Here is a 144,179-nt window from a genome sequence, read left to right on the forward strand (position 1 = left end):
CTAAAAGTTTCATCATGGTATCTAACACTAAGGTATTGTCATTTATCTGTCTGTTTTGCATGAAACCAAGTTGTTCCTGAGATATTATATTGGGGAAGTATTTTTTTAACTCTGTTAGCTACAACACGAGCTAGTATTTTGATATCAGTATTAATTGGGGCAATTGGTCTATAGTTGTAAGGGTTAGTTGGGTCAGAGTTAGGTTTGGGTATTAAAATAGTTTTCAAGTTATTCATATATGGATCGGCAATGCCAAATTCGATGATATAATTAAAAACCCTTAATAAGATGCTAGAAACTGGAAAAGAAAACTGTTTATAAAATTCGTCAGTAAAACCATCAGGGCCTGGGGCTTTGCTCAATTTGAGTTTGTTTATAACTAGTTTTATCACTTCTAATTTAAGGGGTGCTTTTATAGGTTCATAGGTTGGTACTAGGCTATCTGCCCGAAGGCAATTATAAACCTAGCCAAAATGTGTTGGCTTTCGCCACCCCCTTAGATTAGTTTCCAGTGCCTCTGTCCAGCAGAGCCACTGAAGTGATCCCCGAGGTAAACTTTCTGTTTCCCATCCACTCGTCAAGGTTTCTTTTGAAGAGTGTTAGTGAGGAGCTCTGCCTAATGTAGATTGGAATCTTGTTCCAGAGCATGGGAAGTATCTGGGACAGGAATCTATCCCTCCAGCATGTCCTATTTATTGTTGTGGTGAGGTTTAGATCCCTAGAGCATGTGGCCCGAGGGGATAAGGTTTTCTTTAGGTAGAGCCTGTCCATCAATTCTGGGTTGGACATGGCCTTGTATGTCAGGCAGAGATCACCTCTGAGCAGGCAGTATGCAACCGAGTACAACTGGAGTTTCTTCAGTCGAGCTGCATAGGGCATCTGTTTGAGGCCAGTGATCCTCTTGGTGAGGTACTTCTGTGATCTTTCCAGCTGTTGCAGGTGTCTTGTAAAGTACATCCCAAATGGGGCATTGTACTCTATGATGGTCTGATGAGTGATGAGTAGAGGGGCACAATGACCTCTTTTGATCTGGATGCAAACCATTTTGTGATTAGGTGGGCCATGTAGAAGGATTTTCTAACCACTTTGGCAATGTGATTATCAAAGGTGAGATTACTATCTACTTGGGTCCCCAGATCCCTTATTACGTCTTCCGTATTTAGGGGACTACCACCTATGTGGTAGTTTGTGGGTACTTTGTTTTTTTCCAAAGGAGATGACTATGCACTTTTTGGCATTTAGCTTGAGGCCATGATTTTGACACCAGGTATCCGTCTCAGTGAGACCCTTTTGGAGGATGTCTGTGTCAGCTGGAGAGTCAATTATAGCCCCTAGTTTGCAGTTGCCTGTGAACTTGGTAAGCCATAGTCCTCCTGTGCTTGCTTGTACCTCTGTGAAGTATATGCTAAACAGGAGGGGTCCTAGGACTGAGCCCTGGGGAATGCCACTTGTAACCGGTTTGGAGTCGGACCTAGCTCCCACAACTTTCACCATGTGGGTTCTGTCTGTGAGCCAGTTGGCAACCCATCTTGTGATGTAGGGGTTTATGTTCAGGCTGGTGAGCTTGTCTATAATACCAGAATGGGGAATGGTGTCGAAGGCCTTAGCAAGGTCTAAGTAGGCTCTGTGTACCACCTTTCCCTCATCTATAGCCTTGGTAACTGTCTCAAAGAAGTCCACCAGGTTTAGGAGGCATGATCTGCCCTTAACAAAGCTAAACTGGGTAGTTTCCAGTGTTTAGAAGCTCCCAGTGTCTCTGTTAATGAGTTCCATTATGATGCGCTCCATAGCCTTGCAGACCAAGCTAGTCAGGCTTATAGGGCGATAGTTCCCGGGGTCTGTTGAGGCTCCATCTTTGTGGAGTGAAATAACCGTTGCTGTGCGCCACTCTATGGGTATGTAGCCTGTGGAGAGGCTGAGTTTGGACAGTGTGTTTTGATGAGGGGTTAGTTTGTCTTTGAGCTTGTGTAGGACGCAGCCTGGGACACCGTCCGGTTCCATTGATGCTGTGTTTTTGGCTTTGGAGAAGGTTTTTTTAACCTGAGTGTCTGTGATTTCAGGGACTCTACATTCTTCTGGTATGGTTATGGGCCCTTTTGGGTGTGACAGGGGAGTGAAGTTTGCGCTGAACCTATCTGCCAGGATGTTGGAAATATTGGTCGGTTCAGTGTATTTTGTGCCATTCTGTACTAACTCCGAGCAGATCTGAGCATTGCCACTTAGATTCTTGACATAGCTAAAGAATGCCTTGTGGTTATCTTTGGAGTCCTTGGCAATTTTTCTTTCAAAGCTCACCTTGGATGATTTTATGGGGGATCGTAGTTTCTTGCTGATACTGATCAGGGATGTGTTCCCTTCTTGGGATTTTACTCTTTTCTGTACTAGTTTCCTCCTTCTATTGTATAGCTTGTTTATGGCAGGAGTCCACCAGACTAGTTTCCTTTTCTTGGAGGAGTGAGTCTTGGTTTTGCTTGGGATGGCATGATCCAGCTGCCCATAGAATGCATTAGTAAAGGATTTTGCAGCTTGGACAGTGTTATCTTTCAGCATGGGGTCTTTGAAACTTTCCACCTCGGTCTTAAGTAACGTGAAGTTTGCTTTTGAAAAGTTTTTCATGGTGGTTTTCTTGTCCGGGGGTGGGGGCGGAATATGGATATCCAAAGTGATTTGTTTATGGTCAGATCTAACCAGCGAGGGGTTGACCTCTGGTGTGGAACACCGGTCACCCGTGTAGGTGATGACCAGGTCCAATATGTTGTCACCTCTGGTGGGAGTGTTGACCAGTTGAACCAGGGTGTTTGAGTTTATAAATTCTAGGAAAATTGGGCAAGGGAGTTAGTACTTGAGTAGTTCTCCCAGTTAATGTTTGGGTAATTGAAATCACCCAATATTAGGGTGTTTGGTAGGACCTTTATGTTTCCCAGTGTTTCCAGAAATGTGGAATGGGGGTCCTGGGACATGGTGGGTGATCTGTTGCAAGCTACAATTTGAATTGCAGTTTTGCCCATTTAAAAAAAAATTGTTGGGTTGTTTTTGTGGGAAGTTTAGATTTTCCATAAAGTCTTCATATTGTTTATAGCCTTCATAACTGTGAAGATTATATATATTATGGTAAATTTCTTCAAAGGATTTAATAATATCATATTTATTATGTTTTACCTCTCATTTGTAGTTTATACAGATTGTGTAGTTGTTTTTGTAATCATGTTTTTTTCAAGTTCTATAGAGAATTTATTTTGTAGTTTTACATTGTCGCCTCACAGTAAGACATTGTCCTGTTCGACTCTCAGCTAGAACGTCTTCTGTGTGGAGACATGCATGAATGGGCGTACCTTTGTTAAAGGTTGTGCGTCAGGGCCGGCAACTCGGCACATAAGAATCTACTGCCAATCAGCGGACCGGAGTTCCGCTGTGGTGACCCCTAACCGGGAAAAGCCAAAAGACACAGCAACAACAACAACAACCTCTATTTCAATTATTTGCCTCTCCAGTATAGTTTCTGTGTCATTGTCCCTTTTTTAAACCATGAAGTATTTTGAATGAGAATACCTCTGATAACAGCTTTCGGTGCAGCCCATTGTATGTCATGTGGGATATCAGTTACTGCAATGTCATTTTCAAGTTGGGTGAATATATTTTGTATTTCTAGTATTATTTCTTTATTTTGGATTATGTTTGAGTTTAGAGTCCAATTATTATAGGTGGGATAGGTTGAGCCAACTCTGGAGATATTAATTCCGATATGTATTTTAGAGTGGTCTGGAATAGATCTAGGGTGTACATTATATTTGATTTTAAAATGAGTTGGGTTTTCTGAAACTAGGAAAAAATCAATTCTTGACCAGGATTTATGCCTTGCAGAGAGAAAGGTAAACCTGTTTATTGACTTGTCATGTTGGTATGGCGTATGTGGGTCTATTAGATTGAGGCGTTTGTTAGTTCTTCTAAGGTGAATGTGACCTGTTGTGTTTGTTTGGTGTCCTTGTGTAATCTATCTTTATTTGGGTTAATTAGGGTGTTCCAGTCCCCCCAATAATGTAGTAGTGATTTTGAAATGTTATCAGGATGTTAAAAATCTCATAAATGAATAAATGCTGGTTGAAGCAAGGTCCATAAATGTTTAAAAAAAATATGGGTTTATCTAAATTGGGAAATGGGCTAACAAAATAACACCATCTGCCATTGATATCTGATTTTGAGTGCAGAATTTCCCCCTGAAAAGAGTTTTGAATTATGGTAGCTGCCCATCTTGAAGATGAATTATTACCTGCTGCTATAATTTGTTTCACCCACTTTCTGTTTCTATGAATATTCCAGTGCTCATATGTCATATGTGTCTCTTGGAGAAATGTTACACTGCTTTTACTTTGGTATGTAAGGTGCATGACTAGGTTCCTTTTTTTTTGTCTTGAAGGCTCTTTATATTCCATGAATCAATTGTCATCATTACTTTGTATTAATATTCTTCTATTAAGAGTGCACGTATTGGTATCGAGCTTCATATTCTTCTATTAAGAGTGCACGTATTGGTATCGAGTTTCATATTCTTCTATTAAGAGTGCACGTATTGGTATCGAGCTTCATATTCTTTTATTAAGAGTGCACGTATTGGTATCGAGCTTCATATTCTTCTATTGAGAGTGCACATATTGTTATCGAGCTTCATATTCTTCTATTAAGAGTGCACGTATTGGTATCGAGCTTCATATTCTTCTATTAAGAGTGCACGTATTGGTATTGAGCTTCATATTCTTCTATTAAGAGTGCACATATTGTTATCGAGCTTCATATTCTTCTATTAAGAGTGCACGTATTGGTATCGAGCTTCATATTCTTCTATTAAGAGTGCACGTATTGGTATTGAGCTTCATATTCTTCTATTAAGAGTGCACGTATTGGTATCGAGCTTCATATTCTTCTATTAAGAGTGCATGTATTGGTATCGAGCTTCATATTCTTCTATTAAGAGTGCACATATTCATATCGAGCTTCAATTTACAGACAGTTGCATCATGACATAAATTATATTGACTGAAAAGAGTGGCATCTATTCCCCGTAACCCTCCCCTGGTGCATAACCACCCACCCCTCTGAGTTAAGCAAAGTAACTGAAAGGTGATTTGTAAGGAATATATCTTTTCTATTGAGGAGGTTTTACAGAATGTCAGTAAACAGTCCTAAATTTGTTACAAGTGTTGGCAATCATTACCAATACACATGAGCTCCAATACCCCACAAGAGCATCAAGGTGATATGATCCTAACAACTAGTCATTTATTTTATTTATTATTTATTTTATTTTACATTTGTTGACCGGGATAGTCCATCTGGGTGTGAGCCCAATTTCAGCGGAGGCCCAGGGAGAAAAGCACCAATAAAACAAGAACAACATTGACAAGTACAGTGTCGGTTTTACAGAGAATATAATAGAAAGCAGAACTAGTAAGGGTGACTGCTAGAAAGGTGCTTGGTGTGACATCTGGACAGAGGAAGGTGGACAAGGAGACCTGGTGGTGGAATGAGGAAGTACAGGAGAGTATACAGAGGAAGAGGCTGGCGAAGAAGAAGTGGGATTGTCAAAGAGATGAAGAAAGTAGACATGACTATAAGGAGATGAGGCGCATGGCAAAGAGAGAAGCTAAGGATAAGGCATATGGAGAGTTGTATGAGAGATTGGCCACTAAAGAGGGAGAAAAGGACCTTTACCGATTAGCTAGACAGAGGGACAGAGCTGGGAAAGATGTGCAGCAAGTAAGGGTGATAAAGGATAGTGAGGGAAAGGTACTCACAAGAGAGGAGAGTGTGTTGAGTAGATGGAAAGAGTATTTTGAGAGGCTGATGAATAAAGAGAATGAGAGGGAGAGAAGGTTGGATGATGTGGGGATAGTGAATCAGGAAGTGAAACAGATTAGCAAGGAGGAAGTAAGGGCAGCTATGAAGAGGATGAAGAATGGAAAGGCTGTTGGCCCAGATGACTTACCAATGGAAGCATGGAGGTGCTTAGGAGAAATGGCAGTGGAATTTCTAACTAGATTGTTTAATGAAATTTTGAAAAGTCAGAGGATGCCTGAGGAGTGGAGAAAAAGTGTTTTGGTACCTATCTTTAAGAATAAGGGTGATGTGCAGAGCTGCAGTAACTAAAGAGGGATAAAACTGATTAGTCACAGCTTGAAGTTATGGGAAAGAGTAGTGGAAACAAGGTTAAGAAGGGAGGTGATGATTAGTGATCAGCAGTATGGTTTCATGCCAGGAAAGAGCACTACAGATGCAATGTTTGCTCTGAGAGTGTTGTTGGAGAAATACAGAGAAGTTCAGAAGGAGTTGCATTGTGTCTTTGTAGACTTGGAGAAAGCATATGACAGGGTGCCTAGAGAAGAGTTGTGGTATTGTATGAGGAAGTCGGGAATGGCAGAGAAGTATGTAAGAGTGGTACAGGATATGTACTAGGGTAGTGTGACGGTGGTGAGGACTGCAGTGGGAGTGACAGATCCGTTTAAGGTGGAGGTGGTATTACATCAAGGATCAGCTCTGAGTCCTTTCTTATTTGCAGTGGTGATGGACAGGTTGACAGATGAGATCAGACAGGAGGCCCCGTGGACTATGATGTTTGCAGATGACATTGTGATCTGTAGTGAGAGTAGGAATCAGGTTGAGGAGACTCTGGAGAGGTGGAGATATGCTCTAGAGAGCAGAGGAATGAAGGTCAGCAGGGCTAAGACAGAATATATGTAAATGAGAGGGAGGGTAGAGGAAAGGTGAGGATGCAGGGAGTAGAGTTGGTAAAGGTGTACGTGGGACCAACATTTCAGAGTAATGGTGAATGTGGAAGAGAGGTGAAGAAGAGAGTACAGGCAGGGTGGAATGGGTGGAGAAGAGTGTCAGGAGTGATTTGTGACAGACGGGTACCAGTAAGAGTGAAAGGGAAGGTCTACAAGAGGGTAGTGAGACCAGCTATGTTATATGGGTTGGAGACAGTGGCATTGACAAAAGGCAGGAGTCAGAGCTCGATGTGGCAGAGTTAAAGATGTTAAGATTGTGACTAGGATGGATAGGATTAGGAATCAGTATATTAGAGGGTCAGCTCATGTTGGACAGTTTGGAGACAAAGCAAGAGAACTAGAGATGCGTTGATTTGGACATGTGCTGAGGAGGGATGATAGGTATATTGGGAAAAAGATGCTAAGGATGGAGCTGCCAGGTAAGAGGAATAGAGGAAGGCCTAAGATAAGGTTTGACAGAGCAAGATGCAGAGGATAGGAAGAAATGGAAAGAGATGATCCGCTGTGGCGATCCCTAACGGGAAAATCCGAAAGAGAATGATGAATGATGATGATAATAGAAATATCTAGAGACAATAAAGTACAATATACAAAGGAGAAAGTAAAATATAGTAAAGTTTATATATATATATATATATATATATATATATATATATATATATATATATATATATATATATTTATTTATGTTTTTGAGGGCAGGGGTCCATCTTTAGTTGATCATTTGAGTATACTTTAATACTTTAATTTAGCAGTATTTGTATCCTCAAGTAATGGAAATAAACACTGTATGTTAGTATTCCTAATGTTTTAGTTACAGGCTGAGTTACAATAACACCTTGGGATAGTAACTGACTGAGTCTAAACATAATATAGCCAAAAAACAAGTTGTTAAACTGTTATAACTAAAAACATATCAAAACATAGTCAGCACAGCAAAATACTGTTTGTCATCTGTCCCTGGAAGTTCATGAAGAGACTTATTACATGTAAAGCAGAGTGGAGTTTGAGGGTTGGAAACCTTAGCAGAGTGCAGGTTTTTTTTTTTTTTGGTTTGTTTCACCCCCCCCCCCCTTACCCCTCCTCCCACTTTTTCTAGAGGGTTACAGTTTACTATTAATTGGACTGGACCCAGGATTTCCTTCTTAGAGAAGCTATTCATAGCTGCCTCCCCTTAGACTCATTATAGTGTCATAAAAGTCAGATTAATTTCCTTTTGAAAAAATGTACTCTTGAATTCAAACGCAAACTGTGTAATGATCCTGTCATTTACACATATACTCGTTTCAACCAGATAAGTTAATCTGTAGTGACAGCTTTTCACATAGCATACATTTTATTGTATATTTTCTGTAGTCTAGTATGCCTTAGAACTTCATGGCTAGGCAGCTCTAGATTGAAATAAACTCATATGTTGTGAAAAGGCATACTTTTGGCTATTTAATATTTTCATTACTGTGGTTCTAGGCAGGTAGACAATGGAGGAGAGGTAAACCTTACCTCTAAACTTCGGTCCTCAGAACCTACAGTGATTTGTTTTGATGTATTAAAGTGTTGTATGTAGCTTATCATTTGAGTGGTAGAGGTAAATACCAGCCAATTCCTCTATTTCAGGTAGTCGCAGATTTGAGAGAGAAGCAGGAAGGAGCAATGATATGATGCAGTACATCGCGTCTGACGTGTCAACTCTTCCAGGCCATTGGAATGTTGCAATGGCAGGTAATGGAGGCTGTTTAACAACATTTTAGTGTTTATTTCTTATTAATAATCTTATAAAAAGCATTTTCAGATTTGTATGGGCATTTCTTGGATTGTTGTTCAAGTGACTTTCGTATGTTACATTATTTGCAAGGATTCTCTTTGAAAAGATGGAGGAAAGTGGTTTTAGCTTCCTCTGGGGTCTCTATTTGGATTTTGGCTCTGTTATGCTGGAACATTAGTATAGCTGGGTATTTCATCTGGAAACGTACTTTTTTTTTGATGAGGTATGAGCTTGAGAGGTTTTGTCACTGTTGTTTAATTGCTGCTGGGAGCTGTTGTGATACAGTTATCTTGTGACCCCTCCAAGTACTATTTCTTTTCAATTTGAAGGCCGTTAGAATAATTTGAACATGTGCTGTGTTTAACAGTCTCACATTTATTTGCTGTGGGATATTGATTGTTTGAGATCTTCTGCGGGATCGGTGTGCTGTTTCTATAATTAAGTCCTTTATTTGGTCATTACTTTCCAGCAGTGAGTGCAAGATTTCTTTGGTGACTGTAGGGACTTGTACATGGTCCATGCTCTCTGGAACTCCTCCAACTATAATGTTGTTCCTGCGGCTTCGTGCTTCACGATCCAGTATTTTTTGTTGCATTTCTTTTATGTTAATATCATTCATCTGAAGATTTTGGTTAATTTCTCCAGTTTTCTTTTCATTGCCAAGTAGTCTTGCTTCATTTTGCTCCAGATCTACCACAATCTGATCTAAATTATTTCCAAACAAGGCACGTTTTTGAGAAAGTTTTGGATTTCAGATTGTAATGGTTGTAGGGCTGTTTTGAGGTCATCAGTAGAGTAAGCTTGTTCCTGTTTCGACCGTAGGGTAGTTTTTATGGTGTCCTGTTGCAGCTATTTGTGAGAATTTAATTTGGTATGTTTGAGTTTCCATTAGATCAGCTTGGTTAGACATTTCAGTTGCTTAAGATAAGATCAAATTCCTTCCACTCTCTTGTTTCCTTTTTTAGGCCCCAATGACTGTACTATACAGACACCATGCTGTTCAGGCTCCTGGGTTCGGGTAAGTATATTTTTAAATGAAGTAAGTTTTTTTTGCAGAAATATTGATGATGATGAAGTTCACTAAGTTTATTTTCTTGGTCTCTTGAATTTTAAGCTATTTATTTTGATTGATGACTGAGTTAAGGGTCAGATTATGATTGTAGTAGCAGGAGCAGCACAGTTCATATGCCTATTAACCGGCCACCATCTTGGAATCGAAATGCATGTTATTTTTTGTATTTGAGCATGGAAGAAGCTAGAACCTGGGAACCCTTTCCAGTTACAATGTAGCTACAAAAAAAGCAAGATCAAGCAGAAATTAGTGTGACAATGTCAAATGTGTTTTAAATGATAAAACAAAATGTCATAAAAAGCTCTAAAACAGTCTTTGCAAGTTAAGAAACAGAAAGAAAGGTGAAGTTGTTGTTTGTCTTTCGGCTTTTTCCCGGTAAGGGGTCGCCACAGTGGAACTCCAGTCCCCTAATGATTGGCAGTAGATTTTTTACAAAACGCAGAGGTGCCAGCTCGATGCCCAACCTTCAACTAAGGCACGCCCATTTATGCACACATGTCTTTCGAACACTACCTAACCGCGGGGAGGACATGCAGACTCCACACAGAAAGCATTCCCAAGCCAAGCCAAGAATCGAACGGGAGGACCTCTTGCTGTGAGGTAACAACGCTACTGCTGTACCACCACAGCAGAAAGAAAAGTGAAGTAATAATGCAAAATTAGGCCACAAATAAATGTATGCATCTATGTATGTTTGAATCTAGCTAGCTATCTACTTGCAGTTCCTAAGAGTGAATACTACACTGAGCATTCTTGTTTTCGTGGTTGCCAGTCTGCTTTGTGTCTATGATCGTGGTACAGTGGGATCTGGGAATTCATCCTTTCCTTTTCCTGTTAAGTGATCTCAAAATTGGTATATATAATTAGTGGGGGGAGCCTTCCCCCCTGCAAGAAATAGTTTTGTTAAGTGATTCACTCAAAAAAGTTCCAGGTTTTTAGGTTTGCTGTTTAATGAGACAGTTTTATTTATACTATAGATAGATAACTAGATAGATGTACAAAGAAACAATTAAATGCGATCATTATATGATATCCTGGTAGTCTTTTGAATGCATAATCATCACCAGCAATAGAGAAAAAAAAATCTATGGAAAATATATTACAAGTGGTGGGTTGCCATCCATAACATTGGAGGTAGGAAGAGAATTTCATTCAACAAGGGTGTGATACAGACCACCACTTGTAATGTTAGATGGTTCTCTCAAGGATGGATTGAATTAAGTTACTGCCCAAGTTGGTCACTGTTGCACAAAATTAGAGGATGGTTTTGTTTTAAATCATTCATAAAGTGTTTTTTTTTTTGCTAGTCACCACGAAAAGCAGACACCAGCAGCTCCTATCCTTTTTCTTTGTTTACCCACTAGCCTCATACTGTTTCTGTGTATATTCTCCTGTTCTGCACTTTAACCTTCCCTGAATTCATTTCTAGCCTCACTCATAATTGCCTTTCCTAGTGCACCTGCCCTATTTTACTGTCTTCAGACTCTTACATATTAATGTTTTTTATGTTTTGCCCTGCTTTTAGCTGCTAGTAATACCTCTCTCTCCCCCTGCAAAGCCCCTCTCTATTGTAGCTTATTTTAACCATACAGCACTGGGTTTCCTTCAAGTAAATCTACTTGTGTAGCTTGAGGCCAGTGTCCTTTTGTAAGCTTACTTCTGCTCATATTTTATTTCTTTTTATTTTATTTCTGGTGACTATACCTTTAGAAACTTTATATCCTTATCTCTCAAGCTAGTTTTTCACTATCTTTTCTGATTGTTTCTATAACTTCATCTTGACCAGGGTGCTAGCCCCTCTCCGTTCGCTCCCCTACCCTACCCACATTCCCACCCACCCCCATTACAATTACCTTTATACCTAACTATCCCTCCCCTTCCAGTCCCACTAGCCACTACAATTGCACTTCCCGCCTATTGCCACAACCACCTTACTAATCTGTCAGTCTTGTCAACACCACTTCATCTATACCACTGTCTCTCTACCTACTCTATCTGACCATATTTTATTCCAATATGTATTATTTTCTAATATCTTCTACACTACTCCTTATTCTCTCTATCTCCACCTTTTACCACTCAAATCTCTCTGACCCACTCCTATGTTCACCAACTTCTCACTCATACAACATATATCCAACTACTTCATCTTTTACTATCTCCCCTAATCTCTTTACTACCTCTATCTCAAGTTTATATAAACTATCCATAATACAGTTTTTTAAACCTTCCCACAAAGCTAAGTCAAAACTATTACAAACTCCATCTAACATCTACTACACACTCTCTCCTCACTAAAAAACCTACTTTGTTCTGGAGATATCCATCCCAACCCTGGTCCCTCTTCTCTCCCCAAAACTACCTCTACACTGCCCCCATCTTACTCCTCTAACAGTCACCAACCTCAGTCACAACAATCATCTCCATCCAAATACTTAACTATTTACTCATTGAATATTCAGAGTCTAGCAAATAAAGTCACTGAGCTGTACTCATGGATAGCTCTCAATATCCCTCACATCCTTTCCCTATCTGAAACCTGGCTCAAGCCACACATCTCAAATAATGAAATACTCCCACCAGGTTATAATATCTTCCAATCTGATAGACCTGTAAAAAAGGTGGTGGCGTGGACTTCCTCTACTCAAACATTCTTAACCTCTCACCATACCCTTCCCCAATTCCTGACTTCCTCCCAGCTGAAATCATCATCCTTAACTGCCATCTGAATCCCCACAAAAAAATTGCAATTGCCTCTATCTACCTTCCTCCTGGTAAATATCTGCCCATTCATGAAAACATCCTATCCTGGTTTTCCCACAACATACCATATGAGACACTTATCCTTGGTGATGTCAACATCGATTGGTCCAAACTCACAACTGACTCCCCCCAACTCAGTATCCACCTACAAGGCTTCCACCAACTTATAACATCTCCCACTCACTTCCATAAAACTTCCACTTCCAGCTCCATCATAGACTGGATCCTTACCAATTCCCCCCACCAATACCACAATCCCACCACCTTACCTGACTCTCTCAGTGATCATCTCCCTACCACCATCTTAAGACACTACTCCCATATTCCTAAACTCCATCTTATCAAAGACTGTCAAAAACTTTCGACTTTCAATTCATCCCAATTTAACTCCATTCTCCACAACATAGATTGGTCCATTCTAAAACACCTCCCCCTAAATGATGCTGTAAGCACTTTCAATAGCATCTTCAGGAATACTCTAAACTTCTTAGCTCCCTCTAGGAAGATCAGAGTAAAATCAAACCATGCTCTCTGGCTCTCCAAAGAGACTAGGTCCCTTATGAAACAAAGAGACATTGCTTGGAAAACCTGGACTAAAACTAAGCAACCACCTTTTCTTCAAAAATACAGGCAACTGAGGAACCTTGCAAAAAAAACATGCAAGTAATGACAAAAAGTTATACTATTGCTCTGCTCAGCTTAACAAAAAATCCAATCCTCGAAAATTTTGGTCACCTCTCAACAACATCCTCTATCCTGGAAAGCCCTCTAATCCCTCCCCATACCCTAACTCTTCCTCTCAGGAAACAGCTACCCTCCTGAATAAACACTTTATCTCTTCCATCCAAAATCTGGTAACCTCTAAGCCAAACTCTACTTAGACACCCACCTCTCCAAGTCCCACTAATACAACTTTGTTTTCTTTTGAGCCAGTTCCCATTACTTACATCAAATGTCTACTACTCAAGCCAAAACCTTGCTCTCCTTCCACTGACAGTCTATCTCCTACATTCCTCAAACTTGCTGCTGACTCAATTGCCAATCCTGTATCTATACTAATTAATCGATCTATTCTGGAATCAACTGTCCCCACCCTTTGGAAATCTTTCTTCACTATCCCTCTTCATAAAGGTGGAAACTCCACTGACCCCTCAAACTACCGACCCATTGCCATTCTGTCCCCCATCTCCAAGATATTAGAAAATGTATTCACTCACAGCTTCTCAGTCACCTCCTCACACACCACTTACTTACCCCTACCCAACATGGATTTCATCCTCACCACAGCACCACCACTGCCCTCCTCTCCTTCACTCATATCATTGCAGAGGCCCTAGACAACAATAAACTCATTTCCTGTCTCTTCCTAGATCTCTCCAAAGCCTTTGATACTGTCTCTCATCCTCTACTACTATCCAAACTCACAAATCTCCACCTATCCTCCTCGGCACTTGCCTGGTTTAATAGTTACCTATCTGGCAGGGAACAATCTGTCAAATGGCTCTCATCCTCCTCACCTTTCCTTCCCATCTCCACTGGTGTCCCCCAAGGCTCCATCTTGGGACCCCTTTTGTTTAACATCTTCACCAATGATCTTTACACCTCATGCAAATAATCCTCCCTTGTTCAGTATGCCGACCACTCCACACTTCTATCCATCTCAAATAACATTCCTAAACTACACTCCCTGACCCAACAGGCCCTACTATCCACTGAACAATGGTTCTCTCACAACCTATTGATCCTAAATCCTAAAAAGACCAAACTCCTACTTTTCCTTCCCCCGTTCTCTTTCTCATCACAAAACCTCCTTTTTTATTACATCTTCTAACAATACAAATATCCAACTTGACACCCACACAAAACTCCTAGGGGTCATTATCGATGACGAAGTCAAGTTCAACCTACACATACTCCAATGTATATATATATAAAAAAAAAAAACAGAAACTAGGTTTGCTATATCGGAACAAAAAATTCCTAACCCCTGAATCTAGACTTACTCTGGGCCAGGCACTCCTCCTCCCCTCCCTCTTATATGCCACCCCAGTTCTTACCAATATCCAGGCCTCCACTCTAAACAAACTGCAACAGACTTACCATAAATAGCCAGATTCATTACTAACTTCCCATACAACTTGCACCACTGCATTTCTTTAAACTCTCTTCAATGGCTTGAACTTCCCCAGTTTCTGCTATCTTATCAATTTCATATGCTACACTCTATTCTTTATAAACCCTCCTTCTGTCCATCTCTATCTTCCTTAGTCTCCATCTATATCCCATCCCAGACCCTCCGTACTTCTAACCAACAATTACTTGATATCTACCACCCAAAAAGGTCAGTAGGCAAACTACTCTACAAACACTCCCTTGCCCATGCTTGGAACAAACTTTCCCTTGACTTACGTTCAATCTCCCACACCTCCCACAAAATTAACTAAAAGCTTATTTTCTCAATTCCAGAACCTGCCCTTGCCATGACCCTACCTAGTCTTCCTTCCCTTTATGTACCCTCAAAAGGATAATACTAAGTACCTCATTACACCTCTCTCTCCAATGTGTCTACTATTCATTTGCACAATTTTATACAAACAAAAAATGTTCATTGTTGACCTATTGAACTATATCAATGTAAAATTGTTACTTAGCTTCTTTTTAATGCAACTTTAACTTTATGCATGTATCCCAACATATGTGAATCGTTTTGCTATAACTGCTATTATATCAATATTGTTTAAAATTGTACTTGTTTTAAAATGTATTACTGGAGCTTTTCTCCTCAGGTCTCCACTGAAAATGGGCCACAAGCCCAGTTGGACAAACCCGGTTAACAAATGTCAATAAATAAATAAATAAATATTATAAAAGAATGAAGAGTGGGCATTGTACAGATTTTGTGAGGGGTGGTCTTCTTGGAAAATGAAATAAAACAGAAGCTTCTGTGCTTTCAAGAAAGGAAGAAATTAGGTATAAGGTGAGTACTTGGGATTTTGAATATTGGAGTCGAATTGTCCAATAGTAAGTTAATAAACAGGATTTCAGAGAGGAATTGTGGTCCATGTTGAGAATTTTGTAGGTTAGAGTAGCCAGAATATATATGCCACTTTGAACAATTGGAAAGTGTTATTTTTCTGAAAATGCTACTTCCTTTTAGGTGCACATAGAATGAATCTGAAGATTTTTCAGTGATGTATGGAGTTTGTTTACACTGATGTCTGTCTGAGCTGGTGAGGAAGCAGTAGTTGAGAATAGGTCATTTTTTCTAAGTGAGGTGGGCTTTCATTTAGCAACGCTACAGGTTTTATTTTAAACATGATCAATGCTGTATCCAAAAATTATGCAGATATATTTAAAGGTTGTTATGACTTCTACTAGAATGTTAGAAAATATGATAGTCCAAGCAACTTTCACTTGTGAGTTTCTGCTAGTGCTGTTAAAAAATGGCCGAAATCATATTGGAACTCATAGTTAACTGCTTGGATTTGAGACAGGAAGAGGAGGTATCTAAATCTTTCTGTAGTTTCACCTTGATGATGTCCAGTAAATGGTCAGACCAGGTAATGACCATGTTGATAGTGCAACAAGTAACATTTTCCAAGAGGATAGATGTAAAGCTCCTTTTCGCAAAGACAGTATAGAGAAGGAGACCAAAAATGGATTTCTGAGGAGCTCTGCTCTGTAGTTTAAAGCAGGTAGACAACATTTTGCTTATGCACCCACTTGCAGACTGGTTGTATAAGCAACTATCAAACTAGCTTAAGATAGAGGATTCAATAACATGATCTCTGATACCAAAGGTGGTGGAAATCAGAGTTGAAAGCTTTGATGAAGTTCACAAATATGGAACCGGTAAGTGGGGCATTATAGATTTCAACAGCAATATTGTTGTGATTATGCTGTATTCGTACTAAAAATCCATGTGAAGTATCGTGCAGGAGATGGGAAGTATGTAGTAAGCTGAAGGACAACATTTTCATATAAGGTATGGTGGTGGTAGAAGTCGGACAATGTGCCTTCAGATGATGATTTAGGAATCAGAGTACTTAGAAAACAGAAAGGAGCAGGAGGTCAAAGAAAGATTTATGGCAAAGTGAAATGGCAGCAAAAACGGCATTGCTGCGTTAAGTAATTTATGAAAGAGCACAACTGCACCAGATCAGCCATGCAAGGGAATGTGTCTAAGGAGTTTGTTGGTGTCCTAAACTGTGCTGGGAGACAAAGAGAAGTTCATTGTGTCAGATGAAGCTGCACAGGACTGAGTAGAAGGGGAAGTCCAGGGGTTGTACTGACCCTTATAAAGAGCTGCTGGAAATTCTGCACATGAGTTTTCGACCTAGTTGGGGGTCAGATATTAAGTTATGTTTTTTAATACAGATGTAGAAGTAGGTGGGAGAGTCTCTGCTTTTAACTCACATGACCTCACTTCAGAACATTTTGGGGCTGCTGAAAGAATTGGTTTACCACTCAGTAATGTGGATTTGGATGAACTGCAGAGGCACTTATTAGAAACATGATGTTTTCTTCCTTGTCTTGGTTTTTGCCTAATTCCTTGTAAAATTATCAGACTTTGTTTCTCAGTTTAATCAGTTGTCTAAAATATGGGCTCATCCAGGGAAATAGACAGTACTTAAGATGCCTGTTTGTGGTAGGATAGTATATCCTCTAGAACAAAACATTTAGAAATGCAGTTAGAGCATTGATACAAATATACAGAGCTAAATTGGGGAGCATTCCTTATAATATATGCTTGTATTATGACACGAAGAGCACAGAAATACCATACACCCATTAAAATTAGGCCTATGAAGACAATCTGAAAAGGGCTTGACAGCATGGAGCAGTAAATGGTAACACAACTGCACATATGTGTGTGTGTGTGTGTGTGTGTGTGTGTGTGTGTGTGTGTGTGTGTGTGTGTGTGTGTGTGTGTGTGTGGACCCTGATTTCTACAAAATCTCACCAAGGCAACAGTGATATCTAGACTGTATTTATATAGCATGTATCATGGACAGAAGTAGGTCAAAAATTAAAAAAGATAGCTGGGTGCACAAGACCCAGGATAAAAAAGCACCCAATCCTGGTAGGCGCACTGGTGCCAGGACTGGAAAAATAACAGTGCAGAGTCCTCAAAATATGGAAACATTCCTACAATGAGGCCCCCCATTGTAGAAGGAAGTAGCAGTACACAAAAATCACAAAAACTGATAGGCCAAACAAGAGCCATAAAGAAGAAAGAGTGAGACTATTGAGGATAAGAAAGAAATTATGTATTGTTACTATTTTGCAAAAAGCCCAAAATTTCCAGACACAAGCTATACAAAAAGATTAAGAAATAAATTACAGGAAAGAAAAATACTTCCGCAAGAAAAACTGTTCGAAGCTTCAAATAAAAATTTGTGGTCATTGATACAGATTTTTGAAAAACAGTATATAGACCAAGAAACTTTGATCTGTTTGGGAAAAGAAGCATCTGAGAAAGTGCAAAAATATAAACAACAAAACACAGATATTTTTGAAAAGTATAAAAAAGAAATATGGACATGGGAAAGAAAGAGAGATTTGATATGGTGCAATATTTATGCAAACATAAAAAAGCAGCCCCAAAGATATTTGAAGAGAAATACAGGCAAAAGCATCCAGACATGGAAAATTTCACAATAAAAAAATAATATCGCAAACAGGGAATGTAGAAAAGCAGATTAGTAACGTAGCAGTTGAAAAATAGAAGTTGAAGTTATTGCCTGCCTGCGAAGTGAAGGATTTGATGTAGAAGGTTTAACACAGTTTACATCACAGCATGATGGAATGAGTCCCCACAGTAAGGAGAAACAGGAAGATCGGGAGAAATCTGAAGAAGAAATACGGACATGGGAAAGAAAAAGAGAGTTAATATGGTATAATATGTACGCAAAGAAGAAAGCAAAACTAATCAATACAAAAAGAGCAGCACCAAAGATATTTGAAGAGAAATACAGGTAAAGGACTCTGGTAATTTTTGCATAGACAGTCTCAATAAAAAATCTTGACTTTATATTTTCATTCTTGCAATAATGGAATTTTTTTTTTCAATATTTAAATTCTTCCAAGGCTATATCCTATAATATTTCTCCATAATCTTTTCGTACCATTCTTTTCTCATCAATTTCATTCACATTTATTTTCCACAATATAATCTTGTCTTGATAATTTTCCATTTCTTTATTACAACAAACCTTTCTTTTTCTTAAGTTAGAAAAATTCAACCATTCTGTTTTATATTTTAAACTTAATATTCTCGTTAATAATGAACCTTCATTCCCCTTTAAGCATTTCATTATTATGTACAGGTTTAATGATGGCATATATACTATACGGTTTATTAACCGTAAACCCTCTTTTTCGCTTTTCACATACAATACTCCTTTTCCCAGGGTTCAACCTTGATCCCCAAATGAAAGAAAATATTATATTATACACATCTTTCTCCAAGTTCAATGGAAGACTATAAACACCAACTAAATAAGCATTATTTTGCTAACAACACAAAGTTTAATGGACTTTATTTTTAAATGAAAGCCTAAAAAGCTTCCCAAAAACACAAATTTAATTTAGTTAACATTTAACTGAGAAAGTCCAATTTGGAACGAGCCAATTTTCAGTGGAGGCCCAGGGAGAAACACTCCAAATGCATGTCTTTGTAACGTGGGAGGAAACTGGAGTACCCGGAGAAAACCCACATGAACACAGGAAGGGCATGCAGACTCCGCACACAAGGCACTCAGCCGAGAATCAAACCAGAGATCCTCTTGCTGTGAGGTAACTATGATACCGCTGCAACACTGCGCCATCCATAATATATATATATATATATTTCCTCTATTTTTTCTTTCCATATAGAATTTACAATTTCTTGTTTCCCGAAGTTTATCCCAAGAATCTTAATTCTACCCTTATTAAAATGCATTTCACTAATCTTTCCTTTAAAACATAAACCTTGACGTTTGTCTTCAATTCAATACAAAACCAATAACCTAAATAATTTCTTGCATTTGTTTTATCACCATATCCATGCTTGCTTCATTCTTTGTTATAATATAATCTACATAATTTAACAAAATGGGCATTTTTATTCCATTTGAAATATAGCTCATAATATACAACTCCTTGTTGATATATATGTTCATAGGTAGGTACTAGGCTATCAGCCCAAGGGCCTAAGTAAGCCTAGCCAGCAAGGTTCCCTGACTTACGCCACCCAAGAAAGTTAATTTCCTGTGCCCCTGTCGAGCAGTGCCACAGAAGTGATCCCCGGGATGTATTTCCTATTTCCCATCCACTCATCAAAATTTTGTAGAAAAGGAGATCAGTAATGGAGGAGTTAAAAAATAGAAACTGAGGTTATGGCGTACTTCCAAAGTAAAGGATTCGGTGTAGAAAATCTAATTCAGAAAGCACCACAAAAGGATAGAGCAATGGAACTCCAAATTAAGGGGAAACCAGTAAAATGGGAAGCATTGGTCAGGTGCCATATGAAGGTATTTTGGAGCCTTCCACAGGAAACAAGTATAAACATTCGCTTAAAGATGGATGGCAAGGGAAGGAACAGGAAACTGTGGAAACTCTGACACAGTCAATGTTGAGGAGTGATAGGCCAGTGAGTTCTCATATGACAGAGCAACGGATGGCACAGGATGAAACTGAAGAGAATGTGCCACAGGAAGATGCAACAGAACTTTCTATAGAATGTCTGCAGGAAATGGAAACAAAAATTGTACCCTCAGTTTAGAAGAAACCGAGCTAAAAGAAGATAGATAGACATATTAAGATCAATGAAAGAAATAGACTGCAGAAGGTCAATAAAACCCAAAAAGTCAGAAGTTTGATAAAACAAATGAACACAATAATTAGGACTGTCCTTAGAGATCCATGCAATATAACAGAAGTAAACAGGATGTATTACTGTGCAGCTAAATTAATAACAGATAAGTTCTACAAGAACACAGGGTAGTGAGGGAAAGGAAGGGGAGAAATTGAATACCATCATGGATGTATCAAATAGTGAAAGCTATAAAGCAGCTAAGACAAGAAGTGTCACTGTTAGAAGAGTTTAAAAGAGAGAACAGATCAATAAAAATACTCAGAAAGATAGACATGATAAAAGAACCGATCAAGATCTATCATGCACTATCACAAATAAACTAAAAATCTCAGCACAGGCAGAAAAAAAAGAAGATAGACACATAAATATAAAGGAAAAGTACAAAGCAAGTCATTTATTGATGACTCAAAAATGTTTTATAGAATATTGGGAAGCAAGATAAAAGGAATTGAAAGATCGCCAAAAAAAAGAAGAAAGAGATACATTTTGGAAAAGTATCTATGAAGATCCTGTGAAACATAACAAAGAAGCTAAATGGCTAGAAGAAGTAAAAGAAAGAATAAGAAGTTTAAAGGTACAGGATATGAAATGGGATGAAGTAACAGCCAGAGAGATTGAAACAAAGTTAAGAAAAGCCTCAAATTTGAAAACCCCAGGCCCACATGCAGTACCTAACTTGTTAAAAATATCAACATCTTTGCATGAAGATTTAGTCATGAGTAAGAACTATTTATATGCACACCCCAAACAGAAATCAACCTGGCTAACAACAGGAAAAACAATGCTCCTACTTAAGAGTGAACCTGCAAGCGACCCTGAAAATAATAGACCAATACCTTGCCTTCTGATGACATATAAACTATAGACTGGAATTGATTCCAACAGAGTCTATAGTCATTTAGAAGAAAACTCAATTATGGCAGTAGAACAAAAGGGCAATAAAAGAAAGTCATATGAAACAAAGGATCATTTGCTGTTAAATAAAGTCATAGTGGAGAACTGTAAAAAGGGGAAGAAATTAAGTACGGCATGAATTGACTACAAAACAGCATTTCATAGTATCCCGCATTCATGGATAAAAGAGTACTTAAAAATGTATAAGATACACCCTACACTGATCGATTACATTACAGTGACCATGAAACAGTGGCAGACCGCTTTGCAAGTTGCACATTTTTTTAAATTTTAACAAAACGTTCTGGAAGAAAAAACAAACAATTAAGAGAAGTTTGCCATATATTGCTTCCTCAGTAAAATGTTGACCAAATGGTGTTTTGCACAACAGATAATATATGAGCTCATAAAAATGAAATGAAATGTTAATTTTGCCTATACTTATTTTTTCTACTGATTAGTATCAGGCAACAATATTTCTCAGAGAGTTAAAATAATGCTGAGTATTGTTACTTATTGAGTTCCCTTTTTCACAAGCATATTACTGTAGCTGAATTAATAAGGATTTTAGATTCTCTAGAGATTGTGAGACTCTATTAATACACCACCAGCTGTAACTGTTTCTCTAAGTAGAATGAATACTGCCTCCTGAGGCTAAGGTTGCTATGTGCATGGATCAGTTAATGGAGTCTTCAGATGCTACTCTGTGTGTGTGGTAGCATTAACAGAGGCACCATATACTGAAGTGCTCCATTTATGTGGGCATCTATAAGCTGTTTTTCTAAGATGTTCATCATTATCACTGCTGCAGTAGCATTTAGGCTATATGGATTGTATCCTGCCCAGGATACAACAGCCAACCAGCTTTACAAAGCTCTGTCTCCCTTCAATCAGCCTGCTGATTGGGCAGCTCAGAAGAGAGAAATCAACAGTCAGAGTGAAGAAATCTTCAGTACTCCCTTGCTGTCTCAAGAGAAGCAGCTCTGACGTTCTGCAGAAGCAGCTTTCAGCCTTCAAGATTCATTTCTGTCAGATAACTCCTCATTGAGAAACCCTTCCACACAAAGGTAGTTGCCCTTTTAAGAAAATATTTATATATTTTGATGACTGAAGGTGGTATTTCCCCTTTAAGAAACCCACTGTTTTTTACAATATCAGAAGGTTCCTCTCAGGAAACACTGTTTATATATATATATATATATATATATATATATATATATATATATATATATATATATATATATATATATATAAAACAACATTAACAAGCAATAATTTCATAACAGAGAAAAATACCACTTGACAAATAACCATTTCCCCCAACTGTAACCTACCCCCTGTTAACTATATACAATATGTACATGCTCAACATAGTATTCTAAGACAATGAACCAAGTAATTCATATCAGTCTAAAAGAAGAATACTTTGCAAAGGCCTATCTAGCAAATACAAATAATGAAATCATGTATTAGATTATTCCAAAATTCTCTACAATTCATCTGGAACAGTCCATTCAATATGTGAGCTTTTAAATGAATAAACTGTACATCTAAACTGCTTATGAAAAAAGTATCTTAATTCCTTTCTATACACCTCACTTTTCACATCTTGACGCGCAGCAATTTAACTGTAGAAGACAGAACCCAGCTTACTCCCAATACTCAAAACTTCTTTAGTGACTGATGGCACTGCACCAAATATCCAACATTTTCAGTCCAAAGAACTTTCTAAACTGAAGAGTCCTCGCTCTATTGGCCAAATATGCCCAATATAATTGCCCCCTATTACATTCCTAAAATATGTGTAAGTTGTCTGCTTTATCCTGGTCACACCTTCAACATGCTCCTTTAACCCCTCCTACCAGCCTAGTGCATTTGGACAGTATAAAGCGCCATCTAAAAATGAGGTACAATTGTTTATCTTTAAACCTAAGCCATCTGTCCAGCACTGTGGAGCCTTCCAAATCTGATCCCATTCCTCTTTAGTCAAATTAACCTTTTTTGGGCTTTCCGTCTTTACTCTATTAGTTTTAAACTAGCTCCGATCTCTTTAACTCTCTTCCATTTCACCCAAACAGCACGTCTACAGGTTTTGTTTGCTGGAATTATGAATCTACACCAAATATGACCACACAATACATATTCTAGCCAATCCCCATCTATCAAGGCCATAGCGGAATTTCATATCCTTGAAAAAAACTAGGCAGATTTCATATCCTTGAAAAAAACTAGGTAGAATTGACTTGTAATTCATAGGTTCATAGGTTTATACTAGGCTATCTGTCCTAGGGCATTTATAAGCCTAGCCAGAGTGTGTTTGACTTTCGCCACCCATTTTAAATTAATTTTGCTATGCCCTTTTTCGAGGTTAGTACACTGTGCCTCTGTTTAACAGCGACACAGAAGTGATACCCGGGGTAAACCTACGATCTCCCATCCACTCATCAAGATTCCTCTTGAAGAGAGTGAATGAGGGAATCTGCATAACCTGGACTGGGATTTTATTCCAGAGTGAAGGGAGCCTCTGGGTTATGAATCTGTCCCTCCAGCATGTCCTATTTATTTCAGTGCTGAGGTTCAAGTCTCTCGAGCGCATAGCTCATTGGGGTTTGGATTTTCTGAGGTGCAGCATGTCCATTAATTCCGGGTTGGACATGGCTTTATACATCAGGCACAGATCGCCTCTGAGCAGGCGGTATGCCACTGATAGAGCTGGAGTTTCTTTAACTGGGTAGCATATGGTATCTATTTGAGCCCTTTGATCCTCTTGGTGAGGTACTTTTGGGGTCTTTCCAGTTGCTGCAGGTGTCTGGTAAGGTACATCCCAAAAGGGGCATTGTACTCAATTATGGGCCTGATGAGGGATGAGTAAAGAGGCACGATGACCTCCCCTGATCTAGATGTGAATCCCTTCATGATTAGGTGGGCTATATAAAATGTTTTTCTAACCACTTTGGCCATGTGGTTGTCAAATGAGAGATTGCTATCAACTTGGGTCCCCAGGTCCCTAATTACTTCTTCTGTACTTAATGTATTACCACCTATGTGGTAATTTGTGGGCACTTTGTTTTTGCCAAAGGGGATGACTATACACTTTTTGGCGTTTAGCTTGAGGCCATGGCTCTGGCACCAGTTGTCTGTTTCTATGAGGCCCTTTTAGAGGATGCTTGTGTCGGCTGGAGAGTCGATTATGGTGCCCAGTTTGCAGTCATCTGCGAACTTGGTCAGCCACAGTCCTTCCGTGTTGGCCTGTACCTCCGAGAAATATATACGGAACAAGAAAGGTCCCAGGACTGCGCCTTGTGGGACGCCACTTGTAACTGGTTTGGAGTCTGACATGGCTCCAGCAATTCTAACTATGTGGGTTCTGTCCTTGAGCCAGTTTGCAACCCATCTAGTGACATAAGGGTTTATATTTAAACTGGTGAGCTTATCTATAATGCCCGAGTGGGGTATTGTATCGAAGGCTTTTGCGAGGTCCAGGTAGGCTGTGTGGACCACCTTCCCCTCGTCAATGGCCTTGGTGACTGTTTCAAAGAAATCGACCAGGTTTAAGAGGCAGGATCTGCCCTTAACAAAGGCGAACTGGGTAGGATCCAGTGTCTGTAGGTCCCCAATATCTTTATTTATGAGGTCCATGATGATCCTTTCCATAGCTTTGCAAACCACGCTAGTCAGGCTTATGGGGCGATAGTTTCCAGGACCCTTTGAGGCATCACATTTGCGCAGAGGGACCACTGTTGCTGTACGCCACTCTTAGGGTACATATCCTGTAGTAAGGCTGAGATTGAACAGTAGTTTTATGTTTGGGTTTAGCTCTTCTTGGAGTTCATGTAGGACGCAGCCCGGGACACCGTCTGGTCCCATTGATGCTGTGTTTTTTTGCTTTGGAGAGGGCGGCTCTTACCTGAGCATCTGAGATGTCAGGGGGGCAGCACTCTGCTGGGATAGATATTTGCTCTTTTGGTGGGGAGGGGGGGGGAGAAGTTTGCGCTGAACCTGTCAGCTAGGATGTTGGCAATGTCTGTGGGTTCGGTGTATTTTTTGTCATTTTGGACTAATTCTGAGCATATCTGGGAATACCCACCCAGGTTCCTAACATAACTAAAGAAAGCCGTGTGATTATACTTAGTGTCCTGTGCAATTTTTCTCTCAAAGCTGGCCCTAGATGATTTTATGAGTGCCCATAGTTTTTTGCTAATACTGATCAGAGATGCCTTCCTTTTTTGGGATTTTGCTTTATCATGTAGTAGCTTCCTCCTTCTATTGTATAGTTTGTTTATGGCTGGGGTCCACCAGACAGGACGTCTGCCTTTGGAGGATTGGGTCTTGGTTTTATTTGGGATTGCATGATCCATGCATTCCTGAAGGTGTTCATAGAATGCGTTTATAAAGGATTCTGCGGTCTGGGCCATATTTTCCACAGGCCCGGGGGCTTTGAAGGATTCCACCTCGGTTTTGAGGAGTGTGAAATTTGCTTTAGAGAAGTTTTTCACTGTGGTTTTCTGGGCAGGGGGTGGGGTTGGGATGTGAATATCCAGTGAGATTAGTTTATGGTCTGATCTTACCAGTGAGGGATGCCCTTCTGGTCTGGAGCATAGAGTCCCCATGTTGGTGATGATCAGGTCCAGTATGTTTTCCCCTCTTGTGGGAGTGGTAACAAGTTGTTCCATAGCATTTGAGTTTATAAATTCTAGGAACGTTTGGGCTAGGGTGTTGGAGCTAGAGTAATGCTCCCAGTCTATGTTTGGGTAGTTGAAGTCACCCAATGTAATGGTGTTTGGAGAGACCTTCATATTTTCCAGTGTTCTCAGGAAGGCCGAGTGGGGTTCCAGGGTTTCAGTATCATCAATATCTGATGGCCGTTCCTGTTTACACATTCCTGTATTAGCCCTGCTCTCTCTCACATGTGCTGCAACATTCTTAACATCAAGGGGTGATCCCTTACTAAATCTATTGGTCCCCTACCCCAAACCGTATTTCCTAATTCAAAACACTCATCATTTTAACACTGCAATTTAATGTAATCTAATATTTGGGGATGTTTTATTCAGATTCTTCCAAATTTCTAAAATCCTTTTCCAACATCTCTTTCTTTTTAACCTCCATTGGATATACTGAGCTAATCTGAATGCCACAACATACATAGGTAAATACAGCAATCTCTACCTCCAAAACATTTGAGATGCATGAATAGTAGCCCCTACCATTCTTTTCCCGATACCTAGAACATACATATTTATTAATGCCTAAAAATGCAGAAATAGCATGCTTGTAAAACCTTGTATTTTCCCTGGCAAGGTATTACATTTTATGATGTTGTTGTTGTTGTGTCTTTCGGCTTTTCCCAGTTAGGGGTCACCACAGCAGAACTCCGGTCCGCTAATGATTGGCAGTTGATTTTTACATCCTGAGTTACCGGCCCTAATGCACAACCTTCAACGAAGGTACGCCCATTCACGCATATCTCCACAGAAGACGCTCTAGCTGAGAATCAAACGGGACAACGTCTTGCTGTGAGGCGACAACGCTACTGCAGCACCACCACCGCGGATTAATTGCCCCTATTTGTTTAATTCTCTCCTTTAATATATTCATATTACTTATAACTGTTGCCTCCCAAGAATTCACTAAAGTCATAGGTTCATAGGTTGGTACTAGGCTATCGGCCCTAGGGCCTATACAAGCCTAGCCATAACAATTCCCTGGCTATTTCTTCCCACACTATTTACTTCCCTGGACCCCTGTCTAGCAGGGTGACTGACGTGATCCCTGGGGTGAATTTCCTTTCTCCCATCCAATCGTCAAGTCTCCCATCCAAAAGTCAACCCAGGGTACTTTAATTAGTCACTCCTGGGAAATCTTTAATCAACATCTCCTAATTCATCTTCTTCAGTGCCAACACCACAGATGTAGTCAGTTTGCACTGTAAACTCGACACTTCCACAAACTTTTACAAAATATTTAACACCTCCCTAACTACTCTTGGGATATCTGTGCACATCATAACACAGTCATCTACAAATAATACAAAGAACTAGCAATTCCTTCATTTTTGCCTTCTTCGGCTGATTCCTTCATTACTAGACTGGACTGGACAGTCTTGGGGAAAGAGGGCATCCTTGTCTGGTTTCTCTTTCTATTCTCTTTGTATATGAAAGCCCAACATCAGCTATAATGTAAAAAAGTGGAATATTGTTAAGAATTTCTCTCCACATCATTTTTCTTTAAGCATTCTAAAGAATTATTCCCAGCTTCCAGAATCAAATGCCTTAATGACATTAAAGACCATCAACCTCATAAAGATACCAACCTTCCACAAATTATCCACTAAACCTCTACATTCCACAAAACCATTTTCTCAGTCAGTTAACAACAGTGGTACCCCAGGCTCTGATCTTTTTTCTAGGATTTTTGCAAATATTGTAAGATCTAAATTTAATGAGTGTGATAGGTCTTTAATTCCCTAACCTCAAAATTCCATTTCTGATGATCTTAGGCTGGTTTTGGCTTTGCCCCAAACCCTTCAAAAATGCTCTGGAAATGTATTCTCTAGTAAGAACTTCCCACAGACAATCACCATCCCATTTATGGAATTTGGCAGGAAAAAACATTTATGCCTGCTGTCTTATTCAGTTTCCTTTTGACCCTAATAACTAGATAACGGCTGAGCCACTGCTGTTGCTGCTGATAATCCCAACTTAAAGAGCAGTTCTGCTTTGGTGATGCATGCAGATTGCCATAATACTCTTTAAGGGCCATTGTAATTTCACTATCCTTAGATATTATATCCCCAGTCTGACTCATAACCTGTGTTATGAACAGTCTTGGACATCTTTGATTAAATAACCAGGATATACATTTAGGATTGGCTTTTCTATTCAGGCACCAAGAAAGGCCCCACCACATCCATTCTGCTTTGGCCTATGATAATTCTAACAATCTGAGTTCAGTGGCCAGTTTCAGTTCATCACCTTTAAGATCAGACTTGGTTCCTTCCCTAATTAGTTTCTGCTTTACAACCAATCACTCCCCTTGCTTCAAACCCATTGTATCTAGTCTCTTGATCCTTTACAAACCTTCTATATCATCCCTTATAGCTGCCTTGTAGCCCTCCCACCAGGTCCAAACTAGATCATGTTTTCTAACTCATTGTGCATGTTCTGTTTGCTGTTATAATTTTATGTTGTCGTCCCTTCCTTGCCACTTCAAATGTACCCATCCCCTTCTTCTGAATTTGGGGGCAAAGTCCTGAAATCCTATTGTCCATGTAAATAGGTTACAGTCAGAGACTGCTAATTAATTTATGTTAGGATTTAAACCACAACTGCTACAATGCTCCGGAACCAATATAAGATCTACCCTACTGTTTTGGAATGTGAAATCCCTAGAGAAAGTAGGAACATTAAAATCAGCATTGCAATACCTCCAAATATCGACCCAGCCATATTACAACATCTATGATCAAGCCATAGACTGATATTTCTTATGGTATTCAGGCTTCCAGTAGAGTGTATCCTTTTCTGCCTGCAAAACTATATTAAATTCCTTGCTAAAATATTCAAATGATCTGACACATAGTTGTTGTGCCAATGAGTCAAAAAGTCCCAAAATAAATCTTCATTATCCTTATTTGGAGCATAGATATAACCTATCTCCCACCATGCACTATCACTAAACCAATCATCTGCCTTGAACACTCAACTTTAGTGCCTGTGTTACTGTGTTGACACATTCATTGACTTATGGAACATTACTAAGGTGCCCCCCACCAGCTTATGATCAACAAGGATCATCCTAGACTCCATAGTTTTAAATTTGTGCATCTCTTTTATTTTCAGCATTGTTTCCTCTAGACAAACTATATGAGCCCCAGCTCTCCTCAATCTTTGATTTATTCTGGCCAGCCTGACAGAGTGACTGATTCTTCTCACATTCTGTGATAATAATAATCTCAAGTTTTCCCTTCGACCTAATGCAGCATCACAACTTACTGTTCTTGTACATGGTTATTGTATCTACTGAGATAAACCCCATCCCCATTCAGCTCCAGAGACATTTCCTGAGTTAGCCTCAAGTGCCTTGGGTGTTACTCACCTACATTTGGGCAGTAATGTCTATGGTGACTTATTAGAGTAGACAAGAATCCCTAGTAAACCAATTCCCTGCCAATCAGAGTACGAGCAACTAGTAATGTGGGCGCCTTTCCTTAAAAGTTTAGTAGTCTGTCAACTTACCTCAAATGCTAGGAAACAAATGCATTTGTACCACATTCAGCATAAAGGAATTGCAATTGACTCTATACAAAAACTGTGGGATTATCTTACCTTTTCAGGAAAGATCAGGTTGGGTCAGTTCAATTCTGCCTGAGCATATTGCATTTCCATGCAAACATAAAATAATCTACAGTAATTGACATTGATTGAGTGATTGATTGATTGACAGTAATTGTTTTGATTTTTTGCATTCAAACAATTTATTTTTCAAACTTTTCCACATTCCTTCTGCAGTTTTTCCACTAAACGCATCATTCCAATTAGTTTTACATAATGACGGCTTTGCTTTCTTATAATCTGGTATTAATCTTCTGTACATTGGTTTAGATGTCAAGCCGCGGTGGTGCAGCGGTAATGTTGTCGCCTCACAACAAGAGGTTCTCCTGTTCGATTCCCAGCTGGAGCACCGTCTTGTGGAGTCTGCATGTCCCCTCCATGATTGAGTGGCGTTCAAAAGACATGCATGAATGGCCTGTCTTCATTGAAGGTTGGGTGTCGGGCTGGCCCCTCGGCACCATAAAAAATCGAATACCAATCATTAGCGGACTGGAGTTCCACTGTGGTGACCCCTAACTGGGAAAAGCCGAAAGAAAAAACAAACATTGGTTTAGATGTCAGTTTGGCTGATTTATCTAGCAAGAAATTAACCTTAACCACAAGATCACTGCATATCAGTGGTGGCAAAACTGACATGAAGTAACAGTAATTTCTTTAGGCAAACAATGTCTCTAGTATGTTCCATTCCTTGGTAGTTTTTTTTTTTTTACAATCTGAAGAAAATGTAGTTCCTGAACATATGTTGTGGATAATTTCCTTACTAATGTTGCCGAATCAATATTATTCCAGTTTATTTCAGGTAAATTTAAGTCCCCAGCCACTATTATTCTTCCCTCTTGTGCTTTGTGCAAGGAATGTATGAATTCCTCTAGGTAATCAGCACTTGACTTTGCTGGTCTATATATTCCAACAGTTGTTATATGTTCCAGTGGTTTCCTTATTGTCACAGCTACACAATATACCTTTGTCCACACCGCCTGTTGCTGCTACCGATTGTATGGTTTAGTGAGGTCCTCGGATTTGCCCTGCTGAAGTCGGTCATGGGCCCAGTGGTGCACCGAGAAGACAATCAAACTTGGCTATCTAGAGAAAGTAAAAGTCATAACAAGGTTTCCATAGGTGAACCTGCAGATGAATCATAAACACAGGGTCCTGGGATGGTGCCATCCCTGGGTATGGCCTCTTTTCGCTCTGCCCCCTCGGCCCTCTCCATCTCCCTCTCACTCCTTTCTACAAATGCCCCGGTGGAGGTCAGTGGGACTGAGCCCATGATTCATGAGGGGAGGAGAGGGGCAAGGGAGTGAGAGGTTGGGTGGTGTCCATCCCCCCTTGACTCCCGATGGTGGAAAGGAGGGGGTCCTGTCCGCAAGGTGGGAGGCACGGGTGCTCCCCTGCCTCCCCAATGGGATGGCCACAGAGGGGACACCTGGCCCAGTGGTGCGGTCCGCCACATGCCCCAGAGGTGGCCAACTCCCTGTGTGCGGGATGGGGAGGGTGTGGGTGCCATCCCAGTGGGGGGACACTACGCCCTCACCTCCAGCCACATGGGACCACCCCCGGTGATGCACACCGGTGGCCTCTCCCCTCGATGGCAGTCACAGGTACCTGAGGAGGAAGAGGTTATCACTGAACATGTAATAATCACAGATCTCCTAACTATCTTTATATCTTTAATCCCTATCATAACACTCCCGCCTGAATTTTTGTTAGAATATCTGCTGTAAAAATTCTTCTCCCTGATCATGAAAAGTGCATACCATCCTCTTTGAACATATGTATTCCCAAAATAAGGTTTGAATGCACTACACATTTCCATGTTTTAAAATGGGACTTTTTTTCATGTAGGTATTTACCCCAAAAAATCTTTTCACTCATGGTGACCTGTGACCTGACTCTCCTTTCTATATGTGATTTGTGAAAAATACATCCTAACACCTGTACAAGCTATGCAAGCTGCAAGTTCCCTACTATCAATCAGAGGGTCCTTATGGATGAAATCATTTGTACCAACATGCATAAAAGCTGATCCGTACTTCCTTACATTAAGGCATTCTAAGGCCTGCCTCACATCCTCTGTTTTTCCTCCTGGCAAGCATAACACTATTCATTGTTCATTATCTTCTTTGCAAATGTAAGTAGTAGTTCCTCTAAAAATTGAATCTCCAGTTACAAGAATATCTCTTCTTATCAGATCTGAAGACATTTCAGCTTCTAATTCAGTAGTATCTGCCCTATCAGTTGTCACAAAAGTAATGATGTTCATCGCCATTAGTCTTATTAATCTCACTGTTTTTATTGCTTATTACATTTACAAGCATAGAATTCTCATCTGGCTGGTCTTGTACATCCACAGTTTGAGCCATGTTGACATTGTCTGTCTTTCTCCTCTTTTTTCTGACAGTAATGTTCTTCAGTCCTTCCGAGTTCAATTTTGATTTATTCCTTTTCACATGCCTTTGCCTTTTTTACACTTTCTGTTTTAGAAAAAAGATGCCTTTTCTGTGGACAGAAGGTTATCTGATAGAAAAATGTCATAATTCTCTGTAATATGTGTTACATCACAAAGCAATGTCCTTTTTATAATCATTCTCTTTGCTTTACAGACATTTATCAGTTTCTTTTTAGTTCCTTGTTATTTGTTTGAATTACTTTCTGTCTTTCTTATTTCCATCTATATACTCTGAATCCTCAGATTGCAGAATATTTGTATTCAGAATTCCAGATTTGACAGTGGGATTATCTTGCTTCATAGGGGTTGAGCGATCCTTACATACAATAGACACTTCCTTTCCTAACTGTGTTCTATTTGCTCTTGGCCTAATATTATTTAACTCACCAGTCCAGTCATGACTATATATAACAATAGTTCTCCAAGCAGTGACCATTGCTAAATGCAATCATCATCGGTAAGAATAGATTTACTACTAATAATGGTAAACAACTCATGAAAATGAGGAACACAGATCACCAGTGTTATCAGTTATGTTTAAATAAACATAGCATTTATTACATTGTATAAGACATTTGTATTTTAGCAAGTCATTAATGGTATACTCATTTAAGGAATCTATATTCAGCTGCAAACAAATAAAAATTCTTTAAGAAAAGACTAATCAAAATCAGTTAGCACAGAATTCAAAGAAAACTTAAAAATCAACTTCTGTGAGCAGAGTCACACAAACAATATACAAAATATACAACTAAACATTAAATTAACAGTAAAGTTGTTGCTTTGACTGTGCAAGTTGTGAAAGTCACAAATAAGCTAGAATTCCTTTACAGCGCATGTGAATGCAGAAGTGAAGGAAAGTAGCTCTTTTTACCAGTAAAGATTAATAAATTACAAACCAAGACAGGATTGTTTAGATAAACTCTGGATTGTCCTCTCTGCGGTCTATGTGAATTTATAGCTGACTAGGCCCCTTGAGATGGCTAGAGTTTGCCTGTCTAAAACCTATTCTTTTCCAGCATCTAACAGTGAAACTTAAAGTTAAAACAACAAAATATAAATCAAAGTAAATCTTCTGAACAAGCTATCCATTCTTTCCTACAAACAGTGAAAAACAGTGGTAAGAAATAAAATATAAATTCAAATAAAACTTTTCTTACTAAGCAAATGCAGTCAATGACAAACCAAGACAGAATTGTTTACAAAAACTCTGGATTGCAGGGAATGATTGTAGCCATCTTCCATGTAGGCCCCAGTTGAAAAGTGATTCAAGCAGACCAGATAGGTCAAGTTTCAAGCTATTTAAAAGCATCCCAGGATGTTATTGGGGCCCATTGATGCAGTGTTTTTGGCCTTGGAAAATGGATTGTTGAACTGTTCCCTAGTAATGGTTGGGGAGGGGGGGGATTGTGGTATGTGGTATTTCCTTTGAACTACTGGAGGGAGTGAGGGGAGAAATTTGAGCCAGACCTGTCAGCCAAGGCCTGGCAATGGCCTATGGTTCAATGTGGATGATGCCATTTACAATAGGTTCTGTGCATTGTTGCATATTTTTCTTGAGGACATAATGTAGAAAGCTTTGTGGTTGTCCTTTGCCTGAGACGCTATTTATTCTTCAAATGTATCCTTTGAAGTATTCATTCTCTCTCTTATCTACCTGTTTAGATTGATCAGGGGGCTTTTAGTATGTTGAGCTTTGTTCCTCCTACACTTGGCCAAGATTTTTTTCTTTTGTTGCATAACTGCTTGATATTGCTATTCCACCAGCTTGTCTTTTGAGTTTGTTGTGAGTACTTTTACATGGTGGACCCTGTTTTCAAAAAATCACACCAAGATGACACAGATATATATATATAGACTGTATTTTATATAGCATATATCATCGACAGCGGTGGGTTAAAAATAATAAAGATAGCTGGGTGCACAAGTCCCAGGATAAAAAATTGCCCAATCCTGATATGTGCACTGGTGCAAGAACTGGAAAAATTACAGTGTAGAATCCTCAAGACACAGAAACATTCCTACAAGCAAGGAATTGGGCAAGCCAAGGCTAAGGGGGACAATGCCCCCTGTTGCAGAAGGAAGTAGTAGTCCACAAAAAACATAAAAACTGACAGGCCAAAAAAAGAGCCATAGACTACTGAGGATTAGAAAGAAATTATGTATTATTACCATTATGCAAAAAGCCCAGAATTTCCAGATTAAAGATATTCAAAAATATTGAGAGAAATTAGAAGAAAGAAAAATTTTTGCACAAAAAAACTGTTAAAAGCATCAAATGCAGATTTATGTCCATTAATTCAATGGATCCATAAAAAAATTAAAAAAACATTATACAGACCAAGAAACGTTGGGTCATTTGGAAAAACAAACAATGGAAAGTGTGAAAATATAAAGAACAAAATGTAAACTGTTTTGAAAGGTATAAAAAAGAAAAATGGACATATCTAAGAAAGAGATCTGATATGGTTCAATATTTGTGCAAATGAGAGATCCAAAATAATCAATACAAAAAACAGCTCTAAAGATATTGGAAGAGAAATACAGGAAAAGGCACCCTGATATGGAAAATTTAAGAATACAAAAACTAAGATCACAAACAGGGAATGCAGAACAGAAGATTAGTAAAGTAGAAATTAAACAAATAGAAACTGAAGTTATTTAATACCTGCAAAGTGAAGATTCAGTGTAGAAAGTCTAACACAGATTATATCACAGCATGATAGAACAACAAGTTCCCTAAGTAACGAGAAACAGGAAGATCGGGAGACATCTGAAGAAGAAATATGGACATAGGAAAGAAAAAGAGGTTTAATGTGGTGCAATATTTACTCAAAGTAGAAAGCAAAGCTAACAATACAAAAAGCAACACTAAAGATATCTGAATTAAAATACAGGCAGAGGCATCTGGATATGAAAAATTCCACTGTACAAAAAAGATAAGAAATCAAAGGGGAAAAGTAGAAAAGAGGATTAATAATGGAAACGTTAAAGAAATAGGAAGTAAAGTTATGGATTACCTGCAAAGTGAAGGATTTATTGTAAAAAATACAATTTTGGTAACATCACAGCATGATGGAGCAATGATTCCCCAAATTAAGGTGAAACAGGTATCTGCATCTGATCACTTGCCAAATAAAGATACTCTGGAGCCTTCAGCAGGAAATCCAGTGTAAAAGTTCAGTTGGAGTTGCACAGCAAGGGGAGGAGAAGGAAACAGCAGCAACTCTGACACAGTTAATTTTCAGGAGTGATAGGCCTGTGAGTTCTTATATGAAAAAGCAATGGATTACTTAGAAAGCAGCTGAAAAGAATATGCCACTAGAACAGGTTCTGGAACTTTCTGTAGAATGTCTGCTGGAAATGGAGAACAAAGAATGTGCCCTAAGTTTAGAAGAAAATGATCTGAGTTGCTTATTTTAATATAGACGGATAGACATATTAAGATCAATAAAAGAAACTGATTACAGAAAGTCAGTAAGACCCAAAATGTTAGAAGTCTGAAAAAACAGATGAACACAGTAATCGAGACTATTAACAGAAATACATGTGCTATAACAGAAGTAAATAGGATATATTACTGTGCAGCTAAATTATTAAGAAATAAATTCTTACAGCAAAAACACAGACTAATAAGGGCATGGAAGGGAAGAAATCAAATGCCATCATGGAAGTACTGAATAAAGAAAACTATAATGCAATTAAGACAAGAAGTGTCACCATTAGAAGAGTATAGAAGAGGGAATAGACCAACAAAAATACTTAGACAGATTGACCTGATAAAAACAACACAGTATCAAAACAGACCAGGATATGTTGTATACTATTGCAAATACTACATTTAAGATATCAACACAAGCAAAAACCTTAGAAGATATGCAGCTGAAGGTAATGGAAAACTACAAAGTAATAAATTGATGACCCGTGAAAGGAGCTGAATGGCTAGAAGTAAAAGAAAAGGCAAGAAGGTCCACTATACAGGATATGAAATTGTATGAAGTAACAGCCAGAGAAATTGAAACAAAATAAAGGAACACTCCTAATTGGGAACTTCAGGCCCAAATGCAGTACCTTTCTTCTGGCTAAAATTATTAAGATCTTTAAATGAGGATTTAACCCTGAGAAAGAACTACTTATATGCATATACGAAACAGACGCCAACCTGATTAATAACAGGAAAAATGATACTCCTCCTTAAGAGTGAATCTGCAAGCTATCCTAAAAGCTATACCCCAATAACCTGCCTTCCAACGGTGTGTAAACTATATATTGGAATTGATGCCAACAAGAGTTTATACTCATTTGGAAGAACACTCAATCGTGGCTGTAGAATAAACAGGTAACAAAAGAAAGTTGTATGGAACAAAGAATCATTTGTTGTTAAAGTCATAATGCAGAATTGTAAAAAGGGGAAGAATTTAAGTATGGCATGGATAGATTACAAAAAAGCATTTTATAGCATTCCTTCATTCATGGATAAAGGAATGCTTACAGATGTATAAAATACACCATGCATTGATTAATTACATTACAGTGACCATAAAACAGTGGCAAACCATTTTGCAGCCAAGCCATATTAAAGATCAGATTATTATCCCAAGGATACAGATTCAAAGGGGAACATTCCAGGGTGACTGTGTCACTGCTGCTCTTTTGTCTTGCCCTTAACCATGAAGCTGTCTACTTAACAGATTAGGTTATGATTACAATTTGGCTCCCAGAAAACAACCAAGTGTAAACACTTATCATCTTTTTGTGGATTATTTAAAACTGTATAGTTCATCAGATGAGGAACTGAAAGCATCTTTCTCAGATTATACAAGAATATTATTGGGTCTTGATAAATGTGTTAGAGCAACATTTAAACAGAAAAGCTACACATTAAGAAAGAATCAGTCTGTGACAGGAATGTGATATAAATGAATTTGAGCAGAAGGGATTGTACAAATATTTGGGAAGTGATGAAGGATCAGCAATAAAACATGAACAAATGTGAACAGAACTCAGTAAGGAATCTTTTAGAAGACTAAATTTAATACTGAAAAGAGCCCTGACATCTAGAAAAAACGTCCAAGCTATAAACCATTTTGCTCTTCCTGTTTTAACCATTTTGGGGTGATTAACTGGCCCCTAAAAGTATTGGATCATTTGGAATAAAAGAAAAAATGCTTCACACTTATCGAAATAAGTGTATACCAAGATTATATATTCCTCATTCTGAAGGAGGCATAGGCCTCCTCAAAACTGATCACATGTATAGATCTGCAATTGTAGGACTGCAGACATATTTGTTGATTTCACCAGATCTAAAAATAGTGAAAGTTTTAAAATATGAGGAATTAGTCTAAGATGACTTCCCTGCTTAGCTGAGCAGAAGCATATCTGTCAAGCATTAATGGAAATCAAACCAGAAGTAGATAAAAATCAGGCAGCAACTCAATGTGCCAAAGAACAAAAGAAAGAATATAAGGAGAAAAATCCGATGAAAAAGTAAGAAATGAGGAAAAGGTATAAACATAGTTGGAAGTACAGAATCTCCTGGAACAACCACACATCAATCAGAATCTGATGCAAGAATGGTTAAGGAGAGGTGAATTTAAACCAAAAGATGAAAGGCTAATATCGGCAGTCCAGGATACATAGTCCATTGAACACATGAGGGAAACAGACAAATGCGGGTTCTGTAAAACAGAACTGGAAACAGTCACACATCTTGTTACTGCTTGTAATACACTCATGGCAGATAGAATGTACACTGAGAGGCATAATAATGTGGCAAGACTGTTGCACTGCGATTGTATAAACATTACAATACATAAGTAGCTGCGAAGCATTGGAAATATGACCCACAAAGCATTATGCAGAATAATGAAATTTATATCATATGTAACTACCCATAAATAAGCATTCTAAAAATAGATGCGAGAAAACCAGATATAGTAGTCCATGAAAAGAAGACAAAAATAGCATAAATCATTGAAATTGCTACACCCAGTGATTACAGTTTTTTATATACAGAGAGACACAAAGCCATAAAATACCAGTTATTTGCAGGAAGAAATGAGGGCAATGTGGAAGAAGGATATCCAGGCAGTTTCAATAGTAGTAGGAGCAATGGGTCTCATAAAAAATAATTTACAGTCAAATTTAGATATGCTACCGATACATTTAACGCCATATGAATTACAGAAAGCGTCAGTTTTGGGAACATTGCGGGTGCTGTGAAGAGCACTTTTGGCTGACATCAGATATTGAAACAGTACTAATTTCATGAATGTTAATCATACATTGACTAAGGAATGGGGTGAATTGCTGACATGGTACTAGATACCCAAAAGTCTTGGAGAAATGAGACTGTGAAAGTGGTATCTCTACCATTTGGAAAATGATGTTTATTGTGCCACTTCACAATAGCAGCTCATCTGTAAATGTTTACTGGTCTATCACTCACTTTTCTCCTCTTTCTAAAGTCTCTCTTTACAAAAGTCATAGAGAAATGTATGCCCTTACAGCTTTTTTAGTGTATGATAAACTCAGATATCAGATCAGTCTGTTATCTTAGGTTTTTAGTACCATCATGAGATTGAAACTGTGCATTTTTATGTGGCTGGGCAAACTAAAAAATTCTGGATAGCATATCCTGATCTAGCAAAGGCACATGATTCTGTGTACCTCTCAACTGTCCAGATTTTTGCAGAATGTCCAAATTCTTCCCTCATGTTTTTTGTCTGTCCCTCTTAAAATTTGTGATTGTCTGGATTTTTGTGGCAAATCAGTGAGGATGGACTTCAGTAAATAAGTTTCTTGTGAGCTATGATACCACCCCAAATGTTTGACAGTATTGATCACCCTGATTTTGTCAGTAACACCATCAAGTGGGTCACCTGTTTTATAAAGAACAAGCTATACAATGGAGCATTTCACACATCACGACTGTTGATATGTGTGTTTTTCGCAGTACTGCAATAAATGATAGTCAGTTACTTTGGTAAATTAAAAATACTACAGTATTCTGATGACCCAGCTATTGTGTTAGCGGATCACTCAAGTGATTTACCTGGAAAAACAGAGGGCTTGGGTCTGTGCCTTAATTGAAAGAAAATAAAATGCATGTTACTTACTCTAAGACATATTAAGGTAACAGTTTTGCATCTCCTGACTCAGCAAATTATGCTCACCTTTCATCTAAAACCAAACAATACCTCAATATTGACCTACTTAACTCATTGCACATTGAGGGGTATAGGCTCTTTACACTTCTAAGATGATAAACTAGATCATATTCTATAAGTGTGTTGTCAGGACAGTCCAAAAGCTTGACATATCTTACAAGGCCACACCATTTCTCATACTGCCCATCTGTCAGCTATTAACTCAAAAACTGCTTCCAGTTCTTGTATTTTCTCAGTACAATACCCCCAGAATTTGGAGCAGTCATGTAGTAGAACAGCACATTTTGCTGCAGATCATCAAGGTAGGACACAGCATTGTGTTTGCGCACACAATTTAAATGGTTAGAATTTGAGCATCATCTTTTAGATTCACTTATGTTTTGCTCATAAGCCTGTATATTTTCATAATTGCCCATTCCTATCTGAAATTATTATATGGAGACTAGCACACGGGGAAATCAGTTAATCTGGATGCAGACTACACTTCCTCACATCACAAACAGATATGTTCCTAACTCAGTGAATTATTTGCTGTGGAACAAACTCCCTTTGCATGCTAAATACATTGTCCTTCAAGTTGTGTCATGTCAATTGGATGAGTACCCACAAAACTATTCCTTGCCTAGGCATTACAGCCCACACTGACCCCAAACTGTATGGGTTGCATAGCTAGGTTTTACTTAGCCACTATCATGATACAGTTCCCCTTTATAACCTCGAAATACTGAAATCTTGAATTTCAGTATCTCGAGACCATAAAGGCGAATTTTTAAAATAGCGAAAGTGCATAATCGCGAATTCAAATATCTCGAATTTGCAGTTATAGCTTTACGCTACGTTATGTGCAGTGTTTTGAGTGGATGGGGTCTGGTGTCATGTGTGGATTTAGGTGGAATTTAAGGTAAGTGAGTGTTTTTTAAGGGTTTTGGGTGGGAGTTTGAGTGTATGTGAGTGCGTTTGTAAGTTGTACATGTGGGTTAGGGTAGGCAGGTGAAAGTATGAGTGTGTAAGTGTTGGATGTGTTGGTGTTTGTATATGTGTGGTGCGTGTGTGTGATGGACTGTAGAATGTCTGGATGTGGGTTTACTTTCTTTTTCTGTTTGTGCGATCTCAGAGTTAGTATATATAAGTGGGGTTGTGTGGTGGGCGCAGCCCCCCACATGGGGGGTGCAGGGGGGCTTGCCCACCTGCTTATTTGTAGTGTAGGTTTGTGGATGTGTGGTGTTATGTTTTTATGTGTTTTTGTGTTTTGTACTGTGGGTATTGTGGTGTATGTGTGGTATGGTGTATGCTGTGTGTTCAGGATTTCAAATTTCACGGTTTTGGGCTGTCAGTGTTTTATGGATTCGCCTTTATGGTTTTGAGATACTGAAATTTGAGATTTCAGTATTTCGAGATTATAAAGGGGAACCCATGATACATGCACTAAGGAATACATTTGACCATAATCTGATATATATGCAATGTAAACCATAAGTCAAGAAAGCTTCAGAATGCCATTTCCAAAGAAATTGGAGCTGTAGTGGTAAAGTGATTTAGCTTAGCCTGTTATTTCTCTGACATTCATCTGCAACTTAAAGTGAAAGGCCCAGATGTGTGCCAAACTGGAAGTTAATGATGTCACATATACTGAGCTTGTATACATTATGTTGAGGTGCCTTAATTTTAGGCACATTGTTGGTATTTCAGTTTCATTTATTCGTAAAACATTGTACAAATCTTTTTAAAGATTTTTGTTAGCATTTTTCAGTGGGGTAACATTTAAGAGCAAGTCTTTTCTTTGTGTGCATGGGATACTTACACAACTCAATTGAGTCTGTTTTCTCTTCAAAAAGTTTTGTATTTTTTCTCTACTGATTACATCACTAATTTGTGATGATTGGTTTGTTTCAGAGGTGTGCCTGCATTTGTATCATTTCATATGGAGTTAGTTTGAGATGCGTTCAGATTTCTGATAATGTCTTGGTAACAAAAAGATGAAAGCACTTAACTGTGGATTCTTTTATTGTTTTTCTATTAAACGCTTCCTACAATTGTTTTGGTGGCTGACAATTGGTGGGTTTTGCTATTCGATTACTGTTTATAATATTAAAGTGTATTGAATATGTTCATATCGTCAAAGCATGTTATGGTTTAAGTACTGTTATGCATTCCTCTGCCATTCCTAATTTATGTGGTGCATTTCTTTATAAAACATTTCTATAAACATTTTATTATTGGTGTACCCACATAAATCGATTTTATACTTGGTGCCATAGCAGTAATGTTCGGAATGTAGCACTGCTCATGTGTAGTAGTACATCTAGTTAAGTCTATAGTCATAGTGTCATACTATCACAATACAGATATCTCCAAAGTATAATTTTAATTGATATCAGAGAAGGTAAAAACAATAAAAAGAATGACTTCATTAGGGTTGTTATAAAGAACTGGAATGGGTGTATTGTGAAAGACATGGGAGGAAATGTATCACAGTAAAGTAGGCATAACATACTGCTGTGTGAAAGGTAGTGTCTGACCTGTTAATACTTTAAAAACTTAAATACAAGAATATAAGTTCTGTTCCCTTTCCTTCTTACATGTATTTGTTAATTATGAAATATCTTACAGGGCACATCCTATTTCCACAGGAAGTCCAATATGACAAAAGGTAAGGTGCAATCAGTGTACCTGGTGGATCATTTCTAGTACAAATCACTCCCCAGCTAACTCAGTAGTTGACAAAATCACAACTGTACACTTGCATTAAAATATATATTATAGTCTTCAGTACATTGATATGGACTTATATATATGTGTGTGTGTATATATATATATATATATATATATATATATATATATATATATATATAGACACACGTGCACACACACACACACACACACACACACACACACACACACACACACACACACACACACACACACACACACACAGTGGGTTACCTTTCTTCATGCCTCTCATCCTCTCAGAAGTCTGCACAAAGTGAGGAGCAATGGAGGGGGGGGGGGGGCAAAGGCCCAAAAACAGGGACAGATTTTAAATATTGCTTCTATAAACTTAGAAAGTTGCTAGAATAACAGGTTTTGCATTATTATGTATCTTCCGGAGGATATGAAGGCTGAAACTGAAATGTCTGCCATTATTTAGTATTATTTGATGACTTTGATTCTAATTTGCCAGAAAAACACATTTTTTATGAGAAACAGAAAATATGAGGCAAAATTCTGGACATTCTGCGTAAATCTGGGCAGTTGAGAGGTATGCCTTTCTTTCATCACATGCTTAGTTTGATGAAAGAACACAGTGTGGATGTAAATGTGTGTGTCTGATTGGTCAAATGCGTGTGTGGTCAAGAGGTGAGACTGACGAACGCTGGAAGATGAATCTGTAGAGGTCAGTAGGTTTAGGGTGGGAGTTAAGGTTAGAGTAAGGGTTAGGCAGGGAGATAGACATACTGTACGGGAGTGGGTGCAGGTGTTTGTGGGTTAGGGCTACGGATGGATTTAGTGTTATGTATGTGTGTTGATTCATGAGATATGTGTCTGAGTCTGGTCATGTGTAGTGATGGTGTTACGAAAAGGATTTTTCTAAGGTAAGGTACAGAATTAAAGACATTGGAAGAATTAAGGTAAGCCGGCATTGGTTAGGTGAAGCCCCTCTGCACACTTTACTGATACCTGCTAAACCTAACCCTGTATCTTACCTTACTTTACCTTAGAAAAATCCTTTCTGTGATACAAGTACAGTTCAGAAAAACTATGTTTGGTAATAGTGATAGAGTTTTCCTGATAGATTGCAAGAAGAAACTGGCTGTTTCCCTTTTGCAATCTGTTGATTTCTGATGTGTTAGGTTTGCGTGTTGGTAATCGACCGAAGCTGGTATTGATAATTTGCAGTTCGATCTTTCAGCTTGTATGCATGTATGTGTGTGTGTGTGTGTGTGTGTGTATATATATATATATATATATATATACATATATATATATATATATATATATATATATATATATATATATATAGTTCAGGCATATAGGCAACCATGGGAGTGTCACTGTTTTTAATTAATTGCTTGTCGATTAAACAAGACAATTATTCACAGTAAATTCATAAATTCATAACAGACTTATTCTGTGACAAAAGAAAACAGATACAAAGAGCTTATCATAAATAATAACTCTATGTCTTTGGATAAAATATCATTTAAAAATAAAATTTGGAAAGAAACAACAGTCTTTACTGAAATCTAAGCCAACATATGCGTAAATGTGATAATATAGTAAACTAGATTTTAAGGTGTCAGTTGCCCTTTACATGTTATACCTTTGTTCTATCATCAGTACCAGAAATGGGCTTAGGAAATCAAATGAAATGAAATAAAACAGAGCCACACTGGATTGTGACCAACACCTTTACTGATGTTACCTCCTGGTACCTCATGAAGGCGTGAGCCGAGGTACCAGGAGGTAACATCAGTAAAGCTGTTGGTCACAGTCCAGTGTGGCTCTGTGTTTTATTTCATTTATTTCTACTGCCCTGTGTGGTAGTTATGTCACTTAGGAAATCAAACTCAAGTCTGTGGAAAACATCCCAGCATGCTTTGCCCACCAAGTTACAGATAAGTCATATAGATAGCTAAGCAGGAGATGTGCTAACAAATGCGTCACTGTTCCAATTTCCTTGCTGGAGCTGTTTTTTATAGATTTTTTGGAATGCACTTTGTTTTGAAGAAAGGATTCAAGTTCTATTTAAATCAGTAAAATCATAATCACTTTAATTCAAAATCTCTCTCATCACTGCCCCATTTCTTCTGTAGGATGCTTTTATATTTTCTGTGACTGTCTGTTTTTCTGTGCAGTACTTGTGGCATTTTGTTTTAGCTATACCTGCTGTACTTCATAACTTCCTGTTAATTATTACAACTTTTAGCTAAGTATGCTAATTCCAGTTAAATATTTTAACTAGGTATTTTAACTAAGTGCTTTATCTTGCTGTAGTTTTCAGGTATTCATTTCTCCACTTGGCACTCTGACTCAGATAAATAATAGATATTTTCTTTGCATTTCCTTAGGGACTTGCAGTGAGATTCTTTAGACATCAGTAATAGATAATGATGGAGTCATCATCCCTTATGAACCACAGACGAGACAGATGTGAGATAAGATACGTATTCTCATAAACTTGTTTAAATAACAGGCTTACCATTTATTATCCCAGTGCCTGAAGCTCATTCAGTGTGTTGCAGAACTGATGGTTCTAAATTTGTAAAAACGCTGAGGAAGGAGAGGGGGGAATAGGAACTTTTTAAAATTAGTAACCTTCAAAGGCTTCCTAGAAATTATCACAGGCTCAAAAAGTGACAGATTCCTGAAACTTCGAGAAGTGAATGCATGACCAGAAATCTGAAACAGTCAATAGTCATATATACCACGTAAAAATAATGAGTGGATTTCTAGGTCCCCTATAAGCCACACAAACATAAACTGCAGGCGGATGTGTTTACTGAATCTCTTATTACTGCCATAGAGCAATCAGTGAAAAACAACAAATAACTGACGTGTAGCTTCCTGTAGACCTAAGTGCATTGTATGGGGTTAAACACAGCTGCAGACCATGAATAAACAAAGCAAGTATCACAGACAAGGTTTTATTACCCTTCATGAAATGTCTGGCTCAAAGTCTTTATAAGTAAGAACAGAGTGAGAAATAGAAAGAGAGAGAGAGAGAGAGAGAAGGGTAACTTTTGTCATGCAGATAACGGACATGCTCCAGCTATGTTGTATGCCCTTGTGATTGTGATACTAATCCTCAGTGTAATTGGGTTACTAGAAGAAGTGCTAGTGAGAACCACTAAATTTCAAGAAAGCTTTAGCCACCTCTTCCACAAGGCTCCTGTCCAGCTATAACTTTTCATTTATCAGCTATCTTACAGTTAAATAAATCTACTGAATTATAATTAAAAGTTTGATGCAAACCTACACTGCTTTGTCAAACCTAATAGTAATCTTGAAACACACACCCACATGCACACATAGGTGAATGCATGCATGCATGCTCGTTGACCCATACACCCCCATACACACATGCGTACATACACACACACACACACACACACACACACACACACACACACACACACACACACACACACACACACACACACACACAAACACACACACTCACACATACTGTCTCTGAGGTGTAGCATGAGCTATATGTTTTCCATCCAAGCATTTTTCAAATTTCTTTTTTAGTCAACTGAAAATAAATGATGCACTTCCCTTTCTAGACATAAGTGAATATTTATGCACTGTATTTAACATCAGTAACCTAACTCCTGACAAAGGGCTCATTCCAGTATTTGCAATACCTATGTTGGTCCAATAAAAGGTACTATATCACGTCTGTGCTCCAGTGACTTTGTGTGCCAAGTTAGCTTTGAAATTATGAGGCTGAATCTAATGTGTCTTATGAGGTCAGCAAAGAGCAAAACAATTCCAGGAAAGAAAATATATGTGGTGAGACAAAATTTGTTGTGTATAAAATGAAAAATGCTAAACTGAAATGATATGGAATGCAAACGTAGGGCCAGATTCCAAAAGCTTTGCTCTCAGTGTATGTCTGCCCTGATTCCGAAAAAGACTTACTCTCAGAGTATAAGTGACTTCTTTGGTGCAAAGCCTATTTATAAACAGACTTGCTATGAGGGTAAGTGGTCAGTTACATTAAGAGCAAGTGTTTCTGAATCGCGGCCATAGTTTATGTTTTCAGATGAGAACTGGCTAACCTACCTTAAAGTTAGGCCAATAAACTACTTACTTAATAAATGAATATCCCAGTTAACTCACAACCCTATTTTTTCTTTTACCCCGTTTAGATATTGATTTATTGATTTACTTATAACATTTATATGGCATTCATGCTAGGCTCAATAAATATGCCCTGTTTGTAGATGAGCCTTAGAATGAACAGTACTGACTTTCTGGACAAGATATGAAAACAGAGTTTAAGCACTGCACAGATTATGTAAAAATACATAAACATTGAGAGATAATTGATGAGTGGATGGGAGATCGTAGGTTTACCCCGGGTATCACTTCTGTGTCACTGTTAGACAGAGGCACAGTATACTAACCTCGAAAAAGGGCATAGCAAAATTCATTTAAAATGGGTGGCGAAAGCCAAAAACACTCTGGCTAGGCTTATAAATGCCCTAGGGCAGATAGCATAGTATGAACCTATGAACCTATATATCTGCATGTATACATTAATGCACACACACACACATACTTGTGTGTGGAGGGACACAATTTATATAATATTTATATAATGGCAGATAAAGGGCCAAATCAGAAAAACGTTTGCAAATAGATCAAAAAAATTATACAGTATACATAGGCAGTTGTTAACTATCAGCAGTCAAACAATCAAGGTAAGGATATGGAATGCAAATTATACAATAGAAAATGCATGTTCAGTCTGTGGCATTATTCGTTCATTTCCAAATCCCATCAGCAATTCATGATTTTCATAAAAGGTGGAAATAAAACATATTAGTATCTGTTAATATCAACATACAGAAAAATGCTTACATTTCTAGCAAACATTGCACAGAAATGCAATATATTAGTTGTAGCCAAGATTTAGCAACCTACATTGGAGTATATACTTAGACAACAAAGATCCCAGCATTGCAGAGGCTGCTGTTTGAACTGCTGTTAGTCCAGGAGGTCTTAGATAGATAGATATCAAACATCGTAGAGCTGTGTGATGTGTATATATTATTCACATCTAGTAGTACATAGCCTGTGATCAATGCCGTTCTACTAGAATGTAAGGTATGCCTGTTGCTGAGTATACTGAAATCTGGGACTTTCTAGGGCTTTATGGGTGGTACAGTAAATATACTTTAGACTTAGACTTAACTCTTGCAATCTGGACAAATTGGTGACAGTCATTTGCTGCCAAACTGGAAACCAGATAAAGTTAACAATCATCTGCAGCTGAGTGCCCTATAGCTATGGAAGAGTTGTACAGGACTGATGTATTTTCACGTTTGGTGGTATCAAACACATGCATGTTGTATTAAAAGATATTGCTGGTGAGGATGCTGAAACATACATAAACCAGAATGGATAGCACTCAGTGAAATGGCAGGCAATGTGTGCAACTGATGGTTGAATAACCCACTTAGGTATGTCTAATGAACATATTGCTAATAAAAGTGGTTTCCTTATGGCCTGCTGTATAGTGCAAAATTAATTTTGAATAAAATCAATTCACATGTCAGCTACTATTTTTTGACTTTTAAAATAAAACTTTTTGTAAAAGAACTCACTACTCTGTCATATAAAATGATTAAAGACAATGCCCCAATTCCAACCTTCATTAAAAACAGAAAATCACGTAAAATGAAAATGAAAATGACGTAGATCAGAAGCATTCAGGAAAACCTAAACTCCAGATATCTAAGTTCACTGGTTTGTATGCTAGAAGAATACTGTCCCTAAAAAACAGCTAGTATTCACAGATAGGTTTACAGACAAGACATGAATCATCAAAAACAGATTTTTCAGGTGCTATAGCAGTGTTATATAACATATGGCTTCTCCAATCCCAAATATCCATGACATTGGTTCATAGGGGCTTACTATGCTATTGATCTATGAAGACCTTAAGAAGCCTAGCCTTATATTCCCCTAATACCTTTTAGTCCTTATACTTTGAGTATGGAAATCAAAATGTTGGATAGAACAAAGATATTGTGGGACATTACTTTGTTGCCCCTATCCACTAGGGACATTGGTGCTAATCTGGAGATGACCTTATGGATTCCCATTCAGTCATCCAAATTACATTTAAACAGAGTGAAAAAGTACATCTGATGTTGTTAATCTTCTTCCCATTCATTACTGATGGGTTCGGTACTGAGCCCACGGAACCGAGTCAGCCTAATACCAAGCTCGTGTACACCAAAAACTCTCGAGCTAAGCTGCTACCCACAATGCCCTTCTCCAGTTACCTCAGATCTTGTCTGCCGCGCAGCCATATAGCAACGTTTCACTGAGCTCTCCAGCTAAGTGTCATATTTATAAATAATTGTGTTTTTTGAACTTTTTTCTAATCTAACTCTTTTTTTACCCTCTTTTATCTATCTAGCTCTACCCATTTGGTATTTCTTATACCATCGTTGGTATGCCCTCTCCTTACCCTTGCGGTATCGCTTGATACCATCATTGGTATCTTCTTCCTCTCTTTTCTTCACTTCTTTTAGTCAGTTGTGTTTTTTCATGTATATGGAAATGTCTGATAAAAAAGGGACTTTGGGGTTAAAACACTGCACTTCCTGCAATGGCATACTCCCTAGGAGTGACTTGCATGATGATTGTGTGTATTGTCTGGGGGGTTTCTCACCTCTCTGTGAAACCTCCTTGCCAGAGTTGCCTAAGGTTTTGTCAGCGGACTCTGAATGAAAGAAAAAATAAAATGATTTTGAAAGGCCTATTAGTCTCACCTTTCTCAGAGGCCCTTTCTGTGTCAGAGGTCTCAACCCCTCCAGTGAAGGACAAAAAACATCCCCATTCAGATCCCTCTTCAACGGCCAGTGATAAGGGCGAGTCTCATAAACACAAGGCCCACAAATCTTTAACGGAGCATAAAATTGCTTCATCGGCTCAACTATGACTGTTGCTTCTGTTCTGAGCTCTGCTCCAGTTGCCACTTTATCCAATGTCATAGATATTACAGAAACTTCGACATCGGCACCACCTTGGGAACTGACCTCTGCAGCACCAGCCCTATCTACAGTGTCAACTATGGCTCCGACCTTATTTTCTACAATAGTTTTGGCACCAACTTCACCTTTTACCACATCGAAGGCAGTTCCGACAATTCCTTTGGAACCGATAATAACCTCAACTCCGAGTGCCTGATTTGCACTAGTCCCTTCTCAGTGCACTGATTCCTCTGTTACCTGTCTCCAGGTTAGAGACTATGTGCCGATAACTCAAACACTATGGACCCGGTACTCCCCTTCATTGGACCCGGTCTTAGGCCAGACGTACAGCCTCTTTCTGGACCAGCCTGACTCCCCTTCAGGAGTGTCCACGAGGTCCACCAGAAGTCTTTCTGAATTCGATGTGGTGCCCCTGCTGGATCAACTGTTGACAGACAGAGGGATAACAAACGTTGTTAAGACTCATCCCACTTCTGGGTTTGGGTCTATTGCTCCTAGGACTTCCACTTATACTTCTCCTTCAGATCTATCAGTTCCAAAGCACATTGCTCAGACGTCCTTGGTGGAAACCCATTTCTTGGTGCAGACAGTGACCCTCACTGAGGCTTTGAGGCCACCCCTTTGGGTTTTGGTTCCATCGGAACCGTCCCTTCCTCAGTCTCATGGTTGGGTGGCAGAGCCCTCGGTTCTGAGCATGGTTCCAAGTTTTTTATCATTTCCATCCTCGGATCCAGGGATAACACCTGCCCCGATCTTGCTTGAGGCTCCATCCCTGGGAGCGGGTCTGATGGAGCAGGGTGTGACCCCAGTTCCACGATTGTCCTACTTGGTTCCAGGCTTCCATTCCTCTTCAGGCAGTCCTGCTTTCCGGGTGATGGAGAGGGTCCTTGCTTCTAGAAGCTCTCCTCCTATGTCAGAATTTCTCCCTGTGCCCTCTGAGCTACAGCTACCATGGGCCACCTCCCCAGGACACCGAGAGCAGAAGCCTCAGGAAACCCCAGTTCAGGGTACTGTTCCTTCCGAGTCTTCCTCAGACATCCCCACTGAAGAACTTCCTCAGAAGAAGGCATGTAAGAGGAAACACCTTGACTCTCCTGAGGAGTCTCTCACAGAGGATACGGACTATGATGATGGGGAGGGGTCCCCATGGTCACCCACTGATGATGTCTCCTTTGGAGACATCCTGGAAATATTGAAACAGAGGGGTGGCTGGAAGCCCTCTAACCCTTCCTCAGAGGAGTCCATCTTCCTGCAGGCTTTCTGCTCTCGGTCTTCTACTTCTTGGGGTGACCCCACCTGCTGATGAGTTAGTCCAGCTCATCATGTAGCATGCATGGAAGAACCCTGATTCTATTAAGGCCATTCCCCTGAGACCAGATAATAATCTTTACCCACCAGAGGAGCACCCCCACTGGTCTAGAGCCTTGCCAGTTGATGCTATGGTGGTGGCGCAGCCACTAAAAAGGATCTAGTGGAAGAAAGTCCTATTGTTCACCCACCCAACAGAGAGTCCCAGGCTGTGAACAGACTAGGGAAGTGAGTTTTTGCTTCAGCAACCTTTGCAGTCAGATCCCTGAACTACTTGGCACATTTCACGAGACTCCAAAGAGGTTTTATTTCCAAACATTCTGGAGCCCTCGTGGGTCAAGTTTTTGACGGGGCACGAGACAAGGTTGCCTCTCAACTTGCCACCCTTGAGTCTATCTCCAACTCGTCCATGAGGTTGCTCTCCCATGCAACTGAAGGCGTGGCTAGAGCTGCAGGTGCAGGCATAGTCATGAGGCATCATGCCTGGATGCGCATCTGTGACCTCGCAGACTCCTTCAAGTCCTCCTTTTTGAACACTTCTATTGAACCATCTTCCTTGTTTGGTTCTAAAGTAAAGGACACACTGGCCAGGTGCGAGGAGGATGGAAAGACCTTGTCTGCCATTGGCCTACATTTTTCCCAGCCCCAACGTTCTTTTTCCAGGAACCAGATAAGTGGGATTATATGGCACAAAAAATCTCAAGGTCCTTTCCGCAACGCACATGGTGAGGATTCCCCTAGAGGCAGAGGGGGTTCCAATGGTGGAAGATGCCCCTTTAGAGGCAGAGGGGGTCCCCAAAATCAAGACTCCAAGGGATTCTTTCTCCGGGCAGTCTTATCAATGCTCCTGATGCGTTGCCTGATTGCTTTTCTCTGGAAGCAGTTGGGACTCATTTTTCTCTGCAGCAAACTCCCTGGCACTCTATTACAAAAGATCAGTGGGTGCAGAGAATAATCTCCAGAGGCTATTACATCCCTCTAACATTACATCCAAAACCTACAAAGAACCTTCCCGATGTTCCACCCAGTCAAAGGGAAGAAGCAGCTTCAGAGATAAGAAAGCTGTGTCAAAAAAAGAGTCATCCAACCAGTCCAACCAGACCAATGCAGATACGTTTTTTACTCAATATTCTTTTTGGTGCCAAAAAAGACCGGAGACTGGAAACCCATTCTGGATCTCATATATCTAGACAAGTCAGTGGTTCAAACCAAATTCCACATGGTCACTGTTCAATCCATTCTCCCTTTTTTACGGGAGGATGTTTGGATGTGCTCGATAGACCTCCGGGATGCATGTTACCACATCAAAATGGACAAACACTCCAGGAGTCTCCTTCTCTTCTGGCTAGGAGCCAATCATTACCAGTTCAGAGCCCTGCTATTCGGTCTCTCGACGGCCCCCAGAGTGTTCACAAAATGCCTAGCAGTGGTGACAGCTCATCTGAGACTTCAAGGATTCCAGGTGTTTCCATATTTAGATGATTGGCTCCTTTCCGCCCCCACCAAGCCTCTCCTGACCATGGCCCTCCGTTACACACTCTCACTAGCGGAGTCCTAGGCATCACAGTTCATTGGGAGAAATCCAATCTACCTACCCAACAAATGGAATTTATAGGGGCAGTTTTCAATACTCAAACATGCCTGGTATCTCTACCAGCTCACAGACTTCAGAGGTTAAGAGTGCAAGTACGAGTGATACTCTGTCAAAGAAAGGTGTCAGCAAGAGAAGTTCTCCAGGCTCTGGGGTCCATGGCTGCAGCCATTCTGATTGTTCCTCTGGCAAGATTACACATGAGACTGTTACAATGACTCCTATTGTCCCAATGGTTGGCAAATCTTCACCCCCTAAACTCACAGATCCTCATTATCAACACTTGCAAGCAAGATCTTCTCTGGTGGATGAGGCCAGACGAAAAACTTTGGTGTTGCCCCTTCAAAACTCCTCAACCCAATGCCATGGTGACCACAGACACTTCCCTGATAGGGTGGGGGGGGCCATTTTCAGGGAAAAACAGTCCAAGGCACGTGGTCCAGCTTAGAGGCCAACTTGCATATCATTGTTATGGAATTGAGAGTGGTGCTGTTGCTGTTGCAGGCATTACATCCGCTCCTTCCATTGGGAACGATTGCGATTCAGTCAGACAATATGTCAGTAGCCTGGTACATAAACAAACAAGGAGGAACCAAATCCTACCCCCTGTGTTGAGACGCCATGAGAATTTGGCACTGGGCAATGGCTTCCAACCACTTTCTTATAACATCGCATATCCTGGGGAGTTCCAACGTTATTGCGGGCAGGCTGAGCAGATGAATCCTCCTTCCACATGAGTGGTCTCTCAAGCCAAATGTGACAGCAGAAATTTTCAGCTGATGGGGCCAGCCTTCCTGCGATCTCTTCACTTCCCCTTCGAACAACAAATGCAGCAGCTTCTTTGCCCTCTTTCCCCCAGAGGGGGAGTCCCCGAGAGATGCCCTGAGTCACAATTGGCCCACGGGTCTCCTCTATGCTTATCCACCAGTTCCTTTGATACCCTTATTTTTGAATAAAGCAATTCAGTTGAGATGCAAGGTGATCCTCTTTGCCCCATTCTGGCCTCGAGAAGTGTAGTTCCCCTTCCTCCAGCCTCACCTGTTACAATCTCCATGGATGCTGGACACTCGTCCAGACTTAATTTCTCATCCCCAAGGGTTGACTCTCCCAAATCTGTCCACTCTCAAGCTGACAGTTTGGTTTCTCCACTTCAGTTAGTTACCAGGTAGGAAATCCTCTCCTCACCTGTTCTTGATATTATTCTGGCCTCCCATAAGCCATCCACCAGAAAACTTTACAGAGATAAGTGGAAAAGGTTTGTTCTCTGCTCTAAAGAACAGATGCTAGACCCCCTCTCAGCTCCAGTCTCTGTTATACTTCAGTACCTTTCTGAGTTTTTTGAGAATGGAGCATCAGCATTTACCATTCGAGTCCACTTAGCAGCTATTTCCAATTTTCATAACGGTTTAGAAGGCATTCCACTTTTCTCCACCCACCTATGCAAGACCTTTTTTAAAGGAGTGTTTCATAGCAGACCTCCAATCAGGCATCCTTTAGAGGCATGGAGTCTCTCTCTGGCACTGCAGTCTCTCTCTTTAGCCCCTTTTGAGCCTGCTGCAAAATGTGACCTCAAATTCTATCATGGAAATCTCTATTTTTGGTGACTGTCACATCAGCTAGACGGATATCAGAATTACAAGCCTTATGCATCAAGAGCCCATATTTCATTTTTCATAAAGACAGAGTATCTCTACGTACTAATCCATCTTTTCTCCCCAAAGTGATTTCTGATTTCTCTGTGAACCAGTCCAAAGTGTTTTTCCCAAATTATTCCAGTATAAAGGAGAATACTGTCTACATTCACTGGATGTACATAGACAACTACGTTTTTATTTGGATAGGACTAAATCTATCCACAAGTCAGATCAACTTTTCATTTCCTTATCTGGACCAAAAATGGGATATGCTGTATCAAAATTCACTTTATCAAAATGGCTCAGAGATTGTATTGCTTTTTCATATTCACATGCGAATGAGCCTAAACCTGTCAATATCAAAGCACATTCAACGAGAGCCATAGCAACTTCTGTTGTTTTTCACTCCAGAGCCTCTATGGACAACATTTGTGCAGCAGCCGTTTGGGCTAAACCTCACACTTTCATCAAACATTACAAGTTGGATATGGTCTCCAGGGGAAGAGCGGCCTTTGGCTCAATGGTACTCAGGAATGTTCTTCCATATGGGCCACCCAGGTTTTCAAGTAGCTTAGGATTCTGTTCCATCAGTGATGAATGGGAAGAAGATTAACAACATCAGATAAAGATGTTATGTCTTACCATAATGTTCCATCTGTGTTGTTCATCTTCTTCCATTCACCACATCCCACCCTCCATTCCCCACCAAAGGCTCCTGGTAGATATTATGGGTCCTTGTGGTGTCTTCAGGGTTTTTGCGCAGAAATGGCTTCTGCTTTTACTTCTATATGTTTCATGCAAGCTCTATCTGAGGTAACTGGGAGAAAGGCATTGTGGGTAGCAGCTTAGTTTGAGAATTTTTGGTGTACGTGAGCTTGGTATTAGGCCGACTCGATCAGAACCGAACCCATCAATGATGAATGGAAGAAGATCAACAACACAGATGGAATGTTATGGTAAGACATCATTTCTTTTTTGCTTTATTTGGAGTGGAAGACTGTTACACAGCAGCATTCTCTGTGATACGTACTTAGCCTTCCAACATGTCCTTGTTTATATTGCAAAAGAGATTCAGATCCCTTGAGTTTGTGTTCATGCATTAGACTTGGGAATGTGTAACAGGTCTGATAGGATACGTTCTGCTGATGTTCTATAAGCAAGGCAGAGGTTGCCTCTTAGTAGCCTGTTTGATACAAAGAAGAGGAATAAGCATTGAGATCATCTGCATAATAGGCCATTAATTTTATTTTATTTTTTTATTTTTTATTTTTTTGTAGTGAGAAAGCATTGTGGTTGTTCCACTTTTGGCAAGTATTCGGACAGCCCAAAAAGGCGTTATATTCAATGGCCAGCCTAATTTACACAAAGTACAATTAAATGATTACATCCCTTGACCTGGGCAGCATACTTTTAAATATAAGCTGTGAGATGAAAATGACTTCCTTACAGTACTGAATATGTGGTGATTGAAGGACAGTTTGCTGTTGACATAGGATACCAGATCCCTAACCATGGAATCAAATGTCAAGGGTGTATTCTCAATTTGAAAGTTAGTATCCCTGGGCAAGCAAGGGGAAAAACCTTCTTGGAGTTTCTTGGTGCCCTCTAGGGAGTTTATGATTACAACAAGTTTACAGACTTCTACAGACTTGATCATCCATAAACCCTTAACATTTTCTTTGATTGTTGAGAAGAAAATGCCAGAGGATTGGCCCAAGGACTGAACCCTGGGGATGCATCACAAACGGGAATCCTTTTGGAGGAGGCAGAGCTTGTTTTAAGTTGCATTTGAATGCTAGGGTTTAAAGAGAAGCATACTAAGTCCTTTTACTAAGACACATATTTGCAGTTGTATCTAATTGTAAATATTGCTATTGACCCTGCAAAAAGAATTGGTTATGTATCAAATTACCTGTGTTTCCTTGAGATTTAAAAAAATGAAATACATCAGTCCTTTGCATGATGCCATAGATAAATAACAAATACCAAAAGGAATATGTAAGATTTCACTTAAAGTTAAACTGATGTACACAGAAATGGTATCCAAGAGAACATGTGTTTCTTTGTATGTGACACTCTTGGCTCTGGATAAGAGGAAATGACAAGTGCTTTGTGATGATGACACTTGGGTGGAGCTGTCCTTTAAGCGATTTTGTGGTTACATGCCATTTCTTTTCTTTTCCTGTTGGGACTTTTGTAGCAGCAGCAATTTGTTATGGTTAAGCTGTGGCTTTAAAGTGCCAGAAGCCATTTGATTCCATTGTATTTTCCCTGCTCTATTCCATATATGTTCATCTTTTGTCAGTGAGTGAAATGGGAGTTGTAGACATTGCTCAGCAATTGAAATGAGTCACATAGACACATATCCACAATTAGGTACTCCTCTTTAATTGCTGATATATAAGTTCAGAATGTGACACACGGTGTAATATTTGCACGTTTAGGATATATTGCTTATATTGCTTTTTAAAGCTGGGTAATAATTAGCTTCACACTGCTACTCAGTTTGTTATAAAAACGGTATTCTTTTGGCACACAAAATACAGTGCAAACCCTATTCTCAATGTAGGAGGGGAGACCAATTTCTGGTTTTTCTATATTTTCAAATAAAGCCCAGGGTCTTCTAACTGGGTTAGTAATGTTGCATGTCTGATAAGGTAACAAATCCTGCAAAATAAAACATTTCATATTTTTGAGTATCTTTTGTCATTGCATATTTTAAAATACTTTGACTCAGTTTTGCTTAAAAGTTAACATATCTAATATTTTAATGTGAACAAGCAGAAAGCTTTTAAAATGAAGTCTGAACCTTGCTGTAGAACATTGTTAAGGTTTGCCAAACTCTTTCCTAAGCAGCTTAGAAGCCCATTTCAAAGGATGACAGTTCAAGGGAGAGATGTTTAATTTATTGCACTTCAGGACGTTTCAGATGACAAGCTGCAGTTAAAGTGTAACAACTATTAACTGGAATAAGTTCAATTCTTACACCCACCTATGTATATTGCATTTTTACCAAGTGACTTCCAAGTAACTGAAATATAGATAAGTCTCATAGCGAAATCTTGGCCCAACAAGGAACATGTGCTGTACTAGTGTAATTTCTGTGCATGTAAATAAATGATCCATGATGGGTGGCTTTGTTGCTCATTCAATTAAGTTTTATGGCTAATTCTATGTGACAATAAGTATTTTTGTTTTCATGCCAAAGGTTCGTTTTATGCCTGATGACTTGGCAACAGCAAATGTTGCTAAGTTCAAACATGCCTGTCAGCCATGCCATTAAAAATTATGGTACAGTGTAACAGGTTTTAAATAACAGTATGTTTAAAAGCTAGAAAAAATGTTGCTAGTATTTCTTCTCATTGATGCATGATGGTTTTTAATGTACATTTCTAACAATAGTTGGCCTACTTCTTGTTCTGTATTATGGAATCCACCTAGGCTAAAACCAGCCCTGCATTTCTGAATTCCTGTTTGAAAGTACGCAATATAAAATTTGAAATTTAGCCTACCATGAAACTTGCAGTAAAACATGCCAGCTTTTTGTCCCATTCATCCAAACAATAATGCTATATTTTATAAAAAAAAAAAAAAATCTTGGCCTCAGAGAATATCTCTTAACCTGTAGATATTGAAAATAAGAAAAGTATTTCGGCTTTTCCTGGTTAGGGTTCGCCACAGTGGAACTCCCGTCCGCTAATGATTGGTAGTGGATTTTTATGGTGCCGAGTTGCCAGCCCGATGCCCAACCTTCAAAGAAGGCACACCCATTCACGCATGCACCTACCTGCATGTCTTTAACGTCACTCGACCACGAGGAGGACATGCAGACTCCACACAGAAGGCGCTCCAGCAGAGAATCAAACGGGAGAAGCTCTTGCTTTGAGGCGACAACTCTAACCGCTGCACCACCGCGGCCTATATATTGAAAATAAGAACATCTAGCTAAAAATCTGGATGTCTAATTAGTATAAAATCTGAATACCAAATAACACATAATTCCTGCTTTTGGTAGGAATGTGGGATACTACTCATAAAAACGTTTAAAAAACAGAGTGCTAAAATGATAGAAAAATGTTGGCACATTATCAGAGACAGTGTAAAATCTGTAGTCTTCAGTTAACTGTTCAGAAAAATCCCATTATATAAGGTAATTTATTTTTACTTCAGGAAAAAGGAATATGTAAGATGTGTGTCCCCTTTCTTTAAATCATTGTTGCCACTAGTATGTTTGTTATGTTGTTTGATTTTCTGTTTACTAGACAGCTTCAAAAATCACATGTGATGAAGGAGATTCAGAAAATTATGTGAAAGGACATACAAAGTGTGTTGTATGTTACCACATCCCCTAAATTAATTCTGAAAATATGAACATACCTCCACAAATGCAGAATCTATACTCAAATTATGTCACAAAATTGTGGAACCCCATCCATCTCAACATAAAACATACTTCAGATCTTCCCAAATGTAAACTTTTTCTTAAAGAACATCTATCTCAAACATACCTATGTCCCTGTCATACCCTGACTGGTTCTAACAGCCTCTTAAACAACTCTCCTATTTTTTCTACCAGTTTTTTCTCATTTTCTCTTATCTCACTTTGAGTAAGTAACCACTACCATCCTCTTTGTAACCTTCCCCTACTACTATTCCCTGTTGCACCCATTAATAAACCTTTCTGCTTTTCCAACTAAATTCAAACTGTTAGACTCATAAAACTACAATTTGTATGTTTTCTACCATCTTCACTTGTTTGTTTACTTTCATTCTACATCTTCTCACTGTAAATAATGTACTTCTTTCAACATACTTTATGTTCACTTTACTCTGCTGTGAATAAGCTGTTTTAATTTTCCTATTTTTCCTGAAACTGCTCTGAAATAAGCTGATTTTTACAATTTTTCTAGCTGAAATGTATAGTTGTATCTTTCTATTGTTTGCCATGTGTAAAGCCATTTCTGTATTTGTAAATGAATGCATATATTTTATAGTTTGTCTTGTGTAAAATTGTTTCTGTCTTTTAATTGAAAATTACTGTATAAGTACATAATCATGGCCTCCTCTGAAATGGGGTATGCTTGTCGTCTCAATTGGACTATCCTGGTAATCAAATGCTAAATGAATAAATAAATAAATAAAGAGGAACATATTGTGTAGTGAGTGGTAAATCAGGGCTAAATATAGCAATGTTCCTCCAAAATAGGGACAGTTGAGAGGTCAGTCTGAGTGTTTCATTAAATTTTCCAAACATTTCATTGGAGTAAGAAACCATTAAAAAATATTTTGTTAATATTTTCATGTTCTTATTTCCCATAATACAAAATGTATTTCCTGGACTTTTCAGTATCAGAGGTATCTACCTTCTGCTTCACAAATATTCATATTTATAGAGGTGATTCTACCTCTAAAACCTCCACATTTTTCATTTTTACTTTTTTTTTTCTAGCAACAGCAATTGTTCTTTTTTTTTTAAGTTTCAAAATTACTCAGCTACTCATCTGACAGTGTCCAAGCAGATTGCCTGTCCCCCAGCGACACCATCTGTGCTTCTGTTAAACAAAAACGTTCTTGACCTTTTTTTTACTTTTTTCTGTACCTTTGAGCATTCACTGAAAATTCAGAGCAGAGTAACTAAAAGGCATCTAGCTTTCTTGCTCTTTTCACCTTTGATTGCCCCTTAATTGACAGCCTAAAATCTGCCACAAAAGCTGGTACTGTGCTGTCTGTTACCACATCCCCTAACCCAGGACACGCAATAAGGGCAGTCCACAGAATCAGCAATGCTGTCAACAATGGTCACATTCTGGAATTAGGTAATTCTAGGATTCAGCCTGTCCTTAATTATTTTGTTTTGAAATAACATTTGCCTGATTGTACCCTGACTACATAAAGTTAATTTCAGAAACAGCTACTCTGTTTTGACTTTTATGATAAAACCTCATGTAGAAAAACATGTCTCTCTCACATTTTAACTAACAATTATGAGCTGTGAAATAGCAATCATTACACATCTTTACATCCAAGACCATTTTCTGAAAAATCTCAAGTTACAAAGCATATGTTAAACAAATGTAATGATCTTGTGAAGAGTACATTATTGATGTTATTAAAACAGTACAAACAGCAACGTTATTGGTAAAAAAAAAGTCTTCCTTGTTGTGATAATAGTCTGAGCATTCACAGTCTTTACAACAATACCATTATTATATTAAAAGGTACAAAGGCCCAGAATTATATTTTGTCTACAGTTTAACAATAACAACCTTTCTTGTGTTGGAGTCTGTACAACCAAGTCAAATAGCGTTAGAAAGCTGCTGTTCAATTAAACATTTCAAAACACAATTCTTTCTAACTGCTTCTTTAGAAAGATATTCAAAGAAATATGAAAATTATGTTTATTTATATAATCATCGATATAAAGACAACTGAATATCTGTCACGATATGCCACTGGGGATGCACAAGCCAGTGCATTTCTTTGTGCCAGTCCCAAGCCTGGATAAATGGAGAGGGTTGCTTCAGGAAGGGCATCCGGTGTAAAATTTTGCCAAATCATACATGCGGACAACAGTACAGATATACATACTGGATCGGTGGAGGCCCAGGTTAATAACGACTGCCACCAGTACTGTTGGCCAACAGGGTGCTGGCAGAAATTGGGCTACTGTTGGCCGAAGAAGGAGAAGAGGGGAAGGCAAGCCCGAAGGCAGGTAAAGGCTAGGACTGTGATAGTGAGGGTCGGAACTTTGAATGTTGGCAGTATGACTGGTACAGGGAGAGAGCTAACTGATATGATGGACAGAAGGAAGGTTGGTATATTGTGAGTGCAAGAGACCAGATGGAAGGGAAGCAAGGCTAGGTGTATCGGAGGTGGGTTCAAATTGTTATATCATGGTGTGGATGGGAGGAGAAATGGCATAGGGGTTATCCTGAAGGAACAGTATGCTAAGAGTGTTTTGGAGGTGAAAAGAGTGTCAGATAGAGTGATGTTTATGAAGCTGGAAATTGATGGTGTAGTGATGAATGTTGTTAGTGCATATACTCCACAGGTTGGGTGGGTGATGGATGAGAGAAAAATTTTGGAGTGAGTTGGGTGAAGTGGTGATGACTGTACCCAAGGGTGAGAGAGTGGTGATGGGAGCAGATTTCAATGGGCATGTTGGTGAAGGGAACAGAGGGGACGAGGAAGTGATGGGTAGGTATGGTGTTAAGCAAAGGAATGCAGAGGGTCAGATAGTAGTGGATTTTGCGAAAAGGATGGACATGGCTGTGGTGAAAATGTATTTTAACAAGAGGGAGGAGCATAGGGTGACATACAAGAGTGGAGGAAGATGAACACAGGTGGATTATATCTTATGTAGAAGGACCAGTCTGAAGGAGATTGGAGACTGTAAAGTGGTGGCAGGGGAAAGTGTAGTTAGGCAGCATAGGCTGGTGGTTTGTAGGATAATATTGGTGATCAAGAAGAGGAGGAGCAATGTGAAGGTAGTACCAAGGATCAAATGGTAGAAACTGAAAAAGAGTAATTGTGAGGTGGAGTTCAGGGAAGAGTTAAGACAGGCACTGGGTGGCAGAGAACAGCTGAGCAACTACAGCAGAGCTAGTAAGGGAGATGGCTAGAAAGGTGCTTGGTGTGACATCTGGAAAGAGGAAGGAGGACAAGGAGACCTGGTGGTGGAATGAAGAAGTACAGGAGAGTATACAGAAAAAGAGGTTGGCAAAGAAGAAGTGGGATGGTTAGAGCGATGAAGAAAGTAGACAGGAGTATAAGGAGATGAGGTGCGTGGCAAAGAGAGACGTGGCAAAGGCTAAGGATAAGGCATATGAAGAATTGTATGAAAGGGTGGACATTAAGGAGGGAGAAAAGGACCTGTACCGATTGGCTAGACAGAGAGACTGAGCTAGGAAAGATGTGCAGCAGGTAAAGGTGATAAAGGATAATGAGGGAAACATACTCACAAGCGAGGAGAGTGTGTTGAGCAGATGGAAAGAGTAATCTGAGGGGCTGATGAATGAAGAGAATGAGAGGGAGAGAAGGTTGGATGATGTGTGCGGATAGTGAATCATGAAGTGCAGTGGATTAGCAAGGAGGAAGTAAGGATACCTATGAAGAGGATGAAGAATGGAAAGGCTGTTGATCCAGATGACATACCTGTGGAAGCATGCAGCTGCTTAGGTGAAATGGCAGTGGAGTTTTTAACTAGATTGTTTAATGAAATTTTGGAAAGTGAGAGGATGCCTGATCAATGGAGAAAAAGTGTTTTGGTACCGATTTTGAAGAAAAAGGGTGATGTGCAGAGCTGCAGTAACTACAGAGGGATTAAATTGATCAGTCACAGCATGAAGTTATGGGAAAGAGTAGTGGAAGCTAGGTTTAAGAATGGAGGTGATGATTAGTGATCAGCAGTATGGTTTCATGTCAGGAAAGGGCACTACAGATGCGATGTTTGCTCTGAGAGTGTTGATGGAGAAGTACAGAGAAGGTCAGAAGGAGTTGCATTGTGTCTTTGTGGACTTAGAGAAAGCATATGACAGGGTGCCTAGGGAGGAGTTGTGGTATTGTATGAGGAGGACGGGAGTGTCAGAGAAGTATGTAAGAGTGGCACAGGATATGTACGAGGGTAGTGTGACAGCAGTGTGGTCTGTGGTGGGAGTGATGGATACATTTAAGGTGGAGGTCAGATTACATCAAGAGTCATCTCTGCCCTTTATTTGCAATGGTGATGGACAGGTTGACAGACGAAATCAGACAGGAGTCCCTGTGGACTATGATGTTTGCAGATGACATTGTGATCTGTAGTGAGAGTAGAGAACAGGTGGAGGAGACCCTGGAGAGGTGGAGATATGCTCTAGAGAGAAGAGGAATGAAGGTCAGCAGGACTAAGACAGAATATATGTGTGTGAATGAGAGGGAGGATAGAGGAATGGTGAGGTTGCAGGGAGTAGAGGTGGCAAAGGTGGATGAGTTTAAATACTTGGGATCAATAGTTCAGAGTAATGGTGAGTGTGGAAGAGAGGTGAATAAGAGAGTACAGGCAGGATGGAGTGGGTGGAGAAGAGTGTCAGGAGTGATTTGTGACAGATGAGTACCAATAAGAGTGAAAGGTAAGGTCTACAAGAGGGTTGTGAGACCAGCTATGTTATATGGGTTGGAGACAGTAGCATTGACAAAAAGGCGGGATTCAGAGTTGGACATGGCAGAGTTAAAGATGTAAGATTTGCACTGAGTGTGACGAGGGTGGACAGGATTAGGAATAAGTATATTAGAGGGTCAGGTTGGACAGTTTGGAGACAAAGTCAGAGAGGTAAGATTGCGTTGGTTTAGACGTGCTGAGGAGGAATGCTGGGTATATTGGGAGAAGGATACCAAAGATGGAGCTGCCATGTAAGAGGAAAAGAGGAAGGCCTAAGATAAGGTTTATGGATGTGGTGAGAGAGGACATGCAGGTGGTTGGTGTGACAGAGCAAGATGCAGAGGACAGGAAGAAATGGAAACAGATGATCCTCTATGGCGACCCCTAATGGGAACACCCGAAAGAAGAAGAAGATATGCAACTTACAATGCATATATCAACGACACTTTTCTTTAGTATCATCTAAGGTTTCACCTGATCCCAAACAATAGTCTGTAAGTCACTTGGATTTGGAAATATTAAAGCAGATATAGAAATACTGCTTATCTTCATAATTAATGGCAAACATCTCTACTTCCACTATTAATGGGCAATGGAAATGTCTTTTTTGTATCCTGTCAAGACATCTCAAACCATGGTCGTACTAACATGCAAATTTCAGTTATGAAAGTATGAGTGTAAATATGAAATCATAAATAAGTGAAACTCCATGATTAATATCTCTGTTGTACAGAATACCAGATTAACAATGTTAGCCTCATTTTATAACTTACTCCTGCACTTGCCTATATTGTATCAGAACCACACATGGGGCTGTTGGTGTTAAATGGCCGTATACAAAAATGTTTTATAGGTGTGAGTGAGTTAAACGGAGTGAAGGAAAATCTTGCATTTCACTTTACCTTTAAATCAGAAATAAATGAAGGATAGCAGTGCGCATTCTTAGCCTTTATATTTATGCATGTCTGTACACACAGACACACGCACACATATACGGAATATGTGAATATGTACAAAAATGAACATATACACACACACACATGCATACAGACCCATGGCCACATATGTAACTTTTCAGTTTTGCGGCAGTTTATTTAACGAATTATAGACAGTTATCACAAACAGAACATCCAAGCCAGGGTTTTTTCAAAAAAAAGATGCAAAACGGCTGTCTTATTCAATGATGGAACATCAATAGACTTTACAAGGTGAGCTACTATTTGTGATAAATGGGATCCTGTACATAAAACTGCAGGCTGGCAGAACTTACTTATAGAGGAATCTCAATAGCTATGCATTTCCCCTTTTCTTTTACTTTATAAGATTTACATAAACACAGTACTGTACATATAGTAATGTACATATTCTAGAAGCAATCTTCTAATGCAAATCTGCTGTAACACTTACAGAAAAAGCAGTCTTTTAACATATATCTGCTGTGAAATGTTTCAGGAAGCAGCCATTAAATGCAACAGATGCTACTTTCGCTTTTGGTGTGGAAATCTGAGTTCTTTCTCAAACCAGGTCAAATGCTTACAGATGCTACACTGCAGCAGTGCACTCCTGAGTGTGTCATCCTTTGAATGAGATATTAACTGAGGCCCCATCTGCTTGTGTTGGTGGTGCGGCAGTGCACTCCTGAGTGTGTCATCCTTTGAATGAGATATTAAACTGAGGCCCCATCTGCTTGTGTTATTGGTGCGGCAGTGCACTCCTGAGTGTGTCATCCTTTGAATGAGATATTAACTGAGGCCCCATCTGCTTGTGTTATTGGTGCGGCAGTGCACTCCTGAGTGTGTCATCCTTTGAATGAGATATTAACTGAGGCCCCATCTGCTTGTGTTGGTGGTGCGGCAGTGCACTCCTGAGTGTATCATCCTTTGAATGAGATATTAACTGAGGCCCCATATGCTTGTGTTATTGGTGCAGCAGTGCACTCCTGAGTGTGTCATCCTTTGAATGAGATATTAAACTGAGGCCCCATCTGCTTGTGTTGGTGTTGCAGCAGTGCACTCCTGAGTGTCATCCTTTGAATGAGATATTAACTGAGGCTCCATCTGCTTGAGTTGGTGGTGCGGCAGTGCACTCCTGAGTGTCACCCTTTGAATGAGATATTAACTGAGGCCCCATCTGCTTGTGTTGGTGGTGTGGCAGTGCACTCCTGAGTGTGTCACCCTTTGAATGAGATATTAACTGAGGCCCCATCTGCTTGTGTTATTGGTGCAGCAGTGCACTCCTGAGTGTGTCATCCTTTGAATGAGATATTAACTGAGGCCCCATCTGCTTGTGTTATTGGTGCAGCAGTGCACTCCTGAGTGTCACCCTTTGAATGAGATATTAACTGAGGCCCCATCTGCTTGTGTTGGTGGTGCGGCAGTGCACTCCTGAGTGTGTCATCCTTTGAATGAGATATTAAACTGAGGCCCCATCTGCTTGTGTTGGTGGTGCGGCAGTGCACTCCTGAGTGTGTCACCCTTTGAATGAGATATTAACTGAGGCCCCATCTGCTTGTGTTATTGGTGCAGCAGTGCACTCCTGAGTGTGTCATCCTTTGAATGAGATATTAACTGAGGCCCCATCTGCTTGTGTTATTGGTGCAACAGTGCACTCCTGAGTGTCACACTTTGAATGAGATATTAACTGAGGCCCCATCTGCTTGTGTTGGTGGTGCGGCAGTGCACTCCTGAGTGTGTCATCCTTTGAATGAGATATTAACTGAGGCCCCATCTGCTTGTGTTGGTGGTGCGGCAGTGCACTCCTGAGTGTGTCATCCTTTGAATGAGATATTAACTGAGGCCCCATCTGCTTGTGTTGGTGGTGCGGCAGTGCACTCCTGAGTGTGTCATCCTTTGAATGAGATATTAACTGAGGCCCCATCTGCTTGTGTTGGTGGTGCGGCAGTGCACTCCTGAGTGTATCATCCTTTGAATGAGATATTAACGGAGGCCCCATCTGCTTGTGTTATTGGTGCAGCAGTGCACTCCTGAGTGTCACCCTTTGAATGAGATAATAACTGAGGCCCCATCTGCTTGTGTTGGTGGTGCGGCAGTGCACTCCTGAGTGTGTCATCCTTTGAATGAGATATTAACTGAGGCCCCATCTGCTTGTGTTGGTGGTGCGGCAGTGCACTCCTGAGTGTATCATCCTTTGAATGAGATATTAACGGAGGCCCCATCTGCTTGTGTTGGTGGTGCGGCAGTGCACTCCTGAGTGTCATCCTTTGAATGAGATATTAAACTGAGGCCCCATCTGCTTGTGTTATTGGTGCGGCAGTGCACTCCTGAGTGTGTCATTCTTTGAATGAGATATTGACTGAGGCCCCATCTGCTTGTGTTGGTGGTGGAGCAGTGCACTCCTGAGTGTGTCACCCTTTGAATGAGATATTAACTGAGGCCCCATCTGCTTGTGTTGGTGGTGCGGCAGTGCACTCCTGAGTGTCATCCTTTGAATGAGATATTAACTGAGGCCCCATCTGCTTGTGTTATTGGTGCGGCAGTGCACTCCTGAGTGTGTCATCCTTTGAATGAGATATTAACGGAGGCCCCATCTGCTTGTGTTATTGGTGCAACAGTGCACTCCTGAGTGTCACCCTTTGAATGAGATATTAACTGAGGCCCCATCTGCTTGTGTTATTGGTGCAGCAGTGCACTCCTGAGTGTCATCCTTTGAATGAGATATTAACTGAGGCCCCATCTGCTTGTGTTGGTGGTGCGGCAGTGCACTCCTGAGTGTGTCATCCTTTGAATGAGATATTAACTGAGGCCCCATCTGCTTGTGTTGGTGGTGCGGCAGTGCACTCCTGAGTGTGTCATCCTTTGAATGAGATATTAACTGAGGCCCCATCTGCTTGTGTTGGTGGTGCGGCAGTGCACTCCTGAGTGTGTCTTCCTTTGAATGAGATATTAACTGAGGCCCCATCTGCTTGTGTTGGTAGTGCAGCAGTGCACTCCTGAGTGTGTCACCCTTTGAATGAGATATTAACTGAGGCCCCATCTGCTTGTGTTGGTGGTGGAGCAGTGCACTCCTGAGTGTGTCATCCTTTGAATGAGATATTAACTGAGGCCCCATCTGCTTGTGTTGTTGGTACAGCAGTGCACTACTGAGTGTCATCCTTTGAATGAGATATTAACTGAGGCCCCATCTGCTCGTGTTGGTGGTGCGGCAGTGCACTACTGAGTGTGTCATCCTTTGAATGAGATATTAACTGAGGCCCCATCTGCTTGTGTTGGTGGTGCGGCAGTGCACTCCTGAGTGTCACCCTTTGAATGAGACATTAACTGAGGCCCCATCTGCTTGTGTTGGTGGTGGAGCAGTGCACTCCTGAGTGTGTCATCCTTTGAATGAGATATTAACGGAGGCCCCATCTGCTTGTGTTATTGGTGCAGCAGTGCACTCCTGAGTGTGTCACCCTTTGAATGAGATATTAACTGAGGCCCCATCTGCTTGTGTTGGTGGTGTAGCAGTGCACTCCTGAGTGTGTCATCCTTTGAATGAGATATTAACTGAGGCCCCATCTGCTTGTGTTGGTGGTGTAGCAGTGCACTCCTGAGTGTATCATCCTTTGAATGAGATATTGACTGAGGCCCCATCTGCTTGTGTTGGTGGTGGAGCAGTGCACTCCTGAGTGTGTCACCCTTTGAATGAGATATTAACTGAGGCCCCATCTGCTTGTGTTGGTGGTGGAGCAGTGCACTCCTGAGTGTGTCACCCTTTGAATGAGATATTAACTGAGGCCCCATCTGCTTGTGTTGGTGGTGGAGCAGTGCACTCCTGAGTGTGTCACCCTTTGAATGAGATATTAACTGAGGCCCCATCTGCTTGTGTTGGTGTTGCGGCAGTGCACTCCTGAGTGTGTCACCCTTTGAATGAGATATTAACTGAGGCCCCATCTGCTTGTGTTATTGGTGCAGGAGTGCACTCCTGAGTGTGTCATCCTTTGAATGAGATATTAACGGAGGCCCCATCTGCTTGTGTTATTGGTGCAGCAGTGCACTCCTGAGTGTGTGATCCTTTGAATGAGATATTAACTGAGGCCCCATCTGCTTGTGTTGGTGGTGCGGCAGTGCACTCCTGAGTGTCATCCTTTGAATGAGATATTAACTGAGGCCCCATCTGCTTGTGTTGGTGGTGCGGCAGTGCACTCCTGAGTGTCATCCTTTGAATGAGATATTAACTGAGGCCCCATCTGCTTGTGTTGGTGGTGCGGCAGTGCACTCCTGAGTGTCATCCTTTGAATGAGATATTAACTGAGGCCCCATCTGCTTGTGTTGGTGGTGCGGCAGTGCACTCCTGAGTGTGTCATCCTTTGAATGAGATATTAACTGAGGCCCCATCTGCTTGTGTTGGTGGAGCAGTGCACTCCTGAGTGTCACCCTTTGAATGAGATATTAACTGAGGCCCCATCTGCTTGTGTTGGTGGTGGAGCAGTGCACTCCTGAGTGTGTCATCCTTTGAATGAGATATTAACTGAGGCCCCATCTGCTTGTGTTATTGGTGCGGCAGTGCACTACTGAGTGTGTCATCCTTTGAATGAGATATTAACTGAGGCCCCATCTGCTTGTGTTGGTGGTGTAGCAGTGCACTCCTGAGTGTGTCATCCTTTGAATGAGATATTAACTGAGGCCCCATCTGCTTGTGTTGGTGGTGCGGCAGTGCACTCCTGAGTGTCATCCTTTGAATGAGATATTAACTGAGGCCCCATCTGCTTGTGTTGGTGGAGCAGTGCACTCCTGAGTGTCATCCTTTGAATGAGATATTAACTGAGGCCCCATCTGCTTGTGTTATTGGTGTGGCAGTGCACTCCTGAGTGTGTCACCCTTTGAATGAGATATTAACTGAGGCCCCATCTGCTTGTGTTATTGGTGCGGCAGTGCACTCCTGAGTGTGTCATCCTTTGAATGAGATATTAACTGAGGCCCCATCTGCTTGTGTTGGTGGTGCGGCAGTGCACTCCTGAGTGTGTCATCCTTTGAATGAGATATTAACTGAGGCCCCATCTGCTTGTGTTGTTGGTACAGCAGTGCACTACTGAGTGTCATCCTTTGAATGAGATATTAACTGAGGCCCCATCTGCTTTTGTTGGTGGTGTGGCAGTGCACTCCTGAGTGTGTGATCCTTTGAATGAGATATTAACTGACACCCCATCTGCTTGTGTTGGTGGTGCGGCAGTGCACTCCTGAGTGTATCATCCTTTGAATGAGATATTAACTGAGGCCCCATCTGCTTGTGTTGGTGGTGCGGCAGTGCACTCCTGAGTGTGTCATCCTTTGAATGAGATATTGACTGAGGTCCCATCTGCGTGTGTTATTGGTGCGGCAGTGCACTCCTGAGTGTGTCATCCTTTGAATGAGATATTAACTGAGGCCCCATCTGCTTGTGTTGGTGGTGTAGCAGTGCACTCCTGAGTGTGTCATCCTTCGAATGAGATATTAACTGAGGCCCCATCTGCTTGTGTTATTGGTGCGGCAGTGCACTCCTGAGTGTATCATCCTTTGAATGAGATATTAACTGAGGCCCCATCTGCTTGTGTTGGTGGTGCGGCAGTGCACTCCTGAGTGTGTCATCCTTTGAATGAGATATTAACTGAGGCCCCATCTGCTTGTGTTGGTGGTGCGGCAGTGCACTCCTGAGTGTGTCACCCTTTGAATGAGATATTAACTGAGGCCCCATCTGCTTGTGTTATTGGTGCGGCAGTGCACTCCTGAGTGTGTCATCCTTTGAATGAGATATTAACTGAGGCCCCATCTGCTTGTGTTGGTGCGGCAGTGCACTCCTGAGTGTGTCACCCTTTGAATGAGATATTGACTGAGGCCCCATCTGCTTGTGTTGGTGGTGCGGCAGTGCACTCCTGAGTGTGTCATCCTTTGAATGAGACATTAACTGAGGCCCCATCTGCTTGTGTTGTTGGTACAGCAGTGCACTCCTGAGTGTCATCCTTTGAATGAGATATTAACTGAGGCCCCATCTGCTTGTGTTGGTGGAGCAGTGCACTCCTGAGTGTGTCACCCTTTGAATGAGATATTAACTGAGGCCCCATCTGCTTGTGTTATTGGTGCAGCAGTGCACTCCTGAGTGTGTCATCCTTTGAATGAGATATTAACTGAGGCCCCATCTGCTTGTGTTGGTGGTGCGGCAGTGCACTCCTGAGTGTGTCATCCTTTGAATGAGATATTAACTGAGGCCCCATCTGCTTGTGTTGGTGGAGCAGTGCACTCCTGAGTGTGTCACCCTTTGAATGAGACATTAACTGAGGCCCCATCTGCTTGTGTTATTGGTGCAGCAGTGCACTCCTGAGTGTCACCCTTTGAATGAGATATTAACTGAGGCCCCATCTGCTTGTGTTGGTGGAGCAGTGCACTCCTGAGTGTCATCCTTTGAATGAGATATTAACTGAGGCCCCATCTGCTTGTGTTATTGGTGCGGCAGTGCACTCCTGAGTGTGTCACCCTTTGAATGAGATATTAACTGAGGCCCCATCTGCTTGTGTTATTGGTACGGCAGTGCACTCCTGAGTGTGTCATCCTTTGAATGAGATATTAACTGAGGCCCCATCTGCTTGTGTTGGTGGTGCGGCAGTGCACTCCTGAGTGTGTCATCCTTTGAATGAGATATTAACGGAGGCCCCATCTTCTTGTGTTGGTGGTGCGGCAGTGCACTCCTGAGTGTGTCATCCTTTGAATGAGATATTGACTGAGGCTCCATCTGCTTGTGTTGGTGGTGCGGCAGTGCACTCCTGAGTGTATCATCCTTTGAATGAGATATTAACTGAGGCCCCATCTGCTTGTGTTATTGGTGCGGCAGTGCACTCCTGAGTGTGTCATCCTTTGAATGAGATATTAACTGAGGCCCCATCTGCTTGTGTTGGTGGTGTAGCAGTGCACTCCTGAGTGTGTCATCCTTTGAATGAGATATTAACTGAGGCCCCATCTGCTTGTGTTATTGGTGCGGCAGTGCACTCCTGAGTGTGTCATCCTTTGAATGAGATATTAACTGAGGCCCCATCTGCTTGTGTTGGTAGTGGAGCAGTGCACTCCTGAGTGTGTCATCCTTTGAATGAGATATTAACTGAGGCCCCATCTGCTTGTGTTATTGGTGCAGGAGTGCACTCCTGAGTGTGTCATCCTTTGAATGAGATATTAACTGAGGCCCCATCTGCTTGTGTTGGTGGTGCGGCAGTGCACTCCTGAGTGTCACCCTTTGAATGAGATATTAACTGAGGCCCCATCTGCTTGTGTTGGTGGTGCGGCAGTGCACTCCTGAGTGTCACCCTTTGAATGAGATATTGACTGAGGCCCCATCTGCTTGTGTTGGTGGTGCGGCAGTGCACTCCTGAGTGTATCATCCTTTGAATGAGATATTAACTGAGGCCCCATCTGCTTGTGTTGGTGGTGCGGCAGTGCACTCCTGAGTGTCATCCTTTGAATGAGATATTAACTGAGGCCCCATCTGCTTGTGTTATTGGTGCGGCAGTGCACTCCTGAGTGTGTCATCCTTTGAATGAGATATTAACTGAGGCCCCATCTGCTTGTGTTGGTGGTGTAGCAGTGCACTCCTGAGTGTGTCATCCTTTGAATGAGATATTAACTGAGGCCCCATCTGCTTGTGTTGGTGTTGCAGCAGTGCACTCCTGAGTGTCATCCTTTGAATGAGATATTAACTGAGGCCCCATCTGCTTGTGTTGGTGGTGCGGCAGTGCACTCCTGAGTGTGTCACCCTTTGAATGAGATATTAACTGAGGCCCCATCTGCTTGTGTTATTGGTGCAGCAGTGCACTACTGAGTGTGTCATCCTTTGAATGAGATATTAACTGAGGTCCCATCTGCTTGTGTTATTGGTGCAGCAGTGCACTCCTGAGTGTGTCATCCTTTGAATGAGATATTAACTGAGGCCCCATCTGCTTGTGTTGGTGGTGCGGCAGTGCACTCCTGAGTGTCACCCTTTGAATGAGATATTAACTGAGGCCCCATCTGCTTGTGTTGGTGGTGGAGCAGTGCACTCCTGAGTGTCATCCTTTGAATGAGATATTAACTGAGGCCCCATCTGCTTGTGTTGGTGGTGTAGCAGTGCACTCCTGAGTGTGTCACCCTTTGAATGAGATATTAAACTGAGGTCCCATCTGCTTGTGTTATTGGTGCAGCAGTGCACTCCTGAGTGTGTCACCCTTTGAATGAGATATTAACTGAGGCCCCATCTGCTTGTGTTGGTGGTGAGGCAGTGCATTCCTGAGTGTGTCACCCTTTGAATGAGATATTAACTGAGGCCCCATCTGCTTGTGTTGGTGGTGTAGCAGTGCACTCCTGAGTGTGTCATCCTTTGAATGAGATATTAACGGAGGCCCCATCTGCTTGTGTTATTGGTGCAGCAGTGCAATCCTGAGTGTCATCCTTTGAATGAGATATTAACTGAGGCCCGATCTGCTTGTGTTGGTGGTGCGGCAGTGCACTCCTGAGTGTGTCACCCTTTGAATGAGATATTAACTGAGGCCCCATCTGCTTGTGTTTTGGTACAGCAGTGCACTCCTGAGTGTGTCATCCTTTGAATGAGATATTAACTGAGGCCCCATCTGCTTGTGTTATTGGTGCGGCAGTGCACTCCTGAGTGTGTCATCCTTTGAATGAGATATTAACTGAGGCCCCATCTGCTTGTGTTGGTAGTGCAGCAGTGCACTCCTGAGTGTGTCACCCTTTGAATGAGATATTAACTGAGGCCCCATCTGCTTGTGTTGGTGTGCGGCAGTGCACTCCTGAGTGTATCATCCTTTGAATGAGATATTAAACTGAGGCCCCATCTGCTTGTGTTGGTGTTGCAGCAGTGCACTCCTGAGTGTGTCACCCTTTGAATGAGATATTAACTGAGGCCCCATCTGCTTGTGTTGGTGTTGCAGCAGTGCACTCCTGAGTGTGTCACCCTTTGAATGAGATATTAACTGAGGCCCCATCTGCTTGTGTTGGTGGTGGCAGTGCACTCCTGAGTGTGTCATCCTTTGAATGAGATATTAACTGAGGCCCCATCTGCTTGTGTTATTGGTGCAGTGCACTCCTGAGTGTGTCATCCTTTGAATGAGATATTAACTGAGGCCCCATCTGCTTGTGTTATTGGTGCAGCAGTGCACTCCTGAGTGTGTCATCCTTTGAATGAGATATTAACTGAGGCCCCATCTGCTTGTGTTATTGGTGCGCAGTGCACTCCTGAGTGTGTCATCCTTTGAATGAGATATTAACTGAGGCCCCATCTGCTTGTGTTGGTGGTGGAGCAGTGCACTCCTGAGTGTCATCCTTTGAATGAGATATTAACTGAGGCCCCATCTGCTTGTGTTATTGGTGCGGCAGTGCACTCCTGAGTGTGTCATCCTTTGAATGAGATATTAACTGAGGCCCCATCTGCTTGTGTTGGTGGTGGAGCAGTGCACTCCTGAGTGTCATCCTTTGAATGAGATATTAACTGAGGCCCCATCTGCTTGTGTTATTAGTGCAGCAGTGCACTCCTGAGTGTGTCATCCTTTGAATGAGATATTAACTGAGGCCCCATCTGCTTGTGTTGGTAGTGCAGCAGTGCACTCCTGAGTGTGTCATCCTTTGAATGAGATATTAACTGAGGCCCCATCTGCTTGTGTTGGTGTTGCGGCAGTGCACTCCTGAGTGTGTCACCCTTTGAATGAGATATTAACTGAGGCCCCATCTGCTTGTGTTATTGGTGCAGCAGTGCACTCCTGAGTGTGTCACCCTTTGAATGAGATATTAACTGAGGCCCCATCTGCTTGTGTTGGTGGTGCGGCAGTGCACTCCTGAGTGTGTCATCCTTTGAATGAGATATTAACTGAGGCCCCATCTGCTTGTGTCATTGGTGCAGCAGTGCACTCCTGAGTGTGTCATCCTTTGAATGAGATATTAACTGAGGCCCCATCTGCTTGTGTTATTGGTGCGGCAGTGCACTCCTGAGTGTGTCATCCTTTGAATGAGATATTAACTGAGGCTCCATCTGCTTGTGTTATTGGTGCAGCAGTGCACTCCTGAGTGTGTCACCCTTTGAATGAGATATTAACTGAGGCCCCATCTGCTTGTGTTGGTGGTGCGGCAGTGCACTCCTGAGTGTGTCACCCTTTGAATGAGATATTAACTGAGGCCCCATCTGCTTGTGTTGGTAGTGCAGCAGTGCACTCCTGAGTGTGTCATCCTTTGAATGAGATATTAACTGAGGCCCCATCTGCTTGTGTTGGTGGTGCGGCAGTGCACTCCTGAGTGTGTCACCCTTTGAATGAGATATTAACTGAGGCCCCATCTGCTTGTGTTGGTAGTGCAGCAGAGCACTCCTGAGTGTGTCACCCTTTGAATGAGATATTAACTGAGGCCCCATCTGCTTGTGTTGGTGGTGCGGCAGTGCACTCCTGAGTGTGTCACCCTTTGAATGAGATATTAACAGAGGCCCCATCTGCTTGTGTTGGTGTTGCAGCAGTGCACTCCTGAGTGTGTCACCCTTTGAATGAGATATTAACTGAGGCCCCATCTGCTTGTGTTGGTGGTGCGGCAGTGCACTCCTGAGTGTGTCATCCTTTGAATGAGATATTGACTGAGGCCCCATCTGCTTGTGTTGGTGGTGTAGCAGTGCACTCCTGAGTGTGTCACCCTTTGAATGAGATATTAACTGAGGCCCCATCTGCTTGTGTTATTGGTGCAGCAGTGCACTCCTGAGTGTGTCATCCTTTGAATGAGATATTAACTGAGGCCCCATCTGCTTGTGTTGGTGCAGGAGTGCACTCCTGAGTGTGTCATCCTTTGAATGAGATATTAACTGAGGCCCCATCTGCTTGTGTTGGGGCAGTGCACTCCTGAGTGTGTCACCCTTTGAATGAGATATTGACTGAGGCCCCATCTGCTTGTGTTGTTGGTGCAGCAGTGCACTCCTGAGTGTGTCACCCTTTGAATGAGATATTGACTGAGGCCCCATCTGCTTGTGTTATTGGTGCGACAGTGCACTCCTGAGTGTGTCATCCTTTGAATGAGATATTAACTGATGCCCCATCTGCTTGTGTTGGTGGTGGAGCAGTGCACTCCTGAGTGTCATCCTTTGAATGAGATATTAACTGAGGCCCCATCTGCTTGTGTTATTGGTGCAGCAGTGCACTCCTGAGTGTGTCATCCTTTGAATGAGATATTAACTGAGGCCCCATCTGCTTGTGTTGGTAGTGCAGCAGTGCACTCCTGAGTCTGTCATCCTTTGAATGAGATATTAACTGAGGCCCCATCTGCTTGTGTTGGTGCTGTGGCAGTGCACACCTGAGTGTGTCACCCTTTGAATGAGATATTAACTGAGGCCCCATCTGCTTGTGTTATTGGTGCAGCAGTGCACTCCTGAGTGTGTCACCCTTTGAATGAGATATTAACTGAGGCCCCATCTGCTTGTGTTGGTGGTGCGGCAGTGCACTCCTGAGTGTGTCATCCTTTGAATGAGATATTAACTGAGGCCCCATCTGCTTGTGTTGGTAGTGCAGCAGTGCACTACTGAGTGTGTCATCCTTTGAATGAGATATTAACTGAGGTCCCATCTGCTTGTGTTATTGGTGCAGCAGTGCACTCCTAAGTGTGTCATCCTTTGAATGAGATATTAACTGAGGCCCCATCTGCTTGTGTTGGTGGTGCGGCAGTGCACTCCTGAGTGTCACCCTTTGAATGAGATATTAACTGAGGCCCCATCTGCTTGTGTTGGTGGTGGAGCAGTGCACTCCTGAGTGTCATCCTTTGAATGAGATATTAACTGAGGCCCCATCTGCTTGTGTTGGTGGTGTAGCAGTGCACTCCTGAGTGTGTCACCCTTTGAATGAGATATTAAACTGAGGTCCCATCTGCTTGTGTTATTGGTGCAGCAGTGCACTCCTGAGTGTGTCACCCTTTGAATGAGATATTAACTGAGGCCCCATCTGCTTGTGTTGGTGGTGCGGCAGTGCATTCCTGAGTGTGTCACCCTTTGAATGAGATATTAACTGAGGCCCCATCTGCTTGTGTTGGTGGTGTAGCAGTGCACTCCTGAGTGTGTCATCCTTTGAATGAGATATTAACGGAGGCCCCATCTGCTTGTGTTATTGGTGCAGCAGTGCAATCCTGAGTGTCATCCTTTGAATGAGATATTAACTGAGGCCCGATCTGCTTGTGTTGGTGGTGCGGCAGTGCACTCCTGAGTGTGTCACCCTTTGAATGAGATATTAACTGAGGCCCCATCTGCTTGTGTTTTTGGTACAGCAGTGCACTCCTGAGTGTGTCATCCTTTGAATGAGATATTAACTGAGGCCCCATCTGCTTGTGTTATTGGTGCGGCAGTGCACTCCTGAGTGTGTCATCCTTTGAATGAGATATTAACTGAGGCCCCATCTGCTTGTGTTGGTAGTGCAGCAGTGCACTCCTGAGTGTGTCACCCTTTGAATGAGATATTAACTGAGGCCCCATCTGCTTGTGTTGGTGGTGCGGCAGTGCACTCCTGAGTGTATCATCCTTTGAATGAGATATTAAACTGAGGCCCCATCTGCTTGTGTTGGTGTTGCAGCAGTGCACTCCTGAGTGTGTCACCCTTTGAATGAGATATTAACTGAGGCCCCATCTGCTTGTGTTGGTGTTGCAGCAGTGCACTCCTGAGTGTGTCACCCTTTGAATGAGATATTAACTGAGGCCCCATCTGCTTGTGTTGGTGGTGCGGCAGTGCACTCCTGAGTGTGTCATCCTTTGAATGAGATATTAACTGAGGCCCCATCTGCTTGTGTTATTGGTGCGGCAGTGCACTCCTGAGTGTGTCATCCTTTGAATGAGATATTAACTGAGGCCCCATCTGCTTGTGTTATTGGTGCAGCAGTGCACTCCTGAGTGTGTCATCCTTTGAATGAGATATTAACTGAGGCCCCATCTGCTTGTGTTATTGGTGCGGCAGTGCACTCCTGAGTGTGTCATCCTTTGAATGAGATATTAACTGAGGCCCCATCTGCTTGTGTTGGTGGTGGAGCAGTGCACTCCTGAGTGTCATCCTTTGAATGAGATATTAACTGAGGCCCCATCTGCTTGTGTTATTGGTGCGGCAGTGCACTCCTGAGTGTGTCATCCTTTGAATGAGATATTAACTGAGGCCCCATCTGCTTGTGTTGGTGGTGGAGCAGTGCACTCCTGAGTGTCATCCTTTGAATGAGATATTAACTGAGGCCCCATCTGCTTGTGTTATTAGTGCAGCAGTGCACTCCTGAGTGTGTCATCCTTTGAATGAGATATTAACTGAGGCCCCATCTGCTTGTGTTGGTAGTGCAGCAGTGCACTCCTGAGTGTGTCATCCTTTGAATGAGATATTAACTGAGGCCCCATCTGCTTGTGTTGGTGTTGCGGCAGTGCACTCCTGAGTGTGTCACCCTTTGAATGAGATATTAACTGAGGCCCCATCTGCTTGTGTTATTGGTGCAGCAGTGCACTCCTGAGTGTGTCACCCTTTGAATGAGATATTAACTGAGGCCCCATCTGCTTGTGTTGGTGGTGCGGCAGTGCACTCCTGAGTGTGTCATCCTTTGAATGAGATATTAACTGAGGCCCCATCTGCTTGTGTCATTGGTGCAGCAGTGCACTCCTGAGTGTGTCATCCTTTGAATGAGATATTAACTGAGGCTCCATCTGCTTGTGTTATTGGTGCGGCAGTGCACTCCTGAGTGTGTCATCCTTTGAATGAGATATTAACTGAGGCTCCATCTGCTTGTGTTATTGGTGCAGCAGTGCACTCCTGAGTGTGTCACCCTTTGAATGAGATATTAACTGAGGCCCCATCTGCTTGTGTTGGTGGTGCGGCAGTGCACTCCTGAGTGTGTCACCCTTTGAATGAGATATTAACTGAGGCCCCATCTGCTTGTGTTGGTAGTGCAGCAGTGCACTCCTGAGTGTGTCATCCTTTGAATGAGATATTAACTGAGGCCCCATCTGCTTGTGTTGGTGGTGCGGCAGTGCACTCCTGAGTGTGTCACCCTTTGAATGAGATATTAACTGAGGCCCCATCTGCTTGTGTTGGTAGTGCAGCAGAGCACTCCTGAGTGTGTCACCCTTTGAATGAGATATTAACTGAGGCCCCATCTGCTTGTGTTGGTGGTGCGGCAGTGCACTCCTGAGTGTGTCACCCTTTGAATGAGATATTAACAGAGGCCCCATCTGCTTGTGTTGGTGTTGCAGCAGTGCACTCCTTAGTGTGTCACCCTTTGAATGAGATATTAACTGAGGCCCCATCTGCTTGTGTTGGTGGTGCGGCAGTGCACTCCTGAGTGTGTCATCCTTTGAATGAGATATTGACTGAGGCCCCATCTGCTTGTGTTGGTGGTGCGGCAGTGCACTCCTGAGTGTGTCACCCTTTGAATGAGATATTAACTGAGGCCCCATCTGCTTGTGTTATTGGTGCAGCAGTGCACTCCTGAGTGTGTCATCCTTTGAATGAGATATTAACTGAGGCCCCATCTGCTTGTGTTATTGGTGCAGGAGTGCACTCCTGAGTGTGTCATCCTTTGAATGAGATATTAACTGAGGCCCCATCTGCTTGTGTTGGTGGTGCGGCAGTGCACTCCTGAGTGTGTCACCCTTTGAATGAGATATTGACTGAGGCCCCATCTGCTTGTGTTGTTGGTGCAGCAGTGCACTCCTGAGTGTGTCACCCTTTGAATGAGATATTGACTGAGGCCCCATCTGCTTGTGTTATTGGTGCGACAGTGCACTCCTGAGTGTGTCATCCTTTGAATGAGATATTAACTGATGCCCCATCTGCTTGTGTTGGTGGTGGAGCAGTGCACTCCTGAGTGTCATCCTTTGAATGAGATATTAACTGAGGCCCCATCTGCTTGTGTTATTGGTGCAGCAGTGCACTCCTGAGTGTGTCATCCTTTGAATGAGATATTAACTGAGGCCCCATCTGCTTGTGTTGGTAGTGCAGCAGTGCACTCCTGAGTCTGTCATCCTTTGAATGAGATATTAACTGAGGCCCCATCTGCTTGTGTTGGTGCTGTGGCAGTGCACACCTGAGTGTGTCACCCTTTGAATGAGATATTAACTGAGGCCCCATCTGCTTGTTTTATTGGTGCAGCAGTGCACTCCTGAGTGTGTCACCCTTTGAATGAGATATTAACTGAGGCCCCATCTGCTTGTGTTGGTGGTGCGGCAGTGCACTCCTGAGTGTGTCATCCTTTGAATGAGATATTAACTGAGGCCCCATCTGCTTGTGTTATTGGTGCAGCAGTGCACTCCTGAGTGTGTCACCCTTTGAATGAGATATTAACTGAGGCCCCATCTGCTTGTGTTGGTGGTGCGGCAGTGCACTCCTGAGTGTGTCACCCTTTGAATGAGATATTAACTGAGGCCCCATCTGCTTGTGTTGGTAGTGCAGCAGTGCACTCCTGAGTGTGTCATCCTTTGAATGAGATATTAACTGAGGCCCCATCTGCTTGTGTTGGTGGTGCGGCAGTGCACTCCTGAGTGTGTCACCCTTTGAATGAGATATTAACTGAGGCCCCATCTGCTTGTGTTGGTAGTGCAGCAGTGCACTCCTGAGTGTGTCACCCTTTGAATGAGATATTAACTGAGGCCCCATCTGCTTGTGTTGGTGGTGCGGCAGTGCACTCCTGAGTGTGTCACCCTTTGAATGAGATATTAACAGAGGCCCCATCTGCTTGTGTTGGTGTTGCAGCAGTGCACTCCTGAGTGTGTCACCCTTTGAATGAGATATTAACTGAGGCCCCATCTGCTTGTGTTGGTGGTGCGGCAGTGCACTCCTGAGTGTGTCATCCTTTGAATGAGATATTGACTGAGGCCCCACCTGCTTGTGTTGGTGGTGCGGCAGTGCATTCCTGAGTGTGTCATCCTTTGAATGAGATATTAACTGAGGCCCCATCTGCTTGTGTTATTGGTGCAGCAGTGCACTCCTGAGTGTGTCATCCTTTGAATGAGATATTAACTGAGGCCCCATCTGCTTGTGTTATTGGTGCAGGAGTGCACTCCTGAGTGTGTCATCCTTTGAATGAGATATTAACTGAGGCCCCATCTGCTTGTGTTGGTGGTGCGGCAGTGCACTCCTGAGTGTGTCACCCTTTGAATGAGATATCGACTGAGGCCCCATCTGCTTGTGTTGTTGGTGCAGCAGTGCACTCCTGAGTGTGTCACCCTTTGAATGAGATATTGACTGAGGCCCCATCTGCTTGTGTTGGTGGTGCGGCAGTGCACTCCTGAGTGTGTCATCCTTTGAATGAGATATTAACTGAGGCCCCATCTGCTTGTGTTCGTAGTGCAGCAGTGCACTCCTGAGTGTGTCATCCTTTGAATGAGATATTGACTGAGGCCCCATCTGCTTGTGTTGGTGGTGCGGCAGTGCACTCCTGAGTGTGTCATCCTTTGAATGAGATATTAACTGAGGCCCCATCTGCTTGTGTTGGTGGTGCGGCAGTGCACTCCTGAGTGTGTCATCCTTTGAATGAGATATTAACTGAGGCCCCATCTGCTTGTGTTATTGGTGCAGGAGTGCACTCCTGAGTGTGTCATCCTTTGAATGAGATATTAACTGAGTCCCCATCTGCTTGTGTTGGTGGTGCGGCAGTGCACTCCTGAGTGTGTCACCCTTTGAATGAGATATTAACTGAGGCCCCATCTGCTTGTGTTGGTAGTGCAGCAGTGCACTCCTGAGTGTGTCATCCTTTGAATGAGATATTGACTGAGGCCCCATCTGCTTGTGTTGGTGGTGCGGCAGTGCACTCCTGAGTGTGTCATCCTTTGAATGAGATATTAACTGAGGCCCCATCTGCTTGTGTTATTGGTGCAGCAGTGCACTCCTGAGTGTGTCATCCTTTGAATGAGATATTAACTGAGGCCCCATCTGCTTGTGTTATTGGTGCAGGAGTGCACTCCTGAGTGTGTCATCCTTTGAATGAGATATTAACTGAGGCCCCATCTGCTTGTGTTGGTGGTGCGGCAGTGCACTCCTGAGTGTGTCATCCTTTGAATGAGATATTAACTGAGGCCCCATCTGCTTGTGTTATTGGTGCGGCAGTGCACTCCTGAGTGTGTCATCCTTTGAATGAGATATTAACTGAGGCCCCATCTGCTTGTGTTGGTGGAGCAGTGCACTCCTGAGTGTTTCATCCTTTGAATGAGATATTAACTGAGGCCCCATCTGCTTGTGTTGGTAGTGGAGCAGTGCACTCCTGAGTGTGTCATCCTTTGAATGAGATATTGACTGAGGCCCCATCTGCTTGTGTTGGTAGTGGAGCAGTGCACTCCTGAGTGTGTCATCCTTTGAATGAGATATTAACTGAGGCCCCATCTGCTTGTGTTATTGGTGCAGCAGTGCACTCCTGAGTGTGTCATCCTTTGAATGAGATATTAACTGAGGCCCCATCTGCTTGTGTTGGTGGTGCGGCAGTGCACTCCTGAGTGTCATCCTTTGAATGAGATATTAACTGAGGCCCCATCTGCTTGTGTTGGTAGTGGAGCAGTGCACTCCTGAGTGTGTCATCCTTTGAATGAGATATTAACTGAGGCCCCATCTGCTTGTGTTATTGGTGCGGCAGTGCACTCCTGAGTGTCACCCTTTGAATGAGATATTAACTGAGGCCCCATCTGCTTGTGTTGGTGGTGCGGCAGTGCACTCCTGAGTGTCACCCTTTGAATGAGATATTAACTGAGGCCCCATCTGCTTGTGTTGGTGGTGCGGCAGTGCACTCCTGAGTGTGTCACCCTTTGAATGAGATATTAACTGAGGCCCCATCTGCTTGTGTTGGTGGTGCGGCAGTGCACTCCTGAGTGTCACCCTTTGAATGAGATATTAACTGAGGCCCCATCTGCTTGTGTTGGTGGTGCGGCAGTGCACTCCTGAGTGTGTCATCCTTTGAATGAGATATTAACTGAGGCCCCATCTGCTTGTGTTGGTGGTGCGGCAGTGCACTCCTGAGTGTCACCCTTTGAATGAGATATTAACTGAGGCTCCATCTGCTTGTGTTGGTGGTGCGGCAGTGCACTCCTGAGTGTGTCATCCTTTGAATGAGATATTAACTGAGGCCCCATCTGCTTGTGTTGTTGGTACAGCAGTGCACTCCTGAGTGTCATCCTTTGAATGAGATATTAACTGAGGCCCCATCTGCTTGTGTTGGTGGTGGAGCAGTGCACTCCTGAGTGTATCATCCTTTGAATGAGATATTAACTGAGGCCCCATCTGCTTGTGTTGGTGGTGCGGCAGTGCACTCCTGAGTGTATCATCCTTTGAATGAGATATTAACTGAGGCCCTATCTGCTTGTGTTGGTGGTGCGGCAGTGCACTCCTGAGTGTGTGATCCTTTGAATGAGATATTAACTGAGGCCCCATCTGCTTGTGTTGGTGGTGCGGCAGTGCACTCCTGAGTGTATCATCCTTTGAATGAGATATTAACTGAGGCCCCATCTGCTTGTGTTGGTGGTGCGGCAGTGCACTCCTGAGTGTGTCATCCTTTGAATGAGATATTAACTGAGGCCCCATCTGCTTGTGTTGGTGGTGTAGCAGTGCACTCCTGAGTGTGTCATCCTTTGAATGAGATATTAACTGAGGCCCCATCTGCTTGTGTTGGTGGTGCGGCAGTGCACTCCTGAGTGTGTCATCCTTTGAATGAGATATTAACTGAGGCCCCATCTGCTTGTGTTGGTGCGGCAGTGCACTCCTGAGTGTGTCATCCTTTGAATGAGATATTAACTGAGGCCCCATCTGCTTGTGTTGGTGGTGCGGCAGTGCACTCCTGAGTGTGTCATCCTTTGAATGAGATATTAACTGAGGCCCCATCTGCTTGTGTTATTGGTGCAGGAGTGCACTCCTGAGTGTGTCATCCTTTGAATGAGATATTAACTGAGGCCCCATCTGCTTGTGTTGGTGGTAATTCAGGTGGATGTAAAAGATCCCACAGCACCTATCTAAAAGTGTAGGGTATTTGGGTGTGAACAGGAACATTTAGAAGTGGTGGGTGAAAAGCCTGTCATTTTACTGGAAACACTGGCATGGGACTGGAAGGATGAAAAAATGTGGTCGTTGTTCCCAGTGCCCGTATATTAGGGAAGGCATCAGTAGTTTTAGAAGGTTATGGATGAATCAATATTACAAAAAAAATATTATTGTGGGAGTAAGGGAGAGGTATACCTGGCCTTGTGTGAGTATTAAAGTACATTTTATGTAGGTAAAACTAACCTTAGTTTGAGAAAAGGGATTTATCAGCACCTTTATGATATAAAGAAACAATATGGAAGGAATGCACTGTATAAGCATAGAGAAAAAAAAACCCTGTCTCAAAGATTTAAATTTACAATAATTGACCAGGTCCACCTGTGACAGAGAGGTGGACCAGTGGATGATGTTTTGGAATGCCATGAGTTCAGATGGCAGTTAAAAACTAATGCCATGGTATACCCTGGTTTGAATGAAACCACCTCCTTGACTAGTGTTTTAAAATTGATAGCCACAGTTTTTCTACAATAATAAAGTTTTAGGTTTTGATTAATTATAAGTTATTATTTTAGTGGTGTTTGATTAATATTATATATATTTATATATTTATTTAATATATTTGATAAAGTTTAGGTACAAAAAAAATGTATGTATTCTATGTTGTCTAATAGTCATTTTAAAACTCGTTATAAAGTCTGTAGAATGGTAGTACTGGGACTTTTACTAGCTTAATAATCACCATGACGATTAATTGATTTATTATGGATGGTAACTCAATTTTAATTCCAATGAGATGGAATTGCATACATGGTGTTTTTTGTAGCTGTGTGATGTTCTGATGAATTCCTATTTTACCAAGGACAAAAGCACTTAACATTATTAAAATAAAATCTTGTTGTGGGTGTCAGCTCCGAAGTCTTCACTTTCCTTTTTTGTTGTTTCATTATTTAGCGACTTTCATCTTTAGATCATCCCAGTTGTTTGTCAAAAAACATATTTTTTATAAGGAACTGACTGAAAATATGAGGCAAAAATCTGGGCATTCTGCAAAAATATGTACAGTTGAGATGTATGCTGTTAGATGAAGGTATCTGGAGAAGCCTAAAATAAACTGGGAAAAGGCTCAAATTAGGAACATATTTAAATGATCTGTGTTAGCAAGCATGTGTGTGTGTGTGTGTGTGTGTGTGTGTGTGCGCGTGCGTGTGTGCGTGCGTGCGTGCGTGTGTGTGTGTGTGTGTGTGTGTGTGTGTGTGTGTGAGTGAATGAGCTCTACCACTGGCAGTAGCAGAGAGGTTTGCACACCTCTTGACCCTTCAGTTGGAGAAATCTGGGTAAAGCCTAAAATAAAAGGGGAACAAAGGCTCAAAAATAGGAACAGATTTTAATTATTGCTCTTATAAAATTACAAACTTGCTTAAATAAAAGGATTTGCATTAGCATGAATTTTCTGAAGGAAATCAATGTCTGAAACTCAAATGTATGCCATTATTTAGTAACTTCTGTCACCAATGACTGGCAATAAAATAAACATTTTAAGATTAAGGGACAAAAAAAATAAATAAATACCTGATTTTTTAAAGTGTTATATTTTGGATGTAAAATGCTTCCACCAACACCATTAACATATGCTACAGCAAGTTTGAAACATTAGGTGAGGGTAGTATTTTACATAAAAATATATTAAAAATTAATATAGTACTTAAAATAAATAAGTAAACCACAACAAATTTACAGAGAAACATTCTCTAAATGCAATAATGCCTTCCAGGATGTATGTTAATGTGCAATTAATGCCCTTCCAGGGGTGTAGACCCTCTTCACCTGTAGCATTGGGTCACATAACACCCCTGGGTGGTGTTAATTAGACCTTAAAATACACCCTGTTGGGTATTATTGCTTGCATACCACATCCTTTTATTCTTCTCTATATCATCAGTTTCCATGTTAATAATTTTTCTTGATAATGTTTAATTTCTTCATTTATATAATTGTTCTTATTCTCATCTCCAGAATTTCTGATTTATATTTAAAAATTTCCACTATTAATTTCTCACTCTTTTCTTTTACCTACTTTAATATTCTATATAAGTTTAAAGAAACTGAAGGCACAGATGGAATTTATAGCCCACCCCCCCTTTGTCTTCACTCATATACAACACATCTCTTTTTCACTGTGTTTTAACTTGAACTCTTTGTGAAAAAAAAGACTAATTGCACAATTTCTTTTTCATGTTTTTCTGGAATCATACAGACATTTGATACGTATGCTATTTTTCCCTTAAAACAGAATTCATCAGATAAACCTTTTTCTTGAATGCTAATCTATAAGTCCTCCATATAAGACATGTTTCTTTCATTTCTTTTACCAAACCTTCCCATTGCCTCATAACTATGTAATTTTTCCCAAATTTTATACTACACAAAAATACTTCATTCATTTATTGAGAAATATACCCATCCAGTTTTCACATCAACCAAACCCTTACTTTTATCTTTATTCAAGGTCATTTCCTTTAAGCATCAATTCAGGAATGCCAACACTTCCCTCATCCATATTTGATTTTTTTGTTTATATATTTTATTTGTAACAACCACAACTATATCATCTGCATATGGCAAAACTGCTGGAATCACCACTTCCTTTTGTATCACATATCTAGCATCTTTCATTTTATAAACTACCTCACTCACTATCATGTACCTTACTAATGCAAACACTAAACCACTCATGGAACATCCTTGTCTTACCCATCTACCCATTCATTAAAACTCTCACTTTATTATTTTGATATAGTGACACACACACACACACACACACACACACACACACACACACACACACACACACACACACACACACACACACACACACACACTCCTTATTCTATTACCTACCCTATACTTTTCCATAACCTCCCACAAAGCAGTATGTCTTACTGTATCAAATGACTTAATAATATCACCTACCAGAAGTTTCACATCTTCCCTTTTACTTCTACTATCATCCACAATTTTTTGCACCACAAATAATAATTCATGGCATCCCTTCCCTTTATACCATATATACTTTCTTCCATAGTGTCCAACATCATTCCTTCCATTCTACTCTGTATTATTCACATAAAAAAGTAATCTGTTTTATTTAATACAATAGGTCTCTATTTTTATTTCAATCTTTCATCTTGTCTTCCACATAAATGTAATATCCCAATACATAACTATTCATAAACAAAACCTTCTTTCAACCATGCATTAAAAACATTTACAAAGCACTCTGTTTGCCAATCCCTTAATTTTTTGTATATTTCATATCTTATATCATCTGGACCTGATACTGAATCAACATTTACTTTGCTAAGCACTTCATCCAATACACTAATAGTATTATTTTTCGAATTCTTCCTTAAATCATTCTTTATTTTTTTTTACTTTAAATGCTCTCTTATTTTCTTTTCTTTTTAGTCTTATACATATTTTCTACGGGTCTATATTAAATCATCAAATGCTTGGAAAAGCAAACGATGATTTATCGACCCCATGTAATTGAAAGCTTACAAACTCAAATGCTTAGAACAGTGATTTTTTTTTCCCCTTGGAAAAAAAAAATCGTTGTTCCAAAAAAAAAAAAAAAAAAAAAAACACTTAAAACATAACGTATAGTGTGGGGCTTTGCCCCCCACACCCCCTATTTAAATATGCCAACTCTGAGATCGCACTACAGTGATAAAAATGGCAAAGTAATGGACGCGGCCAAGTAATTTATTTCCCCAGGGAAAGAATTCACTTATATGCCACTTCGTCATTTTGCCTTTTGTTCTTTTCAAGTTCGACCAAGACGCATTCGAAAGAATGTGTCTTCGGTCATCTAATAGGAACCCTGTAATACATAAAACATAAAATATTTAATCTGTGTTATTTAATGCCATAGGTCTCTATTTTTATTTAATTTGTTCATCTTTTCTTCCATACAAATTGTAATATCCCAATGCATAGCTATTCATAAACAAACCCTTCTTTCAGCCATGCATTCAAAACATTTACAAAACACTGTCTTTGCCAATCCCTTAATTTCTTGTATATTTCATATCCTATATCATCTGGATGTGATACTGAATCAAGATTTACATTGCTAAGCACTTCATCCAATACACTAATAGTAAATTATTTTTCAAATTTTTCCTTAACTCATTCTTGATTTTTTTTTTTTTACTTTAGATGCTCTCTTATTTTCTTTCTTTTTAGTCTTATATATTTTCTACATGCTGTAATACAATACTCATAATTTGCTTTTGTGGTCTTTTTACCTTTCCTTTTACATTTTTTTTATTTCCTTCATCATCCCAATATCCTCCTTTACTATTTTACCCAAATATGCAAACACTTCATCCCTTATCCTTTTTAAATAATATATCTGCTTAAACAGTAATTAATTATTTTTCTTGATTTCTTTAATATATTTCCTTTTCCATATTATAATACTCTCTCTTGTGTTCATCCCTAAATTCTCCAATATATTTCTATACATCTTTCCTTACTTTCTCTTCTTTTCTTACATCATCTTGTCATTAAAAAATACTTTTTATACTTTTTAAATTCAGTCTACCATTCAGGCCAATTTTTTATAAAAGTTCTTCATGGTTTTGTGCTCCCCAGTAACTGCACTGCTTCACACTCTCCAAATTCATCCCATAATTTTTCATTAACTCTTTTTCTCTTTCCTATTTTAATACAATTCTTCTCTTCCATCATCTCCTTCCATATTGCTAAATTCTCCAAAAACTGACTTTACTGTATTGACAACCAAACCTTCCAATACTACAAAACAATCAATTTCATGCCCAGTTTGCCCATTTTCTGTAAGTCCATTGACACACAGCAAAATTACAGCACTTCTTGTATTTTTTAACATCTTTCCCATTCTTTTTACATTTTCCCCCTAAACCACAACCACAACCACCAAACTTTCAGCCATGCATTCAAAACATTTACAAAACACTCTCTTTGCCAATCCCTTAATTTCTTGTATATTTCATATACTATATCATCTGGATGTGATACTGAATCAAGATTTACATTGCTAAGCACTTCATCCAATACACTAATAGTAAATTATTTTTCAAATTTTTCCTTAACTCATTCTTGATTTTTTTTTTTTTTACTTTAGATGCTCTCTTATTTTCTTTCTTTTTAGTCTTATATATTTTCTACATGCTGTAATACAATACTCATAATTTGCTTTTGTGGTCTTTTTACCTTTCCTTTTACATTTTTTTTATTTCCTTCATCATCCCAATATCCTCCTTTACTATTTTACCCAAATATGCAAACACTTCATCCCTTATCCTTTTTAAATAATATATCTGCTTAAACAGTAATTAATTATTTTTCTTGATTTCTTTAATATATTTCCTTTTCTATATTATAATACTCTCTCTTGTGTTCATCCCTAAATTCTCCAATATATTTCTATACATCTTTCCTTACTTTCTCTTCTTTTCTTACATCATCTTGTCATTAAAAAATACTTTTTATACTTTTTAAATTCAGTCTACCATTCAGGCCAATTTTTTATAAAAGTTCTTCATGGTTTTGTGCTCCCCAGTAACTGCACTGCTTCACACTCTCCAAATTCATCCCATAATTTTTCATTAACTCTTTTTCTCTTTCCTATTTTAATACAATCCTTCTCTTCCATCATCTCCTTCCATATTGCTAAATTCTCCAAAAACTGACTTTACTGTATTGACAACCAAACCTTCCAATACTACAAAACAATCAATTTCATGCCCAGTTTGCCCATTTTCTGTAAGTCCATTGACACACAGCAAAATTACAGCACTTCTTGTATTTTTTAACATCTTTCCCATTCTTTTTACATTTTCCCCCTAAACCACAATTGAGGTAATAATTTCATTTAACCACCACATAATTTAATATTTCATGAAACAGATTCTCTCTTTCCTTGCAATTTGTATATGCATATAATGCTATAATTTTATAAACAAATGTATTCCACCTCACAGCCAAAACAATTAATCTTCCAGTCCTTACCAACATTATAGCTAATATTTTTTTACTGTTTTTTACACAATATAGCCACTCCAAAACAACATTCACTTCTGAATTCCATATTATGTTTCCAACCCACAATTTTTCTGTTTGTAGACTCTCTTCACTTGTCAGAAATCGTACATTCTCTATAAGAATATCTACATCACATCTCACTATCCCTATCCTTCTTACGATATTAATACTATTCGCATTTACTGAAAGCACTCTAAATTATTACTTTTACTTTTTTAAGGCCTAAGAGAAGTATCTTAAAATTTATTTTCCCATTTTTTTATTCTTTCCCCAATTTAATATTTTTCTGCGTTTATGCACAACTATTCCTTGATCCTCAGAATCAGATTTTTCACTATTTTCATCAACTACCTGTTTCCCTCATTTGCTGATTTCTCTCTACTCTCATCTCCTACTCTCATCTATAATTTATTACCCCATAATCTACTTACTTCTTCATCCTTCTAGTTTTCTAAATTCACTTTCAAAACACCCTCTTCTCCTCAGTGTATCTTATTATACCTTACTCCTATATTTCATACAATATCTACTCATGCTTACCATCCCAATCCTTATACCACTTCTCTCTATATGCTATTATCCTTAACTTTTATACTCCCTCTGTCTCACAACCTGTACTTAAACCTTCTACTCTTTCCTACAAAACTAAACTACAGCTGTTTATGATGACTTATTCTATTCTTCTAGTGATGTATGTCTCCCTAGAATCTCAGACAGAACTTTGGACTGTAAATTATCCATCCACATGTTAAATTGTAGTGTGTCTATAATTGTATGTAAAGTGTACACATTAAACTGCAATGTAAAGTGTACACACAAGTGTAAAATATAATAATGTCTATATTTTATGTGGAGGTTTTCTCCCCAGGTCTCCGCTGAAAATGGGTTCCTGACCAAGTTGGACTTTCCGATCACCAAATGTCAATAAATAAATAAAGTAAATCTAAAACTACTCCCTACCTTTCTTTTTAATCGTTGGTGATATGTTTTTAATTTTTTTTCTCTCCGTTACTCTAACACCTATTACATTTCTTTTCCAAACATCCTTTACAGTTCCTTCACAAACATCTGATTTATCACTTTCAATTTCTTTGTACAGTTACCATCATCCTCCTGGAATACAACATTTTTATCATAGTCATCTTTTATTACTTCATCCGCTTTTTCATTAACACATTTGCCCTCTCCCCTATTTATCATTGCTTTCAGACATTACAGTACTTTCTTCATCATCCTGCACAATATTATATTGCTTATTCTTTTTACAACCAAACCAAAATCCCCTTCAGTCTTACCCTTATTCATTATATGACCTTCCCCCCACATTGATTACATCTTACATCTTATTTATGTACACTCATGTACCAGATGATTGAAATCTCTACAAAAGAAAAAGATGTTTTCAGCTGCCCATATAATTAATTGTTCCTCTAATACCCACTAGATATATAACACTTGCTAAATTATTTATAACATCTGTTTTCATATATTAAAATAACATCCACTTCCCACCTCCACTCAAAATACCCTTCATATCTTTAACTTTCACAACATCAGAAACTAACATGTAAATAAAAAGTATTCTTTAACATCTTCTAACTCAGTTTCATTAGTACAAAACTGAACAAATACTTTTTTAATTGAGTCCCTTGCCTGTAAATATAAATTCATTCCACATGTAACAGTCCTCATTTTCTTCATGATTAAACAAAAATCTTTCCATTAAGTCTTCAGTCTCAAAGGTTAACTCATAAAATGTCTCTCTTTCCAAATGAATCAAGGATCTAATGTATTTTGTTTAAAAATCCAATGGTAACCCTAAATTATCACACAGAAACTATCTATTATTTCTTCATTCTTATACAAACATTAAACCTTTTTTTCTTTTTAATAAAATGCACTTTACCTTTTGATCTTTCACCTGCATGAGCATATGATTTTTCTGGATCTATATTAAAAGCACGAATGTTCAAAACCGTGAATACAAGAACAGAAACACATAAAGGCTGAAGTACTACAAGAGCGAAAGACGTAAACAGTGAAAATCGGAATGCCAAATGTTATTTCTGTGGCCAGCAAGGGTGATTGTGGGGAAGAGGAAATATATCCTTTTCCCCACTGTAGTGCGATCTCGGAGTTGGTATATTTAAGTAGGGGGTGTGTGGGGGTGCAGGGGGGCTTGCCCCCCTGCAAAAGTGTATTTAATGAAATTTGTTTCCATAGGTTTTCCTTACCTGTATGGTGTTGTTGTTCTCGGAAATACGTTCGGCGTTTTGATTTTCGCTGATCACGTCTTTCGCTGTTGTAGCACTTCGGCATTTATGTGTCGCTGTTCTTGTATTTGCAGTTTTTAACATTAATGGGTTTTATATAGACCCAATTTTTCCAGATTGCATCCTACCTATAACCTTATGTCCAGCCATCTCACAATTCATTTTCTTTCTGTCCAACTTACTGTCCACTCCAAAAACCTTTTCCATTATATCCAAACACAAAATCTCAGACTCTTATCCAGGATCACTCTCATCTTATTGAATAATAAACCAACCAGTTTTTCATTAGACAAACCTTCAGAAGAAGCAATTTCAGTTACAACAACATTCTCAAAATCCTGAGGGTTGAAGTCAGCTAGATGCTGACTGCTTGCACTATCCACTCAATCTTCTGACTGACAGAACCACACTGCTGTCATCAACAGAACAATTCTCAAGCTTCTCCTATCTTCTTCCACACCAGGAATTGAAGCAGGAAGTGTAGCAGCAAAAACCTTCTCCCTCACAGTGAAAATGGTAGGGATCCTTTATTTATATTCAAAAATAACTCTTATTTACAACATATTTAGAAATTTACAAATATTTACATATGTACAAATATATAAGTATACAAATCTGTCTACACATATTCATAAATTCCTTTACAATCATGCTAAATTTTCATCCTTATTAGACCCCTCCTCCTTTTTGTATAACCATCTGATTTTACTTACAATTGTTGCTAAAATCCATTTACCATTAAACATAATTTCATTTATTTTTTCATTCCACATAACCCATAAAACAGAAAATTACTTATCTATTCAGTTAACATATTCTTTACTTCTATTCTTATAATATCCATATTTAATAATATCCATGTTTATTTTTATCCACTTTTTATATCTTCAAAAATCATATTTACAGTTTTCCCCATAGGTTTTTTACTCTCTTACTTTTCAAAAACACATGTTCCTTAGTTTCTTCTTCTTGACAATGTAAATATATTCTATCACTTTTCTTTTTTATATGGGATATTTCCTTTTACTGGCAATTTATCTGTTAATCCACAAAATATCTTGGCATTCTTCTTTCTGATTACATCATTTGCTTCTTATTTTTATAGCTTTAATTTTTTTAACTGTTAGATTTTCCAATGGTTTTACACAGTAATGTTTTATCATTAGATTCTTAAGCCATAGTTTTCTATCTTTTTCTATATCATCAGTTTTTATTTTCGACAAAAATATTTTCTTGGTAGAATTTTATTTCTTTTTTTATGCACTCTTTTTTCTGTTTTACTGTTTTTACCATACCCCCAAATTTATTGTGTCCATATTTGTACAGTTTTACTACTACTACTCATCTTTTTCATGTATACACTTTAATACTTTGTACAAATTTCATTAAGCATTGTATACCACTGGGTTAATTAATATTAAACCTACTTCTTCATTTATATACAAAACTCCTCTTTTTACTGTGTTTAATCTAGAACCCCATGTAAATGGAAAAAATATCTGCAATAATTCCCTTTTGAAATACGGTTGGTAACATAAATATACTTGATAAGTGTGATATTTTCCCATCAGTACTGAATTTATCAAATAAGCCTTTTTTCTTAATGCTAATTTATATGTTCTCAAGAAAAGACATGTTTGTTTTATTTCTACTATTGCTTTTTTCCCATTGAATTCTACTTGCATGCTTATTCCCAAATTACTTAACACAGATATTTCCTTTACCATCATCCTAAAGCTTTACTTTTTTCATTATTTAAAGCCATCCTCATTATCTCTAGATACTCAGTTGTGCAAATTATGGCTTCTGTTATCCAATTTTTTTTTTTTGCAATTATTATGTCATCTGCATATGTTAACAAGAACTGGAATTCTTAACCCTTCAAATGTTATCAACATCACCTCTTTCATTTTGAAATTTATAACTAATGTAAAGAGTATTCAACTCATTGGACATTCCTGTCTTACATCACTCTTCATTTCGACCTCCTGGCTTAACCAGTCATTTACAAGTAATTAACTTTATTATTTCTGTGACAAAGGGGGGTATGCCAGCACAGCTATCTGGAATTTTGTAAAATGACTGTATGTCATTTCTGAAGATCAACATGATTTGTGTAGGATGTATGCCATGTGTATCTCAAACTACATTTGCACAGACATGTCTTAAAAAGGTATTTTATAAAGTGTTTGTGCTTAAAAACTGTACCCACAGTGTGCCCTACTGGAAAAGAACAGAAGTGTACATGCACTATTGTAACTGTTTAAATGTACATATTTTAACAGTGGAAACTGGAATATAGGAGGTTAACTTAAGAAAATAATTGAAATTAAATTGCTTTGTGGCTAACACCATAAAAGATAGTATATTTCAGTTTCAATGCAGCAAGGAGATACAATGTCTAAAATAAGTGAGCTGTCTGTATTGTCCTTAGGATGAAATAATTACTAGTTTTGAAATGTGAAAGGATGCAGTTGTTTTATGACTTCCAGCATCTGCCAAAGATCTGAGATATATGTGTTTTCACAGGTAGATGCTAAATACTGCTAGCTTCCAGCAGTGAGGATTTCACCTGGAATACAGTCAGATGACAAGAAATGATATCATTCTGCATGCTATCCGAGCAGTAATATTTGAGATATTAATTTGATGATTCTCTTAGTCAGACACAGCACTCTGTATTCTGTCTTTGATCTGACAATTAGAAGATCCATTCACTACATCTGCCATGATCTTAAGTAAGTTAACTAGGGTATTGTAATTCTCTTAGATTCAGTCAGGAATATAGTGAAGCTTAGTTTAGATATTTTTCTTATTTATTTAAGACTGTCCTGCAATGTTGTTTTAAATATTTTCTGTGATTTTGAAATCTGATGTCACTGTAAATGTATATATATATATATATATATATATATATATATATATATATATATATAGTATTGTCTTTTTGTTTTATTATTTTTATTAAATATATTTAAACCTTTCATTGTGGCTAATCTGTGTAGAGATATTTAAGTTCTGTGACTACTTGCATATTAATTGGTGACACTGTGTAAGCCACTCTAATAGCCTTGCTCTTGGTCAAACTACCATTTTATTAATAGTAACATTACACAGTAAAATTGGACACCCTTTGTTAAGGGTGATAAAGTAGCTGATAAGGAGTTGGCTGGTGGCAGTGATAATTATCTTATAGTCTGGGCAAAAGGGGGCATAGCTAGTAAACCTGTGCCAGCCTTTCCCTGGTGTGTGTGTGTGTGCATGCATGCATAAATCAAACCTCAAAGAGTGTACGTGTCAGCTACATGGACAGGGACATGAAGCACTGGTTGGACAGAGAGGGTGCTGGAGGTCTTGGCTTCGCCACTCAGCTGAGATCTCAACTCTATAGCTACGTCAGTTGGGAGTCTTGTGGGGGATCTGGAGAAAAGAGGAGAAACCAGCTCCAGACTGATTGTGGTCTTTCTGTGCTCTTAAGGGAAATTGCACTTGATGCTGAATGCTGCATCTGGTAATGTACCTTGTCATCCTGTCATTGTATACCCCCCACTGTTGCCAGCGGTGAGGATTGAGCCTCTTTGATTACTGTTCCAGTGGTGGGTTGTCATATTTATTGGTGGTAGTGGTGGAATCGCCACATCACATACTGGGATTCACTGGTGTGTATATTGAACTCCTGTAACCAGTAAACAGTGTTTACTAAAGAAGGTGTTTGTACTCTCAAGCAGCCATATGATAGACATTCAGAGTTTCATATCACAATAGTTTTATTTATGTTTTTGTTAGCTTAGTTAGTCAGGGAGAGCAGACAAGGATGTCAGCAGAGAAGTATGACAAGCTGACAAGGATCCATTTGGCTGAACTGTGCCAAGCCAAAGGACTGTTACATGCCAACCTGACTAAAGCAGAAATAATTGCAGCCTTAACCGCACCTGCATCACAGACCAGCAACCAGGAGGACAACCAGACTGGCCTTGGGGATGTACAACTCTCAGAAAATGGAAAGTTCTACCTTTCCACAGAGGACTTAAAAATCTGTCTGAAGTTAAAGAGACTTTAACTGGAGACCAAACAGTTGGAACTAGAATCAGCAGAGAGACTGAGACATCTGAAGGCTGAATAAAATGATAGACTGAGATGTATGGAGGCTGAAGAAAATGAGAGGCAGAGGCAACATGAAAAGGAAATGCTGACTCTTCACCAGGGTCATGGAGGTAACAGAGAAGGAAGTAAGTGATCCCCCGAAGCAGTAAATGTCAGTAAATTCCTTTCACAATTTACAGATGGTGATCATTTTATAGTTTTATTCATATGTTTGAAAGGGTATGTAAAAAGTATAATGTTGACCAAGGGCTCTGGATACGGTTCCTGAGCCCCTTACTCCATGGTAAAGCTGTAACTGCTGTTTCTAAATTGTCTGATACTGATTGCTTAAATTATAAAACTATTGAAATCGTTTATTAGAGTGTTTTAAGTTAACACCTGAATCTTATATGAAAATGTTTTGTGAGCATAGACGCAAGGCAGATGAAAGTATGTGTGAATATATTGCTGAGTTAAGCGCTTATTTTCATAGCTGGGTGAGTGGGCCACCACTTTTGAATGACTGGCAGACCTTTTGGTGAGGGAACAAGCCCTTAGCACTTTGCCTAGGAACATGAGAATCTGGTTAGCATACAGAGAATGTATTACCGCAGGTGCGTTGGGGGAAAACAGGAGACATATACCTAGCAAGCAGGGCACCACTTCGCAGGAAAGAGATACCCAGTGCTGCATATGGGTCTAAGGGAATCCATGGTGGAAAGTCTAAACTGCCCCAACAGAGTCTGTCAGTAACAGGGTAATCCACTAGTTCAGGTACATGGCCAGGATCAAGGGTTAAATGTTTTAAATATACCCAGTGAGGCCATATAGCATATAGATGTCCATGGAGGCCAGGTGGGGAACAAAAGGTGGGAGCGCCAGTAAGTGATAATGACAGAATGCCAGCAGTAAGTTGTCTGGGGACAACAAGGGTACCAAGCTACTACAAGAGATTGTATCCTATCTTAGTAGATAGGAAACAGGCCACTGCTAAGAGAGACACAGACTGTGACCTAACCATTGTGAAGCCTGCAATGGTTAAAGAGGAGCACTACTTGCTTGGGCAGTCTACTCCAGTCAGAACTTTAGGGGGGACCCTATTCCAAATAGCTTTGGCTAGGGTTCAGCCTGGACCTCCACTGAAAATGGACCTGTGTCCAGTCAGACTATCCCGGTAAACAAATGTAAAATAAAATACATAGGGTTCACCTTGACTGGGAGGGTTGAAAAGTAAGCAAGCAAGTAGGTATGTTTGACGATATCACTGCAGATGTCCTGATAGGGAATGATTTTAATAATGCAGTACCATGTGTGCATGCAGTTACATGCAGTCAGGCATGGAGACAAGCATGTGGGTCTGGTAAACTGGGGGGGGGCACCCAGACAGACCACACAGTTGAAGCCAGGACTGGTGAGGTGGATACTTCAGAGAGGGAGCTACACTTTAGCAGTGAGATAGAAGGTAAGCCACAGCTGCTGGTGGGAACTGGTGCTCCCTTGGACAGTGTGACTGCAAGGGCAGCAGTGACTAGTAGTACCAGGCTGACAGTGAGGCACTGCTGTCACAGGATATCAGACTTCCTGTGGAAGGGGAGGTGGAAAGGGTTACAAAGAGAGAGTTGAGACAGGCTCAGCTCTCAGACTCTACATTACAAAGCTTGAGGGAGATAGCTAGCGAGGCACCTGATTCTCAAGGAAAGGGGGGATCTGTATAATGGGACAAAGAGTTACTGTATAGAGAGTGGACCCCTGAGGGAGGGATAGAGGGTGAGAGAATACAACTGTTGATAGTGACCAGAGCCTACCATCGGGCACTTCTAACCATAGCTCATGACATTCCCTTTGCAGTCAGGTCAAAGGGGCATAAAGCATACCAATAGATGTATTTTGCAGAACTTTTATTGGCCTGGGATTTCTGGAGATGTAACAGGATACTACAGGACCTGTGAGCAGTGCCAAAAAGTAGGCAAGACAGGAGACAAGGTCAAAGCTCCTTTGGTGCCTTTGCTTGTGATAGAGGAGCCATTTCAGAGAGTAGCTGTGGATATTGTGGGGCCTCTGAGTACCCAATGTTCCACAGGAAAGAAGTATATCCTAGTGGTAGTACATTATGCTACCAGATACCCTGAAGCAGTAGCTCTGTCCTCCATCGAGGAGGAAAAGGTGACAAATGCTTTGTCAGAGATTTTCAGTAGGATAGGTTTCCCAAAAGAAATACTGACTGACAGAGGTGCCAATTTTATGTCAGACCTGCTGGCTTGTCTGGGAAGCACTGTGGGGTGAAGCACCTAAAGATCACCCCTACCATCCCCAAACTAATGGTCTTGTGGAGAGGTTAAACTCTACACTAAAGACCATGCTACTGGCATTTGTATATGTATTTTATTTTTTATTGTATTTGTATATTTGATCATATGTCATTGCCAAAACTTCAAACCTTATTCGCTCGGTAACCTCTTCAAAGTATCACTCTTCTTCTCCCACTCTTATCTCGATTTCTAATGTCACATGTCTCATGAAATAACTACTTACACTATGAACTCTTTTCACTGTTTATTGAAAATGTTTGTATCAAATAATTTCTTTTATGTTTGCTTATTATGTTTTTTCCCCACTATTATTTTTCTGATAAAATGTATTCCATTGTATGTATACATTGTAACCCACTGACACTTTAACATTAATATTGTAAAACCATGCAGCTTTTCTCCCTGGGCATCTGCTGAAAAAGGGCTACTTAGCTCAGTCGGACTAACCTGGTCAACAAATGTAAAATAAATTAAGAAGGAGTGGGACAAATATTTGCCCTATCTGCTGTTTGCATAAAGAGAAGTGCCCAGGAATTCAGAGTTTTTTCATCCTTTGAGTGGCTGCATGGGCATAGGGTGAGGGGCCCTCTAGATTTGATTTGTGATGAGTGGGAGGGTGAGTGTGAATCCCACAAGGAATCTGTTGTGGCATATGTCCTAAACATCAGGACAAGGCACAGAAAACATATGGGCTTGGCCCAGGAGAACCTGGCAGAAACCCAACAGCAGAAAAAAGGTCTGTTATGACATGAATGCTTGAGCAAGAGAGTATGCTGTGGGACAGCAGGTTATGGTTCTCATTCTTGTTAGACACAATAAGCTAAAGACAGCTTGGGAGGGACCCTTCAAAGTGGTAAGGAATGTCAGTGATGTTAACTACATGGTAGAACCGCTAGGCAGGAGTCAGGGGCACAAACTGTACCATGAGAACACGATAAAACCTTACCATGATTGGGAGGACCTGGTGCTAAGTATTTGTAGTAGAAGGCAGGAGGAATCTGACAAGGATGTATGGCTACAGGAGTGAACTAGCAAAATCCCAACTTATCATGATGGAGCCTAGGACTGCAGTCATATGATATGACAGTGTAGCACTGCAGTGGGGTTAGCAACACCAATGCAAATGGGCTCTCACAACAGGGTATGGGGTAATGTATTCCCAAATAGGCTGATCTCTCTCAGGCAATGTTTCTCAAGGGTTACTTAAAAAACTAGCTTGAGTCTTCAAGGGGGGGGGGGGTGTAACAAAGGGGATTGCTGCCAGCACAGCTATCTGGAATTTTATAAATGATTGTGTGTCATTTGTGAATATTAACATGATTTGTGTAGGATGCTTGTGTTGCAAATTTACTGGAACTGTATATCATGTGTATATCAAACAAGGTTTGTACAGACATGTATGGTAAAAAGGTATTTTATAAAGTGCAAAGCAGGAACTGCAAGTAAACCAGAACCACAAAAACAAGCAGCAGTCACGAAGACAGACCTCTCGCCACCAGGAAATAAAGGCAATCACGTTTATTGTACAAAATATATTGTAGAAAGGCTTCCAAACAAGACCAAAAGCACGTAAATGCCTTAATCCATTAACAAACAAAAAAACGCGTTTTCGTCAACTTCTTGACTTCATCAGACGATCAGTACATCAAAGGAACTCCCTTATATAACAAACACCATCAATTAGTTAATTAGGAACATTAAAATATTTAAAGATACATCATAAAATAAGATAAAATGCATATAAAACATGTTTGAAAAAAATAATGTTATATCATATAAAATACTGCAAATGCATAAAGCTATGACCAACTATCTCATGAATACATATGTTCTAAATAAATATTTACATTGCTTGCGTAGATGAGCCTTACAAAAAACATGAAAATTTTGAAAATGTATATGTATTTCTAAAATGTTGATAAATGTCTTCAACAAATATAAAATCAGTTTATCTCAATAAATTATACAATAATGCAATAAATGTAAATGTAGATATAAATATTGATACTCAAAAAACGATGTAAAAATACATTATAAAAACATTTTTCCATATTTATGAACCTATGATGTGTATTGCGGAGCACTCTAGTGGTCATATGAAGTAATTGTCACAGAGTGTGGATCCTCTATAATTTAGCAGCTCTTAATTTAAGTAATGGTAGTATAGAGATGGTATCGTTGAGCCCTGGAAATTTATCCGCATTGAGGGCCACTTGCCACCACAGCTCTCTATATTCAATTCTGGTTTCCCAAGGGCCCCCTCTAATGTCCTGTGAAATGCTCTCTATGACTAAAAATTTATATTTATATTCTTTACATGTTCTGCTATGCTTGTACAGAGCATTACTTTCCTTCTTAATAGAAATTTCATAAGTGTGCTCATAGATTCTTTTCTTTAAGGCTCTTTCAGATTTCCCTATGTAAAAAGCCCCACATGTTTCACAATAAACAAGGTACACTATCCCCTTGGTGTCACAATTGAAGTAATCCTGGCTATTAATCATTTTATTTCTGCTTGTTATAAAATAGCCATCACCATTTATGACATAGCAGCATTGTCTACAATGCCCACATTTATAGGTGCCCTTTCTAGTCACTTTACGAGTGGTTTGAAATTTATTACTCTCCAATATATTACCAAGGTTCCTAGCATTCCTATAAATCACTTTTTTGGGGATACTAGCGATACCTTCAATATCAGTAAGTGAGAGAAACTTGTCCCATTCTCTAAAGAATATCTTCCTGACTGAACCATTTATTTTGTTGTATTCAAGGACCAAAGCCTGGGAAAATTCATGACCCTCATTATTGTTCCCAGTTGCAAATTCCTTCTCTGTATTAATATTAAAAATGTTGTTAACATTAGAGCTCTTGTAAATGGGGGCAAACCTATCCATCCTACCTTCTTCAACCTCCCTTCTTATCCTTTCTGAAAATTCATTTGGGTAGCCCCTCTCCTCAAACATCCTCTCCAACAATTCACATTCCTTGTGAAAATCTTGTTCTGAGCTAGTCATGCAGCTACCCCTAACAAACTGCCCTTTGACAATACTTTTTTTACAATGTTTGGGGTGTGCACTTTGGAAATGCAGAAAAGAATTACAATATGTAGGTTTGCGATAAACTTTGGTTTCATACTGTGTTTCTCCTTTGTAGAGCTCTACATCTAAATATACCAAACTACAGTCTGAGACATTGTGTGTGAATCTCAAAAAACTTGTAGTGCCCTCAATGTAGCCTAAAAACTCCTCTAATTTGTCTCTCCCAGCAGTCCAAAGTATAACTATATCATCCAAGAACCTCCTATATAACATCCAGCAGTTCTTGTATTTTGAAGATATGATATATTTCTCCTCCCAATATGCTAAAACAAGGTTAGCATAGGTGGGGGAACAAGCCGCCCCCATAGCAACACCTTTAATCTGCTGGAAAAATTCCCCTTTGAAGTATATAAAGTTGTTCTTCAGCCACAAACTAGCCAACTTGTCATTCCTGTTCATTTCCTCATATCCAAACACAATGTCTTCTAAAATACTTTTTCCTTCATCGTATGGAATGGAAGAAAATAAATCAACAATGTCTATGGTGAGAAACAAGACATCCTTGTCCCAAACACATTGATTGAGATCCTTCAATAAATCCCAGGAATCCCTCAGAATGCACTGCCTTCCTGTCCATAAGGGTTTTAATTTTAGATCAACATACTTAGCTAATGTTTCCGTCTTAGAACCCTCTGCAGAAACTATAGGACGTAGAGGGGGATCATCCTTGTCTTTGTGAATTTTCGGTATTCCGAAAATAGTGGGTATTTTGGGTTTATCCACTTTCAAAACTTATAACTACAATGGCTAATAAGTCCCTCTACCATCATATCATAAAGTGCTACATCGATTCTGTTGTAAGCTATATTGATTTCATTCTTAGAAACTGTACTATATTTCTCTTCGTCCCATAATAGTGTGTACATCTTACTATCGTAAAGGATGTAGTCCATAAAGATGATGCCCCCTCCCTTGTCTGGCTTCATCACTCTCACATTTCTATTGTTCCTAATATCATATAATAATTCTTTCTCTTTTTTAGTCAAATTGTTATTCTTTGTGTCCCCGTTAACATTCTTTCTTATTTCACTCTCAATGACTCTCTCTAAATTCTTGATCTGTGGGTGCAAGGGGGGGTTGTACACACTTTTTTTCTTTACCACTTCCCCTTCATCTCTTTCAATATTAGGTAGGATCACTTTAAAATTCACCTTTCTCAAAAATAATTTAATATCTAACAAGCTTCTAGCTATGTCACCCTTGTCGTCTGGAATGAATTTCAAACCCTTAGAGAATAAGCCAAAGTGTTCTTCCTTAATCTTAATGCTACTAAAATTGTATATGCTAAAATTGTTCCATGTGTAACATTGTTTATCCGTGATAACCCTATTGCATTCTGAAGAAACATCCAAAGTCTCAGGGAGGTCCGGTGAGGGGTCAATTAATATCTCCCCCTCCCCCTTCTGCCTCCCCTCCACTGAAAATTCCCATTCTGCAACCCTTGTTTATTAAGCAGTCTTTCAGACCTACGTAAGGGAGGGAAATTTTCATTGTATTCTCTTTCACTTTCCCCAAGTTGTTCATTCTCACTACCATACTCATCTAAACCAGGCTCCATATTGTTCATTTCACCTTCATTATTAAAAACATCCCCATAACCTCTATTAAATCCCCGAGGTTTTGGGTAACTAACATTTAATTTGTAATCATGAATGTCCCTATCTAATTTTTTAATCTTCCTTTGAATCAAATCATTACACTTTTGATCAACATTCTTTCTAATATCAAAATATTTTATTCTCTCCTCATTGATTCTGAAAATTAAATCACCTTTAATGTACTGATCTAAAATTTCTATGTCCTTCTCAATATTCTCTTGCATTTTAACATTTTCCTTAATCATAACTCTAAGAACCTCTAAACCACATTTATTAAAAATTCCTACTAATTCTTTGTAACAACTAGAATCATATACTACATTGTTTGGAAACTTAAAAACACGTAAGCCCTTTGGCACAATTTCCTTTGTAACACATTCCTTAAGATATTCATTCTCTATAGCCAAAGATCTATATTTATACATAAGGTTACTCATCTGTGCCAGTTTTTGTTTGTATGTCCCATCTAAAATGCAATGTCCATAGATTTCTTTACCATTAAAAACAACATTAGGTTTGGCACGCAACCATTCAAGAGTTTCTACAACAGGAATGCGTGCACCAGCAGCAAAAACAGTACCTGTGCTTTCCACTCCATTCTCACAGCCATTGTCGTCGTTTAACACGCCTTGCCCCAAGGTAGGGTTTGTTTGTAGAAGTCTAGGCGTGTTAGAAGGGTTGAAAGTATTGCAAACAAGGTCGCCGATCCCATCATGTCGATCCATAAGCTCCCCTTGTACATCGTTGATTCCACTTTCATTTGCAAAACGACGAGGATTAAAAGGCGCATTAGGCTGTACACTCTTGCTGAGAAAAGCTTGGCTGAGAGGGGTTAGAATATTGATGAGCTCCGTAAGTTGCCCTATCAACTTACGCGTTTGTCCCACATCCTCAGCCCCATGACTCTCCATGGCAGGCGAAACGTCCATCTCGCTCCCAACAGGAACTATTAACCACAAAGCAGGAACTGCAAGTAAACCAGAACCACAAAAACAAGCAGCAGTCACGAAGACAGACCTCTCGCCACCAGGAAATAAAGTCAATCACGTTTATTGTACAAAATATATTGTAGAAAGGCTTCCAAACAAGACCAAAAGCACGTAAACGCCTTAATCCATTAACAAACAAAACGCGTTTCGTCAACTTCTTGACTTCATCAGACGATCAGTACATCAAAGGAACTCCCTTATATAACAAACACCATCAATTAGTTAATTAGGGACATTAAAATATTTAAAGATACATCATAAAATAAGATAAAATGCATATAAAACATGTTTGAAAAAAATAATGTTATATCATATAAAATACTGCAAATGCATAAAGCTATGACCAACTATCTCATGAATACATATGTTCTAAATAAATATTTACATTGCTTGCGTAGATGAGCCTTACAAAAAACATGAAAATTTTGAAAATGTATATGTATTTCTAAAATGTTGATAAATGTCTTCAACAAATATAAAATCAGTTATCTCAATAAATTATACAATAATGCAAAAAATGTAAATGTAGATATAAATATTGATACTCAAAAAACGATGTAAAAATACATTATAAAAACATTTTTCCATATTTATGAACCTATGATGTGTATTGCGGAGCACTCCAGTGGTCATATGAAGTAATTGTCACAGAGTGTGGATCCTCTATAATTTAGCAGCTCTTAATTTAAGTAATGGTAGTATAGAGATGGTATCGTTGAGCCCTGGAAATTTATCCGCATTGAGGGCCACTTGCCACCACAGCTCTCTATATTCAATTCTGGTTTCCCAAGGGCCCCCTCTAATGTCCTGTGAAATGCTCTCTATGACTAAAAATTTATATTTATATTCTTTACATGTTCTGCTATGCTTGTACAGAGCATTACTTTCCTTCTTAATAGAAATTTCATAAGTGTGCTCATAGATTCTTTTCTTTAAGGCTCTTTAAGATTTCCCTATGTAAAAAGCCCCACATGTTTCACAATAAACAAGGTACACTATCCCCTTGGTGTCACAATTGAAGTAATCCTGGCTATTAATCATTTTATTTCTGCTTGTTATAAAATAGCCATCACCATTTATGACATAGCGGCATTGTCTACAATGCCCACATTTATAGGTGCCCTTTCTAGTCACTTTACGAGTGGTTTGAAATTTATTACTCTCAATATATTACCAAGGTTCCTAGCATTCCTATAAATCACTTTTTTGGGGATACTAGCGATACCTTCAATATCAGTAAGTGAGAGAAACTTGTCCCATTCTCTAAAGAATATCTTCCTGACTGAACCATTTATTTTGTTGTATTCAAGGACCAAAGCCTGGGAAAATTCATGACCCTCATTATTGTTCCCAGTTGCAAATTCCTTCTCTGTATTAATATTAAAAATGTTGTTAACATTAGAGCTCTTGTAAATGGGGGCAAACCTATCCATCCTACCTTCTTCAACCTCCCTTCTTATCCTTTCTGAAAATTCATTTGGGTAGCCCCTCTCCTCAAACATCCTCTCCAACAATTCACATTCCTTGTGAAAATCTTGTTCTGAGCTAGTCATGCGGCTACCCCTAACAAACTGCCCTTTGACAATACTTTTTTTACAATGTTTGGGGTGTGCACTTTGGAAATGCAGAAAAGAATTACAATATGTAGGTTTGCGATAAACTTTGGTTTCATACTGTGTTTCTCCTTTATAGAGCTCTACATCTAGATATATCAAACTACAGTCTGAGACATTGTGTGTGAATCTCAAAAAACTTGTAGTGCCCTCAATGTAGCCTAAAAACTCCTCTAATTTGTCTCTCCCAGCAGTCCAAAGTATAACTATATCATCCAAGAACCTCCTATATAACATCCAGCAGTTCTTGTATTTTGAAGATATGATATATTTCTCCTCCCAATATGCTAAAACAAGGTTAGCATAGGTGGAGGAACAAGCCGCCCCCATAGCAACACCTTTAATCTGCTGGAAAAATTCCCCTTTGAAGTATATAAAGTTGTTCTTCAGCCACAAACTAGCCAACTTGTCATTCCTGTTCATTTCCTCATATCCAAACACAATGTCTTCTAAAATACTTTTTCCTTCATCGTATGGAATGGAAGAAAATGTATCAACAATGTCTATGGTGAGAAACAAGACATCCTTGTCCCAAACACATTGATTGAGATCCTTCAATAAATCCCAGGAATCCCTCAGAATGCACTGCCTTCCTGTCCATAAGGGTTTTAATTTTAGATCAACATACTTAGCTAATGTCTCCGTCTTAGAACCCTCTGCAGAAACTATAGGACGTAGAGGGGGATCATCCTTGTCTTTGTGAATTTTCGGTATTCCGAAAATAGTGGGTATTTTGGGTTTATCCACTTTCAAAAACTTATAACTACAATGGCTAATAAGTCCCTCTACCATCATATCATAAAGTGCTACATCGATTCTGTTGTAAGCTATATTGATTTCATTCTTAGAAACTGTACTATATTTCTCTTCGTCCCATAATAGTGTGTACATCTTACTATCGTAAAGGATGTAGTCCATAAAGATGATGCCCCCTCCCTTGTCTGGCTTCATCACTCTCACATTTCTATTGTTCCTAATATCATATAATAATTCTTTCTCTTTTTTAGTCAAATTGTTATTCTTTGTGTCCCCGTTAACATTCTTTCTTATTTCACTCTCAATGACTCTCTCTAAATTCTTGATCTGTGGGTGCAAGGGGGGGTTGTACACACTTTTTTTCTTTACCACTTCCCCTTCATCCCTTTCAATATTAGGTAGGATCACTTTAAAATTCACCTTTCTCAAAAATAATTTAATATCTAACAAGCTTCTAGCTATGTCACCCTTGTCGTCTGGAATGAATTTCAAACCCTTAGAGAATAAGCCAAAGTGTTCTTCCTTAATCTTAATGCTACTAAAATTGTATATGCTAAAATTGTTCCATGTGTAACATTGTTTATCCGTGATAACCCTATTGCATTCTGAAGAAACATCCAAAGTCTCAGGGAGGTCCGGTGAGGGGTCAATTAATATCTCCCCCTCCCCCTTCTGCCTCCCCTCCACTGAAAATTCCCATTCTGCAACCCTTGTTTATTAAGCAGTCTTTCAGACCTACGTAAGGGAGGGAAATTTTCATTGTATTCTCTTTCACTTTCCCCAAGTTGTTCATTCTCACTACCATACTCATCTAAACCAGGCTCCATATTGTTCATTTCACCTTCATTATTAAAACATCCCCATAACCTCTATTAAATCCCCGAGGTTTTGGGTAACTAACATTTAATTTGTAATCATGAATGTCCCTATCTAATTTTTTAATCTTCCTTTGAATCAAATCATTACACTTTTGATCAACATTCTTTCTAATATCAAAATATTTTATTCTCTCCTCATTGATTCTGAAAATTAAATCACCTTTAATGTACTGATCTAAAATTTCTATGTCCTTCTCAATATTCTCTTGCATTTTAACATTTTCCTTAATCATAACTCTAAGAACCTCTAAACCACATTTATTAAAAATTCCTACTAATTCTTTGTAACAACTAGAACCATATACTACATTGTTTGGAAACTTAAAAACACGTAAGCCCTTTGGCACAATTTCCTTTGTAACACATTCCTTAAGATATTCATTCTCTATAGCCAAAGATCTATATTTATACATAAGGTTACTCATCTGTGCCAGTTTTTGTTTGTATGTCCCATCTAAAATGCATTGTCCATAGATTTCTTTACCATTAAAAACAACATTAGGTTTGGCACGCAACCATTCAAGAGTTTCTACAACAGGAATGCGTGCACCAGCAGCAAAAACAGTACCTGTGCTTTCCACTCCATTCTCACAGCCATTGTCGTCATTTAACACGCCTTGCCCCAAGGTAGGGTTTGTTTGTAGAAGTCTAGGCGTGTTAGAAGGGTTGAAAGTATTGCAAACAAGGTCGCCGATCCCATCATGTCGATCCATAAGCTCCCCTTGTACATCGTTGATTCCACTTTCATTTGCAAAACGACGAGGATTAAAAGGCGCATTAGGCTGTACACTCTTGCTGAGAAAAGCTTGGCTGAGAGGGGTTAGAATATTGATGAGCTCCGTAAGTTGCCCTATCAACTTACGCGTTTGTCCCACATCCTCAGCCCCATGACTCTCCATGGCAGGCGAAACGTCCATCTCGCTCCCAACAGGAACTATTAACCACAAAGCAGGAACTGCAAGTAAACCAGAACCACAAAAACAAGCAGCAGTCACGAAGACAGACCTCTCGCCACCAGGAAATAAAGGCAATCACGTTTATTGTACAAAATATATTGTAGAAAGGCTTCCAAACAAGACCAAAAGCACGTAAACGCCTTAATCCATTAACAAACAAAAAAACGCGTTTTCGTCAACTTCTTGACTTCATCAGACGATCAGTACATCAAAGGAACTCCCTTATATAACAAACACCATCAATTAGTTAATTAGGAACATTAAAATATTTAAAGATACATCATAAAATAAGATAAAATGCATATAAAACATGTTTGAAAAAAATAATGTTATATCATATAAAATACTGCAAATGCATAAAGCTATGACCAACTATCTCATGAATACATATGTTCTAAATAAATATTTACATTGCTTGCGTAGATGAGCCTTACAAAAAACATGAAAATTTTGAAAATGTATATGTATTTCTAAAATGTTGATAAATGTCTTCAACAAATATAAAATCAGTTATCTCAATAAATTATACAATAATGCAATAAATGTAAATGTAGATATAAATATTGATACTCAAAAAACGATGTAAAAATACATTATAAAAACATTTTTCCATATTTATGAACCTATGATGTGTATTGCGGAGCACTCTAGTGGTCATATGAAGTAATTGTCACAGAGTGTGGATCCTCTATAATTTAGCAGCTCTTAATTTAAGTAATGGTAGTATAGAGATGGTATCGTTGAGCCCTGGAAATTTATCCGCATTGAGGGCCACTTGCCACCACAGCTCTCTATATTCAATTCTGGTTTCCCAAGGGCCCCCTCTAATGTCCTGTGAAATGCTCTCTATGACTAAAAATTTATATTTATATTCTTTACATGTTCTGCTATGCTTGTACAGAGCATTACTTTCCTTCTTAATAGAAATTTCATAAGTGTGCTCATAGATTCTTTTCTTTAAGGCTCTTTCAGATTTCCCTATGTAAAAAGCCCCACATGTTTCACAATAAACAAGGTACACTATCCCCTTGGTGTCACAATTGAAGTAATCCTGGCTATTAATCATTTTATTTCTGCTTGTTATAAAATAGCCATCACCATTTATGACATAGCGGCATTGTCTACAATGCCCACATTTATAGGTGCCCTTTCTAGTCACTTTACGAGTGGTTTGAAATTTATTACTCTCCAATATATTACCAAGGTTCCTAGCATTCCTATAAATCACTTTTTTGGGGATACTAGCGATACCTTCAATATCAGTAAGTGAGAGAAACTTGTCCCATTCTCTAAAGAATATCTTCCTGACTGAACCATTTATTTTGTTGTATTCAAGGACCAAAGCCTGGGAAAATTCATGACCCTCATTATTGTTCCCAGTTGCAAATTCCTTCTCTGTATTAATATTAAAAATGTTGTTAACATTAGAGCTCTTGTTAGGGGTAGCCGCATGACTAGCTCAGAACAAGATTTTCACAAGGAATGTGAATTGTTGGAGAGGATGTTTGAGGAGAGGGGCTACCCAAATGAATTTTCAGAAAGGATAAGAAGGGAGGTTGAAGAAGGTAGGATGGATAGGTTTGCCCCCATTTACAAGAGCTCTAATGTTAACAACATTTTTAATATTAATACAGAGAAGGAATTTGCAACTGGGAACAATAATGAGGGTCATGAATTTTCCCAGGCTTTGGTCCTTGAATACAACAAAATAAATGGTTCAGTCAGGAAGATATTCTTTAGAGAATGGGACAAGTTTCTCTCACTTACTGATATTGAAGGTATCGCTAGTATCCCCAAAAAAGTGATTTATAGGAATGCTAGGAACCTTGGTAATATATTGGAGAGTAATAAATTTCAAACCACTCGTAAAATGACTAGAAAGGGCACCTATAAATGTGGGCATTGTAGACAATGCCGCTATGTCATAAATGATGATGGCTATTTTATAACAAGCAGAAATAAAATGATTAATAGCCAGGATTACTTCAATTGTGACACCAAGGGGATAGTGTACCTTGTTTATTGTGAAACATGTGGGGCTTTTTACATAGGGAAATCTGAAAGAGCCTTAAAGAAAAGAATCTATGAGCACACTTATGAAATTTCTATTAAGAAGGAAAGTAATGCTCTGTACAAGCATAGCAGAACATGTAAAGAATATAAATATAAATTTTTAGTCATAGAGAGCATTTCACAGGACATTAGAGGGGGCCCTTGGGAAACCAGAATTGAATATAGAGAGCTGTGGTGGCAAGTGGCCCTCAATGCGGATAAATTTCCAGGGCTCAACGATACCATCTCTATACTACCATTACTTAAATTAAGAGCTGCTAAATTATAGAGGATCCACACTCTGTGACAATTACTTCATATGACCACTAGAGTGCTCCGCAATACACATCATAGGTTCATAAATATGGAAAAATGTTTTTATAATGTATTTTTACATCGTTTTTTGAGTATCAATATTTATATCTACATTTACATTTATTGCATTATTGTATAATTTATTGAGATAAACTGATTTTATATTTGTTGAAGACATTTATCAACATTTTAGAAATACATATACATTTTCAAAATGTTCATGTTTTTTGTAAGGCTCATCTACGCAAGCAATGTAAATATTTATTTAGAACATATGTATTCATGAGATAGTTGGTCATAGCTTTATGCATTTGCAGTATTTTATATGATATAACATTATTTTTTTCAAACATGTTTTATATGCATTTTATCTTATTTTATGATGTATCTTTAAATATTTTAATGTTCCTAATTAACTAATTGATGGTGTTTGTTATATAAGGGAGTTCCTTTGATGTACTGATCGTCTGATGAAGTCAAGAAGTTGACGAAAACGCGTTTTTTTGTTTGTTAATGGATTAAGGCGTTTACGTGCTTTTGGTCTTGTTTGGAAGCCTTTCTACAATATATTTTGTACAATAAACGTGATTGACTTTATTTCCTGGTGGCGAGAGGTCTGTCTTCGTGACTGCTGCTTGTTTTTGTGGTTCTATTTTATAAAGTGCTTGTGCTTAAAAATGTAACCATTGTGTGCCCTACTGGAAAAAAACAGAAATGTACGTGCACTATTGTAACTGTTTAAATGTGTATATTTTAACAGTGAAAACTGGAATACAGGAGGTTAACTTCAGAAAAATAGCTGAAATTAAATTGCTTTATGGCTACACCATAAAATATGGCATCTTTCAGTTTCAGTGCAGCAAGGAGACACAGTGCCTAAAACTAGGGAGCTTTCTGTATTGTTCTTGGGGTGAAATAATTACTAGTTTTGAAATGTGAAGGCATGCAATAGTTTTATGGCTTCCACTATCTGCCAAAGATCTGAAGCCTATGTATTTTCACAAGTAGATGCTAAATACTGCTAGCTTCCAGCAGTGGGGTTTTCACCTCGGGTAGAGTCAGATTACAAGAAATAATGTTATTCTGCAAGCTATCCCAGCAGCAATATTTGAGATATTAATTTGAGAATTCTGTTAGTGAGACACAGCATTCGGTCTTTGACCTGACAACAGCTAGAAGATTCCTTCACCACACCTGCCAACTAGGGTATAGTAATTCTCTTAGATTCAGTCAAGAATATAGTGAAGCTTAGTTTAGGTATTTTTCTTTCTTTATTTGAGACTGTCCTGCAATGTTGTTTTAAATAATTCATTTGATTTTGAACTCTGATGTCACTGTGAACACACACACACATATATATATATTTATATATATATATATATATGCATATATAGTTTTATATATATATAGTTTTATATATAGAATGCATGGATTGTGCTATCCCAAATAAAACCAAGACACACTCCTCCAAGGGCAGGAGACCTGTCTGGTGGACCACAGCCATAAATAAGCTGTACAACAGAAGGAGGAAGCTACTACATGATAGAGCAAAATCCCTGAAAGTGAAGGCAAATCTGATCAGTACTAGCAAGAAACTACGATTTCTCATAAAATCATCTAAGGCTAGCTTTGAAAGAAAAATTGCACAAGACGCTAAAGATAATCACAAGGCCTTCTTTAGTTATGTCAGAAACATGGGTGGAAACTCCCAGATATGCTCTGAGTTAGTGCAAAATGACAAAAAATACACTGAACCCACAGACATTGCCAACATCCTGGCAGACAGGTTCAGTGCAAACTCCCCCCCCCCCCAAATGAGCAAATGACTATCCCAACAGAGTGTAGCCTCCCTGACATCACAGATGCACAGGTGAGAGCTGCCCTCTTCAAAGCAAAAAACACAGCATCAATGGGACCGGACGGTGTCCCGGGCTGCGTTTTACATGAGCTCCAAGAAGAACTGAACCCTCACTTAAAATCACTATTCAGTCTCAACCTTACAACAGGATATGTACCCAAAGAATGGCGTATAGCAACAGTGGTCCCACTCCATAAAGGTGGTGCCTCAACAGACCCCGGAAACTATCGCCTATAAGCCTAACTAGCCTGGTCTGCAAAGCTATGGAGCGTATCATCATGGAACTCATAAACAAAGACATTGGGAACCTCCAAACTCTGGATCCTACCCAATTCGGCTTTGTTAAGGGTAGATCTTGCCTCTTGAACCTGGTCAATTTCTTTGAAACAGTCACCAAGGCCATAGATGAAGGGAAGGTAGTCCACACAGCCTACCTTGACCTTGCAAAAGCCTTCAACACAATACCCCACTCGGGCATCATAAATAAGCTCACCAACTTAAATATCAACCCCTATGTCACAAGATGGGTTGCAAACTGGCTTAGGGATAGAACCCACATGGTCAGAATTGCAGGTGCTATGTCAGACTCTAAACCAGTTACAAGTGGCATCCCACAAGGCTCAGTCCTGGGACCTCTCTTGTTCGGTATATATTTTTCTGAGGTACAGGCTAACACAGGAGGACTATGGCTGACAAAGTTTGCAGATGACTGCAAACTGGGGGCCATAATCGACTCGCCGGCTGACACAAGCATCCTCCAAAAAGGTCTCACAGAGACGGATAACTGGTGCCAGAGCCATGGCCTAAGGCTAAATGCCAAAAAGTGCATAGTCATCCCCTTTGGGAAAAACAAAGTGCCCACAAATTACCGCATAGGTAGTAATCCATTAAGTATGGAAGAAGTAATTAGGGATTTGGGGACCCAAGTAGATTGCAATCTCTCCTTTGACAATCACATTGCCAAAGTGGTTAGAAAGACATTCTATATAGCCCACCTTATCACAAAGGGGTTCACATCTAGATCAGGAGAGGTCATTGTGCCCCTCTACTCATCACTCATCAGGCCCATAATTAAATACAATACCCCATTTGGAATGTACCTTACCCGACACCTGCTACAACTAGATAAACCCCAAAAGTACCTCACTAAGAGGATCAAGGGACTCAAACAGATGCCCTACGCAGTTAGGCTAAAGAAACTCCAGCTCTACTCAGTTGCTTACCGCCTACTCAGAGGCGACCTGTGCCTGACGTATAAAGCCATGTCCAACCCAGAATTAATGGACATGCTCCACCTCAAGAAATCCAAATCCATCAGAGCTACATGCGCCAGTGACTTAAACCTCAGCACAGAAATAGATAGAACATGCTGGAGGGACAGATTCATATCCCAGAGGCTCCCCTCACTCTGGAACAAAATCCCAATCCATGTTAGACAGAGCCCCTCAATGACCCTCTTCAAGAAGAATCTTGACGTTTGGATGGGAGATCGTAAATTTACCCCTGGGATCTCTTCTGTGTCACTGCTAGACAGAGGCATGGTAAACTAACCTTAAATGGGCTTTCTTCTGTGACCTACTATACAGAGGCACAGTCAACTAATCTAAAAAGGGTGCGAAAGCCAAACACACTCTGGCTAGGCTTGTAAATGCCCTAGGGCAGATAGCCTAGTATCAACCTATGAACCTATATATATATATAGGTTCACTATAGAATCTCAAAATACTGAAATCCCGAACTCCAGTATTTCGAAATTCTATAGGCGAAACCTTGAAATACAGAAACCCCATAACTGCAAATCTACAGTGCAAATACACCACACACATACACACAATCTCCCCCCACAATCAAACAATCCTACACTACAGACAGACTGCACCCCACCTACTTATATATACTAACTCCGAGATTGCACAATCACACACACAAAGGCAACTCACACACACACACACACACACACACACACACACACACACACACACACACACACACACACACACACACACACACACACACATTTCACAGCCGCTTGTACACACACATCACAGCCAAAACACACTCTAACATACACTAAAGCCCCCAACCAACACACTCATACGTACTTACCTACACTTACACCTATGCATTCACACACCACAACACCCCCCTACTTACATATACTAACCCCGAGATCGCAGTCACACACACAAAGGTAACTCACACACACACATTTCACAGCCCCTTGCACACACACACACACACACACACACACACACACACACACACACACACACACACACACACACACACACACACACACACATCACAGCCAAAACACACACTAACATACACTAAAGCCCCTAACCAACAAACTCATATGTACTTACCTACACTTACACCTATGCATTCACACATCGCAACACCAGAAGCTCCGAATTTCAATATTTTGAATTCCATGCTTCTGGTGTTTTGGAATTTCAAGGCTTCGGTATTATAATTTCGAAATACTGAAAGTCGGGATTTCAGTATTTCGAAATTATAAAGGGAACCCATATATATATATATATATATATATATATATATATATATATATATATATATATATATATATATTTAGCATTGTGTTGTTCTTTTTATTATTTATTATTAAATACAGTTAAACCTTTCATTGTTGCTGATCTATGTAGAAATATGTGTGTCAGCTACTTGGGCAGGGACATGAAGCACTGGTTGGAAGGAGAGGGTGCTGGAGGTCTTGGCTTGGCCACTAGATGAGATCTCCATGTGCCAGTGTGAAGTCTTATTGGGGATTTTTGAAAGAGGGAGAAACCAGCCCCGGACTGACTATGGTCTCTGCGTACTCTTAATGGAAATTGCACTTGATGCAGAGAGCTGTTTCTGGTAATACTGTGCATGTACCTTGTCATCCTCTCAGTGTACGTCCGCACTGTTGCCAGTAGTGAGGATTGAGGCTCCTTGATTACTGGTCCAGTGGTGGGTCGCCACAATTACTATACACTGACATGCATAATTTCTTAACATTCTCGCTTATATTATATTCTTTCATTATCACCCAGAAGATTTCATCTCCAAGTGAGACAAATGACTTATTATGGTCTCCTAGCATGACTTTTTACTTCTTCTTTTCTGTTCATATCATCCACACTTTCTCTGTCATTAATAATTTTTGACAACCCTTCCCCTTTATAGTATATATGCTAGCTTCCATAATATTTTCCATTTTAGTTTCAATGTTTTTGTTTTATTTTCATAAAGATCTTATAATCATTATTAGTCAGTATTATTGGTCTCCATTTTTTAATTCTCTTCTATCTTCCTTCTTCCATATGAATTTAAGTATATAAAACCTCCATTTAACCATTCATTCAAAATCTTTAAAAATATATTTTTTATATCGATCCTTCTCAACAACATTAATAAAACTCACCAAAAACTGGGACTCCTCTACAGGAAGAAAAAATTCTTGGCTAATAAAGCCAGAATCTCCCTATCCCATGCCTACCTTCTCCCCAGCCTATTTTATGGCTCTCAAATCCTCACTAACCTTCATGTCACTCTCTTAAGAAAACTAGAATCTACCTACAACAAAGTTGGTAAATTCACTGCTGACCTTTCCTACCACTCACACCACTGTCTTGCTCTTAAAAGGTTAAACCGGCTAGAATTTCCCCAGCATCTGCTTCTGTCTCAGCTCCAAATGATACATTGTATTTTATATCTACCGTCCTTCGGCCCAAACATAGCCTGTATTGTCTCTTTCTACTCCCCACCAAGGTCCCTACGAAGTGCAGAACAAAACCTTCAAATCTACAAGTATAACACTAGAATGGGACAAAACCTTTACAGCTACTCCCCAGCCCAATATTGGAATAAACTCCATCTGGATATCAGAAATATCAATCCTCAGAGTTTCACAACTGCTACTAAAACTATCTAAAAATTATGTAAAAAGTACATGGATTTGTCACTGTAACTATCCTCCTTGACTGACCATCCCTTGCTCTTCACTTCCCTTCTCACCCAACTCCCTCACCTTCTCTTAAGTTGTGCACTGAATTTGCTCACATCTAATATCTAGTTTTATATTCTGTCTGTATAACTTAATACTTTCTCCCTGAACTGTCCTAGCTGAATACTGATGCTAGAATGTATTTACTCTCTGGGTTTGTTAATCTTGTGTTCATATTATGTAATGCATTTGTTATTAACTGTATCTTAATTTTATGTTCTATATTCATTCTGTATCTGTGGAGCTTTTCTCCCCGGGCCTCCTCTGAAAAAGGGCTTCAGCTCAGTTGGACTAACCCGGTCAACAAATGTCAAATTAATAAATACATTTATTGTACATATTGTACTAGCCTATTCATAATCTTTTCCTGAGTTCTTTCTCTTTCTCCTTTTATATTTTTTATTTGTCTTATTACACTATCTTCCTTTACTAATCTGCTTAAGTAACTGAGTACTTCTTTTTTCCTTGTGAAAAATATCTTTGCTTATAAAACAGTTTTGTATTTTTTCTAGATTTCTTTCTATAATACTTTTCCTTTGTCAGAGTACATTCTATCATTATTTTCTAAATCTCCCAATGCATCAGTATATCTTCTTTTATATTTTCTTTCTCTTTCTTACATCATATTGCCACTTTAAAAACATACTTTTTTATATTTTTCCTTAAATATCATCCATGTTTAGGCCAATTTTTATAAAATGTTCTCACAGTAATATAATCTCGTATTAACCGTATTACTATCTCTTTCTCCCTTCATTCCATGCTTTCTCATTTATCCTTTTTATTCCTTTGCCTATTTTTATAGATTCCTTATTTTCTTTTATCTCTAGTCATATTGCAAGATGGTCAGAAAATCTTATTTCAACTACCTCCACTTTCCTATAACTAAACCTTCTGATACTATAAAATAATCTATTTCAGTTCTGTACATACCCCTTTTTGTAAGTCCATGAATTTTTGTCCCAAAGTTTTAACTTACCATTCCTTATAACTTCTAACATCTTTCTTATACCATTTCCTTTTTTATACTTGCCTCTTAAATCACAAAGTCTCATGTTATTATAATATTCATATTTATCACTACGTAGTCTGAAATCTGATGAAATAAGCTTTCCGTTTCTGCACAGTTAGTATAATCATATAGTCTTATAGCTCTGTACACGTCTTCTTTCCATATTAAATCTATAATGGCTACTGTTCCCATTTTTACTGAAGTCACATCTAATATCTTTACTGTATTTCGACAGAATATAACTATTACAGGACATCTCTCATTTCCCAAATTCCAGATTATCTTTCCTATCCATAGATTCGTTGTTTGTAATCTATCTTTGTTAAAAATCTTGTGTCTGTTAATATAATTACATCCACATCACATGTATTATAGCACCATACCTCTCGACCTCTTAAAGTAAGAAATCTGGACAAAGCTATGAAAAAAGTGGTACAAATAGGGACAATTTTTAAATATTGCTCTTACAAACTTAGAAAGGTAATAGAATAACAGGTTTTGCAATAGCATGAATTTTCTGAAGGGTATGAAGTCTAAAACTCAAATGTCTGTCATTATTTTCAAACTTCAGTCTTTAATGATTTGCCACTAATTTGCCAGAAAGCCACAATTCTATGAAAAACAGACCAAAATATAAGGCAAAAATCAGACATTCTGTAAAAATCTGTACAGTTGAGAGGTATGTAACAGCACTCAAACTCTTAATCTTCTTACTATTCACATTTACGGAAGCACTCTAAAATTTTCATTTTCCCTTTTCCTTATGCTCGTGGTTTCATAAATACATAGCTAATTACTAGGTTAGCTTTATTTATAACTTCATCTAGGCCTAACCAATCTCTTTCCCAAATGTGAGAATCAAACACTGTACCCTGTAGCTGTGAGTTAAACACCTTAACCATTATATAAAGTTCCAGTCTTTAGCTGTATATATTCTTTATCATGCATTTCCTTTCTCTTTTTCTTTTGTCCTTCATCATCATCATTAGCCCCCTTTATCCACATTTTTTCTACATGGGGTCGGGGTATCATGTTAACTGTCACCAACTCTCTTGATTCAGTGGCACACTACTGTCTTCTTCAACACTCATGCCTGACTGTCGCAGATCTTTATTTACATAATCCATCCACCTCTTTGCTGGATGTCCTCGCTTCCTATTACCTTCTTTCTATCTGTCCCAAATCTTCCTCACCAGATTGTCTTCTGCTTTTCTGCACATGGGCCAAACCTCCGTAATCTGTTCTCTTTGATCTTTTCTACAATTGGAGTTACTTTGGCTTCTGCTCTTATGTCCTCATTTCTTTGTCTGTCTCACAGTGTGCATCGTACAACCCTTCTCAGGCACTTCATTTCTATCACCTCTAGCTTCTTCAACTGTTTACTGCCCAGGTTTCTGTACCATACAGCAGTACTGGTCACGCCACTGTCTTGTACACCTTACCTTTCACCTTCTTTGGCATTCTTCTGGCATAGACTACACCTGATACTCTATGCCAATTGGCTGCAGCACTTCTGATTCTAGCTTTGACCTCTTCATTCAGACTTCCCTTCTCCTCAACCACCCCTCCCAGATACTTGAAGCTGTTTACCTGTTCCACTATCTTCCCTTCTATCTCAGTTTTCAGCTTCTTCTGATTTCCCCAATTTGCTGCCATTACCACTGTCTTATCTGTGCTTAGTTTCATCCCATGTGCCTTCAGATTTGCATTCCATTCTCCTGTCCTTTGCTGAAGATCTGGCTCAGAGTCTGCCTGTAATGCCACATTGTCTGCAAATAGCAACTTTGTTGCTCTGTCCCCGCCAACCTGTTTGCTAATGTTGTCCCTCACCAGTATGAACATCAGTGGGCTTACAGCTGATCCCTGGTGTACACCCACTCCGTTTCTTCTTTGTACTTTTTTTGTACAGACTCCTTTAAATTTTCTTTTTCTTTTTTTAATTTTCTTTTTCTGTCTTTTACCCTTTTACCAGTAGAATTCTGTTTTCCCTTTTAATGCCTTCCAGTTTATCTCTTCTTCATCACTTATTTCAGAACCTACTTCCATGTCCTCTTTATTATTTTTTCCTCATTGAATTTTTCTTTTATTTCTATTACTTCTAAAATGTCTTCTCTTTCCTCATTTTCTTCTTTCTTTTTCCTTACTGTTATTTTCATTGCTGCAATCCATCCATAAATGTCCAGTTTCGTTACATTTAGAACATTTCAATTCATATTTTGCATCATTTCCAATTTCCCCACAAATATAACATTTTCTTTTCATATGTTCATATGTTGGTACTAGGCTATTGGCCCTAGGGCCTATACAAGCCTAGCCATAGCAATTCCCTGGCTATTTTTCCCAGGAATTTTACTTCCCTGGTCCCCTGTCTAGCAGGGCGACTGACATGATCCCCGGGATAAATTTCCTATCTCCCATCCAATCATCAAGTTTCCTTTTGAAGAGGGCCAAGGAGGTGCTCTGCTTGACATGTATGGGCAGTCTATTCCAGAGTATGGAGAGTCTCTGGGTCAGGAACCTATTCCTCCAGCATGTTTTGTTCATTGTGATGACATGGTTTAGATCCCTGGAGTGTGTGGCTCTGAGGTGCTCAGATTTCTTTAATTGTAGCATGTCCAACAGCTCGGGGTTTGACATGGCCTTGTATGTTAAGCAGAGATCGCCTCTGAGTAGACAATATGCCGCAGAGTATAGTTGGAGTTTTTTTAGACAGTCAGCATATTGACATCTGTTTTAGGCCTGTGATTCTTTTAGTGAAATATTTCTGTGGCCTTTCCAGCTTGTGAGGTACATACCAAATGGGGCACTATACTCTATAATGGGTCTAATGAGAAATGAGTACAGTGGGACATGAAAAGCCCTTATTGATCAGGTGTGCCACATAGAAGGATTTCCTGTCTGTTGTGGCGATGTGGTTATCAAAGTTGAGACCACTGTCCACCTGTGTCCCTAAGTCTCTCACTACCCTTTTAATGGTGGTACTTTGGATATCCAGGGTTAGAATTTGAGATGCGCCTTATGATTGCCAACAGACAAAGTCCCCTGCTCTTCTTTCCTGGACGATATAGATCTTTATATTCAGAGTAAACAAACAGTTCCTTCAAGTGTTTCATCATTTCTATTTTAATAGAGTTCCCTTGGTCCATCTTCTGTCACTGAATTGCAGATGCATGCTATGTGGCCATTTACTGAAACATATTTAACCATCTATTCATATCAGAGAAGCATAAAGACAATAAGCAGTCACTACAGATGTGGCAGATGCAAAATATCTGCAGCTTCCACGTATTCGCTAAAGAATGATACGTCCAAGTTCACTTTCATACCAGGTTAGTCAAAGAATGCGTGTCTGGACTGCTGAAATACTGACCCTGGTGCACACTTGTGAAAACAGTTGAAATGACCCCTGTATGTGTTATGCTGCAATAGTGCAATAAGAGCAAAAAAGGGTCTTATCTTAGGATGCTTTATCCCTGCCACTAGATCTCCAGGCATCTGAACCAGAATATCAGTTAGAAGAAAAAGAAGTTGTTAATGGGAATGAAGACAGTGCTGAGGACGGCCATAATCTGTGCATTGGATATAGATGGGTCCAGCAAGCCCAGCCAAAACTGACAAAGTGACACAGCTTATCAATGAGAAAGGTATGGCCAATGATATACTACCTATGCATGAAAACTGTCACAATGTACACGTCCAGGCATTGCACTGACATAAAATATGCGGACAGCTGATCAGAGAATGTATAATATACCTGCTGCATCAGACATTAATACTATTTATACCATATGAGTTAGTTGGCATATGGCACACCCATTATGTGTACAAGCAAAAGAGCATTCACAGAGCACAGTTTTTGCACATAAAATGGTGGTACTTTGGATATCCAGGGTTAGAATTAGAGATTCACCTTCTGATTGCCAGCAAAGTCCCCTGCTCTTCTTTTTTGCTTTCTTTGTTTGTTTTTTGTTAACTGTGTTCTTTGATATGTTGGCATCAGTTTATAGTGATTTGACATTTATGTATTTTGATCACTTACCATAATCCATTTACAAACACACACAAGTGCATGGGTCATGCATTGGTCTACATAATTTATCTTGATAAGAAGACTGAATGCAAAATCATTTCTTAGTCTGTCAACAGCATGTTGAATGGATACAGGTGAGTCCTGTAAAAATATGCACACAGTGATGTTTACAGGTCACCATAACTTCAATGGTTAAAATGCACAAGTTAACATGGGTGGACCATAGCTGCAATCTCATTGTTTGAGTGATGGGTTTGTTTCTGTATATGTATGCATGTGAATGGGAAGCTCTATGAATATCACAGTCAAGACAATTTAGTAGTGAATGCATGAATAAATGCCTGTTAGATACTTAGAGATGCAGACCTATGTCAGATGCTCTTTCAGTCCTCACTGTAGGCTGTGAGGTACCTGATTCTCAAGGGAAGGGGGAATCTGTATACTGGGACAAAGGCTTACTGTACATTGAGTGGACCTCTGAGGGAAGGCTAGGGGGTGAGAGAATACAGCAGTTGGTAGTATCCAGAGCCTACCGTCTGGCACTTCTAGCCAATGCCCCATGACATTCCCTTTGCAGGTCATATGGGAATAAAGCATACCAATAGACTGGCAGGTCACTTTGACAGTAGACATCATACCAGTGAAATCCCTCAGTCGCATGCACCATCCCTGCCACTGGTGGGTCAGAGTCCTGTCAGTCACTGTCATTGAGTACCAGCAGATCATGTTTACATAGTAGCACACTATCCCTGTCACTAAAGGATGTGATACCCTGCACAGTTTATGGTTCCTCTGCCTCCTGAGACATGCAATGATTACATGTGCTACATATACTTTGACTGTGAACTCTGTTTATGTCTTGTGTTTCCTGGTATTTCAATTATTTTATATCTGTTGTTGTTTTGCCATTGGGGCTGCAATTGTTTTATAGTAGAATGGTTTGGTCCTTTATTAATTTTATTTTCATTTGCTATCTAGGTAGACGCTTTTCACCCACTACTCAGGCAACAAGGTAAAACAAAAGTGACAAATCAAATGCTTTTCAAACAGCACATTTGCAAAATACTAAACAGCACTGTAAGCACAGAGAAATGGAAACATACAATTCTGGTAGAGAGAAGATGCAACTGTGTATAAACAGCTTTGATAATACAGCGTATATACTATACACGCAACAGCAACAAGGAATTGACATCTGCCAATTTTCGATGGTCTAGCATATTATTAACAAATTCTCCATGGACAAATACAGGTAGGCATAATAAAAAGAGATAAGTGATTCAGAAGAACAGGCTAAGATAAATGCTTTGTCTAAATAAAATATATGCAATTAACTTATCACAGACTGAGGATAAGCATCGTCAGTAGCGATAATAATGTAAATTAGTGTGAGAAGATAGCTGCAGTTTATTCACAGCAAGGCCAAAACTTGGTTTTATTTTGATCCTGTGAAATGATTATGAATCAAACAGTATGTTTGTTGGTAAAGCAATACAAAATAAATGGTAAGCTCAAATTTAACATTGCAGCTAAAATACATTACGGTAGTAGACTCTAGTCCTTAAGTATAAATTCTGAGGTGGCATTAACTATCATGTATCTTTAACACAAGTATATGTATACCCTTAGATAGTTTCCCTTTTAACTTTTCCTTGAATTGTGTTAAGATTGTCTTAAGTGAGTCATTTCATTTCAAATATTTTTCCATGATTTAAGAGCAGTCTTATAGAAGGATTTTTAATATGTGGCTGTTAAAAAAGAGGCCTTTTAAGTATGATGATGGGATTACTTCTAAGGGCAAATAAAGCTTCAAGTACCTGCATTTTTTATTTGCAATGGGTGAGCAGAAACAATCTTTAAGTAGTTTAAATAAAAATATTTACATGGAAGTTGGATCTAGCAGAGATAGATAGCCATTTTGCCTTTTATATAATGGGTGACTTAAATGCACATATCGGGACAGACAGAACAGGATCTGAGGACTGCCTGGGCCCACATGGGTGGGGCAACAGGAATAAAGAAGGAGAAGCCATTCTAGACTTCTGTCTGGCAAATGGCTTGATAGTTGTCAACACATGGTATAGAAAGAGAGACAATCACAAGGTCACATACAAGAGTAGCCAACATGCAACTCGGGTAGACTTCCTTCTAGTAAGGAAAAGGCACTGGGGTAGAATCCATGATTGCAAAGTCATCCCCAGTGAAACAGTCTGTCCACAACATAAACCACTAGTTGCCACAGTCAGTTGCAAGCAGTGATCAGAGAAGGCTCTAAGGTCAACAGGGACCAGGCTGAACACCTGGAAGTTGACTGGAGAGAAAGTACAACAGTTTAAGGAATTACTCTGGGTTCTTGCACTCAAGAAAAGGAGGAAGTAGGTGGAGTTGAACAGGAATAGTAGCACCTAAAACAATATGTGTTAGTGTGACATCCCATCACTGGCAACAGTAATCAGGGAACCTCAATCTTCACCAACAGCACCAGTGGGGGACATACATTGGGAAGGATGACAAGTACACACAGTAAAGTGTAGTTTCCCTTAAGAGCACACAGAGACCAGTCAGTCAGTCTGGGGCTGGTTTCTCTATCTTTCTCCAGATCCCAAGTAAGACTCTGCACTGGCACAGCTATAGGGTTGAGATTTCAGCTGAATGGCCAAGCCAAGACCTCCAGCACTCTGTCTGTCCAACAAGTGTTTTGTGTCTATGCCCAAATAGCTAACACACACACACTTTGACGTTTGATTTATATGCACACACAAACGCACACACGCACACAAACACACACACCTGGGAAAGGTTGGCACAGGTTTAATAGCTATGCCCCCTTTTGCCCAGACAATAAAGTAGTTATCACTCAGTGGTGGCTGGTGACTTCAAATCACAGGGGGGCTGCAGGAGACAGCTGAATGGGTGGGGCCAAGGGGAAGGGGTGTGGTCAACCAGAAAGGGGAGGAGCTATGCACAAAACCACAAAAAACTAACTTTAATTAAATACGCTGCCCTGGGTAGCAAACCATCATTATGAAAGTCCAATCAAGACAAAAATAAGTGTAGAAGAATAAAAATATTTCAATGCATTGGCTGCATGACAGCTTACTTAATATCTAGATGGAAACAAAAGGTTGTGAGGCATGAAAAAATAAATTACTTTTTAAATACATTACTGGAATGCCAGTCAAAATCAAGTATAAGAAAAACCAGAAGCACTCAACTCAAACCACTTCTCCTTGCACTGCAGTTCTAATATATAATATATTCAGCTTTATTAAAGTACCAAGTAACATGCTGAAAGTAGAAATCTATGTGATGCCCCCACTTGTAAAAATGTTTCTTATCCAAAAAAGACCTGCTGCCTGACAACTTGTTTCATGGGGAAAACATGATAAAAGTAAAAAATGAAAAGCAAACAAGAAACAAGCTCAAGATACATTGCTTAAAGGATTACTGTACAGGTTATGGACCACACATGATTGGCATTCTGTTTAGTTTACGGGTAAAGTCTGTAGAGATGACTGGAAGTCATCAAGTGGAATGATCAAGTCAACAAGTGGAATGAGCTTTTTAAAATAATGGAATCCTGTCCTTTAATACCCAAGGCTTATACATTATCTAGTCAAGTATTCTCTGCATGGCAACAACAGAAAGGCTTTCAATGTTGGCAATTCTTTAACAGTATGCTTATTAAAGCTTACTTGCATCTTACGATCTCAGACAAGCTTACCTTATGGTCATTAAAGCATTGCTACTTAAACACAGAGCAACAGGCACTTTGAGTAATAAGCATAAATCAACAGTACAAAAATATGACAGAAACCAGACCATTCTGCAAAATCAAGGACAGATGAAAAGCCACTGTAGAACTTATGCAGTGTGTCCTCCCCATCCAAGGTAGATACAACCACTCCTTGCCTTGCTTGGACACATCCAGAGTCACTACATGGGGGAGTGGGGTGCAACAAGCATGTCACAATTTGAAATCTCTCTGGCTGACTGTGATGGCCCTGACACATTTGTCATACCTCTCAACCTCAAGAGCAAGAAATCTGGACAAAGCCATACACAGAAGTGGGACAAAGGCCCAAAAATAAGGACAATTTTTAAATATTGCTCTAATAAACTTAGAAAGATAATAGAATAGGTCTTGCATTAGTATGAATTTTCTGAAGGGTACAAAATCTGAAACTCAAATGTCTGTCATTTGCTAACTTCAGTCTTTAGTGATTTGTCACTAATTTACCAAAAAACACAATTTTATGAAAAATGGACCAAAAATGTGATGCAAAAATATAAAATAGACACACAATACAGCTGCTACCTGTCAAAGAAGGGACACTTTAATATTAGTACTGCTACCTTGAGCAGCTGACAAAATAAAAGAATCTACATGCATTTCAAGTAATCTATAACTTTGATTATTACAGTTATTTCTTAATTGTAAACCCTCCATGTTTTCTTCCAAAATTGCTATTTTGCGGAGGGATTATTAGGGGGAAGAGCAACATTTTGAGCCAAAAATTGGGGACAGTTGAGAGGTTGGCTATGCCTAATTCTATAAAGCAATTTATTTGCATGTACCTCTCAACCTGTTAATGCAGTAAATCTGAGGAAGGCCAAATATATTGTGGGCACATATAAACAGTACTAAAAATTGCTCTTGTATAAATTGAGACAGTTAATAGAACAGCTCTTACTTTAACATGCATTTTCTGAAGGTTATGAAGTCTGAAACGTATTATTTAGTGACTTAATTCCTAAATGATTTGCCAGAAAACTACAAATTTTATGAAGAACAAACCAAAAATAAGAAGCAAAAATCTATTAATTCTTTGAAAATCTGGACAGTTGGGAGGTATAGTTCAGCTGGGCCTGTCTGAGTTTGCTGCCCTTCCCCCCTGACAAAATAATGGTTGAATGGAGCCTCTGCAGCCATTCCAATGAACTATTACTTGGCTATTTCACTCCATTTACCATAAACACTAATGTGCATACTGCTTTACTTCTATGATGAGTTGGACTTCATTTGAAAGTTTTATTTTGTATTTTACAGCACAAACACTAAGTCATCTGTTAAACAAAGCAATGCAGTCTCACAATGAAAACTTAGCATTAAAACTTCTCTGCCCTTGAAACTCACATTCATTGAAACAGCATTGAAACCCACATTCAAATAAAATACATTTTGCCAGTGGCAGATAAAGATTAATTTTGGGCTGTTTTCAAATCATAGGCCCCTTGCATATGAAACATACATGTGCTCTTTGATACACCTTCCTCATTGTACTAAAATTATATTCCTTGTACAATACAGTACACTTGTTAGAGGGTGTTTTAAATTTGTTTTGAACATTTTTCCAGTAAGCAATGAAACAAACCATATGCACCCATAATGGCAAAACTGCCCAGATGAGAACATTTATCATAAAAAAAGTCTACTCAGACTTCCACAGTCCACCATTATTAGTAAATATACACAATTCTACAGTCCACCATTATTAGTAAATATGCACAATTCCACAGTCCACCATTATTAGTAAATATGCACAATTCTACAGTCCACCATTATCAGTAAATATGCACAATTCTACAGTCCACCTTTATCAGTAAATATGCACAATTCTACAGTCCATTATCAGTAAATATGCACAATCTCTGAAGTAAGTTATCTAAATAATTCCACATTAAAGAAATCTATAACTAATGAAGCGGTTGCTGCTAGCAATCACCTTTATATTTCATGGTTTCATTGAAAAATAAAGTGTCTGTTGCCCCTCAGGAATAAATTGCCTATATTACATTAAAAAATGATAAGCTAGTAATAATATTGCAAGAGGAAATGGATGGCAAACTGATAACAGACTCATAGTTAGTATCTTCAACAAGGAGAACATTCTCAGTACGGCAGCAGACACCCCTTGTGGGAGTAGAACCCACAGCCTTCTGCATCAAAAGCAAGTACACAACCTGTTGTGCTATAGTATTAACTAGGCAAAGCTCTAAACTTCTATTCCCCTGCAGCTCTCAGCTCCTTGTAAAATCTACTCAATACTCAACTGCATCTCAACTTTGCAGCTTAAGAAAACTGGAAAAAGCCAAAATGTATTGGGGGGGGGGGGTCAAAAGCCCAAAAACCAGGGACACATTAAACATTGCTTGTATAATCTTGGAAGGTTGCTAGAATAACATGTTGTGTTGCCACCATACATTTTACTGCCAAGGTCCCTGAGCAAAACCAGTCAGAGTAACATACCACTATGCCACATCAGCTGCTTTGTAAAAGAGAGGAAGACTGAAACTTAAACGGCTATCGTTTAGTGAATTCAGTTCTCACCATAGCTGTCAACCTCTTAGTACAAAACATCTGGACAAACCGAGTAATGAGGGAATACAGCCCTCAAACATATTCAGTGAATTCAGTTCTTGCCATAGCTGTCAACCTTAGCACAAAAACCTGGACGAAGCCAATAATGGGGGAATACAGTCCCAAAAATAGGGACAAATTTAAAATATTCATCTTATAAACTTAGAAAATTGCTAGAAAAAAAAGGTTGTGCTACTATGTATTCTGAAGAACATGAAGTTTGAAATTCAAATGCCGGTCAATTTTACTGCTGACAGAACAAAAACAATTTTCAGCAGAGACGCAGGGATTAATACTGCAGACACGTCTTTGTAAAATGACAGGGCAACAGAGCAAATCCACACAAACACTGGGAGGAGATGCAGACTCCACACAGAAGCAACCCATCCAAGAATCAAACCAGAAAACCTATAGCTGTGAAGCAACAATACTACCACTGCACCATCAAATATGCAAGGAATTAAACATTCAGAAACCTGAAGTCTGAAATTCAAATGCCTGTCAATTTTACTGCTGACAGAACAAAAACAATTTTCAGCAGAGACGCAGGGATTAATACTGCAGACACGTCTTTGTAAAATGGCAGGGCACCAGAGCAAATCCACACAAACACTGGGAGGAGATGCAGACTCCACACAGAAGCCACCTCAACCAAGAATCAAACCAGAAAACCTATAGCTGTGAGGCAACAATACTACCACTGCACCATCAAATATGCAAGGAATTAAACATTCAGAAACCTGAAGTCTGAAATTCAAATGCCTGTCAATTTTACTGCTGACAGAACAAAAACAATTTTCAGCAGAGACACAGGGATTAATACTGCAGACACGTCTTTGTAAAATGGCAGGGCACCAGAGCAAATCCACACAAACACTGGGAGGAGATGCAGACTCCACACAGAAGCCACCCCAACCAAGAATCAAACCAGAAAACCTACAGCTGTGAGGCAACAATGCTACACTGCACCATCAAATATGCAAGAAACTAACCATTCAGAAACCTGAAGTCTGAAATTCAAATGCCTGTCAATTTTACTGCTGACAGAACAAAAACAATTTTCAGCAGAGACGCAGGGATTAATACTGCAGACACGTCTTTGTAAAATGGCAGGGCACTAGAGCAAATCCACACAAACACTGGGAGGAGATGCAGACTCCGGACAGAAGCCACCCCAACCACGAATCAAACAGCTGTGAGGCAACAATACTACCACTGCACCATCAAATATGCAAGGATTTAAACATTCAGAAACCTGAAGTCTGAAATTCAAATGCCTGTCAATTTTACTGCTGACAGAACAAAAGCAATTTTCAGCAGAGACGCAGGGATTAATACTGCAGACACGTCTTTGTAAAATGGCAGGGCACCAGAGCAAATCCACACAAACACTGGGAGGAGATGCAGACTCCACATAGAAGCCACCCCAACCAAGAATCAAACCAAAAAACCTATAGCTGTGAGGCAAGAATACTACCACTGCACCATCAAATATGCAAGGAATTAAACATTCAGAAACCTGAAGTCTGAAATTCAAATGCCTGTCAATTTTACTGCTGACAGAACAAAAACAATTTTCAGCAGAGACGCAGGGAGTAATACTGCAGACACGTCTTTGTAAAATGGCAGGGCACCAGAGCAAATCCACACAAACACTGGGAGGAGATGCAGACTCCACACAGAAGCCACCCCAACCAAGAATAAAACCAGAAAACCTATAGCTGTGAGGCAAGAATACTACCACTGCACCATCAAATATGCAAGGAATTAAACATTCAGAAACCTGAAGTCTGAAATTCAAATGCCTGTCAATTTTACTGCTGACAGAACAAAAACAATTTTCAGCAGAGACGCAGGGATTAATACTACAGACACATCTTTGCAAACTGGCAGGGCACCAGAGCAAATCCACACAAACACTGGGAGAAGATGCAGACTCCACACAGAAGCCACCCCAACCAAGAATCAAACCAGAAAACCTATAGCTGTGAGGCAACAATACTACCACTGCACCATCAAATATGCAAGGAATTACACATTCAGAAACCTGAAGTCTGAAATTCAAATGCCTGTCAATTTTACTGCTGACAGAACAAAAACAATTTTCAGCAGAGACGCAGGGATTAATACTGCAGACATGTCTTTGTAAAATGGCAGGGCACCAGAGCAAATCCACACAAACACTGGGAGGAGATGCAGACTCCACACAGAAGCCACCCCAACCAAGAATCAAACCAGAAAACCTATAGCTGTGAGGCAATAATACTACCACTGCACCATCGAATATGTAAGGAATTAAACATTCAGAAACCTGAAGTCTGAAATTCAAATGCCTGTCAATTTTACTGCTGACAGAACAAAAACAATTTTCAGCAGAGACGCAGGGATTAATACTGCAGACACATCTTTGTAAAATGGCAGGGCAACAGAGCAAATCCACACGAACACTGGGAGAAGATGCAGACTCCACACAGAAGCCACCCCAACCAAGAATCAAACCAGAAAACCTATAGCTGTGAGGCAACAATACTACCACTGCACCATCAAATATGCAAGGAATTAAACATTCAGAAACCTGAAGTCTGAAACTCAAATGCCTGTCAATTTTACTGCTGACAGAACAAAAACAATTTTCAGCAGAAACGCAGGGATTAATACTGCAGACACATCTTTGTAAAATGGCAGGGCACCAGAGCAAATCCACACAAACACTGGGAGGAGATGCAGACTCCACACAGAAGCCACCCCAACCAAGAATCAAACCAGAAAACCTATAGGTGTGAGGCAACAATACTACCACTGCATCATCAAATATGCAAGGAATTAAACATTCAGAAACCCTTAAGTCTGAAATTCAAATGCCTGTCAATTTTATTTAACATTTTTTAACCAGGACAGTCTGACTTGGAACAAAAAAACAATTTTCAGCAGAGGCCCAGGAAGAAATAATGCAGACATGTCTTTGTAACATGGGAGGACACAAAAGCAAACCCACACAAACACAGGGAGAAGATACAGACCCCACAAAGAAGGAACCCCAGCCAAGAATCAAACCTGAGAACCTGCAGCTGTGAGGCAACAATGCTACTACTACACCATCAAATATCAAGCATTGCAACATTTACAAACCACAGATATTATGAGGAACAGATCAGATCGAATATGAGGCAAAAATCTGCAATTTTTGTACAGATGGTGGTGGGTAGGGAACTCAAGTCTTTAACACCTGCATACAGGGTACAGGGTTCAAGCCTAAGGTATTCCCTACCACACCACCATGAGCACTTTCACACACACACACGCACACACACACACACACCCCCCATAAAGTAAATCCAGTAAAAGGCACCATACACACACCATAAAGTCAATCCAGTATAAACATTGTAAAATAAAAGTAAAAAGCACCATACACTTACCTGAATATATCCAGCTAATGTACATCCTGCCCGCGCAATACTCCAAAGACCCGCGAGATCCCAAGCAAAGCTCCTTCCCGACGAGATCCCAAAGCTCCTTCCCAACGACGAGACTGTCCTGACTGCTGCTGTTGCAGTCCGGACGCGACACATAATCCTAGCGAGTCTGTGCACTTTAAAAGTGCACAGACGTCTCCTTGTGTCCCCCTATGGGGACTGCCGGACTGCCTTGAGCATGCGCATAGACCGACAGTAGTTGGGACTACTGCGCATGCGCAAAGTCTGCGAAGTTTAAAAAATATATTTTTTTTTCTATTTTTTATTTTGAGGGGGCTGCAGTCTGGCAGCCCGATGCCATGAGCCGCCCATGTCCTGATCAGCTACTTTATTGCCCTTAACAAAGAGTGTCCAATCTTACTGTGTATTGTTACTATTAATACCAATGGTAGTTTGACCAAGACCAAGGGTATTAGAAGTGGCTCACAGTGTCACCAAACAAGTATGCAAGCATGCTCTGAACTTAAATATGTCTCACAAATACCAGCCAAGATAAAAGGTTTAAATATATTTAATAATAAACAGTAAAAGAGCAAGAAAATACTCGGTATATAATCATAGTTACATCAGTGTTCAAAATCACAGGAAATATGTAAAACAACATTGCAGGACAGTCTCAAATAAATAAACAAAACATCTAAATTATACTTCACTATATTTCTGACTGTATCTAAGAGAAATTACTCCACCATAGTTAACTTACTTACAGAGCAACAAGGCAGATGTGGTGAGTGGATGTTCTTGTCAGGCAAAGACAAACTACAGAATGCTCAGTCTCTCTCTCTCTCTCTCTCTCTCTCTCTCTTTGAGAGTTCTTAAATTAATATTCAAATATTACTGCTGGGATAGCTTACAGCATGACATCATTTGTCATCCGACTCTGTCCCAGGTAAAAACCCCCACTGATGCAGCTGGTAGTATTTAGAATCTACCTGTGAAAATACATAAACAAGGACTTCTCTTAGATCTAAGGCAGATCCTAGAAGTCATAAAACAATAAACACTTCCAAGACAATACAAAAAACTTCTAGTTCTAGACATTGTGTCTGTTGCTGCACTGAAACTGAGAGATAACATATTTTGTTTATGGCCCAGCCATAAAGTAACTTAATTTCAACTATTCTTCTGACGTTTTGGAAAATAATCTCCTGTGTTTCAGTTTCCCCTGTTAAAATATATACATTTAAACAGTTATAATAGCGTATATACATTTTTTCTCAGTACATTAAAACATATCTTTTCAGCACAGGTCTGTACAATATTACATACAGTTCTAATACATCTGTGACATAAGCATCATACATGAAGCATGTTAATATTCACAAATGACAAACAATCATTTACAAAATTTCATATAGCTAAGCTGGCAGTATCTCCTTTTGTTGCATTTCTATATCAATCATATTAATATTCGCAAATGATATATAATTATTTACAAAATTCCAGCTAGCTGGGCTGGCAGTTTCTCCTTTCATGACATTTCTTCTGCCCTGAAGACTCAATCTAGTTTTTCAAGTGACCATTGAAAATGTTGCTTGAGAGGGTTGAGCTTATCTGGGTATACCTTACCTCATTCCCTGTCTTGAGATTCCAGCTGCCATGGCAGTGCTGATCCCAGTACAGTGTTGCACTGTTCTATCATATGCCTGCAATCCTAGACTCCACCATAGTAACTTGGGATTTGGTTGGCTGGCATCCTGTAGCCATAGATCCCCCTCAGACTCCACCTGTCTTGTACTGCAAATAACTTAGCAACAGGACCTCCCTATCATTTTAAGATTTCATCATGTTAACATGTTTTTTTTAAGAGTTATTGAATTGTGGGATACCTCTCTGTATATGTACACTAAGGTTGTTCTTTTTTAAAACTGTATTCATTTTTTTAATTTCCCTTCTTCTTACCTTTCCCCCCCCTAGCAATCGATTTTAAACCTTGTATTGAGTGTCCTGCCTGCTCCAAGAACCCTTGAACCACCTCAAGCATTACCTAAGTGGACCGTCCTTTATTTTCTGCTGCCCTGTGCTTCCACCTGATTGTACTAAAGTTACTAAGTATGTTTTTACACGTGACCCATTTTGAAGGCTTTTCTGCCTAATTTATACTGTAATTACATGTTATAAAGTAATTTAGCCTCTGGGTCAGGAAAGCCTGCAGCCAGTCCTCCTTCCCTGTCTTTAGCCTCCTGAAGGATATACCCCTTGCTACCTTCCTCATCCTTTTCACCTGTGGTGTCTTTACCCTGGCTATCTGCTGATACTTCTAACTCTGCCCACTAGGTGGCGGTATACAATAGGCTTGGTGCTCTTACTCTCTTTCTTATTTCTCACAAAGTCCCTGCTCATTGAACGTCTTTTTCCTTCTGCTTCCTTTACATCCCTTCCCTAGGAGCCCTACTTCTCCTACTTCTACTTTCCTCTCTATTTCTAGGTTGTACCTCCTCTTCTCCTAACTACTATACAGTTTAGTGATTTATAGTTCCACTCTCCTCTCTGTCCTACTCCCCATTCTACTTTGCTAGCAGCTACCTGCCTGCTTTGCTACCTCTCCCTACATCCTGCTGCTCACTGATTGTCTCTGCTCACTCTGTCTCTACTTGCTCTGGCCCCACTTCGCTCCCCATCCCTACCCCCAATTCCCACCCACCCCCAGGGGTCCTACACTTATACTTCACTAGACACTCCCCCTATTTCTCTCAACCAACCTCCATCAATCACTATCTCTACTACTGCCTCCCATTCTTTTTCATCACCTATTTATCTCCAACTCTTTTCTCCCCTATTTCCACTCTCCCCTTTTTCCTGGCCTTGCCATACTTCATACTCCTATTCTATAGTACCTAACTGTTAACTATAACCTCTGCCTATCTCCTTTTTCTCCTTTTTCTCTTCTTCTTTTCTCCTTTCACTCAGAATTCCCTTCTCTGTAAGCTGGCTCATTTCTACTTGTTCTTGAACTCACTTTCTCTTACAAGCAATATTCACCTGTCACTTACTCACTATCATGTCTCCTATACTCAAAGCTTATTTCACATATATCCTACTCTTTACCACTACTATAGCCTCCCTATCCATACCCTATTATTGTACCTTCTTTGAAAATATCACTTTACATGAACAAAACCTTCACCTCCAACAAACTTCACCAACCTCTTTTTTCAATACCCTCACTCATAGTAACATAACCTGTTCCTCTAACTTTCTACTTCCTAAATACCACAGAACAACTCGTATATCATTCTACTTCAACAAAAATAATCTATACAACTCACCAAAATCCCTTAAATTCCATGTTAATTCCCAGCACAACCTCCTCCTACATGGAGATATTCATCCTAACCCTGGTCCCTATACTAATAATAATTTTAATCTAAATAATATTACTTCACCGACAACATCATCATGTACTAAAACAACCAACTCCCTACTAATAGCACAACTTAATATAAGAAGTTTAAATAACAAAACTCATCACCTCCATTCACTTCTTGACTTACATGCATTCGACATACTATGTCTTACTGAAACTTGGCTAAACCCTCTATTCAAGATCAGGAAATCACCCCTCCTGGCTATAATATACTTAGATGTGACCGCATAAGGAAGAAAGGTGGAGGCGTAGCTATTATCTATAAATCTAATCTCCAAATCACCCTCTATAATGAACTTCCATCACTAGACTCCAAAGCCGAAATATTATCTATCAAGCTAAACATTAACAACAACAAATCAATTTATCTAATTTGTATGTACCCTCCCCCTGGAAATAATACTCATATTCTAGAAAACTTACTTAGTTCACTTTCTAACCAACTACCTCAGGAAACCATAATACTTGGTGACTTCAACATTGACTGGATGACCTGTTCATCCCAGCACCCCACCAGCCATATAAATCTTTATGGCTTCTCTCAATTAATAAACACTCCAACTAGAATCCATAAACCCACAAAAAAAGAAACAACTCTTGACTGGATCCTTACTAATAACCACCCAAACAAGTACTCTCCAGGAACTCTTCCTGATAATATTAGTGACCATATGCTCACATATGTTATTAGACAAAAATCGCATAACCCAACTACCCATAAACTAAAGGTGTCTCGCTCAAACAAATTCTTTAACCCTGATAAGTTTCTAACTGAATTGAAAGCATGTGACTGGTCTCCAATGACTACCCTCGAACTAAACGAAGCAGTGGCCTACTTTAATACCAACTTTCTACAAATCCTTGACTATCATGCTCCCATTCACTCTACTAGGATAAGAACCAAATCAGCCCCATGGCTTACTAAGCAAACTAAACAAAAAATGCTCCTTAGAAACAAAATTTGGGCTAAATGGAGAAATACCAAATGTACATCTGATCACCTACTCTTTAAGCAATTAAGAAATGCCACTAAGAAAGATATTCTTTCAGATAAAAAGGAATATTATCTTCACCTTCAACAAACTAGTCAACAATCCCCCCAAAAATTCTGGACAGGTATTAACAAACTTCTTAAACCAGGACATTCAACTACTCCTACCCCTTCAGGCTTTAACCTCAACAACTCCACCCTGATCCCAGATGCCTTTAACAAGTATTTTACAGAAGCCATTCAAACCCTAGCTAATTCATTACCCTCTTCTACTACCTCCTTACCTAATACCTCTAACACTTAATCTAATGCCTTTCACATTCAACCAGTTCCTACATCCCTTATTTATAAGCTTCTCAAGAAACTTAAACCTTGCACCCCATCCGCTGACCAACTTCCATCAGAATACCTACAAATCGCTGCAAAAGCTATATACTACCCCATATCCATTCTTATTAATAGGACTATCTCTGAAGGAAAAATCCCCACCTTATGGAAAATATCTCATATAATACCTCTACATAAAGGGGGCTCCTCTATTGAGCTCTCAAACTTTCGCCCTATTGCCTTACTCTCCCCATTAGCAAAGATTATGGAAAGATGCATACATAAACAAATTCTTAACTACCTTCTACAAAACAAACTTCTAGCCAATAGTCAACGTGGTTTTAGACCTTCCCACAGTACTACAACTGCCCTCCTTTCCTTCTCTGATGCCATAAATAATAATAGGAACAACAATCTTTTCTCATCAGCACTATTCCTAGACCTGTCAAAGGCCTTTGACATGGTTAACCATAATATACTTCTGGACAAACTAAATCTCTATTCACTTGGCTCACAAACTCTTCAATGGTTCAGGAGTTACCTCCAAAATAGGCAACAAGCAGTCCTATGGGACAACAACCTATCCTCCTTACTTCCAGTAAACATTGGGGTTCCACAAGGCTCAATCCTAGGTCCCCTTCTTTTTTCTTTATTTATCAATGACCTTCATTTGAATATACCCCAAGCCATCTGCATTCAATATGCTGATGACTCAACTCTAATCTGTGCTGCTAATAACGTTTCCTCCCTCCAGTCCCTCACCCAAACAGTCTTCCATAATGTAGAAAAATGGTTTATGGAACACTCCCTCCTTCTTAATCCCAAAAAAACAAAACTTCTTCTCTTTACCCCTACACACAAATCACCAACACCTTTCTTCACTATCTCCTCTAACAATGCTACCTGTATTAGTCCAGATATGACCACTCACCTATTAGGTGTAACTATTGACAACCATCTTAATTTTGATGACCACATTAACAACACCATTAAATCAGTTAACAAAAAAATCGGTACTCTCTACAGAATTAAACCCTTTCTTACCCCAACTGCTAGAAAAACAGTGGCCCAGACCCACCTGATCTCCACCCTTTTCTATGCCTCTGCTATATATACAAACTTGTCTAAAAATAACATCACCAAACTTTCTACCTGTTACAATAGTATTACTAGATTCATTACTGCTACCCCTTTTAGAACCCACCATTGTCTTAACCTCAAGCAACTAGATTGGTTAGAACTCAACAACCACTTACTCTATCAACAATTAATTATCATTCATAAGATCCTTTACTATCCTGATGCTACCCCTAGCCTTACAAAACTGATTTCACCTTATAAAAACCTAGCCACACTACGCTCGGCTAATAAACTCCTTGTAGCCTTAACCAAATCAAAGAATAAAGCTGGGGACTCATTATTTTCAAATTCTGTTGGGAAAATCTGGACTCAACTACCTCAGGAAATAACAAACCTAGACTCTACATCCATTTTCAAAAGACATATCAAAGAACATCTTAAAACTCAATGGCTGTGTCCTTGTGCTAATCCTGACTGAAATTACTTCTCTACTACTCCCAACTTCCCCCCTTTGCCCAACTGTCCCTCTAAACAACATATTTTAACTTTTGACAGTCTTATCTTTGAGATTGTCTCTAACATTTTTTTCTTCTTCCCTCCACCATGTTATCACATCTTGAATTTTTTTTGTATCTAACTGCTGAATGTTGCTTACCTTGTAATTTTATTATTAAACAACTATTTTCTGAAAAATTGTTGTTCTGCTTTTTTTTGTTTCCATTAATTCATACACAAGTCCACCTTTGTACTTATTGTATTTTGCTTAATATTTTTTATTGTTAATGATTGTTTACTTCTTGTAATTGGAGCTTTTCTCCCCGGGCCTCTACTGAAAACGGATATTTGTCCAGCTAGACTAGCCCGGTCAACAAATGTAAAATAAATAAATAAAATGGTACAATTTATGCCCCTGCCTCCTGCCTAGCAGTTCTACTATGTAGTTAACATCACTGACCTTTCCTTACCACTTTCTTGCAGCTTGTTGTATCTAACAGGAATGAGAACCATAACCTGCTGCCCAACAGGATTCTCTTTACCTCAAAAATTCCTGTCATACCAGACCTATTACTGCTGTTGGTCTTCTCTAGGTTCTTCTAGGCCAAACCCCTGAGTTCCCTGAGCCTTGTCCTGAGGTTTAGGACATATGCCACAACAGACTCCTTGTGGGACTCACACTCACCTGCCCACTCATCACAAATCAAATCTAGAGGTCCCCTCACCCTATGCCCATACAACAATTCAAAGGGTGAAAAATGAGTGGATTCCTGGAGCAACTCCCTGTAAGCAAACAATAGATGGGTCAAATATTAGTCCCACTCTCTCTTAAACTGGTCTGCAAATGCCTGTAGCACAGTCTTGAGTGTAGAGTTTAACCTCTCAACAAGACCATTAGTCTGAGGATGGTAGGGGTAGTCTTTAGGTGCTTCACCCCACAGTGCTTCCACAGACAAGCCAGCAGGACTAACATGAAATTGGCACCTAGTATTTTTTTGAGGAAACCTACCCTGCTGAAAATATCTAACAAAGCATTTGCCACCTTTTCTGCCTCAGTGGAGAACAGAGCCACCACCGCAGGGTATCTGGTAACATAATCTACTACGACTAGGATATACTTCTTCCCTGTGGAAGGTGGGATACTCAGAAGCCCTACAATATCCATAGCTACCCTCTAAAATGGCTCCTCAATCACAGGCAAAGGCATCAAAGGAGCTTTCACCTTGTTTCCTGCCTTGCCTAACTTTTGGCATGGCTCACAGGTCCCGAAGTACCCTGTTGCATCCCTGGAAATTCCAGGCTAATAAAAGTTCTGTATAATGTGTCTCTTTGTATGCTTTATGCCCATATGACCTGCAAAGGGAGTTTCATGGGCTTTGGCTAGAAGTGCCAGATGCTAGGCTCTGGGTACTATCAACTGCTGTATTCTCTCACCCCCTAGCAATCCCTCAGGGGTCCACTCTCTGTACAGTAAGCCTTTGTCCCAGTATACAGATTCCCCCTTCCCTTGAAAATCAGGTGCCTCACTAGCTACCTCTCTCAGGCCTTGTAATGTAGGGTCTGAGAGCTGAGCCTGTCTCAGCTCTTTCTATGTAACCCTTCCCAGCCACAGGAAGTCTGGTATTCTCTGACACCGGTGCCTCACTGTCAGCCTGGGTACTACTACTCACCTCTGCCCTTGCAGTTACTCTGTCCAGGGGAACATCAGTACTCACAAGCAGCTGTGGCTCACCTTCAGTCTCACTGCTGCACTGTAGCTGCCTCCCTGAAGTAACCACCTCACCAGTCCTGGCTTCAAGTGAACGGTCTGTCTGGGTCGACCCAGGCTACCAGACCCACATGCTTGACTCCAAGCCTGAATGCGTGTAACTGCATGCACACAAGGTACTGCATTATCAGTATCATTCCCTAGCAGGACATCTGCAGGGATACCCCGAAGTCCACCTACTTGCTTGCTTCCTTTTCTACCCTCCCAGTCAATGTGAACCCTAGAAAAAGTTATCTGTAATGGGGTCCCTCCTAAAGTTCTGACTGGAGTAGATTGCCCAAGCAAGTACTGGTCCTCTTTAACCATTGCAGGCTTCACAGTGGTTAGGTCAGAGGTTGTATCTCTCTTAACAGTGGCCTATTTCCCATCTACTAAGATAGGATATAACCTCTTGGGGTAGTTTAGTACAGTTGTCTCCAGACAACTTACTACTGGCATTCTGTCAATCCCAATTACTGACTCTCCCACCTTTTGTTCCCCACCTTGCCTCCATGGACATCTGTTTAGTACATGGCTCCACTGGTTGCATTTAAAGCATTTAACCCTTGGTCATAGATGTGTTCCTGGACTATTGGCTTCCCCTGCTACTGGTAGACTCTGTTGGGGCAGTCTAGGATGCCCACTATTGGTTCCCTTAGACCCATGATCAGCACTAGGCATCCCTTTCCTGTGCACTGATACCCTGCTTGCTAGATATAAGTCTCCCTTTTTCCCCAACTCATCTGATGTATTGCATTGCCTTTCAGCTAAACAGATTCTCATGTTCTCATGCAAAGTGCTAAGGGCTTGTTCTCACACCAAAAGGTCTGCCAGCCCTTCAGAATTGGTAACCTGACATCTACTTACCCACCTATGAAAATAAGTGCTTAGCTCAGCAATATATTCACACAACCTTTCATCTGCTTTGCATCTATCTATCCATCAAAACGTTTTCCTATAAGCATCAGGTGTTAGCTTAATAACAGATAATTTTTAACAGTATTATAATTTAAGCAATCAGTATCAGGCAATTTAGAAATAGCAGTTACAGCTTTACCATGGAGTAAGAGGGTCAGGAACCATACTCAGAGCCCTTGGTCAACATTATACTGTTTACATACTCTTTCAAACATATGAATAAAACTGTCAAAATTATCCCGCTCTGTAAATTGTGGAAAACATTTACTGACTTCTGTTGCTTCTGGGACTTGGTTACTCCCTTCCCCATGACCCTGGGGAAGAGTCAGCATCTCCTTTATGTGTTGCTGCTGCCTCTCATTCTCCTCAGCTTCCAGACACCTGCTAGCAGCATGCATCCTCCCCATTTGATTAGGGCATTGCCAGAGGGTGAAATGAGAAGGATTCTCAGAAATACTTCTGAATTTTTATATCGTGAAGTGTTTTTGAATGAGGTACGAGAAAGATTATCTCGTAGAGGGTATCCCGAAGTGGACCTTTTTGGGATCAAGCATAGGCTGTGTGGGAGAAGTTATGTTGAACTTCATAAAGCTGGTAGGGTATTTCAGCATCAGGAGGATAATCAGAGGTTATTTTTTGTAACTAAATTTGCTAACTTTTCCAAGCTGTTAGAAAGGATTGTGAGATAATATTGGCATATTGTGATAGATGATATGCAGGTTGGTAGGCTGTTTCCCAAGCACATAACTTTCTCCTATAGGAGGTTCAGTAACTTGAAGGAGTTACTTAATAAAAAACTGGATTGCCCTTTGGCTGTAAGGGAAGTGGGTATGTATAGGTGTGGGCATTGTTCAGTGTGCAATAGAGTTAGAAATTTACATGGTGTCAAGATCAATGATAAAAGATATTTTGCTTTTGAAAGATTTGATTGTTTTTCTTGTGGGGTCATTTATGCCATTGGTTGTAACTGTTCTTGTCCCTTTTGGTATATTGGTCAGACCCCAAGAAGGGTAAAAATTTGTATTCTTGAGCATATGGGCAATATAAGGAGGAGTAATTTAAACAGTCCTGTGGCTTCTCATTTCGTGTCCGTACATAATGGTAGTAGTGAGGGGTTTATTTTCAGTGTGTTGGCACATCCCAGAAATTCCTTGGGAAACTTTAAAAGGGAATTGAATAGGTTGGAACATAAAATGATAGTTGGGTATCATACACTACATCCCGGGGTATGAATTTGGATAGTAATTTCACTCTTTGATGTTTTTATTGTAATTTTGTACTTTATTCATGTGATATGATTATGCAATTGCAGTTTTTTTAATAAGTTGTTTGTAAAAATGTGGGGGATGTAATGTTATCTTATTGTATTTTCCATTCATTCCTTTTTATGTGTTTCCTCTTCGTAAAAGAGTTTTTATAACATCTATTTGCATTTGTATTAAGTGCATGTATTGGCACTTTAAAAAGTTGAATAATCAATTAACTAACATTGTGAACAATTAGCCTAGCTGGTATATAAGGGGATGGTTTATTGCTTTGAATTTGTTCCATTAAAGGCGAAATGCTAAGGTACCAGAGCACTGAGCACTTTCATTAAATGGATTTTCTTTAGCCATCAGTGTTTTTGCCAGTGTTGTTGGTTTTCATTTTGGGTGTTTTTGAATTCAGCTTCCAGACATCTCAGCTTCTCATTCTCTTTGGCCTCCAAGCATATCAGTCTCTCTGCTAATTCTATTTTCAAACGTTTGGCCTCCAGTTCAAGCCTTTTTAACTCCAAATAGATTTTTAAGTCCTCTGTGGAAAAGTTGAACTGTCCATTTTCTGAGAGTTGTACATCTCCAAGGCCAGTCTGATTGTCCTCCTGGTTGCTGGTCTGTGATGCAGCTGTGACTACGGCTGTAATCATCTCTGGTTTAGTCAGGTTGGCATGCACCAGTCCTTTGTCTTGGCACATCTGAGTCAACTGGCTCCTTGTCAGCCTGACAAACTCCTCTGCTGACATCCTTGCCTCCTCTCCCTGACCAACTAAGCTAATAAAAAAAAATAAAACTATTGTGGTATGATACTCTGAATGTTCACTGAGTGGCTGATTGAGAATACAAACACCTTCCTTAGTGACCACTGTTTACAGGCTACAGGAATTCAATATCCACACCACTGAATCCTAATATGTGGATATCCCACAACTGGCCAACAATATATGTGATGCCCCACCACTAACAACAGTAATCAAGGAGCCTCAGTCCTCACCAACAGCACCAGTGGGAGACATACATTGGGAAGGATGACAAGTATACACAGTAAAGTGCAGTTTCTCTTAAGAGCACACAAATACCACAGTCAGTTTGGGGCTGGTTTCTCCCTCTTTCTCCAGATCCCCAATAAGACTCCCTACTGGCACAGCTATAGAGTTGAGATCTCAGATGAGTGGTCAAGCCAAGACCTCCAGCACCCTCTCTGTCCAACCAATGCTTTGTGTACCTGCCCAAGTAGCTGACACACTCACTATTTGAGGTTTGATTTACACGCACAGACACACACACACACACACACACACACACACACACACACACACACACACACACACCTGGGAAAGGTTGGCACAGGTTTAATAGCTATGCCCCCTTTTGCCCAGATGATAAGGTAGTTATCACTACCACCATCCATGTCCTGATCAGCTACTTTACAGCCCTTAACAAAGAGTGTCCAATCTTACTGTGTATTGTTACTATTAATACAGATGGTAGTTTAACCAAGACCAAGGGTATTAGAAGTGGCCCACAGTGTCATCAAACAAGTATGCAAGTACTCTCAGAACTTAAATGTCTCTAGACAGATCAACCACAATGGAAGGTTTAAATATATTTAATAATAAAAAATAAAAAAGCAAGAAAATATTCAGTATATAATCATAGTTACATCTGAGTTCAAAATCACAGGAAATATTTAAAACAACATTGCAGGACAGTCTCAAATAAATAAAGAAAGCATCTGAAATATACTTCACTATATTCCTGACTGTATCTAAGAGAAATTACTGTACCTAGTTAACTTACTTACAGAGGAATAAGGCAGATATGGTAAGTGGATGTTTTTGTCAGGTCAAAGACAAACTACAGTTTGTACTCTCAGAGAGTTCTTACATTAATATTTCAGATATTACTGCTGGGATAGCTTGTGGCATGACATCACTTCTTGTCATCTGACTCTATCCCAGGTGAAAACCCCCATTGATGCAGCTGGTGGAATTTAGCATCTACCTGTGAAAATACAAAAACAATGAATTCTCTTAGATCTAAGGCAGATCCTGGAAATCATAAAACGATAAACACTTCCAAGACAATACAAAAAACATCTAGTTCTAGACATTGTGTCTGTTGCTGCACTGAAACTGAGAGATAACATCTTTTGTTTATGGCCCAGCCATAAAGTAACTTAATTTCAACTATTCGTCTGACGTTTTGCAAAATAATCTCCTGTGTTTCAGTATTCCCTGTTAAAATATATACATTTAAACAGTTATAATACTGTATATACATTTTTGCACAGTACATTACAAAATATTTTTTCAGCGTAAGTCTGTACAATATGACATACAGTTCTAATACATCTGTGACATAACCATCATACATGAAGCATGTTAATATTCATAAATGACGTACAATCGTCATCATCTTCTTTCGGCTGTTCCCATTAGGGGGCGCCACAGCGGATCACCTGTTTCCATTTCTTCCTGTCCTCTGCATCTTGCTCTTACACCAACCACCTGCATGTCCTCTGTCACCACATCCATAAACCTTATCTTAGGCCTTCCTCTTTACCTGGTAGCTTCATCCTTAGCATCTTTTTCCCAATGTACTCTGCATACCTTCTCAGCACATGTCCAAACCGACATAATCTTGCCTCTCTGGCTTTGTCTCCAAACCTTCCAACCTGGGCTGACCCTCTAATATACTTATTTCTAATCCTGTCCACCCTCATCACACCCAGTGCAAATCTTAACATCTTTAACTCTGCCACATCCAGCTCAAACTCCTGCCTTTTTGTCAATGCCGCTGTCTCCAACCCATATAACATAGCTGGTCTCACTACCCTCTTGTAGACCTTCCCTTTCACTCCTACAGGTACTCATCTGTCACAAATCACTCCTAACACTCCTCTCCACCCACTCCATCCTGCCTGTACTCTCTTCTTCACCTCTCTTCCACACCCACCGTTACTCTGAACTATTGACCCCAAGTATTTAAACTCATCCACCTTCGCCACCTCTACTCCTTGCATCCTCACCATTCCCACTATCCTCCCTCTCATTCACACACGTATATTCTGTCTTAGTCCTGCTGACCTTCATTCCTCTTCTCTCTACAGCATAACTCCATCTCTCCAGAGTCTCATCCACCTGTTCCCTACTCTCACTACAGATCACAATGTCATCTGAAAACATCATAGTCCATGGGGACTCCTGTCTGATCTCGTCTGTCAACCTGTCCATCACCATTGCAAATATGAAAGGGCTCAGAGCTGATCCTTGATGTAACCCCACCTCCACCTTAAATGCATCCGTCACTCCCACCGCAGACCTCACTGCTGTCACACTACCCTCGTACATATCCTGTACCACTCTTACATACTTCTCTGACACTCCTGACTTCCACATACAATACCACAACTCCTCTCTAGGCACCCTGTCATATGCTTTCTCCAAGTCTACAAAAACACAATGCAACTCCTTCTGACATTTTCTGTACTTCTCCATCAACACTCACAGAGCAAACATCGCATCTGTAGTGCTCTTTTCTGGCATGAAACCATACTGCTGTTCACTAATCATCACATCCCTTCTTAACCTAGCTTCCACTACTCTTTCCCATAACTTCATGCTGTGACTGTTCAGTTTAATCCCTCTGTAGTTACTTACAGCTCTGCACATCACCCTTATTCTTAAAAATCGGTACCAAAACACTTTTTCTCCATTCCTCAGGCATCCTCTCACTTTCCAAGATTTCATTAAATAATCTAGTTAAAAACTCCCCTGCCATTTCACCTAAACACCTCCATGCTTCCAC

The sequence above is a fragment of the Protopterus annectens genome, chromosome 14.part0, assembly GCF_019279795.1.
Source record: "Protopterus annectens isolate FY-2018-M chromosome 14.part0, PAN1.0, whole genome shotgun sequence".
Classification (NCBI taxonomy): Eukaryota; Metazoa; Chordata; order Ceratodontiformes; family Protopteridae; genus Protopterus; species Protopterus annectens.